At 48.9% G+C, this 125,838-nt stretch overlaps 10 protein-coding genes and 4 pseudogenes across 22 annotated transcripts in view; 9 read left to right on the top strand and 5 right to left on the bottom strand.

Annotated features, from left to right (window-relative positions):
• Window positions 1–3,425, bottom strand: part of GNL1 (G protein nucleolar 1 (putative)) — a 9,692-nt gene extending 6,267 nt beyond the window's left edge. The window contains exons 1-7 of the mRNA XM_012736323.3: window positions 3,068–3,425; window positions 2,482–2,647; window positions 1,971–2,107; window positions 1,676–1,827; window positions 1,489–1,560; window positions 220–427; window positions 1–65 (exon numbers count right to left, since the gene is read on the bottom strand). The exon at window positions 1–65 is cut by the window's left edge and continues 31 nt beyond it. Coding sequence (XP_012591777.1) covers window positions 1–65; window positions 220–427; window positions 1,489–1,560; window positions 1,676–1,827; window positions 1,971–2,107; window positions 2,482–2,647; window positions 3,068–3,140 — 873 coding nt within the window. The 5' untranslated portion in view covers window positions 3,141–3,425. The remainder of the gene's footprint in view (window positions 66–219; window positions 428–1,488; window positions 1,561–1,675; window positions 1,828–1,970; window positions 2,108–2,481; window positions 2,648–3,067) is intronic.
• Window positions 3,426–3,686: 261 nt separating this feature from the next.
• Window positions 3,687–11,799, top strand: PRR3 (proline rich 3). 2 transcript variants are annotated; one of them, XM_012736325.3, is made up of 4 exons: window positions 3,692–4,370; window positions 5,383–5,445; window positions 9,648–9,932; window positions 10,525–11,799. In XM_012736325.3, the coding sequence occupies exons 1-4, from the start codon at window positions 4,151–4,153 to the stop codon at window positions 10,629–10,631; spliced, it is 675 nt and encodes a 224-aa protein (XP_012591779.1). In that variant the 5' UTR covers window positions 3,692–4,150; the 3' UTR covers window positions 10,632–11,799. The 2 variants fall into 2 exon arrangements, with proteins under 2 accessions (XP_012591780.1, XP_012591779.1); XM_012736326.3 differs by lacking the exon at window positions 5,383–5,445 and having other exon boundaries at window positions 3,687–4,370.
• A 4,383-nt stretch (window positions 11,800–16,182) lies between these two features.
• Window positions 16,183–31,246, top strand: ABCF1 (ATP binding cassette subfamily F member 1). Its single transcript, XM_012736327.3, has 25 exons — window positions 16,183–16,349; window positions 20,599–20,645; window positions 20,878–20,967; window positions 21,125–21,254; window positions 21,746–21,783; window positions 21,865–21,972; window positions 23,235–23,312; window positions 23,393–23,506; window positions 24,379–24,480; window positions 24,715–24,837; window positions 25,245–25,345; window positions 25,419–25,504; window positions 25,792–25,931; window positions 26,016–26,164; window positions 26,478–26,561; window positions 26,790–26,914; window positions 27,056–27,168; window positions 27,303–27,474; window positions 27,621–27,695; window positions 27,789–27,859; window positions 29,647–29,679; window positions 29,765–29,933; window positions 30,125–30,189; window positions 30,276–30,348; window positions 30,491–31,246. Exons 1-25 carry the CDS (start codon window positions 16,277–16,279, stop codon window positions 30,655–30,657), a joined length of 2,526 nt encoding a protein of 841 aa, XP_012591781.1. The 5' UTR covers window positions 16,183–16,276; the 3' UTR covers window positions 30,658–31,246.
• Window positions 31,247–38,980: 7,734 nt separating this feature from the next.
• Window positions 38,981–39,084, top strand: LOC142871163 (uncharacterized; annotated as a pseudogene).
• A 123-nt stretch (window positions 39,085–39,207) lies between these two features.
• LOC105855389 (RNA-binding motif protein, X chromosome-like) lies at window positions 39,208–40,385 on the top strand (annotated as a pseudogene).
• Window positions 40,386–40,986: 601 nt separating this feature from the next.
• On the top strand, window positions 40,987–41,215 carry LOC142871161 (uncharacterized; annotated as a pseudogene).
• Window positions 41,216–43,834: 2,619 nt separating this feature from the next.
• Window positions 43,835–63,160, bottom strand: PPP1R10 (protein phosphatase 1 regulatory subunit 10). 3 transcript variants are annotated; one of them, XM_012736331.2, is made up of 20 exons: window positions 63,063–63,160; window positions 60,217–62,847; window positions 56,201–56,318; window positions 54,826–54,912; window positions 54,528–54,663; window positions 54,045–54,096; window positions 49,984–50,061; window positions 49,537–49,710; window positions 49,206–49,311; window positions 48,995–49,107; window positions 48,399–48,499; window positions 48,014–48,161; window positions 47,779–47,937; window positions 47,439–47,685; window positions 47,203–47,266; window positions 46,894–47,088; window positions 46,654–46,729; window positions 46,293–46,406; window positions 45,377–46,132; window positions 43,835–45,098 (listed from the first exon to the last, which is right to left on the bottom strand). In XM_012736331.2, the coding sequence occupies exons 3-20, from the start codon at window positions 56,305–56,307 to the stop codon at window positions 44,989–44,991; spliced, it is 2,823 nt and encodes a 940-aa protein (XP_012591785.1). In that variant the 5' UTR covers window positions 56,308–56,318; window positions 60,217–62,847; window positions 63,063–63,160; the 3' UTR covers window positions 43,835–44,988. The 3 variants fall into 3 exon arrangements, with proteins under 3 accessions (XP_012591785.1, XP_012591784.1, XP_075859671.1); XM_012736330.2 differs by having other exon boundaries at window positions 62,332–62,847; window positions 63,063–63,159; XM_076003556.1 differs by lacking the exons at window positions 60,217–62,847; window positions 63,063–63,160 and having other exon boundaries at window positions 54,888–54,912; window positions 56,201–56,265.
• Window positions 63,161–63,591: 431 nt separating this feature from the next.
• Window positions 63,592–71,458, top strand: MRPS18B (mitochondrial ribosomal protein S18B). Of its 2 annotated transcripts, none has more exons than XM_076003555.1 (7): window positions 63,592–63,787; window positions 65,129–65,237; window positions 65,342–65,439; window positions 65,544–65,612; window positions 67,322–67,463; window positions 69,955–70,014; window positions 70,899–71,458. In XM_076003555.1, the coding sequence occupies exons 1-7, from the start codon at window positions 63,710–63,712 to the stop codon at window positions 71,189–71,191; spliced, it is 849 nt and encodes a 282-aa protein (XP_075859670.1). In that variant the 5' UTR covers window positions 63,592–63,709; the 3' UTR covers window positions 71,192–71,458. The 2 variants fall into 2 exon arrangements, with proteins under 2 accessions (XP_075859670.1, XP_012591801.1); XM_012736347.2 differs by having other exon boundaries at window positions 63,596–63,787; window positions 67,322–67,388.
• Window positions 71,459–71,936: 478 nt separating this feature from the next.
• ATAT1 (alpha tubulin acetyltransferase 1) lies at window positions 71,937–86,268 on the top strand. 7 transcript variants are annotated; one of them, XM_012736334.2, is made up of 13 exons: window positions 71,937–72,085; window positions 72,532–72,592; window positions 72,707–72,798; window positions 72,924–72,984; window positions 73,104–73,217; window positions 73,355–73,456; window positions 80,587–80,632; window positions 80,748–80,816; window positions 82,317–82,388; window positions 82,594–82,837; window positions 85,339–85,418; window positions 85,511–85,553; window positions 85,910–86,268. In XM_012736334.2, exons 1-13 carry the CDS (start codon window positions 71,979–71,981, stop codon window positions 86,082–86,084), a joined length of 1,266 nt encoding a protein of 421 aa, XP_012591788.1. In that variant the 5' UTR covers window positions 71,937–71,978; the 3' UTR covers window positions 86,085–86,268. The 7 variants fall into 7 exon arrangements, with proteins under 7 accessions (XP_012591788.1, XP_075859665.1, XP_075859666.1 ...); XM_076003550.1 differs by having other exon boundaries at window positions 85,306–85,418; window positions 85,910–86,265; XM_076003551.1 differs by lacking the exon at window positions 80,748–80,816 and having other exon boundaries at window positions 85,306–85,418; window positions 85,910–86,265.
• Window positions 86,269–86,473: 205 nt separating this feature from the next.
• C5H6orf136 (chromosome 5 C6orf136 homolog) lies at window positions 86,474–90,831 on the top strand. The gene is given in 9 exon segments (XM_012736344.2): window positions 86,474–86,741; window positions 86,744–86,823; window positions 86,825–86,875; window positions 86,877–87,251; window positions 88,002–88,403; window positions 88,695–88,783; window positions 88,958–89,158; window positions 90,364–90,433; window positions 90,519–90,831. Coding segments are annotated over 9 exon segments (1,467 nt in total). The 5' UTR covers window positions 86,474–86,656; the 3' UTR covers window positions 90,633–90,831.
• A 41-nt stretch (window positions 90,832–90,872) lies between these two features.
• On the bottom strand, window positions 90,873–107,339 carry DHX16 (DEAH-box helicase 16). The gene is made up of 20 exons (XM_012736328.2): window positions 106,884–107,339; window positions 105,477–105,724; window positions 105,226–105,388; window positions 104,856–104,912; window positions 101,088–101,342; window positions 100,622–100,825; window positions 100,352–100,543; window positions 99,237–99,347; window positions 98,947–99,062; window positions 97,193–97,403; window positions 96,897–96,995; window positions 96,631–96,783; window positions 94,900–95,040; window positions 94,537–94,699; window positions 94,326–94,444; window positions 94,144–94,211; window positions 92,978–93,140; window positions 92,721–92,882; window positions 92,256–92,429; window positions 90,873–91,089 (listed from the first exon to the last, which is right to left on the bottom strand). The coding sequence occupies exons 1-20, from the start codon at window positions 107,088–107,090 to the stop codon at window positions 90,961–90,963; spliced, it is 3,135 nt and encodes a 1,044-aa protein (XP_012591782.1). The 5' UTR covers window positions 107,091–107,339; the 3' UTR covers window positions 90,873–90,960.
• Window positions 107,340–110,140: 2,801 nt separating this feature from the next.
• On the bottom strand, window positions 110,141–118,697 carry PPP1R18 (protein phosphatase 1 regulatory subunit 18). Its single transcript, XM_012736348.3, has 3 exons — window positions 117,105–118,697; window positions 112,151–112,355; window positions 110,141–110,431 (listed from the first exon to the last, which is right to left on the bottom strand). The coding sequence occupies exons 1-3, from the start codon at window positions 118,695–118,697 to the stop codon at window positions 110,412–110,414; spliced, it is 1,818 nt and encodes a 605-aa protein (XP_012591802.2). The 3' UTR covers window positions 110,141–110,411.
• LOC105855355 (large ribosomal subunit protein eL31-like) lies at window positions 111,247–112,119 on the top strand (annotated as a pseudogene).
• A 1,763-nt stretch (window positions 118,698–120,460) lies between the features above and the next one.
• Window positions 120,461–123,669, bottom strand: NRM (nurim). 3 transcript variants are annotated; one of them, XM_076003549.1, is made up of 4 exons: window positions 123,241–123,540; window positions 122,461–122,653; window positions 121,715–121,916; window positions 120,461–121,372 (listed from the first exon to the last, which is right to left on the bottom strand). In XM_076003549.1, the coding sequence occupies exons 1-4, from the start codon at window positions 123,506–123,508 to the stop codon at window positions 121,091–121,093; spliced, it is 945 nt and encodes a 314-aa protein (XP_075859664.1). In that variant the 5' UTR covers window positions 123,509–123,540; the 3' UTR covers window positions 120,461–121,090. The 3 variants fall into 3 exon arrangements, with proteins under 3 accessions (XP_075859664.1, XP_012591804.2, XP_075859663.1); XM_012736350.2 differs by having other exon boundaries at window positions 121,715–121,891; window positions 122,457–122,653; window positions 123,241–123,533; XM_076003548.1 differs by lacking the exon at window positions 122,461–122,653 and having other exon boundaries at window positions 121,715–121,891; window positions 123,241–123,669.
• Between the last annotated feature and the right edge of the window lie 2,169 nt (window positions 123,670–125,838).

Raw genomic sequence — 125,838 nt, 5'->3', positions numbered from 1 at the left:
CAGCAGCTGCTCCGGCCCCAGGGCCCGAGTCCATCCTCTCCCCCGCCTCCGACTCTTCTTCAAGACTGAGATCACAGGGCACAAAAAGGTAGGCACTTCATCTCTTCTACCATCCTTAGGCCCAAGATCAGGTACCCCCTTGTCAATAAGCCTCTTTGTTCTCCCCTTTGTCCCCGCCACCCCACCTCCCCCACGTTGCCCTCCCCATTGTCCACTCACCACTACTAGGGTCCTGTGGGGTACGAGGGTCCCGAGGGAAAGAGGTGAAAAGGACGATGTGGAGCTGGGGGTAATGCTGGTGGAAATAATGCTTCCAGGCAACCACGAGGGCTGGTGGGGCCAGATCCACCTTGTTCAGGACCAGCACCAGGGCCAGCCCAAGTTCTCCAGTCACATATTCATAAAGTGCTGGTGGGAAATTCACAACCTGGGACAGGGTTGGTAAGGGGATGGAGCAGTGAGAGGTCAACCCAGAGTCCTCTGCCTCCAGCTCCCCGCTCAGCAGACACAGCTTGGAAACAAGGCCCTGGTGGTAGCAGATTCTGGACTGAAAATGGTAAACCAGCCAAACAAGGAAGACAAAGCAGGGGTTAATTTTATCTCTGTGAGCCTTGGGGGGTTCCTATAGGTCATGATTAGAGATGGAAACAAACCAAAAACAGGACAAGGAAATAACGACACTTAACACACTGAGATAAAGGACGGGATCAGAAACACAGATGGGGGTTGGGGTAGAAATTAACATGTTTTCATGTGCACACTGTGTAAGTGTATATACATGCAAATGCAAAGGTGCATATGTGCAAGCACATGCACATGTGTGCATGTTTGTGTGTTAAGCACGTGTGAATGTTAATTTGAATGTATGCACACATACCTGTGTGTACAGATGTGCACGTGCACACACATGTGTTTGTGAGGATGTGTATGTACATGTTGTTAAGGACCTCCATCCTAAACATCCCCACAAACCTCCCTTTCTCCCACTGGAGGACAACAGTGAAGTGTCACAGCCAGGATTTACACAGGACAGTCCAGCAGCAGAGTCTACAGCCTTAACCACTATGCTAGCATTCCAGGTGGGTTCTGTAGCAACTGATGTGGTGGTACTACAGAAATGAGATAAGAAAGAAAAGGCATCTTTGGGCTGGGCAGGAGGAAGCCCCCAGCTGCCTTCATAGAATCCCTGGAGCTCCACACCAGGATTTTCTATTGGTCTAGCTCTGGTGGGCTAGGAGATTGGACATAAGAGTTTTTCATCAAAGGCAGCAAAGAAGATAGTCAGCTGGCAAGGGGAGGAGTGACAGGCTATAACAAGAGATGAATAAAAAACTGAGTTCCTGACTGCAGACATCAGCACAGGGTAGAGGTTGGAAAGAAAGAAAGGAGGAGGGTACCTCTCTGTCTCCAAACTCTTGCCTCTGACCTTTACCCCACAAGAACCTTCCTCCCTCCTCCCTCTTTACCACCCCCATCCCCACGACTCACTGGATGTCGGATGTCAGTGATAAGCAGAACAATGTCAGACATCTCTAACACTCGCCACAGCTGCCTCCAAGTCTGAAAAGACAAGATCAGTGGATGAGAACCTGAACCCAGAGTCCCTCTGCAGCCTAACCCCAGACCAATTTGACCATGGGTCACTATGCCATATTCTTGTGCCCACTCCAGTCACCTCCAGATTGTGCTCAAAGTAGCTGAGTTTCTCAGAGGTGTAAGCCCCATGAATCTTCCCAAGATATTCCTGGAAGCTTCGTTCCTCTTGGCTCATTAGCTGCTCCTTGGACATCTCATAGCTCCAAGGAGGACGTCGGGGAAAGTCCAGGACTGGGAAGTCAAGAAAAAGCCCAAGTAAGTGTGAAGATACTGCCAGGATTCAAGTGTACATCCCAGACCCTCCCTCCTCACAGCAGTCAGCTCTTCCCTTTCACACTCATTCCCCCAGCCCAGTGCCTGTCTTGCTCTCTCACCTGAGCCAGGCTGATAGACCTCCCGGATGTCCAGCTCCAGCACCTCAGCACCGACCGGCTGTAACACTTGCTCCCGAGCTGCTCTCTTTCTCCTCTCCACCTCCTCCCGGCTGTCGCGTTCAAAATGCAGCCGGTATCTAAGAGAACAGGGACCATGAAATCCAGCAGGATCCTGCGGCCACAAACTCCTGTTTTCTCCCCTCATGGGCAGACAGTGTTGCAAAGCTCTCTCTTCAGAGTTGTTCATGTCTCCTCTCTGAGACAGCCTAACCCCAGTCCCTCTTTCACGATATATTCAGCCTCCCTCTTTTAAACCCCAAACTCTCTCCAGCCCCTCAGGAAGGGAAGACTGTAGCCCACTCTGGAGAGCCAAGTGGCCGGCAGAGAACTGTGGCATCCCAGCCCCACCGCCTCCACTCCAAGCCTCTCCCAGCAGCAGCCCGCTCTCCCTCAAGCTCTGACTTCCGGGTAGGCAGGGATGCCATGGACCAGCACCCCCTCCCACCCTCACCGATTTGGGTCGTAGCCTCGCGGACCCAGCCCCTGAGAAGGCTGCTGGTTGAGCCTGCGGATGTGATGGGTCACAGACTCCCCGTCAGAGGTGTCCGTCTGCTCCTCCCGCCGCTCCCGGCTCCCGCTGCGGCTGTTGGAACTGGAGCGTAGCCCATCTTGAAGCCCTGCGGGGAGGAGCTGGTGACGCCAGTGCTGGCCGGCTCTTCGGTGCTATAAGACCCTGTCTCCGATCCGCTCTGACTCCTCCTCACCCCACCCAACTTCTTTGGAAGCTCCGTCCTCCCAGCCACCCTCCCCAGGCCCCTCCCGGATGTGCGTGGGGGAGTCACTCCTCCAGGGAGCTGCGAGGATGGCGCCCCGTTGGAGCTGGAGGGATTCCCCTCCCCCAATTCTCCATCCTTTCCCACCCCTTCCAGATGTAGGGGCCAGGGCGGGGGGGAATCCCCTCCTCGACGGCACGCCGGGTCGGAGCACGCCCACCTCCCCCTTCCGCGCCCCCAGAGGTGCGGCGGGCACACCCCTCCTGCCAGATGTGCGGGAGCCCGAGCCCCGCCCCCTCCTCCCGCTCCTGGCCCTGCACTGACCTCTCTTCCGCTCCCGCTTGTCCTGCAACTGCTTCTTCTTCTGCTTCACGCTGAAGGGCTTCTTCCTCGGCATGGCCCGGACCAGTCACCTGGCCCGCCCTGCGCCGAGCTCCCGCCGCCTCAACTGACTCCCCGGGGCAGCCCAGCCGCACGGGCCCGGGACCCGGGAGGAGGCGGGGCTCGCAGGTGACGTCAGCGGGCCGGCCCGGCCCAATGGCCGCGGCTCGGTGGAAGGCGGGCGCGAGAAACACGGTCACTTCCCCCTGGGAGCAGGGCGAGGGCGGTGCGGGACGCGCTACCGGCACGGGGAAGCCAGCGGCGCGGAGAGGGCCCCCCGCGGCGAGCAGGGCGGCGCGCGTGGGAGGACCGGGCTAACTCCGTCACGGACGCTACCAAGCAGCGCCCGGAGGGGGGGGGACGCGTGTCATCACTACCTTGCGTTCCGGGAGGAGCTACCACTCACCTGGAGGGGCGGCGGGGCGCAGGGCGGGTCCTTCTGCCTAAGGGAGAGGAGCGTGGACACGCTGAGGCCACACTGCCAACTCGAGGGATTGACCCTAGTGAAACGCCGAGACCGCGCGTCCCGGGAATGACGCCAGGTTGCTGTGCTACACTGGGGGCGGGTCAGAGGTCTTGAGGGGCTGGTGGCGGTCTGGGCGCCCACCTGCTGGGACCCAAATTCCTTGTGGGAACGGTAATAAGGGGTAGGGTTACAGATCATAAATGTGAAAGCGGACAAGAAGGGAAACCCAGGTGGGACAATGACTTTTGGAATGAGGTCAGAGGGCACGAAGTTGTGCCTGCAGCTGTTACCATAGTAACCAGGGGCCGGATGTGGCGATCAAATGATGCGACAGTCACCTCTTCTCAGGCCTTCTAGCCCGAGAGCCTTTGACTCTGGCACACTGTGAGAAACTGATTATAGTGTTGTCCAGCTAGACGGAAGAGAGGAATTTTTTTTAAGCATTTAAAGGTACAAAGGGGAGGTTTAAGATAGCCGTCATGCCAGGCAGAGATGGAGGGAAGCAGTTTACTTGAGAATGCGGCCGCCGCCGAGACTCCCCGCAACCTTCCGGAAGTGCAATGGCGGGAACCTCAGCCTCACTGCCCACCGCCCCCCGGAAGCGGAAACAGAATCCCATCGTGCCCCTTCCTCACTGCCCTCCAAATCCCGCTGCAGCCATTGCCGCAGCCACGATGCCGAAACGAAAGAAGCAGAATCAGCATCAGCCACCGCCGCCGCAGCAGCCCCCACTGCCCGAGCGGGAAGAGGCTGGAGACGAGGATGATGGGAGTCCCGTCGGTGAGGGGTCTGGGAGGGATGTGCACGTGCCTGTCAGCCCGTGCAGGGCCTGGGCTAGGGCTGATAAGGTGCAGGGGAGGGGGGGGCCTAACGGAAGGAGGAAGGGCGCACGCGCTGGGGCGAGATGGCGGGTGATGTCCCGAATGGAACCCTGAGCGAGGAGTTCTCTAACTTGAACCATCAACCTCAATCTGGCCCCAAACCTTTCTAGAGAAGGCGGGGGAGGAGAGGATAAAGAGCTCGTATGCGCAGCCGCAGAACGGCAGGGAAGAGGGGCAGCAGAAATGTTGCAGATTGCGGTGACTGGGATGACAACTTGTGACCAGACTTTCACTGGGAAGGTGGAAGTGGCAGCTTTCTCTAAACTACTCCCCCCCGGGGAAAGGGAGGAGAAAAGAACTATCTGATTGGCCAGCAGTTAAGGTGAGGGATTGGTTTATCTCTGCAATTACTTGGGATGTTTTGGATAGCTGCACTGTAAGGAAAAGAAAAGGTTGCATTATCTGCTTTGACTGAGTCTCCACTTTTTGCAAACCCTGAAAGAGCTTTGCAGAATAAAGGGCAGAGAGATGGGTGAGAATATGCCTAACTTTACTGGTTGAATTAAGCAATGAATAATAAAAGAAAAACACCTAAGAACCAGATGGTCAGCGTGGCGCAGTGGCTCACGCCTGTAATCCTAACACTCTGGGAGGCCGAAGGGGGAGGATTGCTTGAGCTCAGGAGTTCCAGACCAGCCTGAGCAAGAGCAAGACCTCTTGTCTCCACTAAAACTAGAAAAATAAACTGGGCATTGTGACACATGCCTATAGTCCCAGGTCCTCGGGAGGCTGAGACAGTAGGATTGCTTGAGCCCAGGAGTTTGAGGTTGCATAGAACTGGGCTGATGCCACGGCACTCTACCCCGGGCAACAAAACGAGACTCTGTCTCAAAAAAAAGAAATAAATAAAAGTACACAATCATCAGTCATTTAATCCATTAGGATGACCATATTTTCATGTCTACTCTTAGGACCACCCAGCCTTCTGGGCCCTCCCCCCATGGCCAATGGAAAACCTGGTGATTCCAAGACAGGTGAGGAAGAAGGGGCCCTGATCCGTTGTAGGTCCTGGAGAAGGGATCAAAGGAGGGAGTAAAACCCAGGAAGGACTTAAAACATCAGGGATTCTATACCTAAATGAATGGAGAGAAGTTGTATATTTGCAGATTGGAAAACTCAATGTAAAAATGTCACTTCTTCCCAGATTGATCTATAGATTCAGTGTATTTCCACTCAGAACCCCTATAATGGCTTTGTGGAAATAAACATTTTACATTATTATATGGAAATACAAAGTATCGCAATGAGAGACTGTCAAGACAATCTTTCCTAGCACTCTGGGAGGCGAAGGCTGGTGGATTGCTCGAGGTGAGGAGTTTGAAACCAGCCTGAGTAAGAGGGCGACCCCATCTCTACTATAAATAGAAAAGAAATTAATTGGCCAACTAATATATATAGAAAAAATTAGCCGGGCATGGTGGTGCATGCCTGTAGTATCAGCTACTCAGAAGCTGAGGCAGCAGGATTACTTTGAGCCCAAGAGTTTGAGGTTGCTGTGAGCTAGGCTGATGCCACGGCACTCACTCTAGTCTGGGCAACAAAGTGAGACTCTGTCTCAAAAAAAAAACAATCTTGAAGCGGGATTTATCGTAGCTGGGTGTGGTGGCTCTTGCCTGTAATCCCAGCACTTTAGGGGGCTGAGGCAGTAGGATTATTTGAAGCCAGTAGTTCAAGATGAGCCTAGGCAACATAATGAGGGCCCATCTCTACAAAAAATTAGCCAGGCATGGTGGTATGCACCTGTAGTCCCAGCTACTCAGGAGGCTGAGACAGTAGGATGGGAGGATCGCTTGAGTCCAGGAGTCCAAGGTTACAGTGAACTATGATCATGCTACTGCTCTCTCCAGCCTGAGTGACAGAGCCAAACCCTATCTCTTCCAAAAAAAAAAAAAAAAAGGCTTATTGTAATCCAGTCACTGTGGCATGCCCCTGTAGTCCCAGCTATTCAGGAGTTTGAGTCCAGAAGTTTGAGGCCAGCTTGGGCAACATAGTCAGACTCCCATTTCTTAAAAAAATAATCAAAAAAAGAGATAAAACTACAGGGATTATGACAGTGTGGTTTAGGCATAGTGACAGACATAAAAGTCAATAGGAGAGTGTAGTCCAATAACAAGCCTACACATATATGGACACTTCATTTATGATGAAGATAGAACTGAAAAGTTAGTCTTTTCAGTAAATGATACTGGATCAATTGGATTTTCATGTAAAAAAAATTAACTTGACTTCATACTCATGCCATATACAAACATCAAATCCAAGTAGACTGTAGAGCTAAGTGTAAAAGATAAAAGAGTGAATTCTCTTCTAGAAAGTAACTGTATTTGTATGGTCTTAGAGTAGTTAAGAGTTCTTAAACAGATGTGAAATACACATATACTCACTAGCCATAAAGGAAAGATTGATAAATTGAACTACATTAGAAAATATAAGCATTTATTAATCAAATGACACCTGTTTCTTAACAGGAAGCCATAGAGTAGAAGATATTTGCAACAAATATAACCAGTAAAGAGCTCATATCTAGAATATATATAAAGAACTCTTCCAGACAAGCCATTAGAAAAGTTGACAAAAGACCAGAACAGACATCTTTTAAAAATGGAGATCTAAATGAACAAGAAACATGTGAACAAGTATTCAACATCATTAAGCATCAAATAAATGCAAGATAAAAACACACCACTTTGAAACTGGAACTCTTGTGCACTGCTGATGGGATTGTAAAATGGTATAATTACTGTGGAAAACAGTATGGATGTACCTCAAAACATTAAAAATAGACTGTCAAATGACAGTCCCCCAAAAGTTGAAAGTGGGATCTCGAAGAGGTGTTTGCACACCCATGTTAATAGCAGCACTATTCACAATAGGCAAGAGGTGGAACCAACTCAAATGCCCATTGACAGAAGAATGGATAAATAAAATGTGTATACATATAGTGGAATATTATTCAGCCTTATAAAAGAAGAAAACGCTGTCACATAATACAATATGGATGAACCTTAAAGACATTATGCTAAGTGAAATGAAAGACAATTCCTGTGGGCCAGGTGTGGTGGCTCATGCCTGTAACCCCAGCACTTTGGGATGCTGAGGCAGGAAGATCACTTGAGACCAGGAATGAAAGACCAGCCTGGGCAACATAGTAAAACCCCCATCTCTACAAAAAATTAAAACATTATCCAGGCAGTGACATACCTGTAGTCCCGGCTACTCGGGAGGCTGAGGCAGGAGGTTTGCCTGAGTCCAGGAGTTTGAGGTGGCAGTGAGCTATGATGATGCCACTGCATTCTACTTAGGGCGATGGAGTGAGACTCTCAAAAAAAGAGGCAAATACTGTGATTCCACTTATCTGAGGTATCTGAAGTCAAATTCATAGAAGCAGTAACGTGGTTACCAGGGGCTAGGGAAGAGGGACTGAGGAAAGGGAATTGTTTAGAAGGTACAGAGTTTCAGTTTTGCAAGAGAATAAAGTTCTGAAGATCTTTTTCACAATAATATGAATATACTTAACGCTATTGCACTTAAAAAAAGTTGAATTGGGGCCAACTGATATATATATATATAAAAAATTAGCCGGGCATAGTGGCACATGCCTGTAGTCCCAGCTACTCGGGAGGCTGAGGCAGAAGGATCGCTCGAGCCCAGGAGTTTGAGGTTGCTGTGAGCTAGGCTGACGCCACGGCACTCACTCTAGCCTGGACAACAAAGTGAGACTCTGTCTCAAAAAAAAAAAAAAAAAAAAAAAAAGTTGAATTGGTAAATTTTATGTTACACATTTTTTGCCCCAATAAAAAATAAACAAAACAACCACTATTCATACTCAATAGAATGGCAAAATAAAAAAGACTAACATGGAAGTACCTCACTTTGACAACTAAGTGTTGTCAAAGCAATGGAAAACTGCTGGTGGGAGTGTAAATTGGTATCAACACTTTGAAAAAAAAGTTTGATGTTGGCCAGGCGCAGTGCCTCATACCTGCTAGTGACGCTACGGCACTCACTCACTCTATTCTAGGTAACAAAGTGAGACTCTGTCTCAAAAAAAAAAAAAATCAACTCTCTCTTGATCTACTTATCCCTCTAGCTTTTGCTAAGAACAATGCTTTTTCCTTTAGTTTTATATACTTTTTTTTTTTTTTTTTGAGACAGAGTCTCATTTTTTTGCCCAGGCTTAGAGTGAGGGCCGTGGTGTCAACCTAGCTCACAGCAGTCTCAAACTCCTGGGCTCAAGCAATCCTGCTGCCTCAGCCTCCTGAGTAGCTGGGACTAGAGGCATACGCCACCATGCCCAGATAATTTTTTCTATGTATATTAGTTGGCCAATTAGTTTCTTTCTATTTATAGTAGAGACAGGGTCTCGCTCTTGCTCAGGCTGGTTTCGAACTTCTGACCTTGAGCAATCCGCCCACCTCAGCCTCCAAGAGTCCTAGGATAATAGGCGTGAGCCACCACCCCAAACCAAAAACAAATTTTTTTTGATGTTATCTATTAACCTGGAGCATACATATACTATATGATCCAGCAAGCAATACCTCTACACATATACACTAAATAGAATGCATACATATATGTAACAAAGACGTGTAAAAATGTTCATATCTGCCTGCACTCATTCAAAATTTTATTTAAAAAAAAAAAAGAAAGAAAAATGTTCATAGCATTTTTTGTTACAGCCCCAAACTGGATACCACCCACATGTCCATCATTAGCAGAATGGATAAGTAAGTTGTATGCATACAGTGGGTATACACTGAAATGAAAATGAACCAACTGCTACATGCAAACAGATGAATCTCACAAACATGTTGAGCAAAAGAAGCCAGACACAAAAGAACAGAGACTGTATGATTCCATTTATGCAAAGATCAAAAACAGGCAAAAACTAACCTATGGTGTTAGAAGTCAGGATAGTGCTTACCTTTGTGGAAGAAAGAAAGAGTGGGAGGACGGGCACAAGGGGGGGAAGGGTCTTTTGAAGGAAAACAAGGTTCTTTCTTCACCTGGGGGTAGAAACTCAAGTGTATCTACTTTGTGATAATTGAGTCGTGCACTTAAAAACTGGTGTGTCTTGTGTGTATGCTGTATGTCAATAAAAGGGGGGGGATCAGGGCTTCTGTATCAGGATTAAGCTGCCCATTGGTCACCTTTCTGTGTCTTTTTCTCTCTCCAGCTCTTCACAGAGGTCCTCCAGGATCAAGGGGACTGATGATTCCACCACTGCTCAGTCTCCCACCTCCTCCCCGGGGTAGAGGCCCAATTCGGGGAGGCCTCGGCCCCAGGTCTGGCCCATATGGTCATGGTTGGTGGGGGGTCAATGCTGAACCTCCTTTTCCAGGCCATGGGGGTCCCTCCAGGGGAAGCTTTCACAAAGAGCAGAGAAACCCTCGAAGGCTCAAAAGCTGGTCTCTTATCAAGAATACCTGCCCAGCCAAGGATGACCCCCAGGTTATGGAAGGTAAGGTCCATTTTGTTATGCCCATTACCCCAGAGGGACCTAATTCCCAGAATGCCATGGCTTTTCTCCTTTGGGCTATCCTTTTTTTTTTTTTTTTTTGAGACAGAGTCTCACTTTGTTGCCCAGGCTACAGTGAGTGCCGTGGCGTCAGCCTAGCTCACAGCAACCTCAAACTCCTGGGCTCAAGCGATCCTCCTCTCTCAGCCTCCCAAGTAGCTGGGACTACAGGCATGCGCCACCATGCCCGGCTCATTTTTTCTATATATATTAGTTGGCCAATTAATTTCTTTCTATTTATGGTAGAGACGGGGTCTCGCTCTTGCTCAGGCTGGTTTCAAACTCCTGACCTCGAGCAATCTGCCTGCCTCGGCCTCCCAGAGTGCTAGGATTACAGGCGTGAGCCACCGCGTCCCGCCATCCTTTATCATTTGAATCAGAAGTAGACCTGAATGGTTTTTTTCCCCGGGAGAAAGACTGCTATTCCAAAATATCTGGAAATGGTAGGGGATAGGAAATCTGACCTCCTCTCTCTGCTTTTCATTACCTTTGTTCTTACTCAAATCTTAAACTGCCCGATTTTCACTGTTTACAGACAAATCCGACCGCCCTGTCTGCCGACACTTTGCCAAAAAGGGCCACTGTCGATATGAGGACCTCTGTGCCTTCTACCACCCCGGCGTCAATGGCCCTCCTCTGTGAGACTGTGCCTTCCATCCCGGCCAGAAGGGGCCCTCTGCGACCTCGAGGCCATGTATTTGCCTGTGGAGGCTGCTGAGAGGCTCTTCCACCGGACACCCGCAGTCAGTGACACCTCCGCCCCCGTCTGGGGTGCAGAGTTGCGTTTCAGCACGGCGGTGCGCTGGCGGCACTTGCTTCTGATCCGGCCTCCAGAGACTTGCCTTCAGGACCCCTTCGGTTGCCTCCTGGCTCCTTCCCCGTCAAATGACTGCTGAACAGGAAACCTCTTTGGTGCTGTTTCTTGCACATCTGTCCACCAGTCCCCACTGTCACCCTTGATTCCTGAGAGCCTGGAGCGGATTCCTACCACTCCCTTCTAGCTGCTTGTTTTAAGTCCTTTTTATGTGATACCCTTTACCCTCAATGTCAGCTGCTTGTGAAACTCACCAGATTGTCTGACCTGGGGTCAAGTTTGGGTGACTGGTACAGAGTTACTCCCTAAAAGGCTACTCTCCCTGCTTTTGGATTCTGTAGTTTCTCTGTCAGTAGCATGGTCCCCACCACTATGGTCTGTGATCACTGTGCTTTGTGAAGCTGTGCATATCCCTTCGTAGCCTTTCTCAGTGTCTGTGGCATTTTCGTGACTTCCCAACACTAGAATAAGTTTTTCTGCCAAAATGAGTGAGGCTTTTGGTGCCCCCTAGACTTTCCCTACCTCCCAATGTGGGAGGATTGTGAAACTTTCCACAAGACTGCCCTGGTCCTCCCCATTCTCCTGGTGTCGGTTATTCTGGGTCTGACTCAGGCCTGTGAGGCGTCTGGTAGAGTCTCTGATGGCTTTACCCTACCTAGCTCCTCTCAGTCCCTTTTAGTTAGACTGTCATTGTGAGGCCACCAGCCCTTTCATTTGAATTCTGTGAATCTCCACCTGGCCTGTCGTTGGGTGGAGCCTGGACAGTACTGTCGCCCTCTTCCAACCCTCGTCCCTACAGCCCTGGCGCTGGTTGTTTTCTGTGAAAACAGCAGTGAGCATGTTCAGTTTTGAGCTAGCCCTGAGGAAATGGGTCAGGAGTTGTGTGGGTAGGAGGGAGGGGTGAGAGCTCTTGGAGAACTGAGAATGAGTTTTTTTTTCTTTTTAACATTTTTTTATATTAGTAATAAACGGAGTGAAAACTAGCATTTTCTTTAATCTTTGTGTTCTAGTCGTCTCTGGAGGTGCGGATGAGGCTGTTCTTACCTGGCAGAGTTGGTTCACTCTTCATTTAGCTCATGTGCAGGGGTGATGGGGAATGGCAAAGTGTACATCTCTTCCTGGCTGAAAGAACCAATGGGATCCCATTAGCCTAGAGGCATCAACCATACCAAACTGTGTCATGTTCAAGGACAAAGTTTTGTAGGGAAATGGAAAGGCCCCAAGTGTCTGGAGTAGCTTTTGATTTAGTTTGTAGGGTTGGTGTTTATGGAGTGGTATTGGCCGGGCGCAGTGACTCATGCCTGTAATCCTAGCACTCTGGGAGGCTGAGGGGAGAGTATTGCTCAAGGTCAGGAGTTCGAAACCAGCCTGAGCAAAAGTGAGACCCTGTCTCTACTAAAAAAAATAGAAATTAGGCCGGGCGCGGTGGCTCACGCCTGTAATCCTAGCTCTCTGGGAGGCCGAGGCGGGCGGATTGCTCAAGGCCAGGAGTTCAAAACCAGCCTGAGCAAGAGCGAGACCCCGTCTCTACTATAAATAGAAAGAAATTAATTGGCCAACTGATATATATATATAAAAAAAAAATTAGCCGGGCATGGTGGCACATGCCTGTAGTCCCAGCTACTCGGGAGGCTGAGGCAGAAGGATTGCTGGAGCCCAGGAGTTTGAGGTTGCTGTGAGCTAGGCTGACGCCATGGCACTCACTCTAGCCTGGACAACAAAGCGAGACTCTGTCTCAAAAAAAAAAAAAAAATAGAAATTAATTGGCTAACTAAAAATATATAGAAAAAATTAGCCAAGCATGGTGGTGCATACCTGTAGTTCCAGCTACTTGGGAGTCTGAGGCAGGAGGATTGCTTGAGCCCAGGAGTCTGAGGTTGCTGGGAGCTAGGCTGACGCCACGGCACTCACTCTAGCCTGGGCAACAAAGCAAGACTCTGTCTCAAAAAAATAAAATAAAATAAATAGAAAGGTATTGGAAGAAAATAGGCAGAATGCCACTAATTTGCTTTTAGAATGGTTGAGGTTGATCTGCCTTTGAAGAAATCCAAGCAGAGATACAAAGTAGGTAGTTAGATATACAGGCTTTGGTATTCAGATTAGAACTAGAGACAAATCTGAGTTATCAGCATATAGGCGGAGGTTGAAGCCATAACCATGGATAAATTCATTCACTCTAAGTATTAAGCACCTATGCCCCACCCTATCAGGTTCATCAAGTTCAGTTGTAACAGAAACCCAAACTTCATCTTAAGCAAGATAATTTTATTTCTCTTATGAGTCAAGAGATAGACAGTCTGAGGCATATGTGACAATCATGCCACCACAGGGTCCTCAGGTGTTCAGGACTCCAAGCCCCAGCTTTCAGATACACAATCATAAACTCCTATGCACAGTCCAAACTGAAGCTATAGCTTCCTCATCTATGTTTAAAGCCCCAGGAGGGAGGAGGGGCAGAAGACACCAGTTTTCTTTTAGGAAACTTCACAGTTAACATACAGCTCTTCAGCTTATATGCCACTGGCTGTAACTTAGTCCTGTAGCCATACCTAGTTCTTGGAACAGTACTCTTTTTGTGTGTTCTGGCAGCCATGTGCTAAGCAAAATATCAGGGGCTTTCTGTTGGTAAAAATGTTAGGATAGGATGAACAGCCTCTAACTGCCACTATGTGAAAGTTTGGGGATACAACAGAGAATAAGACAGTGAAAGTGTCAATGCCCTCCAGCCAAAGACTACCAGGAACCCACCAATAAATCCAAACAAAGTTGGATTTATTAACTCTGCAGTGCAGAGATTATCTCGTTAAAAGAAGGTTTCCTTTTGAGACAGGGTGTCTCTTCATCACCCAGGCTGGATCAAGCAGTGGCTCAATCATAAGTCCCTGCAACCTCAAACTCCTGGGCTCAAAGGATCCTGCCCCCTCAGCCTCCTGAGTAGCTGGGATTACTTTTCTCAAAAGTAAACAAATGGGTAACTACAGGTTGTGATGAGTAATATGAAGGAAGGAAATGGGGTGCTGAATAGACAACAGTGGTTGGGGAGCTACTTAGACATGGTGGTTAGGATAGACCTCCCTGAGGAATCTGTAGCTGAAATCACCAGGAAGGAGAATGTCAAGTGGGAAGAAAAGGCCCAGGACTTCACCTTGAGGAACTCTGGCATTGAATAGCTGAGCAAAAAAGGACAAGGATGAGCCTGACAAAGAGACTGAGGAGGGTTGCCAGGAGGTTGCCAGAGGAGATGTCTCAGAGCATGACATTGTATGGCTGCTTGCTCTGCGCCAGGTGCCATGCCAAGTTCTCCACATGCACTGTCTTCTTTAAGCTTCACATGCTTTCAATGAACACTCTAGTGCCTACTCTAGGGAAGGCACTGTTTTAACACCCGAAGATATATAAATGAAAAGGACAAGATCCCTCCCCAAATGGAGCTTACATTGATTGAGGATGATAGGTAGTAAGTATGTGTGTAATGTAATAAGTCCTCTGAAGGAAAATAAAGGAAGAGGTTAGAGAGTGACAGGTGGAAGAGAACAGATTGATACTAAACAGGTTGAGAAAGGGCTTCTTTGAGGAGGCAACGTATAGACAGAAACCTAAATTAAACAAGAAAGCAAACCATGTGAACATGTGCAGGAAGTGCATTGCAGGCATAGGGAACGGAATGGGCAAAGGCCCTGAGGCAGAAATGAATCTGGGGGATGTGAAGTAAAAACAGAAGACTGGTGTGGTTAGACTGTGGAGATGAGAGCAAGATGTTTGATGGGGCCAGGCGTGGTGGCTGACACCTGTAATCCTAGCACTCTGGGAGGCCAAGGCAGGCGGATCGTTTGAGCTCAAGAGTTTGAGACCAGCCTGAGCAAGAGTAAGACCCCGTCTCTACTAAAAATATATATAGAAAAAATTAGTCGGGCATGGTGGCGCATGCCTGTAGTCCCAGCTACTCGGGAGGCTGAGGAAAGAGGATCACTTGAGCCCAGGAGTTTGAGGTTGCCGTGAACTAGGCTGATACCACAGCACTCTAGTCCGGGCAACAGAGCAAGACTCTGTCTCTAAGGAAAACAACAAAGGAAGGAGGGAGTGACCAAGTGTATCAGATGTTGCTGGGAGAGTAGGATGAGGTCAGAGAACTGGCCCCTGATCTCTTGATCTTGGCAAGAGTGAATTCAGGCAACAGTGGGGACAAAAGCATAACCGTAGTGGGATTTTTTTTTAATTTTCTCATATTTCTTTATTATTTTATTATTTTTATTTTTACTACTTCATTCAGTACTTTACTCCACATATCGGCTGTAGACCGTAGTGGTTTAAGGAGAGCTGACTGGGCTACTGGAGCCCTTGCTCAAGCTCCCAAACCTATTAAGTGGTAGAGTTAGAAATGAACCCAAATGGGTTGGGCGAGGTGGCTCACACCTGTAATCCTAGCAATCTGGGAGGCCGAGGGGGAGGTGGATTGCTCAAGGTCAGGAGTTTGAAACCAGCCTGAGCAAGAGCGAGACCCCGTCTCTGCTAAAAATAGAAAGAAATTAATTGTCCAACTAAAAAAAAATAAATTATATATATAAATTAGCCGGCCATGGTGGCACATGCCTGTAGTCCCAGCTACTCGGGGGAGGCTGAGGCAGCAGGATTGCTGGAGCCCAGGAGTTTGAGGTTGCTGTGAGCTAGTGAGTGACACCACGGCACTCACTCTAGCCTGGGCAACACAGTGAGACTCTGTCTCAAAAAAAAGAAAAAAAGAAAAAAAGAAATGAACCCAAATCTATTTTTCTTTTTAATTTATTTTTTTCTATTTTTATATATTTTTTTCTTTTTTTTTTCTTTTCTGCCTCTCAAGGGAGTTGATACAGTTACGTGAATCCAAATCTTGATTGTGATGTTGGTTTAATGGGTTTATGCATGTCAAAACTTATCAAAGTGTACACTTTGCAGTCTGTTGTAGGTCATTTTATTGTGTGTGCAGTTTATTGTATGTCAATTATACTTCAGTTAAGCTGTTAGCAAAAATAAAAATAAAAATCACCGCACCGAGGACCGACAAGACCTCTTCCTTAGTTGATGGACCCCACTGTCTTTCCTGCCTTTGACCAGACCTAAGCGGATGGTAGAAGATAGCATCTGCTTAGAAAAAGAAGTATGCTTCAACTCTTTGATACTAGTTGGAATTGTGATGTTCATTCCTTTAGTCTCGCGGCGTCGCAGGGTCACCGGGTCAGGCTTCCCAGAAGGTCATAAATGCTGCGCGAACGCAACGAGAGCAGGTGGATGCCGGCCCAGCCCTGTCACTGAAGGCCACGCCTCTCGGGCTGCAACCACGCCCCCATGACGGCATGCTTGCACGTGCGCCTCACTGGGTGGGTTCCGGGGCGGGGCGGACGTGCTGGCTCGAAGAGCCCGCCCCTTGCAGGGCTCCCTGCCGCCGGAAGCGGAAATAGCACCGGGCGCCGCCAGGGTATCCGTAACCGCCACCGCGATGCCGAAGGGTCCCAAGCAGCATCCTCCAGAGCCCGAGTGGATCGGGGACGGAGAGAGCACGAGCCCTGCAGGTGAGGTTGGCAGGCAGGGAGGAAACAAGAGAGGAAGGAGAAGAAGAGAGCGGGGAGTGCGCGTGGCTCAGGACGGGCCTGGGGCTCGGGACGCGCCGGGCCGTGCGTGGGCTGCTGCGCATGCGTGTCGGGACCCGCGCAGAGTTTGCCTTGGCTTGAGTGGATTGGGGTGGGAGCGAGAGGAAGGATACCTAGGTAGGTGTAGCACTTGACCTTAAGTGGGCCTGGGCGAAAGACCAGGAAGAGCATATGGTACGGAGGGAATATGGGAAGAAGTGAAAGGGTCCTGCTTTCTTCTCTTTCGGACATCCTCCCCGCCATTTCTTCTCTTTCGGACATCCTCCTCGCCACACAAGAATATAGTAAACTGTGCCTGCACCTTCCCTGACTCCTGCGCGCGCACACCTGGGGAGCCTGTGAGCCCACTTACTCCTCGAGAGAAGGACCAAGATCCTTCATGGGTCTTTCATAAGATACCCATCTGACCCAGCTGGAGCGAGAGCGTAGATTTTGGAGTGGTGATTAAGGTTTACTTAAACGCAGCGAATGTTTGTTGAGCGCCTGATTTTAATTAAGCGCTGTATGTATATATATATATATATATATATATACACACACATATATATACACACACTGTGTTTGGGAGGTGTGAAAAAAACATGAAGGCACTTTAAAGAGGAGGAAAATGGACACAAATAACAATAGGTACACAGTGACTAGTTTTACAAGCATTATTGGATTCTTGCTGTATACCAGGTACTGTGTGAATGGACTGGAAATGTAGAGACAGAAATAAGCCTCAGTGAGCACCCAGTGTAGTGGAGGGCAGAGAGCATTAACCTGCATGGTTGTCAGAGTATGATGAATGTCCTTGAGAATGCTGTGGCACTGTAGAAGGGAGGGGCAGCATGTACTTCATTCTTGAAGGATCAGTATGAGTTAGCAAGGGAAACACATTCCAAGCCAAGGAAGAAGTTTGTGCAAAGGTAGAGCCGTAGGTAAGCCTGGCTGGTCCCGCTAGAGCCTGGAGACTAATGTGATGGGCTTGTAAAGATGTGCAGGAGACAGATAATGAAAGGCTTTGTATGCTGTTCCAAGGAGTTTAATCCTAAAAACTTTAAGAGAGAGAACCAACTAAAATGCACAGGAATGATATGACCATTTGATTGGGAAAACACTGAGCAGTGGAGAATGGCCTTGAATTGGTCAAGATGGAGGCAGGGAGACCATTTAGGAGTCGACAGTGATCTAGATGAGAAATAATAAAGGAAAAAGCCAAGACACTGAAGACTAAAGCGTCACTAAAGAGCTGACATTGCCTGGAACTGGACACACTAAGTAAAAGGAGAAGAAGCATTAAAGATGACACTCACTTAAGTAACTCAGTGGGTAAGTGGGTAGTAGATTATTCATTGAAAGTGATAATCTGCTGGAGGGTGGAAAGTAGGAAGAGATACAGTCAATTTTTAAAGGCTGAGTTGGAGATGACAAGGAGAGAGTTTGTTTAGTGGCTGTATAGAGAGAGATCTACACTAGGGATAAAGATACAGGCATTGGATCTGAAGGAATCCCTTGGAGAGTGTATGCAGATTGAAGTAAAAAGTGGAAACCCAAAAGAACCTCAACCGTAAAGGGAACAAGGCTGAGGAGATGAGATTGAGAAAGGCAGGCAGCCAGAGAAACTGGAGACCAGCCAGCAGCAAGTAGGATCCCAAAAGTCAAGTAATGGCAGCAGAGGAGAATAAAAAGGATGTGGAGGTAGGCAGTGGGGATGCTGCAGAGAAGTCAAGCAAAATGAGGATCAGAACATACTTTGTGGGTTGAGGAACTAAGGGGTCAGTGGCAACTTTATCAAAAGTATAGTGTCCATTAGGAGATGATACCCAGATCAGATTGTTATGTGTTAAAAAAGGAATGGGAGGCTGGGCACAGTGGCACAGGGCTCACGCCTGTAATCCTAGCATTCTGGGAGGCCTAGGCAGGAGGATTGCTCAAGGTCAGGAGTTCGGAATCAGCCTGAGCAAAAGCAAAACCCTGTCTACTAAAAATAAAAGAAATTAATTGGCCAACTAATATATATAGAAAAAATTAGCCAGGCATGGTGGCGCATGCCTGTAGTCCCAGCTACTCAGGAGGCTGAGGCAGCAGGATTGCTTGAGCTCAGCAGTTTGAGGTTGCTGTGAGCTAGGCTGACGCCACGGCATTCTAGCCAGAGCAACAGAGTAAGACTGTCTCAAAAAATAAAATTTCCTGAATAAATGATTACTGTGGAATACATGGAATTGTAGCCTACGAGTACTTGAAGTAGTAGATATCAAGATACCATCAATTTTTAAAGTTAAATGATTACTGGAATGCTTTGGGGTAGAATTAGTTAGTAATGTATGACAGGGACAATGGTAGATAGGTCTGGCCATGAAGATAAATCATAGGGCTGCCGGCTGTTGCCCACGTGGCTGGCGAGGCAGAGGGAGGGAGTTAGACAGAGTCCCCTGCCTTTAGGGAAACAGGGATGGACAGAGGGAGAACTGGAATTTGTTCAGTCAGTGAACTTATTGGCTTCCCACTTTGCTTCCTGGGAGCACAAGCTGAACAGTTTCTGAGGTCACTCTCTGGGATGAAAGACAGGCACACAGACGGGTAGATATGACACAGTGTGATTTGTGCTATAATGTTAGAGCTGAGCAGGTGGGGCATAGACCCAGATGTTCACTGACTTACCAGATAACTCTACTTACATAGCCTGTAGGTTTTACAGACAACATATCCCAAACTGAATTCATAATATCTTCTCTGTCCCCTAACCCCTATAGCTGGGGGAGGAAGGGACCTTCTCCTCTACTATCTCCTGAATTATAAGTGGTACCACTAGCCCAACTAACTTTGCCAGCTAAAAACATAGGAGTCATATCTGGCTGGGTGCGGTGGCTCACGCCTGTAATCCTAGCACTCTGAGAGGCCAAGGCGGGTAGATCGCTCAAGGTCAGGAGTTCAAAACAGCCTGAGCAAGAGTGAGACCCCGTCTCTACTAAAAATAGAAAGAAGGCCGGGCGCTGTGGCTCACGCCTGTAATCCTAGCTCTTGGGAGGCCGAGGCGGGCGGATTGCTCAAGGTCAGGAGTTCAAAACCAGCCTGAGCAAGAGCGAGACCCCGTCTCTACTATAAATAGAAAGAAATTAATTGGCCAGCTGATATATATAAAAAATTAGCCGGGCATGGTGGCGCATGCCTGTAGTCCCAGCTACTCGGGAGGCTGAGGCAGAAGGATCACTCAAGCCCAGGAGTTTGAGGTTGCTGTGAGCTAGGCTGACGCCACGGCACTCACTCTAGCCTGGACAACAAAGTGAGACTCTGTCTCAAAAAAAAAAAAATAAATAAAAATAAAAATAGAAAGAAATTAATTGGCCAACTAAAAATATATAGAAAAAATTAGCCGGGGATGGTGGCGCATGCCTGTAGTCCCAGCTACTCGGGAGGCTGAGGCAGGAGGATTGCTTGAGCCCAGGAGTTTGAGGTTGCTGTGAGCTAGGCTGATGCTATGGCACTCACTCTAGCCCGGGCAACAAAGTGAGACTCTGTCTCAAAAAAAAGGAGTTATCTCTGAGTGCTCTTATTTATTTCCCACCTCTGACCCCACCCTGTGAATTCTGCTTCTCTCCCTCCCCTCCCTCACTCCAGCCTTACCTTTCTACCCTTCTACCCTTTCTACCATTCTACCCTTCAGTCACTGCACCTAGCCATATTAACCCTTTCTCCGTTTCTCAGTGTGTGTGCTTTCTCATAACTGGATCTGTACACAGCACTGCAACCGCACTATGTGCCTAAATCCTCATACTTCAGGTATTAGCTTAAATGCCATCTCTTAAGGGAGGCCAGTCCCTTTTATCCCCACCAAGTAGGCTCACCGTTTCTTTTGGAACCTTCAGTACACTTGTAATTAATTCCGTATTTAAAAATCTCTCTTCATAAAGCCTATAAGCTCCAGAAGAAACCACGGCTGTCTTTCTTGCTGCGGCATACCCTACACTAACACAACATCTGACGCATGAGAGCAGTTTAGTAAATATTTATTGGATGATGAATGGAGACAGGAATGATTATTTCTGCAGGAGTTGTGGGACAGTGCAAATGTCTAGGAAGTGATAGTTCAGCTAGGAAAATAGGATAGAGGTCTCAGCTCTTCACAGGGGAGATCAGACTGCTTTGGAATTTGTAGACAAATGTTCATAATGTCTGCTTAACCTTCTAGACAAAGTGGTGAAGAAAGGAAAGAAGGACAAGAAGACCAAAAAGACGGTGAGAAAACGAGGGTTGAGGATGAGAAACGACTGTGGGTGTTTCCAAGCACAGTGAGTGGCCATGTGAAGGAGTTGGGAGGTCCAAAGAGGAGGAAAGGTCTTGTCCAGAGAGGAGGAGAGGAGAGGAGAGGAGAGGGTTGGCTGGGCCAACGGCCTCTGTGTGTGGCAGAAATGCAGCGGCATGGTTGGTCTTGGAGCTGTGTTTACCTATATCGGAACTCACTTTGTAGTTCTTTGAAGAGCTGGCAGTAGAAGATAAACAGGCCGGGGAGGAAGAGAAAGCACTCAAGGAGAAGGAACAGCAGCAGCAGCAGCAACAGGTACAAGTGTCATGTGGCCCACCAGTCCTGGGAAGCAGCTGGGGCCCACAACCCCTTCTCCAGCCCGTATTGGTTCACTCAGCTGCTGGGGAGCTCTGTGTGGCACAAAATACAGCAGGGACCCTGGGTTTTATACTCTCACTCTTTTTTCTTTCAGCTACAAAAAAAGAAGCGAGACACTCGAAAAGGCCGGCGAAAGAAGGATGCGGACGATGATGGCGAGGAGAAAGAGCTCATGGAGCGCCTTAAGAAGCTGTCGGTGCCAGCCAGCGATGAGGAGGATGAGGGTGAGTAACCTGAGGGGAAGTAGACACTTAGAATCCACCAGTCGCGAGGAGTGATGCCTCATGCCTTGATCTTCGCATCACATAGAAGTGCGGAGCCAGGCCGGGCACGGTGGCTCACGCCTGTAATCCTAGCACTCTGGGAGGCCGAGGCAGGCGGATTGCTCGAGGTCAGGAGTTCAAACCAGCCTGAGCAAGAGTAAGACCCCGTGTCCACTAAAAATAGAAAGAAATTAATTGGCCAACTAAAAATATATAGAAAAAATTAGCCGGGGATGGTGGCGCATGCCTGTAGTCCCAGCTCCTTGGGAGACTGAGGCAGGAGGATCCCTTGAGCCCAGGAGTTTGAGGTTGCTGTGAGTTAGGCTGACACCACAGCACTCTAGCCCAGGCAACAGAGTGAGACTCTTTATCAAAAAAAAAAAAAAAAAAAAAGTGCGGAGCCAGACAGTGTAATTCTCTTTCCAGCTCTTCTTTTCTTTTTGTCATTTCAGTGCCTGCCCCAGTAGCCCGAGGGGGGAAGAAGACTAAGGTGAGTCCTCTGCGTGGTAAACAGATACCAAGGGTGCGGCCTTGACCATCCACTGACTTCTGTAGTCCTTTCATTCTCTAGGGCAGTAATGTTTTTGCAGCCCTGATTCAGGATCAGAGTGAGGAAGAGGAGGAGGAAGAAAAACATCCTCCTAGACCTGCCAAGCCAGAGAAGAATCGAATCAATAAGGTGAAAATGGTGACTTGATTGGTCACTCCTACCTCATTTAGCACCTGTTGGCCATGGTGTGGTAATTTTCTGCTTTTAAACTACCTCCTCTTAGGTTTTTGTTGCTTTTATTGTCTAAATCATCTTGTAAATGATTTAGAGCACTCTGAATATGAGCACTCTCCATTGCTCAGAAATCTACAGTGATTCTCTGTCTTTAAACTCAGGGTCTAAAAGAAAAGCCCTCAGGTTCTTGCTCTTCCACTTGGGACTCTGCCATGTATACTTCTCAGACCAGCCTGATCACATCATGGCATCCAGTTTGACTATGTCCCTGGTGAAGTCTTTGATCTTTATGTGCCTACTTCCCTCTTCCCTCCTTCTCTGAGCCCTTGTCCATGACCTCTTCTCAGCATTTGTCCTCTGAAGCCCTCATTAAATCCCCAGTCAGTTGGCTAAAGAATAAAACAGAAAAAAAAAGAAAGCCCTCTAGTGCTAGTGCCACCTACCCAGTGTGCACTTGCCTGACTCATAGTCCCTTAGTTTTGCTGATGTACTCTAGCTATCTTTTTACTATCTAGTCTCAAACTGGAGGGTAGGGTTTTTCTGGGTCTCATTTTTCCCCAGCAGCACTCTGTAGATGGTTCCCTGAGTATTCTTCTACTTTACAGTAGTACCAAAGCCATACTCATTCATTCATTCATTCATTCATCATGCTTCTTGACTCATGATGGGGTTATGTCCAGATAAATGTATCATTAAGTTGAAACTTTCAAAAGTCCAAAATGCAGGCGGGGCGCGGTAGCTCACACCTGTAATCCTAGCACTCTGGGAGGCCAAGGCGGGTGGATCGATCAAGGTCAGGAGTTTGAGACCAGCCTGAGCAAGAGCAAGACCCTTCTCTACTAAAAAAATAGAAAAAAATTAGCCAGACAACTAAAAATATATAGAAAAAATTAGCCAGGCATGGTGGCACATGCCTGTAGTCCCAGCTACTTGGGAGGCTGAGGCAGGAGGATTGCTTGAGCCCAGGAGTCTGAGGTTGCTGGGAGCTAGGCTGACGCCACGGCACTCCAGCCCAGGCAACAGAGTGAGACTCTGTCTCCAAAAAAAAAAGTCCAAAATGTACTTTCGACTTAAGTATTTTCAGCTTACTGTGGTTTATTGGGATGTAACCCCATCATAAACTGAGGAGCATCTGTATAGTTAACATAGTAAGCTCCCTAAGAAATGCTTATAAAACAACAAGGTAGCAAATTAATTTTTGTGTTTATCTCCTCCAGGCTGTATCTGAGGAACAACAGCCGCCTGGGTTCAAGGGCAAAAAGGCAGTGGAAGAGAAGTCAAAAGGGAAGGCTAAGGTGAGAGAGGAACAGGCAGGAGGAGGAGTTTTGTGTCTCAGGAACGAGAGCATTTCATCTAGTTGTCTTTTCTCTGTTAGCCTCAGAGTAAATTTGCTGCTCTGGACAGTGAAGAAGAGGATGAAGAGGAAGAAATAACAAAAGAAAAGGATCTTCCCAAACAAGGGAAAGAGAAGGCCAGGAAGGCAGAGCGGGTGTGTGTTTTGATGGTGGCGTGAAGGGCCGGGCTCTGCAGTCCTTCGGGAGAGCGGGATCTGGAGTATTGTTACTCTCTAGGGCCAGGGTTGGCAGACTTTTTCTGTAAAGGTCTCTATAGTAAATATTTTTAGCTTTGCAAGCCACATACGATCTCTGTCACATAACTTTTTTTTTTAACAGTGCTTTGAAAATGCAAAAACAATTTTTAGTTCACGAGACATATTTAAAAGGGCGTCAGGTCAGATTTGGCCCATGGCCATAGTTTGCAATACCTGCTCCAGAGAGGAGAGCGCCTTAGAGATCAAGTTCGTTTCTGACAGTTGGGTTCTGGCGCTGCCATTCAGTGGCTATGGGACCTTGAATCTAGCTTTCTACCTCCTTGGGCTCCATTGTCTCATCTGTATGAGATAAGAGAGTCTAGTGAGTTCCAGGGTCCCTATACCTTGGTCACGTTTTGATTCTCTGATTCTGTTGGATTCTTCATTGGCTGCCCATAAAGGCTACCTGATCTTTTCTTTGCATGTTAACATATAAACCACAGAAACTCGTTGGATGAAAATGAAACTCTCTTGAAATTTTATTTGAATGTAATCCTCAGTTGTGTTGGAAATTATAGGGATATATACATTCTTATATTTCATAGATATATACTCATGCCATCTGCCTTATGCCCTTCCTGGTGGCTGCAGTTGATGAAAGACTGCAAGGAGACCAGGCTGGGTATGAGAATGAGAGAGGATCCCAAGGCATTTTAGGATTCTGGGTGGAAAAGGGAAAGAGCTGGCTAATGAATGTGGGGGTAGAGGATTAAATGAAATCTGAGTTCTAGAAGGGGGCTCTAATGTTTATCATGCCCTGGCTTTCACAGGGTTCAGAGGAAGAAGGAGAAGAGGAAGAGGAAGGACAGTCTAAGGCAGATGATCCCTATGCTCATCTTAGCAAAAAGGAGAAGAAAAAGCTGAAGAAACAGGTAAGACTTTGGTTCTTCGTGATCAAATGTAAGGGGATTTTTCATATGTCAACTAAGGGACGTGATTGGGGAAGGGGAAGGAGAGCTTTGGGGGCTACTCCAAGTAAAACGGTTGGAGTAAGGAGAGAATTATGTTCTGTGAGCCTTGTCCCGACGTCTGATGACATGGCTGTGTCACGGTGATGGGAAACCGGTAGACTATGGCTTCAAATGCAATGTTTTCTTTCTTCTTAGATGGAGTATGAACGCCAGGTGGCTTCGTTAAAAGCAGCGAATGCTGCTGAAAATGATTTCTCCGTGTCCCAGGCAGAGGTGTCCTCTCGCCAGGCCATGTTAGAAAATGCATCTGACATCAAGGTAAGGTCTGAAGGGCCCCTCAACCTGTTCGCCCAGGGAAGAGCTAATTTTTTCATCTTCCCTGAGGCTGTGACAGCCAAGGGAGCAGGGCGTGAATGGGTCAGGTCACTGGGAAGAAAAACTAGAGTTCTTTTCCACACCATAGGATCTTTCAACTTGAGCAAGAAGATAGAAACACCAATGGAAGTAGAGGGGTTCCACCCTCAGAGGGAAATAGAGCGGGGCAGGCTGGGCTGGCCAAGGTGTGGGAGACTCCCGCTAGAGGCCAGGGCCAGGGATGGGATTATGCTGGAGGTGTTGCTTTGTCAGAGGCTGCCCTACCGGAGAACGTTGCAGCTCCTGTCCCAGAGAGAGAATTCTCACATGCTTGTCACTTCTCTCTGCCACTCCTTCCCTGATGGCTGCAGCTGGAGAAGTTCAGCATCTCGGCCCATGGCAAGGAGCTGTTTGTCAATGCGGACCTGTATATTGTCGCCAGCCGCCGCTATGGGCTCGTGGGACCCAACGGGTGAGGAAAGGAGGGGCTGGAAGGAGAAGGAGGTTCTCAGTGGTGGGCTGGCCTGACAGCTCTTGTTCCCCAGCAAGGGCAAGACCACGCTCCTCAAGCACATCGCCAGCCGCGCGCTGAGCATCCCTCCCAACATCGACGTGCTGCTGTGCGAGCAGGGTGAGGCCGCGCGCAGGGCCGGGCTGGCGGGTGGGCAGCTGGGGCAGAAGAGCCAGCCAAGAATAGGAGAAATCATGGTGACAGAGCCAAAAAGGATGCAGGGAGAGACGGGACTGGCACAGGGGTGCCGAACGAGGGAGGGGATAGTGACTGAGGGACTCGGGGACGTTTTTGTGGAGCAGGTGCGAAGAGCTGGGCGGGATGAGGCAAACCAGAAATGGGACTTAAGGGAAGGAGGAGTGAGACTTTCGGCCTTTGAGGCTACTTCATTGTTCTCCCTGCCCCAGAGGTGGTAGCGGACGAGACACCAGCAGTGCAGGCTGTTCTTCGAGCCGACACCAAGCGGTTGAAGCTGCTGGAAGAGGAGCGACGGCTTCAGGGACGGCTGGAACAGGGGGATGACACAGCTGCCGAGAGGCTGGAGAAGGTAGAGGAGATGGCGCAGGGGACACAGGTAAGACTTGGGGTTCTTGGGGCCCTTGAACATGTGTCCTCTTCTCCCTCCTCCCAGGTGTACGAGGAATTGCGGGCTACCGGGGCAGCAGCTGCGGAGGCCAAAGCACGACGGATCCTGGCTGGTCTGGGCTTCGACCCTGAAATGCAGAATCGGCCCACACAGAAGTTCTCGGGGGGCTGGCGCATGCGTGTCTCTCTGGCCAGGTTAGCCATCCACATCACTGCCCTCCCTTCCAGCCTTGGTCACCAGGGCCCTTTCCCTTCTCCCAGTTTTTCCAAGGCCAGTAGGGAAGTTCAAGGCAAATCTCTCCCTCCTCATTATCCACATTGTGAGAATTCGAGGTCTTTCTCCATTTTTGTCCCTCCCTGAGGATATATGTTCTCATGAACATACCCTGTCCAGGGACTGAGCATAGGTTGGGAAGGAGTTTTCATAGTCATAGGCTCTCCCTCTCAGAGGCTCCCCGAGGAAGGATCTTCCTTTCCCTCACCCTGCACTCTGCTGCCTGCCTTCCAGGGCACTGTTCATGGAGCCCACACTGCTCATGTTGGACGAGCCCACCAACCACCTGGACCTCAATGCCGTCATCTGGCTCAATAAGTATGCACTTACTGCCCTTGATTACAGCATTTGCATCATTCATTCCCTTCTGCTTCCTTCCCCTTCCCTCCCTGCCCTCATTTCCTCTAGGTCTTCTCCACTATCACTATGTCCTTGGCAGCTTTCTCTCCAGACCTTTTTCCTTCCCTCCCTGGCTCCATGGTCTGTCTGCTTCCCCTGACTGCACTTGACCATTGTGACACTCCCACACTGTTCTCTGAAACCTAGCTACCTCCAGGGCTGGCGGAAGACCTTGCTCGTCGTCTCCCATGACCAGGGCTTTCTGGATGACGTCTGCACTGACATCATCCATCTCGATGCCCAGCGGCTTCATTACTATCGAGGCAATTACAGTAAGGAGGGTCATGAATGGCGGAGGGAAGAGGTGGAGCCTCATAAAGAGGCCTGGGAGGGAGGGAGGGTCCATGTGGGTATGTAGATAAGCTAGATCTTGTTAGGATTCATACGGTGCCTGTCCTGTTTTTCTGCCCCAGTGACCTTCAAGAAGATGTACCAGCAGAAGCAGAAGGAACTGCTGAAGCAGTACGAGAAACAGGAGAAAAAGCTGAAGGAGCTGAAGGCGGGGGGCAAGTCCACCAAGCAGGCGGTGCGCGCCTGGGGCTTCCTGGGCTGGGGCTGCTCTTCTCACAACAGTGGAGGCAAAGAGGGCCTTGGGGACAGCCTACGTTTTGAGGAATGCTGTGCAGGGTGTGGAGTTCTACCTTTCCTCTTCCTCTCTAGGAAAAGCAAACGAAGGAAGCGCTGACTCGAAAGCAGCAGAAATGCCGCCGGAAAAACCAGGATGAGGAATCCCAGGAGGCCCCTGAGCTGCTGAAGCGCCCCAGGGAATACACCGTGCGCTTCACCTTCCCAGACCCCCCGCCGCTCAGCCCTCCTGTGCTGGGTCTGCATGGTGAGTGCCGCTGGCTCCCATCGGAAGCTCGTGCACCCCAAGTTCCACCAAGACTGGGACCATTCTTCTCCTCCAAAGCCAGGACATCAGGGGGACCTTCAGGGGCACTAAAAAGAATATTAATTGCTGCTTTTCCTGGCTCTCAGGTGTGACTTTTGGCTATGAGGGACAGAAACCACTCTTTAAGAACCTGGACTTTGGCATCGACATGGACTCCAGGAGTAAGTTGTCAGTTGGCTTGGGGATGTGAGGCGGGGCCACAGCAAGAGCGTCTGAGGACCTCTTGGTCTGACCACCTGTCTTGCTTCTCACAGTCTGCATCGTGGGCCCCAACGGTGTGGGCAAGAGCACCCTCCTGCTCCTGCTGACCGGCAAGCTGACACCGGTGAGTCCTGCAACCAAGAAGGGAAAGCATGAGAGGCGTGAGGGCACAGCTGCTCGCCAGAGGCTGGACTCGGGCTTCTAGGCGGTGCAGAGTTATATACAGAACTCATTGGAGATGATCCATTTCCCTAAGAAGGGCTGTGGAGGAGGAGAAGAGTTTCGATTGGTTGAGGGAGGAGAGCTAGGAGAATCAGAGTTGGGATGGGGGCACCCCCATATGTGTTTTGGTTAGACATGAAATATATGTCCATTGTAGAATGATTAGAAGTTGCCTAAGCCAAGAGAAAAATCTTGAGATAACCAGTATTAATGTTTTAGTGGATAGCTTTCTCCTGCCCTTTGCAAATGTGCGTGTAATTTTTTTTTTTTTAACAAAAATGGGTTATTGTTTGAATTGTTTTGTAGCTATCTCTTTTTGAGACAGAGTCTCACTTTGTTGCCCAGGCTATAGTGAATGCCGTGGTGTCAGCCTAGCTCACAGCAACTTCAATCTCCTGGACTCAAGCAGTCCTCCTGCCTCGGCCTCCCAAGTAGCTGGGACTACAGGCATGTGCCACCATGCCCGGCTAATTTATATATATATATATATATATATATATATATATATATATATATATATATATATATATTAGTTGGGCAATTAATTTATTTCTGTTTATAGTAGAGATGGGGTCTCACTCATGCTCAGGCTGGTTTCAAACTCCTGACCTCAAGCAGTCCACCTGCCTCGGCCTCCCAGAGTGCTAGGATTACAGGCGTGAGCCACCGTGCCCGGCCAGTAGCTATGTTTTTCTAGATAATATATGTCAATCAGGCTGGGCACAGTGGCTCATACCTATAATCCCATCCCAGCACTTGGGAGGCCAAGGCAGGAGGCCAGGAGTTCAAGACAAACCTGGGCGACACAGAGAGACCCTGTCTCTAAAAAATGAAAAGAAATTAGCTGGGCATGGTGCATGCCTATAGCCCCAGCTGTTGGGGAGGATAAGATGAGAGGATCACTTAAGCCCAGGAATTGAGGCCACAGTGATCTGTGATTGCGCCACTGCACTCCAGCCCGAGTGACGGAGCGAGACCCTGTCTCTTAAATATATATAGGCCAGGTGTGGTGGCTCATGCCTGTAATCCTAGCACTCTGGGAGGCTGAGGCGGGAGGATCGTTTGAGCTAAGGAGTTCAAGACCAGCCTGAGCAAGAGCAAGACCCCATCTCTACTAAAAAAATGGAAAGAAATTAGCTGGACAAATTAAAATATATATATATACATATATATACACACACACATACATAAAATTAGCCAGGCATGGTGGCACATGACTGTAGTCCCAGCTACTTGGAGGCTGAGGCAGGAGGATCCCTTGAGCCCAGGAGTTTGAGGTTGCTGTGAGCTAGGCTGACGCCACGGCACTCTAGCCCGGGCAACAGAGTGAGACTCTCAAGCCACAGATTGTAGATCTTTAGAAAGGTGTTATTAGATTTTCCCCCAAAACTTCCCACCAGCTGGAAACTTACAGCGTGCCCGTCATGAGGCTCACCATCTGGGAAGTGGGTGTTTTCTGGCTGTAGTTGGTTTTCCTGCTTGTCTCTTTTGTCTCTGCAGCCTTCATTCTTCTCTCACACCCCTTGTGCCCCTTACTCTTCTGCTTTGTCATACGAGGGAGAACGTCCACATTCCTTTTCTCAAACGCTCTTGTTTCCAGCCCATTTCTGGTGTTTATCTCCCCTTTGGGAGGTTGGGACATGGGGCCTGCAAGCCCCGCCCCGCCTTATCAATTCTCTTCCCTTGCAGACCCGTGGGGAAATGAGAAAGAACCATCGGCTGGTAAGTTTGCTTTGGGAACTACGGAATGAAAACCTGATAGAAGAAGTACAACTTTCACTGACCACCTCCCTCTCGTCTCGGGCAGAAAATTGGCTTCTTCAACCAACAGTACGCAGAGCAGCTGCACATGGAGGAGACACCCACGGAATACCTGCAGCGGAGCTTCAACCTGCCCTACCAGGATGCCCGCAAGTGCCTGGGCCGCTTTGGCCTCGAGAGTCATGCCCACACCATCCAGATCTGCAAGCTCTCTGGTACTGCTGTGGGGAGCCCAGGGGGGTGGGGGAGGCTGGGAGGGGCCCTCCTCCTTACCATTCATGTCTGCAAACCGTACCTGGAGGCAGAAAGATGGGGGGACCAGGCGTGGAGCGGACTCAGCACAGACACTGGCGCAGAAATATAAGGCAGTTGAGGGTGTGATGAACCTCCCTTTCCTTTGCCACAGGTGGTCAGAAAGCCCGAGTTGTGTTTGCAGAGTTGGCCTGTCGGGAGCCCGATGTCCTAATCTTGGTGAGTGGGCTGGGCTGTGGGAGAGGGGTGGGGTGACGGTAATGGAAGTAGGACTTACGGTGTTCAGTTGTGGGCGTCCTCCACAGGACGAGCCAACCAATAACCTGGACATAGAGTCTATCGATGCGCTGGGGGAAGCCATCAACGAGTACAAAGGTGGTAAGTCCCCTCGGAGCCACCCTTCTTCTCCCCTTGGGGACTGAGCTGTATTGTCCTTTAGCTAGGGCTCATTTCTTTCATGTTCTGATTTTCCTCTTCGTCCTTTCTCCCTGTCCTCTCTTCTTGCCATCTTTCTTCAAAGCTGTGATCGTCGTCAGCCACGATGCGCGACTCATCACAGAAACCAACTGCCAGCTATGGGTGGTGGAGGAGCAGAGTGTCAGCCAAATCGATGGTGACTTTGAGGACTACAAGCGGGAGGTGTTGGAGGCCCTGGGCGAAGTCATGGTCAACCGCCCCCGAGAGTGAGCTTTCCTTCCTGGAAGGCCAAGAGACAAGCTTACATGGCCTAGAATTCCCCTTCGTCTCCCTGTCTCCTCCGAAGACTGACCTGTTCTGCAGCTGGCCCAGTCGTGACTCGGGCACCTGAAGGCGGAATGTTGTCTTGATGTGACTAGGGTACCACTTTGATTGCTTCCATTTCTCTGAAAGACCTGCCTGTCCCACTTTTCTTGAGATAACTGAGCTGGCCTTATCCTTGATGTCCCCTTTACACAGACAGAAGTGACCACCTCCATTATTGTGGGGCTGCATCCCGCAGGCTCTTGTGGCCTGTCGTCTCAAGACTGTCATCACTCAGAAGCCCACCTCTGGTGCACCTTCAAGCTTCAAGCCCCTGGCCTTGGAGTGGTCTGCTCTTTGCTGGTGGATTTAATACCAACGCCAACAGCTGTTGAAGCTCAGAACTGGAGGCAAGTGTCTGAAGCCTGTGCTGTTACTCAACCCAGGATTCGGTGCTTGTAGTCCCTGTCTGGCTGGGGACTTAGGGGCAGGAAAGGAACACTGCTGAACTTGGATCTCCCTGTCCGAGGGGAAGAAATAAAGGAATGGAGCTGCCGCTGCCCTGTCACTGTGTAGAGGTTCATGGGAGTAGGAACTGCTCTGGGTCTTGATCTGCTTTATTCAGTTTTCTAGCAGCTTTTAATGTCTCCTCTTCTGTGCTAGTACAAATGGATCTCATTTGCAGTCTTGCTGAACTCAGATGGTGTTGGCTGTGTAAGGGTCCTACCTCCCTTCCCCCAACCCTTCAGACAAAGAAAAGAGAAAGTGATTCTTACCTTCCATCTTGCACACACTCTCACTATCCAGACTAGCCTCATGAATGAGGAGGTGCTCTGCCCTGTGGTCAGGGACCAGGGTACCGATCCTCTCAAAAAGTACTAAATCGGCCAGCCAATATGTACAGTACTGTGGGGTATACAAGAAGGGAAAAGACAAAAGGTCTACTTTCATTAATAGTTTAGTTAGAGGCTGGGCGCGGTGGCTCACACCTGTAATCCTAGCACTCTGGGAGGCTGAGGCAGGTGGATTGCTTGAGGTCAGGAGTTCAAAACCAGCCTGAGCAAGACCCCGTCTCTACTAAAAATAGAAAGAAATTAATTGACCAACTAAAAACATATATACAGGCCAGGCGCGGTGGCTCACGCCTGTAATCCTAGCACTCTGGGAGGCCGAGGTGGGCGGATTGCTCGAGGTCAGGAGTTCGAAACCAGCCTGAGCAAGAGCGAGACCCCATCTCTACTATAAATAGAAAGAAATTAATTGGCCAACTAATATATATACAAAAAATTATCCAGGCATGGTGGTGCATGCCTGTAGTCCCAGCTACTTGGGAGGCTGAGGCAGGAGGATCACTTGAGCCCAGGAGATTGAGGTTGCTGTGAGCTAGGCTGATGCCACGGCACTCACTATAGGCTGGGCAACAAAGTGAGATTCTGTCTCAAAAAAATACATAGTCTAGTTAGAGAAGACCTGAAAAACAAAGCATGAGTGCACAATGCAATACAATTAGTCACCAGATACATGGGACTCCAGATTCCGAATTGCTACATGTTCAAAGGAGGGAAAGATGATCCAGGCCTTTGGTTATTTGACAGGATCATCTCAGGGCGGACCTTGAAAAATAATGATTTGAGTAATCAGGGAACAGAGAGCCATTTTTCAAAACTAAGAAAAGAACAGATCCAAGGTTGGGAAGGAAGAAAAAGTTATTTGGGAGTTAATGTGGGAATGTGGCTATGTGGCCATTTTTCTTAGATTTAGGTTGGGGAGATGGGTTTGGAACATAAAGATGTAAGTGGTAGCAGTATTAGGTGATGGGGATGGAGCCCATAACTTTTGTATGGGAATGAGGTGACCGAATCCTGACCCAGCTAAGGGAGGTGCAGGTGGAAAGGAAGGACAGATGGAAGAAGCTACTGTGGGGGTTGGGAAGAGAAGAGAATGATCAGGAGGCGAGTCCAGTTCCAGGGGAAACACGAAGAGCTATTTGGTTAAGACTTGCTTTGGACATCTAATTTTGGGAAATTATTTTCTGGCCAGGTGAATAAATAATACTGGGCCTCAAGCACAAGTTTCTTACTAGAAGTGAAGGTTTGGTGTGGAGATAGTTGTGTGAGCACAGTTAGGGGATACCCCTCTTGAGGAATTTGAAGGAAAAAAAAAATCAGAGTCTTGTGCCAAGTAGCTAAGTATATTAAATGCAAAGTAATTTCCACAATTCTATGAAGTAGATCTATCAAAGAATAGTGAGGAGCCAGGCTTCAAGTCCAACTACAAGTGGTGTGACCTTGGACAAGCCACTTAGCCTCTTAGTACCTGTACGCTCATATGGAATGAAGGTGACAAAAGTACCTACCTCGTAGGGTCATTAGGAGATTAGATTTGTAATTATTTGTAAAGTGATTTAAATATTTTTGTTACATGTACTTCATATCACACTTTACACTTTAAAATTTTTAGTTCACTAGTCTACATGGGATGATACGTAAAATATACAGGAATGTTATTTATAAAGTGAACACCAAAACTTGTATTTTAAGTTTTTGATGATTAATTTTACTACAAACACTTCAAATGCTCCAAAATAACTTCCATCCATGGACACAAATTTCATTACTTCTTCAACATACATACTGTGTACTGTGATTAATAATTCACCTAAACCAGGCCCAGTGACTCACACCTGTAATCCTAGCACTCCGGGAGGCTGAGGCAGGAGGATCACTTGAGCTTAGGAGTTCAAAATCAGCCTGAGCAAGAGTGAGACACCCACTACTAAAATTGAAAAAATTAGCCGGGCGTGGTGGTACGTGCCTGTAGTCCCAGCTACTTGGGAGACTGAGGCAGGAGGATTGCTTGAGCCCAGGAGTTTGAGGTTGCTGTGAGCTAGGCTGACGCCACGGCACTGTAGCCAGGGGTAACACTGAAACCATGTCTCAAAAAAAGTCCACCTAAATAATGGGCCTCTCCAAAAAAGCAGTATAGAAATGAAACACAAAAAGGAAAAAAAAATTTACATGGTAGTACATGGAAATTTCACTGACAGCAATTTTTAAAACAACCTTTACTGCCTGCAAGTCATGCACAAACATGGTACAAAATGAGCACTACAGGAGTGTTTTTAAAAAGTAGTGATTCAGGCCATGCGCGGTGCCTCATGCCTGTAATCCTAGCACTCTGGGAGGCCGAGGCTGGCACATTGCTTAAGGTCAGGAGTTCGAAACCAGCCTGAGCAAGAGCGAGACCCCGTCTCTACTGAAAATAGAAATTAATTGGCCAACTAAAAATATACAGAAAAAATGAGCGGGGCATGGTGGCGCGTGCCTGTAGTCCCAGCTACTCAGGAGGCTGAGGCAGGAGGATCACTTGAGCCCAGGAGTGTGAGGTTGCTGTGAGCTAGGCTGACGCCACAGCACTCACTCTATCCTGGGCAACAGAGTGAGACTGTCTCAAAAAAAAAAAAAAAAAAATAGTGATTCTTCTCCACCCCTTTCTAACAGGAACTCCAGAGAGCATGGCCTGCACAGGGTGCCTAGCCCACGGGGAGGTAGAACTGGGATGATCATGGCCCTTGTTTGTTTGACTCCAGTCTTTGGATTTTCCTCCAAAATCTGTAAAATGTGGCCAAGATGGCCAAAGAATCCATCCTATAGGGGCATGATAGAATAGGGCTGTGCTAGGAATACATGAGCGGCATGTTAGGGGAAACTTAGTGAGAAAGTTAGAAACCAGGAAAGAGCCCTGTGGCCACAGGGAACTCAAAGATGCCCTGAGAGTGTAAGGAGTTCCCCTTGTGTGGCCAGTGCTGACTGCAACAACCAAGACACTTGAAACTGGTCCTCAAAAGTGCTTCGTACCAGCAGCAGGAGCAGCACCTAGGAGTTTGTTAGTGCAAAGATAGGTGAGCCACCGTGGCTCACACCTGTAATCTTAGTACTTTGGGAGGCTGAGGTGGGAGGATCGCTTGAGCCCAGGTGTTTGAGGTTGTAGTGAGCTATGATGGTGCCACTGCACTCTAGCTTGGGTGACAGCAAGACCCTGTCTTCTTTAAAACAAAAAAAAAAATGCAAAGATAGGAACTCAGTGGTGCCTTTGGGGAGTGTTGAAAGGTACAGATATGGTGCTAAGGGGAGGGTCACCTTTTAATTCAAGTGATTAGGGAAGGCTTCTGAGAGGAACTAACAATAAATAAAGCCAAGGCCTGAATTGGAGAAGGAGCCAGCCAGATAAGTAGGAAAGAAGAGCTTTCAGGAAAGGGACCAGAATGTGCAAAGACCCAGACACTGGAAATAACTGGACATGGTCAAGGAATGTGAATTGAGCTTAAGAGTTTGAGCAGAGGCCACTACACCTGGGGCCTTATAATATGCCTCGATAGGAAGTTGGGATGTGACTCTAGGAGCAATGGGAGGCCATTGGTGCTATTGCAGCTGGAATATCAGTTGATCTAGTTTTCATTTGTACATAATTGCGCTGGCTGCTTGTGAATAGCGGGTAGGGGGAGACAGGAGATGCCAGAAGAACAGTTCAATATTATTTTGGAAAGAAGGGAATTCTCTTCTTCATCTAAGAAAGAAAGGAAAATAATGTAGACTCGGACATTTTCATGTGACGAGAAGGGGAAATGGTGCTCACAGTGGATGGGACTCACTTTCTCAGCAGTTCTGGAGCCAGAGAACCAGGAAGACATAGAAGTTTGCCAAGCAGCAGTGTTGAGCCAATGCTAATATTAATTTGCCTGGGACCAAGATAGTGGGATTTCGTGATTTTGCAACATTAGGTTTGCTGCCCAGAACCAGGAACAAGAAAAATAAAATGATGATAATTCAGAACTGGAGATAGATCCTGTGCCTGGAGAAGGGTTGACAGGAAGAGAACTCCTAACATCGAAAGGGTATTTTGGAAGGAAAAATGGAAGCAGGAAGGAAGGACAGACTGACTGAAACGAGAGGGAAAGGTGCCTTCAGGGCTTGGGGAAGCAGTGGAAGCAGGTCAGTGGGTGTGGTGAAATCGATGAGGTGCTCAGCCTGTCTGCGCCTGCCCATAGCCCCCCAAAAGACAAAAGAAAATCTTTTCTTTGTATAAGTAAAAAGTAACAGCTTCCTTTGGATTTTCATGGAGAATTTGAAAGAAAATGGTTGAACTCATTTTTAAATTAAAATGTAGAAAAAGGCCGGGTGCGGTGGCTCATGCCTGTAATCCTAGCACTCTGGAGGCCGAGGCGGGCAGATTGCTCAAGGTCAGGAGTTCGAAACCAGCCTGAGCAAGAGCAAGACCCCGTCTCTACTATAAATAGAAAGAAATTAATTGGCCAACTAATATATATATAGAAAAAATTATCCAGGCATGGTGGCGCATGCCTGTAGTCCCAGCTACTTGGGAGGCTGAGGCAGGAGGATCGCTTGAGCCCAGGAGTTTGAGGTTGCTGTGAGCTAGGCTAACGCCACGGCACTCACTCTAGCCTGGGCAACAGAGCCAGACTCTGTCTCAAAAAAAAAGAAAAAAAATGTAGAAAAACCTTTAAGCTCACTTTGCAGTTCGGCAGCCTGCTGTGGGAGAGAGGGAAGAGGAAGCAGGCAGTAAGTAGATGGAACCGGAAGGAAAACAGCAGAGTTGTAATGTGTTCGTTTTTTTTCACCTGAGCTGTGTATTTCTTTGGTATTTCACCTCTTAGCTTGGTTCTTAGATGATGTCGTCTTCTCATGTCTCCCCGGCACAGAGCAACGAGGGCCTGACCTGAGCCCCGCACCCCACCCCTGCGGCGAGCAGGCCCGGGCAGCAAAGCTGGCCCGCGTCCTCGCGAAACGCAGCGACCCCGTGAGAGGGGAAGCGTCGCCCTCATGTGGCCAACGCTGGACATGACAGCCGAGACACGAGTGCCAGGGCAGCGGTCCCCCACTTCCTGACCCCAGAACCGGCTTCCTGTAAGAGGGTTTGACACGGACTCACCGCGTGGCTCCACGCGCGACCCTCAGGCGCTAGACTTCCGGGCGCGCGCCACCTGGGCCTGCACCGCAGGTCGCGCGGCCGGCTCCCGCGGGGTCCGACGCTGGTCTGACGGGCGGCCCGGCGGCGACGCGGTGCAGGCGGGGCTGCACTCGCCGCCCGCCGCTCACCTGCGGCCCAGTTCCTGCTGGGCCTGGGCCTGGGGCTTGGGGGCCACAGTTGCAGGGCAGCGACCCCACCCTTTTTGGCGCCAGGGACCGGTTTCACGGAAGACAATTTTTCCACAGATCTGGTTTCAGGGTGATGCAAGTGCCTTACATTTATTGTGCACTTTATTTCTATCATTACATTATAGCCGATAATGAAGCCACTGGACACACGTCTGCGCTCCTGGCGATCTGCGCTTGCAGCGGCTCCCCTGCGCTAGCGGCGCGGGCTGCGCGCCGCCGCAGACCTTCCGCACTCGTGCTCACGTCCACTCTCACGAGAGCGCCGCCGCAGACCTTCCGCACTCGTGCTCACGTCCACTCTCACGTCCACTCTCACGTCCACTCTCACGAGAGCGCCGCCGCAGACCGTCGGCACTCGTGCTCACGTCCACTCTCACGTCCACTCTCACGAGAGCGCCGCCGCAGACCTTCCGCACTCGTGCTCACGTTCACTCTCACGTCCACTCTCACGAGAGCGCCGCCGCAGACCTTCCGCACTCGTGCTCACGTCCACTCTCACGTCCACTCTCACGAGAGCGCCGCCGCAGACCTTCCGCACTCGTGCTCACGTCCACTCTCACGAGAGCGCCGCGAGGTCGCTCGCTCGCTCGCGCAGCCGACGGAAGGGTCCGGCCGCGGTGAGGCTCTAGTGCCCTGCTGACCCCACGAGCCCGGCAGCGGATTCCGGCGGCAGGAGCACTGCAAATACAGATGCAGCTTTGCCGGCTGGCCCGGCGCGCACCCCCTGCTGCGCGGCCCCGGGCAGGGACCACGGTTCTAGGGCAGTGTTCTGTTTGCCAGATCAGCAGTATTGGCAACACCTGGACATTTGTTAGGCATGCAAAATCTTGGGATCCATCCCAGACCTACTGAATCAGAAACGTTGCTGGACACCATTCCCAATCTGTCTTCTAATAAGCTTTTTATTCATCTATCTATCTATCTATCTATCTATCTATCTATCTATCTATCTATCTATCTATCTATCTATCTATCTATCTATTTTTGAGACAGAGTCTTGCTCTGTCACCCGGGCTAGAGTGCCGTGGCATCAGCCTAGCTCACAGCAACCTCAAACTCCTGAGCTGGAGTAATTCTCCTGCCTCAGCCTCCCGAGTAGCTGGGATTACAGGTGCCGGAAAACATACCCGGCTGATTTTTCTATTTTTAGTAAGGACGGGGTCTCACTGTTGCTCAGACTGGTCTTGAACTCCTGACCTCAAGCCATCCTCCCACCTCAGCCTCCCTGAGTGCTAGGATTACAGGCCTGGGCAACCACACCTGGCCCTAATAAGCTTGCTTTCTTTCTTTCTTTCTTTTCTTTCTTTCTTTCTTTCTTTTCTTTCTTTCTTTCTTTCTTTCCTTTCTTTCTTTCTTTCTTTCTTTCTTTCTTTCTTTCTTTCTTTCTTTCTTTCTTTCTTTCTTTCTTTTCTTTTTCTTTCTTTCTTTCTTTCCTTCCTTTCTTTCTTTCTTTCTTTCTTTCTTTCTTTCTTTCTTTCTTTCTTTCTTTCTTTCTTTTCTTTTTCTTTCTTTCTTTCTTTCTTTCTTTCTTTCTTTCTTTCTTTCTTTCTTTCTTTCTTTCTTTCTTTCTTTCTTTCTTTCTTTCTTTCTTTCTTTCTTTCTTTCTTTCTTTCTTTCTTTCTTTCTTTCTTTCTTTCTTTTTTTAGACAAAGTCTCACTCTGTTGCCCAGGCTAGAGTGAGTGCCGTGGCATCAGCCTAGCTCACAGCAACCTCAAACTCCTGGGCTCAAGGGATCCTCCTGCCTCAGCCTCCCGAGTAGCTGGGACTACAGGCAGGCGCCACCATGCCCGGCTAATTTTTTCTATATATTTTTAGCTATCCAATGAACTTCTTTTCTATTTTTGGTAGAGACAGGGTCTCGCTCTTGCTCAGGCTGGTTTCGAACTCCTGAGCTCAAACGATCCACCCACCTCGGCGTCCCAGAGTGCTAGGATTACAGGTGTGAGCCACTGCGCCCGGCCCCTAATAAGCTTTTTAGGTGATTCTGATGGAACACTAAAATATTTGGAAACCACTGTTCTCAACCTACCTCCTAATATCCCCACCTTCCTGTCTCTGCCCCCCACACACCTACAGTATAATATACTCCTAAATTTTGGTTTCAAGAATAGCAAAGACTATACTTTCAGGGATCATTTCTATAGTTCGTTACTAAAGAAGTTTCTCTGAATGTGTAGAACACCAAAAACCACGAGGAGGCTCTGGTTGCGCAGTAGTGCTAGCGGCTTCTGTGTTCCGTCCTTGAGCCCGGCAGCCGCCGCCCGTGCTGAGCTGCTAGGAATCCCAGCAGCGAGCTCGTAGGAGCTTGAAACCATAGTCGCGCCTCCGACTCACAAAAACGGTTGAAGCAGATCGCCCAGGAAAGTTCTTCATTGATGGGCTTAATACAGAAACAAATGAGAAAGCCCTTGAAGCGGTATTTGGCAAATATGGACGAATAGTGGAAGTACTCTTAATGAAAGACAGAGAAACCAACAAATCAAGAGAATTTGCTTTTGTCACCTTTGAAAGCCCAGCAGATGCTAAGGATGCAGCCCGAGACATGAATGGAAAGTCTTTAGATGGAAAAGCCATCAAAGTGGAACAAGCCACCAAACCATCATTTGAAAGTGGTAGACATGGACCACCTCCACCTCCAAAAAGCAGAGGCCCTCCAAGAGGTATTAGGGGTGGAAGAGGAGGAAGTAGAGGAACCAGGGGACCTTCCTCACGGGGAAGGCACATGGATGATGGTGGCTTTTCCATGGATTTTAACATGAGTTCTTCCAGAAGAACTAGAGAAGTAAAAAGAGGACCACCACGAAGTGGAGGTCCTCCTCCTAAAAGATCTGCCCCTTCAGGACCAGTTCGCAGCAGCAGCGGAATGGGAGGAAGAGCTCCTGTATCACGTGGAAGAGATAGTTACGGAGGCCCACCTCGAAGGGAACCCCTGCCCTCTCGTAGAGATGTTCATTTGTCCCCAAGAGATGATGGATATTCTACTAAAGACAGCTATTCGAGCAGAGATTACCCAAGTTCTCGTGATACCAGAGATTATGCACCACCACCAAGAGATTATACTTACCGTGATTATGGTCATTCCAGTTCACGTGATGACTATCCATCAAGAGGCTATGGTGATAGAGATGGATGTGGCCGTGATGGTGACTATTCAGATCATCCAAGTGGAGGCTCCCACAGAGATTCACATGAGAGTTGTGGCAGCTCACGTAGTGCTCCACCTACACGAGCCCCGCCACCTTATGGTGGAAGCAGTTGGGCGATTACAGCGGCTCACCTGACGGATATGGTGGAAGTCGAGACAGTTGCTCAAGCAGCCGAAGTGATCTCTACTCAAGTGGTCGTGATCGGGTTGGCAGACAAGAAAGAGGGCTTCCCCTTCTGTGGAAAGGGGGTACCCTCCTCCACGTGATTCCTACAGCAGTTCAAGCCGCGGAGCACCAAGAGGTGGTGGCCGTGGAGGAAGCTGATCTGATAGAGGGGGAGGCAGAAGCAGACACTAGAAACAAACAAAACTTTGAACCAAAAATCCCTGTTCAAAGAAAAAAAAACAAAAAGTGGAAACTATTATCATAACTACCCAAGGACTACTAAAAGGAAAAATTGTGTTACCTTTTTCAAATTTCCTGTTAAGTTCCCCTCCATAATTTTTATGTTCTTGTGAGGAAAAAAGTAAAACATGTTTAATTTTATTTGACTTTATGACTTTGCTTTCAACAACCAAATGTTAAATGTGTAAGACTTGTACTAGTGTTGCAATTTTCCAAGTAAAAGTGTCCCTAAAGGCCACTTATCTGATTTTTCCCAGTAAATGAGGCAAGCAATTCTGAGATCTTCCACAAACATCTAGCCATCTAAAATGGAGAGATGAATCATTCTGCCTATACAAACAAGTAGGTATTAGAGGGTGGTTGGGTATGCTACTTCTAGGATTTCAGGGTGTCTTCAAACTGAAATCAAAATGTTCTCAGTATGAAAAACCTGAGATCAAATGCCTATGTAAGGAAAGTGCTGTTCACCCAGTAAACCCAAAACAAATGGATAATGCTGGCCATATTTTGCCTTTCTGACATTTCCTTGAGAATCTGCAAGAACCTCCCCTTTCCCCTCCCCCAGTAAAAGCATTTAAGTGTGTGTTAAACAACTACTGAATACTAAATAAAAATTTTGGCCAAAACCAAAAAAAAAAAAAGGAAACCACCAGGAGGAGGCGCAGTGTTCTCTCCTGAGCATGGAGCCGGCTTTTGGGCTCTTGGTGTTGCTTCGCTGCAACTGCCACTTGCCATTGATGATCGTTCCTCTTTCCCTTTTGGAGGGAGTAAAAGGGAGAGGACCCAGTCTGAGTGGTTCCTTTAAAAAAAAAAAAGCAGAACTTCCTCTATTTTGTCCTTTTATGTTCTGGTCTCCTGCCTTCCCAACAATTCTATCAGCTAGGCCTTCAGTATCTATTCTTTTTTTTTTTTTTGAGACAGAGTCTCACTCTGTTGCCCAGGCTAGAGTGCCATGGCATCAGCCAACCTCAAACTCCTGGGCTCAAGCAATCCTCCTGCCTCAGCCTCCCAAGTAACTGGGACACAGACATGTGCCATCATGCCCGGCTAAGTTTTCTTTTTTTTTTTCCAGCATATTGTGGGGGTATAATTGTTAAGGTTACATATATTGCCCTTGCGCCCCCCTCCCCCCTCGAGTCAGAGCTTCAAGCGTGAAGCTTGAAGCATCACTGAAGCATCTCCCAGTTGGTGTGCATCACATTCATTATGTATGTAAATACCCATCCTCTCCCCCACCTGCCCGACACCCGATAAATGTTATTCCTATAAGTCCACTTAGGTGTTGATCAGTTAATACCAATTTGCTGGTGAGTACATATGGTGCTTGTTTTTCCATTCTTGGGATACTTCACTTAATAGAATGGGTTCCAGCTCTAGCCAGGAAAATACAAGAGGTGCTAGATCACCATTGTTTATTATAGCTGAATAGTACTCCATATACATGTACATTTTATTAATCCACTCACGAATTGACGGGCACTTGGGTTATTTCCACATCTTAGTAATTGTGAATTGTGCCGCTATAAACATTCGAGTGCAGGTGTCTTTTTCATAGTGACTTTCGTTCTTTTGGGTAGATGCCCAGTAATGGGATTTCTGGATCAAATGGTAGATCAACTTGTATCGCTTTAAGGTATCTCCATATTGCTTTCCACAAAGGTTGAACTAGTTTGCAGTCCCACCAGCAGTGTAGGAGTGTTCCTATCTCTCCGCATCCACGCCAGCATTTATTGTTTTGGGACTTGTTAATAAGGGCTATTCTCACTGGAGATAAGTGATATCTCATTGTGGTTTTGATTTGCATTTCCCTGATGATTAGAGATGTTGAGCATTTTTTCATATGTTTGTTGGCCATTATTCTGTCTTCTTTTGGAAAGTTTCAGTCCATGTCCTTTGCTCAGTTTTTGATACGGTTGTTTGTTTTTTCCTTGCTGATTTTCCTGAGTTCTAAATAGATTGTAGGCCGGAGTGCTCACGCCTGTAATCCTAGCACTCTGGGAGGCCGAGGCGGGTAGATTGCTCGAGGTCAGGAGTTCAAAACCAGCCTGAGCAAGAGCGAGACCCCATCTCTACTATAAATAGAAATTAATTGGCCAACTAAATATATATAGAAAAAAGTTAGCCGGGCATGGTGGCGCAGGCTTGTAGTCCCAGCTACTCAGGAGGCTGAGCCAGTAGGATCGCTTGAGCCCAGGAGTTTGAGGTTGCTGTGAGCTAAGCTGACGCCACAGCACTCACTCTAGCTGGGGCAACAAAGTGAGACTCTGTCTCAAAATAAATAATAGATTCTAGTTATCAGATGTGTAGCTTGTGAAAATTTTCTTCCATTCTGTTGGCTGCTGGCTAAGTTTTTCTATATATTTTTAGTTGTTCAGCTAATTTCTTTCTTTCTTTTTTTTTTTTTTTTTTTTTGAGACAGAGTCTTGCTTTGTTGCCCAGGCTAGAGTGAGTGCCATGGTGTCAGCCTAGCTCACAGCAACCTCAAACTCCTGGGCTCAAGCAATCCTGCTGCCTCAGCCTCCCGAGTAGCTGGGACCACAGGCATGCGCCACCATGCCTGGCTAATTTTTTCTATATATATTAGTTGGCCAATTAATTTCTTTCTATTTATAGTAGAGACGGGGTCTCGCTCTTGGCTCAGGCTGGTTTCAAACTCCTGACCTCGAGTGATCCACCCACCTCGGCCTCCCTGAGTGCTAGGATTACAGGGGTGAGCCACCGCGCCCAGGCTAATTTCTATTTTTTTTAGTAGAGATAGGATCTCACTCTTGTTCAGGCTGGTCTCAAACTCCTGAGCTTGAACGATCCTCCTGCCTCAGCCTCCCAGAATGCTAGGATTATAGGAATGAGCCACCGTGCCTGGCCTTTTCTTTACAACTAAATTAATCTTACCCTACATCTCCCAGTAGCAGGCCTTATTTCCTCTTCTCTACAGAGCCACATTTTTGGGAAGAGAGGTCTACACTTTCCCTTGTCTTTCTCCACTGAAACTGCTCTTGAGAAAATCAACAGTGAGCATCCTTTGTTTCCTCCTTCCCTTGAAACTGCTGTTGGATTTTCCTTACACACACCTTCCACTCAGATTCCTTCCCCAAACAGCTTCAGAGGGATGGCAGGTCAGCTAGAACTAATACACCCACCAAGCCTGTGGCTCCCACACCCTGGGAAGAGTTCTGTCTTTCCAAGATCCCACACTGCTGCAAGAACGTCAATCCCCTGGGATCTTTGTATCCTGGAGTGTTTCATGTACTTTTCAAAGTATTCTTTCACCAGTACTTGACTTAATACCAATTTTGACTTGAAAGCAGAACAAGTGTTAGCTTCATAGGAAATGAAAAACGATCCCACAAACAATTGTACTAATGTATCTAAAACAGGTCATTTTTCCTTAAAAAAGAGCCTGAACACACCAGGGGTTAAATAAGCTGCTTCTCTTTCCACTGTTTATTATTAATGTACAAAATATACAAAAACCAAAAGAAAAAGAAAATACTCATCCTCAAATCCATTGTGGCGATAACCCAAGACCCTGCACAAAACCCAACCAATCCACTGTTTTCATAGAAAACAACTGATGCCAAGACAGGTGAAGGAGAGGACTGGGAAAGGGCAAAATCATCTTGTTGAACCCACCAGGAAGGCACCTGGTGGGGACTCGGAAGTGGCTGACAGAGCAAGGTTTCTGGAAGCCTCACACTGACAAGGTTCCAGGTGGGGGCAAGGAGCAGGCTAACAACTCCCAAAGGCAGTGCATGTAGTGTGACTGTCAGGCCCAGCGTGCTGGGCACAAGTTGATGAGAAGCTGGTCTCACTGAAGTATTTTATGAAGTTTCCAGAGTGGCTGTAGTTGGCAAGGGAAGGCCGACACCACAGGCCTCACTTATGCCAGCTCAAGCTTCCACTGGATGGAAACATGAATTTGCCATCATTGAACCTAACAGACCCATGATGCAGACTTGAGTGTTCGCAGAAGGGTGCAACGTCCTACTTGAACAAGGACTCAGAATGTAGAGCCCGTGTCAGGGGAGGAATAGAGATGATGTGTGTGCAGAACTCAAACCCAGCCTGATCGAGCCCTTAGTGCACTGGCATATACAGTACCCCTTCACCATTTCCCCACCCCGTGCGGAATAATGAACGTGGCTGGGACAATTTCCTAAGTGCAGGTGGTCCTGTGTCAGAGCTGTGTGTGCATGTGGAGGACCCACGACAGGAGTAGAGGGTTCTCCAGGATAACCAGCTTTAGGTTCTCAGGCGTAAGGGTAATACTGGAAAGGGATTTGGGGTACAGGGTGAATCTCCTCAAAAAGTGAAGCCAACTGGGTCTCCTCTTCAGCAGTCCAGGGTACAGAACGTGTCCAGTCTCTCTCCTCCCCAGACTGGAGGAAAATATGTACATCGATGCGCACCAGTGATCAGAAAACCCCCAGGAACCCAAGCAGGTGGGAACTGAGGGGCTGGCTCCTCATCAGCTGGGGAAGGGGAAATGGGCCTCACAGAAGCCATAACAAGGTGGAAGGAGCAAGGCTGCAGTCCACAGGGGGTGTGTGGGCAGGGCGGCAGGTGGTCCCTATGGCAGGGGAGGCCCATTGACACCCGGGTGGTAGAAGGCACAGTTGTTTTCATAGCGGCAGTTGCCCTTCATCATGAAATGTCGGCAGACGGGGCGGTTTGACATGTCTGTGGAAATGACGGCAGAATGATTAGATGAGAAACGGCTAACCAAGGCAACGCCACCCTCGCCACCCCAATCCACAGCATCCTGAGAACTTTCAGAGAGATGGAGTCGTGGGGATTTGGGGGAAGGGCAGAGGGTAGGAACTGCCATGCACATTGGGACACCAAGGAGAAAGGGAGACCTCATGTTCTGCCTGGCACCCACAGTGGTGACTCTCCCCCACTTCCCCAAATCTTGTATGGGACACAAAAGTCTTATGGGGGGCAAGAAGCATCCTCACCTCCTCCATGGCTGTGGCCTCCATCGTGCCCTCGGTGGCCCCCTCCCCCGTGGCCAGGGCCATCATGGCCACGGTGCTCATGAGGAGGTGGCCCTCGATGGTCGTGGCCTCGGTGACCAGGGGCATCATGAGGCCGGTGACCATGAGGTCCCCCATGTCCAGGGCCTTCATGGGGGCGATGTCCACCGCTTCCACCCATGCTCCCACCAGGGCCTTCATGGGGGCGATGTCCCCCACCAGCACCCATTCCTCCGCCAGGGCCTTCGTGGGGACGATGGCCACCGCCACCACCCATGCCATTGCCAGGGCCTTCATGGGGACGATGGCCACTGCTGCCACTCATGCCACCGCCAGGGACTTCATGGGGACGATGTCCTCCACCGCCACCCATGCTCCCACTAGGGCCTTCATGGGGGCGATGTCCACTGCCACTGCCCATGCCCCCACCAGGGCCTTCATGAGGACGATGTCCACCACCTCCAACCATGCCGCCAGGGCCCCCTCGTCCATTTGAAGGTCCGCCTCCAGAGCGACCTCCTCTGGCCCCTCGAAATGGAGGAGGTGGAAGGGGTTCATTTCCTCCTCGGCCACCTCGGCCTCTATGGTATGGTCCAGGACCTGGTCCTGGACCCCCCCGCATTGGGCTGCCCCGCATAGGGTCACCCGGGCCATCCCAGAAGGGGTCACCTCCACGGGGAGGTGGTGGGGGACCTAGGAGACGTGGACCCACAGGCCCGCTAGGGCCTCCATGAGGACCTGTTAGAGAAAGAGAGAGAGAGAGAGACAGTATCAGCTCCCTGTTACACTCAGGAATAGCTATCTCCCAGCCGAAACTACCAGCTTTTGGTCGATCCTACACTTTCACTAGGCTGAAATGAAGCAGATAAGCCCATTCCGACTCCCACCACCCACTTACCTGGCATAGGTCCCCCAGGTCCAGGAGGGAAGTGCTGCATGGCCTTGGGGCCCCCAGGGCCTCCTGGTGGGAAACCATTGGCTATTGGACCAGGACCTAGGAGTCCATGTGGCACTGTTAATGACAACAGGAATGACACAGTCAGCAAGAGGACTTGAGAAGATGGCATGACTTCCCACGTAGGTGTGCTCAATTGACCCTCTCAGATCAACCTGGCAAAGCAATGCTCTGTCCGTCTTTCCCTCCCACTTCTTGCCCAGTGGCAACTGCCCTGTGCTCTTCAGTGTCTGGGAAAACCCTACTTCCCCCACCTCCACAGCAGGCTCCCCCCCCTGGCCCTGGGGCTGGCCCTGAAGATTACCCAGCATCTGCTTGATCTTGTCTGAATAGTCTGGCTGTTTCAGTAGTTCCTCTGAGGGATGACTGTTTGGGCTACCCTGTGAGGATGTAAGAGGGCACAGTCAACAGAGAGCAAGGGGAACAACTGTAGAGAGGGAGAGCCAAACATTAGCAGGTAAATGGGGAGACGTGGAGAACCAGGGCAGAGAGAATGGGAGACAGAACCAGGAAAGAACACTTAGGAGGGAAGGAGGGCACATACCATTATGGAGGTAAGGATCTCCTGGACGTTAATGCCTCCTCCTCCAGGGCCCTGGGGGCTCTTCCCAGCACCCATGCTTCCCATAAGATTGGCCAGAACAGGAGGTAACTTGGAGCCTCCTGCCCCATCAGGTGAGCCACCTGACGCTCCAGGTTCTAGCGTCTCAACATATGGGGTCTCATCCATGGAACACTCCTGAAGGAACAGGAGAAAAGTCAAGACTAACTAAAAGAATGGAGACATTCTCACGCGAAAGATGCACTGAAATGAAGGAGCACCACAACCCCCATCGTCACACGTCTCACACACCTCGTCGAGCGGGATGAGCTTAGGGGGTATGGGCTCATAGGGCTCCGGGTCAGGCTCGTGAGGACTATCAGGGATGTCACAGGTGATGGAAAAAGAGAAGAAGAATGACAGTCACATTATTTATTCAGGCCCTCAAAGTTCTTTCTAACCTCCAACCCTTCTCAATCCCCCCGGTCATGCTCCCCTGAAGAGCTCAAGCGCTCAACCTCCCAGGGCAGGCAGCCCACTCTGCTCACCTCTCCTTGTTTAGGAAGAGCTCCTGAAGGATTCCTTTCTCCCGCTCAGCCTGGATATATCGCTCCTGGCTGTTGCTTCCAGGGCTAACAAGAGGTGAGGGCAGAACCAGGGGCCTGGGACACACCCATGGCACCTTCTCCTCCATGTTGTCATGGCTCAGACGCCGGGCCGTCTCAAATGCATGCCGGTCTGACAGTATCTCTCGCTTGGCCGCCTCACCAAAGTCCTTGATCTTATTCACATTTACTATCAGCAGCAGAAAGCACAGGAAACGTCAGCACAACCAAGTCCTTCTGAAGCCTCCTGTACATGCCTATTATATAGGAAACGACCTCTTACCTCGTTCAGTTTCATCCAGTTCAAAATAGAAATACTCTCTCAGTTTGCCCTCCTCAGGCCACGTCACGGTCTTCCTCTTCCTGCCCTTCCGGGTCAGCTGGCTGGGATCTCCAGGACTCTCCACTGGCTTTGCATCCAGAGCCCCTGGTTCCAAAGAGGCTGGAAGCAGAAGAGGTTTCAGAGCCAGATCCTTCCTTTCAGAAAACCCCCCAGATTGAACCAGTTTCTAAATTACCTGCATCCATGAGCTCTGGGACTTCAACAGGGGGCACTGGGGTGCCTGGGCGGTCTGTGTCCATAGCCTCAGAAGGAGGTGCCGGTTCTGGGGAAGAAGGTTTGGCTGTGCTTGGTTCTGTGCTCGTTTTCCCTTCAAAGGGGCTTGGCTATTATGAAAGAAAAGGAAGTTAATGAGCTGACACGAAAGCCAGGGGCAAGGTAATTACTCCAGGTCCTAGGCAAGCTCCCCACTGGTTCCTATGAAGAAGAACTCTGTCCCTAACACAGTCCTACCCCATCAGTCTACATCCGAGACAAAACTTCTCAACTCCTAGACACAGTGTCCTTTCTTCTACTTTACCTTTTGTACCCTGTCACTGAAACCTACTTCTCAGGGCCCATACCTTGGCAGCTGTAGGTGAGAGCACCTTCTTCTTCTTTTTAATTTTGATGCCTGGAACAGGGGCTGAATTGAGAGCATCCAGAAAGCCCAGGCCCTCCATAGCTACAAAGGAAAGAGAATCAAATGGGATTGTCAGACTTTCCTCATCACCCCACTCCAACAAAGTCCAGGCAGAAAATGGGCCAATGGGGACCTTGCCTCAACTTAGGACACAATAAAGCTCAAGGTGGCCAGGAACATATGCAAGAGGGTCACACAGGAAATTCTCATCGTTATTCTAGCTATCTTTTGGCAGGCAAGCTGTGGCTTTGGATGTGAATTAGAGCTCAGGTAACTGATGAAGTGAGGCCCCTCTGACCACGACAGATCATCCTGACAGGTGCCCCGACCAGTCACAGCAAGGCGCATCTCCCTAACTCATCTCTAAAATCACTCCTAAGTGACCTCATGAAAGGGGCGTTCCAGAGGCGTGAAATGTAAAAGGATACCAAGAAATCAAAGGAAAGTGGAAGGAAAAAACCTTCCCCTTCCCTAGACATTTATTCCCATGAAGAGTTTGCTCGAAATTCAGAGCAGGTTCCCCCACTTTAGACTCACGCTGTGGCGGGATGATCTTCACTTTGATTTCTTTGGTGGCGTTAGGTGCTGTGTTGAGTGGCTTGTATTTCTTCTCTGCAGGGAGCGCAGCATCCCCTGGAGCAGCTGCAGAGCTGTGAGAGAGGAACTGTTAACAATATCTCTGACTCACTTCTTTCTGCCTCGTGTCCACAGAAGTACCCCATTCAGAAACCCAGACCGTGGTCCATACCTCTGACGCTTGAGGGGAATAGGTTTAAGGTTGTACTTGTCAGAAACCACCACTGTGCTGGCATTTTTCTTCACAGGCACCAAAGACGGTGTTTCGAGCTCTAGTCCTGAGGAATGAGACATGGTATGGGTAGCTGAACTCATACTCCCACCGCCCTGAATTTCCCTCCCCATTCCCACCCACAAATATTCCTTGTATAACCCACCCAAAGCTTCTTCCATGGGTCTTCCCTCTTCCACAGGTTTAACACATCACACATCAAACTATTACACCATAAGGCACGGGTATGCGTGTGCCTATGAACTCTCCCAAAACCAGCCCTCAGTCTCACCAGTGGAACGGAACTTGGCGTGACTGGGTGCTGTGGTTCGAAGAGACTTGGGCTTCTCCTTTTTCTTCTCTGGGGCCTCCTCAGACCGGGTCTCAGCCTTTACCTCAGTCAAAGGTCGCTCTGGAGGGGTGGTTCGACTCTTTCCCTCTTCTTTACGTTTCTTCTTATCTTTCTCTGTTGTGGAAAAACAAAGTAGAAAAAGGATTTTGGCCGGGTGCGGTGGCTCATGCCTGTAATCCTAGCACTCCAGGAGGCTGAGACGTGAGGATCGCTTGAGGTCAGGAGTTGCAAGACCAGCCTGAGCGAGAGCAAGACCCTGTCTCTTAAATAAATAAATAAGAAAGAAGGAAAGGAAGGAAAGAAGGATGGATTTAGACTAGGAGCACCTGAAGGCCACACCGAAGTAGGAAGGAAAGAAACACAGGGATGAAGGGCTAAGGAGCTTACCAGCAGGCTGAGTACTGCTCTGGGAGCGGATGACAGCCATCCAGTCGCTGACCAGGACTGAAGCCAATTTCCGGAGCTCTGCAGGTGGGAAAAAGGGTAAATGTCTAAATAAGTTTAAAACATCATGCTTCACATAACAGACAATGGGAGGTTTGAAGAAATACCAATAAAAATCAGTGCAATAAAAAAAATAACCCAGAGTTTTAGGAACATGAGCTAGGCTTAAAAACCAAACTGCTAAAAAATTGGAACAACGAATAGAAGAGTTGTCTTCTACTCAGGTAACTTTTAACTCTGCTGCCATCACATTATGCAGCAAACAGATTAACAGTTATTACAAGGTGTGTGGCTTTATTCATGCAATCATTACAACAACCTAAAGATTTTTTTTTTTTTTTTGAGACAGAGTCTCGCTTTGTTGCACAGGCTAGAGTGAGTGCCATGGCGTCAGCCTAGCTCACAGCAACCTCAAACTCCTGGGCTCAACCAATCCTCCTGCCTCAGCCTCCCAAGTAGCTGGGACTACAGGCATGCGCCACCATGCCCAGCTAATTTTTTCTATATATATTAGTTGGCCAATTAATTTCTTTCTATTTATAATAGAGACGGGGTCTTGCTCTTGCTCAGGCTGGTTTCAAACTCCTGACCTTGAGCGATCCACCCGCCTCGGCCTCCCAGAGTGCTAGGATTACAGACATGAGCCACCTCACCTGGCCCAACCTGAAGATTTTTAAACTCCTTTTACAGACATGAAAACAAGAATAGAATGTTTCTAAATATATGAAAAAAATACGTTTATAAGACACCTGCACTTGAATGTTTATAGCAGCACAATTCATAATTGCAAGGCTGTGGAAACAGCCCAAGTGCCCATCAATCCAAGAATGGATTAATAAAATGTGGTATATGTATACCATGGAGTACTATTCAGCTCTAAGAAACAATGGTGATATAGCACATCTTATATTTTCCTGGTTAGAGCTGGAACCCATACTACTAAGCGAAGTATCCCAAGAATGGAAAAACAAGCACCAGATATATTCTCCAGCAAACTGGTATTAACTGAGTAGCACCTAAGTGGACACATAGGTGCTACAGTAATAGGGTATTGGGGAGGTGGGAGGGGGGCGGGTATATACATACACAATGAGTGAGATGTGCACCATCTGGGGGATGGTCATAATGGAGACTCAGACTTTTGGGGGGAGGGGGGGAAATGGGCATTTTTTGAAACCTTAAAATCTGTACCCCCATAATATGCCAAAATAAAGAAAGAAAAAAAAAAAATACCTTTATAGCCCTTTCATTTTGCACTTGGCAAATCCCATCCCTTATCTATAACATGTTTCTCCTTGCCAACCTTTCCACTTATAGACTCACTTAATAATTCATCATTTAATAATAAGATTGTCATAGAACATTAAAACCTAACTTTTCAGCCAGGCATGGTGGCTCACGCCTGTAATCCTAGCACTCTGGGAGGCTGAGGCGGGTGGATCGCTCAAGGTCAGGAGTTCGAAACCAGCCTGAGCAAGAGCGAGACCCCGTCTCTATTATAAATAGAAAGAAATTAATTGGCCAACTAATATATATAGAAAAAATTAGCCGGGCATGGTGGCACATGCCTGTAGTCCCAGCTACTTGGGAGGGTGAGGCAGGAGGATTGCTTGAGCCCAGGAGTTTGAGGTTGCTGTGAGCTAGGCTGACGCCACGGCACTCACTCTAGCCTGTGCAACAAAGCGAGACTCTGTCTCAAAAAAAAAAAAAGAACCTAACTTTTCAAAATAGTCACACAATTGGCAATTTCTGCACCTAAGATAACATGAACCTCAATGCATCCCCAACGCAGGAATATCCTAAAACCTTTTGGGAGCAACCGATACTATGGCCCAATGAGAATTAACTATGGTTAGGAATACAAAAACATATATATATATTTATAAATATATAAATTTCAATATCTAAATGAATTATAGTAATTAAATCCATATCCCAAGAGGGCAGCACAATCAAGCCAGTTGGAAATAGGAAACAACATACCCAATAGTGAAGAAATAAAATATGGGCAATGATTTCATGAGATCCCCTGTTATATGCTGTACTATAAATGATTACTAAAGATATCTGAGAGATCACAAAAATAGTAAAATGCTCAGTATCTAAGAGGACCAAAAAACTGAGAATATGATTAAAAGGATGAAAAGCTAGAGGATTTTTTTCACTTAATCCTGTGAGTTAAAATAAAATTGGGATCCTTTATCATGGAGAGGTGTTTCCACTGATTTCTTCTATAGCTAAAGAACCTTAGACGGGCTTATCCAAGCTTACCTGCTCCCTCAACATCAAGCAGTCCAAAGCCTTCACCAAAAAACCTAGCCAACAATTCCTTTTAGACAAGAGCAACACTGTGTCTTTTTTTTTTTGAGACAGAGTCTCACTTTGTCGTCCATGCTAGAGTGAGTGCCGTGGTTTCAGCCTAGCTCACAGCAACCTCAAACTCTTGGGCTCAAGCGATCCTCCTGCCTCAGCCTCCCGAGTAGCCGGGACTACAGGCACGTGCCACCATGCCCGGCTAATTTTTTCTATTTTTAGTTGTTTGGCTAATTTATTTCTATTTATAGTAGAGACGGGTCTCACTCTTGCTCAGGCTGGTCTCAAACTCCTGAGCTCAAGCAAACCACCCGCCTTAGCCTCCCAAAGTGCTAGGATTACAGGCGTAAGCCACTGCGCCCGGGCAATCCTGTGTCTCTATCAGCGCTGATAGAACACTGCTCACTTGGTGGGAAACTAGAGTCCCGGGCTCCTGGTTCAGGCCTTGGGTAGACATAAAGGAAACGATCTATAAAGGAGCCAGGCTTTGTCCTGTATGGTCCTTGCCAGTTCCAAAACTCTGTCTTGGAAAAGGAAAGAATCTGTTCCTATCTAAGTTATGATAGGCCGGGCGCGGTGGCTCACAACTATAATCCTAGCACTCTGGGAGGCTGAGGTGGGAGGATTGCTCGAGCTCAGGAGGAAACCAGCCTGAGCAAGAGCGAGACCCCGTCTCTACTAAAAATAGAAAGACATTAATTGACCAACTAAAACATATATATATATATATGCATATATATATATAAAAATTAGCCAGGCATGGTGGCACGTGCCTGTAGTCTCAGCTACTTGGGAGGCTGAGGCAGTAGGATTGCTTGAGCCCAACAGATTGAGGTTGCTGTGAGCTAAGCTGTTGCCACGGCACTCACTCTAGCCTGGGCAAGAAAGTAAGACTTTGTCTCAAAAAAAAAAAAAAAGTTATGATATACTCCAAGAGCTATGCTTTTGCACATGGCCTACAGGAATATGATTATCGACAGAACTATTCTATCTATTGTTAGAAAAACAGATATTGAAGGTCCCAGAATGTGCTATATTGCTTTAGAAAACCAGAAGTAAATGATGACAAGACACTCTAGGATGATACTATGTCCCCCAAAGAATTTAAGTGTACGCCTTTTATACCAAGTGATCTCAAGAATCAGCTTCTGGCCGGGAGCGGTGGCTCACGCCTGTAATCCTAGCACTCTGGGAGGCCAAGGCGGGGGGATTGCTCGAGGTCAGGAGTTCGAAACCAGCCTGAGCAAGAGCGAGACCACGTCTCTACTATAAATAGAAAGAAATTAATTGGCAAACTAATATATATATATATATAAAATTAGCCGGGCATGGTGGCACATGCCTGTAGTCCCAGCTACTCGGGAGGCTGAGGCAGAAGGATTACTTGAGCCCAGGAGTTTGAGGTTGCTGTGAGCTAGGCTGACGCCACGGCACTCACTATAGCCTGGGCAACAAGCAAGACTCTGTCTCAAAAAAAAAAGAATCAGCTTCTGGTTAAAATATGGGACCTTACTCTAACACCATTTGGAACTGAGAACAGGAAAGAGGGGACAGGTTAGAGGAACAAAATGTTTAAAGGAAAAAGAAGGAGAAAGAAAAGACTAAAGATCCAAGGATGGGAGAGAAATAAAGGTAAATTCAGTGAAAAGAATGGAGAGAAGCCCGTGATAGAGAAGGACTGACAACCCTACCTTCATCCTCACCGGACTTGCTTAGTTGCTTCACCAGTTTGGCTGTGTTGTTCTACGAGAGATGGGAGCAGCAGAAAGGTCAATGCTAGGAGGCGATTTAGCCCACTTGGAGCTAACCACCCCACAAACTCCCTGGTAATCTCTTAACAGTCCCAAACAGAGACTAACAGTTAACCTTTCACAAAAACTTTGCAGATAGTCTTACTTAATCCTTAGAACAACCCAGTTAGGTAGGTACAATTATTCCCATTATACAGATGAAAAAACTGAGGCTCAGATATATGAAGTGCCCCAAGCCACACACCTAACTAAAGGAAATAAATTCAAACCAAGTCTTCTGGATTCCAAATTTCTTTCTTTCTTTTTTTTAAAACATTCTACCTCACAGGCCCAAGACTGCAGCCACAATGGAGTCAGTGAGAATTTTTCATCTGTTAGGCTAACCCAAAAAGGAAGAATCAGGGTTGTAAAGACTGATAGTACCTGCTTGAGATGGTCCACAGTGAGCGGTAGGTGCTGCAGGGTCAGCAGAATTTGCTGGAGGAGGGGAATGTTGTTGGTTGTCTTTGAATATGTCAGCCAATTGTTAAGAAGTTTGTAACCACCAACGTCAATAAACCTGCAGGCAGGTAGGCAGGCAAATCTGTTATGCCCTTCCTGAGTTTTGAAAGTACCACATCCCACACTCCTAGTCCCCCATTAATGACCTAGGAACCCATGCCTCACTTCCCCCATCTTCTAACTACATCTCCCCATTCCAACCACCGAGATCCCCACTTACTTGACCAGTATTTCTGGTGAACGGGTCTGCAGGAGAATGTTCAAGTAAGTGCATCGACTCACCATCTTTCGTGATTCCTTCATCAGACTGTAGGAAATGAGTTAGGGTTAGAAATGGATCAGCCAGAGTCTCTTCTTTTAGCAAAAGCACCTGTGGAATGCCTAGATCTCTGATGATTTGGGACTTTGCTCCAGAGTAGGGGAGTCACACATGCCTCTAGGAAGGGAAGGATCCAGAGTGACATGAAAACTCATGGGAGAATAGAAGACAACTAAGGAGATACTAACTCTTTGATCTATACATTTCAGTCTACCTACAGGTGAAACAGCTAGCCCTCAACAATTATTCCTTAGTAGTCTGTTTAAGACTGGCTTAGGGCCGGGCAAGGTGGCTCACGCCTGTAATCCTAGCACTCTGGGAGGCCGAGGTGGGCGGATTGCTCCAGGTCAGGAGTTCGAAACCAGCCTGAGCAAGAGCGAGACCCCGTCTCCACTATAAATAGAAAGAAATTAATTGGCCAACTAAAAATATATAGAAAAAATTAGCCGGGCATGGTGGCACACGCCTATAGTCCCAGCTACTTGGGAGGCTGAAGCAGAAGGATTGCTTGAGCCCAGGAGTTTGAGGCTGCTGTGAGCTAGGCTAATGCCACGGCACTCTAGCACAGGCAACAGAGTGAGACTGTCTCAAAAAAAAAAAAAAAAAAAGACTGGCTTAGTTATTTGCTTTCCCCTGGAAAAGTTGAGGATTCCTGAAGATTGAAAATAACATTTTTTTTTTTTTTTGGAGACAGAGTCTCGCTTTGTTGTCCAGGCTAGAGTGAGTGCCATGGCGTCAGCCTAGCTCACAGCAACCTCAAACTCCTGGGCTCCAGTGATCCTTCTGCCTCAGCCTCCCGGGTAGCTGGGACTACAGGCATGCGCCACCATGCCCGGCTAATTTTTTATATATATATCAGTTGGCCAATTAATTTCTTTCTATTTATAGTAGAGACGGGGTCTCGCTCTTGCTCAGGCTGGTTTTGACTCCTGACCTTGAGCAATCCGCCCGCCTCGGCCTCCCAAGATGAAAATAACATTTTGAGTAAGCGGGACATGAACCAAAACAGAATCAAAATTCTGTCACCAGGCTCCCCTACTCTCATTCCAAAGAGTGACTCTCTTGGGACTGTGGATGTCCAAATCTCCAGCCTCCATTACAGCCTGCAAGCAAGGGGTCATCTTTTCCTTTCACTTATCCTAAAATTACTGGATTTGAATCCTATTCCACTGACTCTCCCTTTCCTCTCCAGAATCATTTCCATCTGCCTCTGCTGTAGCCATATTACAACACAATATCCTCTACTCACAATAAATGCAAAGGAGTACAGACTCACCTGAAGATCTTGGAAATCCCATCCACACTCTTGACTTCCCCATCTCGGTTAAGGAAGCTATCCAGGCCTTTAAGAAGCTCTTTGGGGTCTATGGGACCCGAACCCATGACTGTGGTTTCTAAGATGAGGACAAAACAAAAAAACCCACAGAATGAATGGGTGGCAAGGACAGTCCTAGTATACCCATCCCTGTATTTGATAAAATATAGTAACTAATTATACAACTACATCATTTTCCAGATCAGAAAAATCAAGAGGCTATTGTCAGTACTAAGAAAGTAGCCCTGGCAGGGTGAATACATGACTGAATGGGAAGACAATCAGACTGGTGGACTGGGGTAGCATGCCCGTCCCTCCCTCCCAGTTACATCCTTCCTAGGAAAGTTGAATGCCACTAGTGTGTGAGAGCTAAGATTCCAAGTTCCCATAACAAGCTTAACTCTCCAAGACATTTTTGCTTATTGTTGAACTGTCTCCCTAGTTGCTGATAAATGTGGCTTGAAGACAAGCCTGTAAGTCGGTAAGTGGGCAAATCTTGAGCTGTCTTGAAAGAGGTTGGAGTCTTTATTATCTTAGCCCACTAAGAGTCATAATCACCCTAAGTGGCAGGATATGTATCAGCCGAAACTGTATGTGATAAAAGAAAACAAAACCTGAAACAGAATCTCTTCCCCAAAGGGATCTGGGGGGGAGTAGCTCCCAGAAATGGAGGCAAATGGATGCAAAGGAAATCAAGCAGATCCTCCTAAACCTTGAACAGAACGTCACTCATTAATCAAACACTGCACAAGTTTTGACCACGGCAAAGTTAAAGGAAACCTTGGTTTATGGTTTCAAAACCAAAGATGAAAATCTGACCCCCAGCCCTTAAAAAATGACACTGTCCAAGATCCCCAAGAAGAGCCAGAAACTAAAAACCAAGGAACCAATAAAAACAACAAATAAAGCTAGAAGCTGGGAAAATTCCATTAAATTTTAAGCAGCTACTTTGGACCAGCTTGGAAAAGGAGTCAATTTAAAGCTAAACTCCCTTTTATGGAAGGGAAAAAGTATACAGCAATTTCTAGGCCAAACCAAAGTTCTAGAGAGGTAATTTAGGATCAATATGGTTTTGACTGGGATTTTTATCCACACTGCCTCTAAACACTGGCTTCTGAGAATCAAAAAAGCAAGCCACCTTGGCAAGTCTGCACTTGGGAAACACGGCTAGCAGGGAGTAGAAAGGAGGTGAGGCGAAAACAGCCTCCTGTGACCTACATCTAGTACAAAGACAACAGATGCAATCCAGCAGAAGAGTGGAAAAACGAGTATTTTACAAAGATGACTGTATTTTGTGCAGAAAACAGGTTTCTTATAATGCAAATTAGAAACACAAACATAACAACCTCAATGCTTTAGTCCTCCCAACAAAAAGATCAATGAATTTCTAAATTTGTAGGTCCCAACAATCTAGGCCGGCAGAAGCAGGGGAAAGGGGCAGCAGTACAATCCTGGTTCTAGACATCACAACCTGTGGGCTGAAAATAGGGAGAGATGAGGCAAGAAACGCCAAGAAGTGAGCAAATCTAGGTCAACTGTGCTGTTGCTGCTGCCCTGGAACCTCCATGAGGACAAGTTGAACCTGGGGTCAGAAGAAAAAAACACCCAAGTAGAATACTGGAAGATATTAGAAGTCTGTGGGCCAAATCCACCAAAGTGTGGTGATTCTTACACACAGTGAAACAGACACAGGGATAAAGGAACCCTTCCCATGTAGTGGGACACTATAAAGTGATAGATATAGATACGTTAAAGGGATATATAAAACAGATTTCCCATGTGTTGGAGACTGGAAAAGCAATGAATGGGTCCAAATAACATAAGTAACAAGAGCTTAAGAAACTTTATCCCCCTAACACAGCTGATTCAAACTGTGAATCAGAACTGAATATATATCATGTTGGAGAACTCGCTTTTGCACATCCAATTACAAGCTAAGCCAATAGGCTTGCTACCCCTACTTCTTTCAGAAACTCAAACTATCACTTGAGCTCAAATGTTCCTTCATTTAAGAGGACAGGAGACAAGAAAGAGAATAACCAGGCTTAGAAAAATGGACCAATGATCACAAAGCTAAATTCTGTTCAGTGCCCTCTGCTGGGAATGGAACCCAGGGACTTTTTAATTCCCATTTGTATAAACGAGGATAAGAGAATAGTCAGGGGAAACTAGGAGACAAAGCAAAAGAAATGTTAAATATTCCCTTTTCACTACTAAATTTTGGAACTATAATTGTAATTTTGTCTCATGAGCACCAATCATGTGATAAAATATAAGTGGATTTCCTCATGATGGCTTTCCTGCAGGCAGATTAGTTTTTTACTTATTTAAAATTAAGGACCCAAAGTGCCTTACAATCTAGTTTTCTTACTTTGAAGCCAGTACATTTTGAAAGAAAGAAGTTCCAAAGCACTCAAGTGGAAAGGAATGAAGAGCTTAACATTCCTAGCACAGACCTACATTGGAGAAGACAATTGAGTTGACCAGGGAAGGTAGGGGAAGTGACCAAGTGTCACAACATTACCCACTCATGATCTGGAGCCTGGAATGAAAGCTTGAGTAAGCCTCCTGGAAGCACAAAGAATCCAGATTGTTTTCTTTTAATAAGCTGTTAATTTCCCTGAAGGCAGAACATACAGAAGGTGGGGGTTAGGGGAAAGCAGCCCTGGCCTACCTCCACCTGGTCCTAAGCTATGCTTTCCTTATGGATGTTGAGCAGAGCCATGCACTCCTGGCACAGGCACTGGGGAATTTTCTACTGTTCTTACCAGAGATAAAATTGAAAGTCTGTCAGTGACACTGACCCCTGCCTCCAAAATGAATTTTACTTGTTATTCAATTAAACAGGGTGAAAAAACACCCAGCATGGCTAGTTATTCCACATCCATCATTAATGAAACAGGAAGGAATTGATTCAGGACAAAAAATTATAGCAAGCCAGAATCCTTTTAAAAAGAAAGCGATCGCAACTATTTTCTAACAAAAGGAGAAAGGAGTTGCAAGTTTACCTTAGAGGCCTTAGCATTTCTGGCAACTTCTGCTTTGTACCTAACATCCTTTACATTCCCCTTCTTTTCCTCCCTTTCCTTGGTGTTTGGGCATTTCCTAGTAGAACTCGATAGATAGTGGACTGAATTATGTCTCTCAGGTGATTCATAAGGTCATTATCAGTCTTCTAGGAAGTAAGCCCCTACCCCTCAAAGTCATCACCTCCCAAAAGCTGATTTGCCTTTCAATAAGGAACAAAATCACACACTATCCTCACCCATAGGAAAAGATCCCAGAATAGAACTCTGGCCACAAACTACACATATTAGGTTCTCTTGAGCTTCTCTGGAGGGATTTGGTTTCCCTAGTGGGCCTTGTTTCCCATCTCCCATGTTAAGGAAGATCTTTATTAATCCCTGCTCACTAGAGATCAGGAAACCCAGAGGGTAGAATGTTTAGCTCCCAAGGAAGGTATGCTGCAGAGGCACATGGCAAACAGCTTAGAAGATTAAAAAAAAAAAGAAAAAAAAGAACTTGTGGTCAATAGACATGTGGAAGAGTCCCTCCCAACCAATTTAAGTATTTAGAATGCACAGCCAGTAGAAAATTAGCCCTAAGTCTCACCCAAATTACCACAGGACAATTGTACAAAATGGCTTTCCAATTCTGCCTATAATCTCCATACTTCAATGCAGGACTTTAAAAAAAAAATGTATATGTAAAGTCTAATAAAGATTTGACTTTGAAAAAGCTTGGGGAAGAAAGATAAGAACCGGATACCCAGTACCACCCTCAGATAGGGCATGGCTTTTGAACATGCACCAATTGCCACAGCACTCCACAACTTGAAAAATGAAGAGGACATTTTTTTCATTAATGCTTTTAAGGAATTTCTTTTAGAAGGGAAGGAAAAAGAAATTCAAAATAGGTGGCTCTTTGAAAAAAGAAATGAAGGTTGTGAAATGTAATACCAGAAAGGTTTTGCTTACCAGAAACCGTAGCTTGATTCCCCCTGCCTTGAGTTTACAACTGCCGCCTCCTTTCCTAAAGATTCACTTTTCATCCTAGTACCAATGTACAGGAACTAAGCAAGTGGAGAACGTGATACAGCACTGAATACAAAGAGTTTATCCCCAAACCGAGAGGTGGAAATAAGGGCAATTTAGAAGAAAAGTCCTGAAGTACCCACCTTCCCCCACAAAGCAACGAAATGCAGGAGGCCTGAGGACTGGGTCCTGAACAGAAATGGCACATTTCAGTGTCATTAGGCCCCATTTGTCTCCAAGTTATTCGCGTAAGCCCTTGTGTCTTACCCATTTCCCCCAACACACATATACACATACACACAGGCTCACACGCACTCCCCCAAAAGCCTTCCGTCTTAGTTGAGAATACCCTGGCAACCGAAGTAGGGAAAACTTCCAAGCAGTTGTGATGAAGTGAAGTGAACATAAAAGCAACGGGCTGTTAAATAAAAAAAACTAGAGCTACGCAAGGAGATGGACAGCCTCATCTCTTCAAGACAAAGGCTTTAAAAGATTGTTATCTAATAAGGAAAATGTCTTCTGCTATTCTCCCCCCTAGCAGCAAGTAGCACAGGGAAATCCAGAAGGCATCTGCTCAGGGGTGGAGTTTCAAGAGGGTGGAGAGAGGAGGAAGAAAGCTGATTACATCACCTTTCAATGCTGCTCCTCCCCCTTGACCAAGTTTCTAGGGCGGCCCTAAGCTCTGGATGGCAAAAGGGGAAGAAAAACAACAAAGGAGGGACGCCATTTTGTAATGGAGAAGAGGACTCAAACTTTAAAAAGCCACCCGGCTCTGCCGATAGCTTCAGCTATATCATAAACACCCTTTTTTAGCAAAAAAAAAAAACAAACAAACAAACAAAAGCCAACCCTCCATCCTGAATAATCTTTGATCAATTTTGATCAGTTAAGAGTGTAGTGAAAATTAAATCAATTAAAATATTAAAAAGAACAAATTTTCTGAGGGGAAGAACTGAATTTGCAATTGAGATTCAACCTGCTACCATCAACCACCCCCATTCTCCCTACAGAGGGAAAGGGGGAGGACTTGGACCCCTCTCAACAAATAGGGTTGAGGTGGGAGAACAGGAGAAAAATGGGTCAAAACACAACCTGCAACGCCGCTTGGAAGACAAAAGGACAAGGAACGTCGCCATATTGAAGCAGGGAAGAAAAAAATTCCTTTTAACGACACAAATCTTTTAGAAAGCTAGCATTCAATTGCACTAAATGGCTTTTAAAATTATACTCCTGAATTCCACATTTCCCAACCTTTCCCACCTCTATTTAACTGTATCCCCCACCAAAAGATATCAAGTTAAAATGTTAATCACTTTTTTGCTTTTAAATAACCTATGCAATCTGCAACAATTACAAGACATTCTTTACCTCCCCAACTATTTTGTATGTACTGACCCTAAGATTATATTTTACCCTAAAAGTGTCTTGCAATCTTTATTCCTAGATTGCCACCTATTTTAACACACAAATATACCCCAAGCAAATTACATTAAAATTAAGAGGATTTAACAATCATTTAAAGTCATAGCCAGCTACCATTTCTCTGCCCATCTCCTTACCCTGCAATCTTTATGTACAGATTGCTTATTTATCTGGCAAATTGAAAGGCGCCCTGCTTGTCTCACACACAAAGAAGTGGGACTTCTGGGCCACAAGATCCACCATCTTTTGTATGTGAGCTCATTAACCCTTTTGAAGACTGCTGCTAACCAGAGGAAGGCAACCATTCCTCCTTATAAAAAGCAAACACTTATGGCTTTGGCAGTCTGGAAATTGCCTGGATTACCAAGGGTTAACCGTCAAAAATTCTCATTTGCTGGCCCTCCCTCCACCCTCTCCTTGCCTGCTCAGCAGGACAAGGACTGGTGGTAGGGGAGAGAGAACAAGACTGTTCAGACCCAAAGGCCCTTTTTAATGGAGATTAAGTGACCCGATCGGTCCTTCTCCAGTTCTATATTTGTTCTATGGTCTCATTTCTTCCTCTCATTACTTTTGGTTTCACAACGGGAAACGTTGATTTCTTGTTGCAAGGCTGGTTTTTGAAAATTCGACACTTACTATCCAATTTTTTTGCGACGTCAGCACCTCGGGCTCAGGGGGCAGGGGACAAAATTTTGGAGGAAAAAAAAACAACCAACCAGGACCCAAAACTCAATTATTTGGGGGGCCTCATTGGATCAAAAAGTCTCTTAAAAAATAAAGGCCAACTCAGTATTCATTACTCCCCCACCCAACTCCATTTAGGGAGGGGGGTCGTAGAAAAAAAATTCTGAGTGGATTAAAAAAAGTAAACGCTGGATGAGTGAATTTGGGTGGGTTTGGGGAGGGAGGGTGGTTGATTATTTTTGAAGTTATGTGGTGACGGTCCTTCGGCCACAGATTTCAAGTCCCAAGCAGCGTGGGCTGATGGGGTGGGCAAGACAGGTGGGAAGGGGCAGAAGACACAGTGGTTGGGCTGGTGGCTGCTGAGTTCCCTTTCCCCCCTCTCAGGATCCTTTCAAGGGCTTAGATGTTGCTGCGGCTTGTTTCTGTTTTCCTCGTGGCCGGCCTGTCTTTCTCCGAGAAAATTCAAACCTGGGATAAAAGGAACACAAGGGAGAAAGATGTAATCAGTACAGGCTGCTTTAAAACACCCAGAAATACCACTTTTGTTGTGCCTAAACACAACTCCATGTCACAGCCGCTTTACACAAGCCGAGGCTCTCAACCGAACCCACCCGTCCAACGCCTCCCGGTCCAACGATCTCCGCAAAACTTTGCCCTGTACAAAACAACATCCCCAAACTTACCTCTAAACGAACCCCAGAATGGCGGCTGCCGGCTCGGATGGAGTCTTTTATACCCAGACGCCGCCCAACGCGCCCAAACGTGCTAGTGAAACGCCCCTGTCGCGAGACATTGTGCGCGAGGCGTGAGCTCATTGGTCAACCCGAAACACAATTCGCCAGCTGATTGGCTACCCTTCTTTCGCCTTCGCTCGGCCCCTTCCTTCGGCTCCCTCTTCCGCCTCCTTCCTGCCCCCACCCCGTCGTGAGCGCGTGACCAGAAAGCCTGGCGCCTCCCTTTTCTCTGCTTCTACCACTTCCGCCCTCGAGAACGGTTCTCACCCCGGGTTGGTAGAAGCGTGCCAGCGCATGCGCACTGGGTGGATCCCAGTCAAAATCGCCTTCAAAATTGATTAAAAGGCAAACTCAAAATATGAGATCTGAGAGTCGCAGCGACTGGTCCAGGAAAAACGTAATTTTGAGGCCTAGTTTAATTGTGACGCAGTTAAAATTAGCTACTACCCACGGCCCCCCTCTCACGCTTGCGTCCTGACGCAAACGCGCGGCCGCCTCCCGCACTGCGGGCTTGTCCTTGGCCCTACCTTAGTCAATTTCCTGGAGCATGCGCTGTCAGCTTTCCGGCCATTCCTACGCTGGGCGCACGTCTCAAGATGGCGGCCTCCGCGGTAAACACGCTGCTGAGGCGGCTTATTGTGCTTTCTCCTTTCCGAAGTGCCTACGGAGTTCAGGTAACTCCTTAAAGGACATTCTGCACAACCCCAAGTTAGTTATACTTTTCCTTGGTCGTCACCCCACTGCCAGTAGTCCACGAGCAGAGATCTTACCAGGTGCTTATGTCTTGGCTGTGTGGGCAACACTTTACTTCCCGAACACCTCTCCACCTCGTACTGCGCGCATTTTCTAATTCTTTGCTGAGAGTTAAGAATCAGGGTTAGGTGTCATTCTCTTCACAGATTACCATCTCAGCAAATTAGCTAGGTGATGGAATTGACTCCTCGGTCATACACATCCCGTTCTAACTATGTCGGTGGTGTCTAAATCTGGGGTGTCCTTGGTTTGAGGAACCCTAATTTCTACCAGCCCTGCTATCTCCCAGTAAAATCAGGATGCAGTCTCACGACCTGGAGACCAGTTTCTCAGCTCTCTTTACCTTACTAAATCACTTTCTTGTTGGGGTTGTAAGTGCTTAACTCAGTCTTTGAAATTGAGTATACCCTCTATTTAGCCTCAAGTACTTACCACCCTGGAGGCTCTTGGGGCAGGGCGAGATAGGAAGGCTTGCCCAGCTGCTACTCCCTAAAGTGGGACTTAAGAGTGGTAACAGGTCGCCGCAGAGTTAATAACAGCCCTGGTGGCTTTAAAGCTAGCGTTAGGACTCAAGTTTTGTTTTGCCTTGTGGAATGATGATCTTTAGCTTTTTGTAAAACTGGGCAACTTAGTGACTGGGGATTGGATTGAGTATAACTGTGATAAATATATAAATGAACCTTTGGGTATTGCTCTCCTATTAGAAATAGGCATTTCTCTTTCCTGGCAATTTACACTGTAAATTTTGGAGTTGTGGAATAAAACTTTTTAGTATGATCCACAGTGGACAGTTAAAGGCTGGAGGGAGGGATGTTTTTATGCCAGAAATCGTTACTGCAAAAGGGACTGTATACATCCCCTCCCACTCTATACTCACTCTATACATCCCCTCCCACCACACATCTTAATGTCCAAGAATCTAGACATCCTCCCTTTCTCCTTCCACCAGACTCAATTCATATTCAGAAAGCACAAATTCCTTCCATGTACCAGGTTTTTTAATTGTCTTCTCAAATAAAATTGCTTCCCAGTCATCTAGCCCGGTTATACTGTAACATTAGCTTTTCTTTCAGGATCCAGTTGGCAATAGAGAGTGGTTGTTGGTTTACGTCAATTTAACCCCAACAGAAATACTGTGTATATATTTCTATTATATTCCATTAACACAACAGGCTTATATTCTCCCTCTGTGCAAACTGATAAGCAAAAGAATTGAGTCCTTTTCTTTAACTCATTCTTTTATTGTTTCTCCTTCATTATAGGTTCCCCTTCAGAGTCTTTGCACCAAAGCCTCTGCTGAGAAAGATTCTTTGCCCCCAGTTCCCATTTCCCCTTATGAAGATGAACCCTGGAAATACCTGGAATCAGAAGGTAACTCTAAATGGGGAAGGGGAAAGTCAGGTAGGGTTTGAGGTAAAACAGAGCTACTCCCTATACTTCCACCCAGGAATAACCTTGTGTGGTTTTCATTTCAGAATACCAGAACCGCTATGGTTCCCGCCCTGTCTGGGCTGACTACCGCCGCAACCACAAAGGTGGTATACCGCCACAGCAGACTCGAAAGATGTGTATTGTGAGTTTATGAGGGTGGGATGTGGAGTGGGGGTGGAGGCCACAGTGAACTTTTTCTGACATGGCTTTGAACATCTGCAACTGCTGTTTTTTTTCTCTGTACAGCGCAGGAATAAAGTTGCTGGGAATCCCTGCCCCATCTGCCGAGATCATAAGTTGCATGTTGACTTTAGGGTAAGGAGAATCTTTTCTTTTTCAGATAGGAGAATAAGGATTTGGAGCGCCTTTGTAATGCTAAAGAGATTACTGTAGGCACCCCACACTTCATATCCTGGAGCCCTTACAGTCCCTTTTGCAGTAATGATTTCTGGCATAAAAACATCCCTCCCTCCAGCCTTTAACTGTCCACTGTGGACCATACTAAAAAGCTTTATTCCACGCCTCCAAAATTTACAGTGTAAATTGCCAGGAAAGAGAAATGCCTATTTCTAATACGAGAGCAATACCCAAAGGTTCATTTATATATCTATCACAATTATTAGCAAGTATATTGGCCAACTTTTTTCCTGAGGTTTTCTTTATTTTGTTGTTATTTGATGTTCAATGGCATGCTGGAACCTGGGGTTGGAGTTGAGGTATATGCAGAAAGGTAGGGTCTAGTTACTATTTTTTTCCCCTGCACTCCAAATGTCTCTTAATAGTAGACTGGGTTTTTTTTGTTTTTTTTCAAAAGCCTTCAACAGGCCAGGTGTGGTGGCTCACGCCTGTAATCCTAGCACTCTGGGAGCTGAGGTGGGCGGATTGCTCAAGATCTGGAGTTCGAAACCAGCCTGAGCAAGAGCGAGAACCCGTCTGTATATAAATAGAAAGAAATTATTTGGCCAACTAAAAATATATAGAAAGAAATAATTAGCCAGGCATGGTGGCGCATGCCTGTAGTCCCAGCTACTCATGAGGCAGAGGGAGGAGGATCGCTTGAGCCCAGGAATTTGAGGTTGCTGTGAGCTAGGTTGACGCCACAGCACTCACACTAGCCAGGGCAACAAAGTGAGACTCTGTCTCAAAAAAAAAACCAAAAAGCCTTCAACATTGTGAGGACAGGCCTTGCTCAGCACGGAATTTGAAAACATTATATAATAACAATGATAATAGGAAAGTATTCTGAGCTTGCAGTAAAGGTATTAGAGCAGAAGCTGTATGGCTTTAGATTTCAAAGGATGTCTCCCACACACATGCACAAAACCTATATTAATGGCTGGTCATCAGGGGAGTTGGAGGGCATTCGAGTATCAGCAGATAGGGGTGTCTGACTGTTCTACAGACCCTTCTGACTCAGATTATAGGGGAGTCCCATAGATAACTTCCCTGTTTCAACTATATTCAATTGCTTATAAAAAGAGGTTATAACCAATTATATAAACAAGAGGGAGAGAAAGATTATACATTGAGTAGTGCAAGTAATTCTGCCTACCATTCCACTCCACAAATATACCTGCTTTTTCCTCAAGAGTCTCATTTCCTGTGATGAATTTGCTGGCTAAGAGTTATTCTATGTAATTAAAATGTAAAATTGTTCTTAGTCAACATATATGTTATGTTCACCATGCTGTCGTATACATTCAGCATTTATACATGCATATTGCAATGTCATTTTCTGGGATTACCAATGACTATCCCCGTTGTTCGCCTTACTGCTGACTTTAGAATATAACCACGCAGAAGAGCTGTCTGTGTGCATCACTGTGATAGAATATGGGATGTGCATGTGAAATGGTTGAAAGGCCAGGAAAGGAGAAAAGTTTGCTGGAACATGAAGAAGGGCTAGCATCTGGAGAGATGAGGGAAGGTCATCCGTTTGAATATGTAGGAATTGTGCACTTCTATTTCAGTTTCCAAAAGTTTTGCTGCTCTTTCCTCATGTTTCTCTACCACTCCCCCCACAGAATGTGAAGCTGTTGGAACAGTTTGTCTGTGCCCACACGGGTATCATCTTCCATGCTCCGTACACAGGTCAGCCCATCATCCCTGTCACCACCAGAATAACTTTTCCTTGGGGCATTCCTAATTTGTGCAGTTGGACGAAAGGTATTTGTTTGGTGGCTCCTATATGTGGTATAAAAAATTCGATTGAACCTTTTGGGACACTCACATGCTAAAACAATAACATGTGGATGAAAGATACAGGCAAGTCCTTCAGTAAGCAAATTAAATGTATTTCTTTTCTTTTCTTTTTTTTTTTTTGAGACAGAGTCTCACTTTGTTGCCCAGGCTAGAGAGAGTGCCATGACATCAGCCTAGCTCAAAGCAACCTTAAACTCCTGGGCTCAAGCAATCCTTCTGCATCAGCCTCCCAAGTAGCTGGGACTATAGGCATGCACCACCATGCCCGGCTAATGTTTTCTGTATATATTAGTTGGCCAATTAATTTCTTTCTCTTTGTAGTAGAGACAGGTCTCAGGTTGGTTTCTAACTCCTGAGCCCAAACAATCCGCCCGCCTCGGCCTCCCAGACAGCTAGGATTACAGGCGTGAGCCACCGACCGGCCAGGGTTGCTTCACTTTTACAAAAGGCTTTTCTTGGCCAGGGGTGGTGGCTCACGGCCTGTAATCCTAGCACTTGGGAGGCCAAGGTGGGCGGATTGCTCGAGGTCACGAGTTCGAAATCAGCCTGAGCGAGACCCCGTCTCTACTAAAAATAGAAAGAAATTAATTGACCAACTAAAAATATATATGCAAAAAATTAGCCAGGCATGCTGCCACATACCTGTAGTCCCAGCTACTTGGGAGGCTGAGGCAGTAGGATCGCTTGAGCCAAGGAGATTGAGTTTGCTGTGAGCTAGGCTGACGCCACGGCACTCACTCTAGCCTGCACAACAAAGTGAGACTCTGTCTAAAAAAATAAAATAAAATAAAACAAAACACAAAAGGCTTTTCTTCCCAATTGTCACATAAATTCTTCTTTGTTTTATTTTTATTTTTATTTTTATTTTTTTTGAGACAGTCTCGCTTTGTTGCCCAGGCTAGAGTGAGTGCCGTGGCGTCAGCCTAGCTCACAGCAACCTCAAACTCCTGGCTCAAGCAATCCTCCTGCCTCAGCCTCCCAAGTAGCTGGGACTATGGGCATTCGCCACCATGCCCGGCTAATTTTTTGTATATATATTAGTTGGCCAATTAATTTCTTTCTATTTATAGTAGAGACGGGGTCTCGCTCTTGCTCAGGCTGGTTTCGAACTCCTGACCTCTAGCAATCCGCCCGCCTCGGCCTCCCAGAGAGCTAGGATTACAGGCGTGAGCCACCGCGCCCGGCCTATTTTTATTTTTTTATTTATGTTGGCCAATTAATTTATTTCTATTTTTTTTAGTAGAGACAGGGTCTCACTCTTGCTGAGGCTGGTTTCGAACTCCTGACCTTGAGCGATCCACCCGCCTAGCCCTCCCAGAGTGCTAGGATTATAGGCATGGACCACCACGCCCGGCCCCGATAAATTCTTCTATATCATTGTCAGTTGTATTAGATGTTCCAAATTTGGAATTGTAAACCTAACAATTCAGGATTATATTTATTTCCTAACTAGCTAGAGGCCAATTCTGGCTCTGCCATGTCCATTTGTTTTCATATTGCCTACAACTGCTTTCAGTTTATAGTGCAGAGTGGAATGGCCAAGACAAAAGACCACAGGACCTGTGGAGCCTATGATATAGGCTCTGGAGCCTCAGAAAAATTTTGCCGCCTCCTGCTCTTGAAGCATGTTAAATTTGCAAAGAATCCAAATCCACTGTTATTGGGAGTGGCAGTACGATCAGTGTCAGAATTTCTTATGTTTAAGCTGTCAAAAGCTGAAGGGACTATATTTAGGTATGTATTATTGTTACTCTGATAGCCTTCCTTAAATCTGAAATCTCTTCCTTTATGGGATCTTTCTGCAACTGAACCCTCTAATTAACCACACTTGCCCTTTTTTTTTTGAGACAGAGTCTTGCTTTGTTGCCCAAACTAGAGTGAGTGCCGTGGTGTCAGCCTAGCTCACAGCAACCTCAAACTCCTGGGCTCAAGCAATCCTGCTGCCTCAGCCTCCCGAGTAGCTGGGACCACAGGCATGCGCCACCATGCCCAGTTAATTTTTTCTATATATATTAGTTGGCCAATTAATTTATTTCTATTTATAGTAGAGACGGGGTCTCACTCTTGCTCAGGCTGGTTTCGAACTCCTGACCTCAAGCAATCCGCCCGTCTGGGCCTCCCAGAGTGCTAGGATTACAGACGTTAGCCACCGCGTCCGGCCCACACTTGCCCTTTGATTTGTGTTCTGTTCCCTGTCTTAGGAGCCTTTGTCATTATATGGCTTCTCTATGGTGGCTAGATCCTCTTAAATGTTCATCTTAGCTCTCAGAGTGAACGGGGATCATTGGGCACATGGGGAAACTGTAGGCCATGGAGGAGGTCAAGGGAATGGGGTCATCAGGTAAAGCCAAGTCTCTCAGGTCCAGCCCTCTGTCACCGTACAGATGCAATTGTGTCCTTTTATTTACTGTGCCTTATAAGAATGAGGACCAAGTTATCATTTTTTCCCCCACAGGGGTCTGTATGAAGCAGCATAAGAAGTTGACCCAGGCCATCCAGAAAGCAAGGGATCATGGTGAGTGTGAGAAAATGGCACAAGGAAGTTTTGTTAGGCATGAGGAAGGTGACTTAGGGCTGGAGGGTAGATGTAAATGCATCTACCTATCTGAGAAATTAGCACTCGACATTTCTCAAGAATTTCTTTCCACGTTCCATTGTCTCTCCTACTTTGTCATTGTCCTGTCCCCCTGTTTTTTATCTTCCTTACCCTTTCCTCTTTTTTTTTTTTTTTTTTTTTTGACACAGAGTCTCACTCTGTTGACTGGGCTAGAGCACTGTGGAGTCAGCCTAGCTCACAGCAACCTCAAACTCTCAGGCTCAAGCAATCCTTTTGCCTCAGCCTCTCAAGTAGCTGGGACTACAGGCATGCGCCACCATGCACGGCTAATTTTTTCTATATATTTTTAGTTGGCCAGTTAATTTCTTTATATTTTTTAGTAGAGACGGGATCTCGCTCTTGCTCAGGCTGTTTCAAACTCCTGACCTTGAGTGATCCACCTGCCTTGGCCTTCCAGAGTGCTAGAATTCTAGAATTACAGGCGTGAGCCTCCGTGCCTGGCCCACCCTTCCCTCTTATTTTACAACTGCTGATCCCAGTGCCATAGCGAGATCAGAAGAGGATCTTTGTCTAAATATCTGACCTGTGGCACCATCACAGGAGTTCAAAAGGTACCCCTCTGCTAGGGCAGATGCAGCTTTGCAGTCCTGGTGCAGGACTGCACAGCTTTGAAGTATATCAGCCCACATGTGACCCCTGGCCAGTTACCTTTGTGCAGTATACAATATGCATAAATGTACCCAGTGGCTCTGACTGCTCCCTTCCTTTTATACTTCCTTCCTTTTTCTTACTGTCTGTCCTTCTCACTCCCCTCTTGACTTTCTCTCATTTTAATCCCTTAGGTCTCCTTAGTTACCACATTCCCCAGGTTGAACCCCGGGACGTTGACTTCAGTACTTCTCATGGAGCTGTGAGTGCTACTCTGCCAGCCCCCACCCTAGTTTCTGGCAAGCCCTGGTACCCGTGGTACAGCTGGAAACAGCCACCGGAGAGAGAACTGTCCCGCCTTCGCCGGCTCTATCAGGGTCATCTCCTAGAAGAGAGTGACCCCCCACCTGAGTCAATGCCTGAGGTGCCTCCCACAACACCAGCTGAAGCCGCCACTGAACAGACAGGCCGCCAGAGCGCTCCATAGGGGCCAAAGCCAGGGAAGGGAGCCTGATTAGGAAGCAGTGCCTGGGGTTACATGATGGGATGTTACCCTGAGAAGTTTTGCCTTTGGCAGATGCAGGAAGGAAATGAATGTTGTTGCAGGGGATAAATCGGACGCTGAGGGAGGGAGCACAGATGTGTATGGGAAACCTCAACCACTGTATATTGTAGATAGGGCTGAACATTGTGTTGCTTTCAGACTTCTGCCAGCTCAGCTTTTCCACAATAAAGCTGTATCTTCTCTCTCTGACTTTCTTGGGGATGCGTTTCAGATAAGTGCCATTTGTGGGGGTGAGGGTAGCAGCCAGCTGAGTGGTGTTTGTTCTTTTCATATGAGTAAGAAATGGGTGCTGCAGTAGCAAGAGGAGTGGTAATGCTTAAGGCAGCCCTGCCAGTGACTCCTGGGACCAGAAACCCGGATGCGAAGTTGTGCCATTCTATCGGGATGGTCTTTCTGGGCTCCAGTGCCCCGCACAATGTTCACTCCCTGGCCGGCTTGCTGTTCGCTGAGTGGCTAAAAGGTTGGAGGCTGGGCCCAGGAAAAGTGCGTTGCCACGGCGCCCACTGCCATGGTGTGGGGGGGACGGGCGGAGTAGCGTTGCTGGGGGGACAGATGATTTGGTGAGAAGAGGGAGTCCTTAGGCAGGACGGGCTGCCAGGACGCTAGGGGCAGGGTCTGTGGGCGGGGCTGCTGGAAATAGACTCCGGAGGGCGAGGGGAGGGGCGGAAGTGACGTCGTGTGGGGTGGGTCCGGCCGCGCACAATGGGCCATGGAGTTCCCGTTCGATGTGGACGCGCTGCTCCCGGAGCGGATCACAGTGCTCGACCAGCACCTGCGGCCCCCGGCCCGCCGACCCGGAACCACAACGTCGGCTCGGTGACACCTCAAACCTGACCTATGGCCCTTTTCTCCTGGTGCCTCTCCAAACCTGGTCCAGGAACCACGCCCCCTTCTCTCACTGACTATTGACCCGTTCCTTTTGATGTTCTGGCTCACCCTTTTGGTGACCTCTGATCCTAGACCTAGTGGGGTTGATCAGTGCTTGGGTCTGCGCTTTCACCCCTTAGCCCAAAATGTCCCAGTCAAAGGATGTGGTTGACCCAGCCTTCCTGCTTCCCCACAATAACCTGAAGGCAGGAGGGAGTATACCACCTTGAAAGGTGTGACTGAAGTTTGGGTTCCAGAGGGGTGGGGTGGGAAGACTCCCAGGCAAAGGCAGAGTTGAACCTGGGTTGGAGGTGTGGCCGGGGTTCCCAGGAGTGACTGCTTAGGACGCTCTAATTCAGTGAATATCTGACTCTTTCTCTCCTCTCTTTCTAAAGTGTTGATCTGCAGCAGCAAATTATGACCATTGTAGATGAACTGGGCAAGGCTTCTGCCAAGGTATTGGGGAGTCTTTAGATGAAGTAAAGCAGGGGACCTCTGTGGGGATGGTCAATAAGGGAGGCCTGGGTTCTTTGGAGGGATATGCAGAGTCTGTCTTCATCTTCCTGGCAGGCTCAGCATCTTTCTGCTCCCATCACCAGTGCATCGAGGATGCAGAGTAACCGCCATGTTATTTATGTGCTGAAAGACACTTCAGCCCGACCGTGAGTGCCAAATGCTCTTCCATCCCATACTTAATTCCTTTCTCCCTCAGCCATTCTTGCATCTTTGACTCTGCCTCTACCAGATACCTGCCACTAGCCTGTCCTTTATTTTCCCCATCTTACAGGGCTGGAAAAGGAGCCATTATTGGTTTCCTCAAAGTTGGATACAAGAAGCTCTTTGTACTGGTGAGTGTTACTGGAAGCTGGGAGTTCGTATGCCTTGGTTCTTGAGAACCAAAGTGCTAGAGGTTAGGGAGCAGCAAAGATACCTGGGTCCTAAAAGATACTTATTGTTTACCTCTTAGGATGATCGTGAGGCTCATAATGAAGTTGAACCACTTTGCATCCTGGACTTTTACATCCATGAGACTGTGCAACGCCATGGCCATGGGCGAGAACTCTTCCAGTATATGTTGCAGGTATCACTTGTCTCTTCACTGGTCCACCCAAAAGAGGGCCCAAAGGCTCCTTTTCTCTGAGCCCTTCAGAAGCCCAGGTTCCTATTGTCATGCTCTCCCCATACCTCCTCCTACCCTGAGTCTCCTGTTCCCTGCAGAAGGAGCGAGTGGAACCACACCAACTGGCCATTGACCGACCATCACAGAAGCTGCTGAAATTCCTGAATAAGCACTACAATCTGGAGACCACAGTCCCGCAGGTTAGAGGTTCCAAAGGGTAGATTTCTGTTGCACATTCCTATTGAATTCATTTCTTTTTTTTTTTTTTTTGAGACAGAGTCTCGCTTTGTTGCCCAGGCTATAGTGACTGCCGTGGCGTCAGCCTAGCTCACAGCAACCTCAAACTCCTGGGCTCAGGCAATCCTTCTGCCTCAGCCTCCGGAGTAGCTGGGACTACAGGCATGCGCCGCTATGCCTGGCTAATTTTTTCTATATATATTAGTTGGCCAATTAATTTCTTTCTATTTATAGTAGAGACGGGGTCTCGCTCTTGCTCAGGCTGGTTTTGAACTCCTGACCAATCCGCCTGCCTCGGCATCCCAGAGTGCTAGGATTACAGGCATGAGCCACCGCGCCTGGCCTGAATTCATTTCTTATCTGGGGCAAAGAAATGGCACCTTCAAAAAGTTCCTTATTCTTCATCACACAGGTTTCATTTTATGCAACTAAGCTCTTTCTCTCATGGTACTATCTTTCATCCTACAATCATTTCTCTCTCATCTATTCCGATTCTTTAGCATAAGTTGTCTTCTATACCCTATTTTCAACCCAAACACAGCTAGCTCATTTTTCACCTCCTTGTTTTCAAGGCCTTACTCATTTAGTCAGTCAATATTTCCTAAGGGTCCAGAATAATATACATTCCCTGGCCTTAGGGAGCTTTGGTTTAATATGGGCAAAGTTGTCTTGTTTATAAATAAGTGTAGTAAAATGTTTCTCTTGTTATCCATTCATTCAACAAATATTTATTGAGCACTTGGCACTGTTCTGGGTACTAGGAATACTCTAGTCAATAAAACAAACAAAAGTCCCTGCCTTTGTGGAGCTTATATTCTAGCTGGGAAGACAGACATACATAATAAATGAAGTATGTACTATGGTTAATAATAAATGGTCTAGGCTGGGCACGGTGGCTCACGCCTGTAATCCTAGCACTCTGGGAGGCTCAGGAGTTTGAGACCAGCCTGAGCAAGAGTGAGACACTGTCTCTACTAAAAAAATAGAAAGAGGCCGGGCGCCGTGGCTCACGCCTGTAATCCTAGCACTCTGGGAGGCTGAGGCGGGCGGATTGCTCGAGGTCAGGACTTCGAAACCAGCCTGAGCCTGAGTGAGACCCCGTCTCTACTATAAATAGAAAGAAATTAATTGGCCAACTAATATATATATAGAAAAAATTAGCCGGGCATGGTGGCGCATGCCTGTAGTCCCAGCTTCTCGGGAGGCTGAGGCAGGAGGATTGCCTGAGCCCAGGAGTTTGAGGTTGCTGTGAGCTAGGCTGACGCCACGGCACTCACTCTAGCCTGGGTAACAAAAGCGAGACTCTGTCTCAAAAAAAAAAAAAAAAAGTAGAAAGAAATTAGCTGGACAACTAAAAATATATAGAAACCGGGTGTGGTGGCTCATGCCTATAATCCTAGCACTCTGGGAGGCCGAGGAGGGCAGATTGCTCGAGGTCAGGAGTTCGAAACCGGCCTGAGCAAGAGCGAGACCCCGTCTCTACTATAAATAGAAAGAAATCAATTGGCCAACTAATATATATAGAAAAAAAATTAGCCAGGCATGGTGGCGCATGCCTGTAGTCCCAGCTACTTGGAAGGCTGAGGCAGTGGGATTGCTTGAGCCCAGGAGTTTGAGGTTGCTGTGAGCTAGGCTGACGCCACGGCACTCACTCTAGCCTGGGCAACAAAGCGAGACTTTGTCTCAGGAAAAAAAAAAAAAAAGAGAGAGAGAGAGAAAGAAATTAATTGGCCAACTATAGAAAAAACCAGCTGGGCATGGTGGCGCATACCTGTAGTCCCAGCTACTCAGGAGGCTGAGGCAGAAGGATTGCTTGAGCCCAGGAATTTGAGGTTGTTGTGAGCTAGGCTGATGACATGGCACTCACTCTAGCCTGGGCAACAAAGCAAGACTCTGTCTAAAAAAAAATATATATATATATAGAGAGAGAGAGAGAAATTAGCCGGGCATGGTGGTGCATGCCTGTAGTCCCAACTACTTGGGAGGCTGAGGCAGGAGGATCGCTTGAGCCCAGGAATTTGAGGTTGCTGTGAGCTAGGCTGACGCCAGAGCACTCAAGCCCAGGCAACAGAGCAAGAGTCTGTCTCTTTTTCGTTTTTTTCTTTTTATTAATATTTATTTTTTTGCTTTACTAAACAGGGCATGTCATTATCCAAAGAGTCTATCTCAAATTTAAAAATGCTCTGGAAAAATGCGACCAGGTAAAAAGGACTTGGGAGTGCCAAGGTGGGGATGGGAGAGTGTGAGATTGCAGGTTGAAATGAGATAATCAGGGAAGGCCTCACTGAGAAGGTGTCATTTGAGCAATAATCAACAGGAAGTGAGAATAAGAGCCAGGTATTAATAATATCTGGAAGAACAGCATCCTAGATGCAGAGAATGGCTAATGCAAAGGCCGTGAGGTAGGAGTGTCCCTACAAGAGCGAATTGGCTGATGGGACTAGGGTATCATGAGTGAGGGGACAGTATGGAAGATGAGATCAGAGAAAGTAATGGGGAAAGAAGGACATTTGGGGCCTTCTAGGCTGCTGCAGAGACTTTGGCTTTTACTCTAAGTGAAGAACAAGATCACTTTGGCTATGATCCTGTTTTTTTCTAATAAGCTCAGTTTGGCTGCTGTATTGAGAACAGGCAGTAGGGGAGCAAGTGTAGAAGCAAGTAGGCTAGTTAGGAAGTGATACTCCTGATGAAAAGTGGTGGCAGCTGAGACCAAAGTGGTAGCAGTAGAGATGGTAAGGCGTGGCCAGATTTTAAACATTTTGAAAGTAAAGCAAATAAGATGTCCTGGTAGATGGCATGTGGAGAAAAAGAGTTTAGAATGACTCCAAACCCTGAGCAGCTGGAAGGATGAAGTTGCATTAGCTGACATTGTGGTAGATCAGCTTTCAGGGAAATATTAGGAATACATTTTAAGTATGTTCATTGGAGATGTCTGTGGTATGTCCAGGTTGAGGAGGTAGTTGGGCCCGTCCCTGGAGATCGGCGAGGAGGTTTGTTGTGGAGAGTTTTTAGCACACATGTGGTATTTAAAGCAACCAGGCAGGATGAGATCACCAAAGGAAGAGTATAGATAGAGAAGTGTCTCAAGGACTTGAGCCTTTGGGCCCTCTTTAAGAAATGAGGGAGTTCTTGCCTGCTGGTCCATCGAGGGAGCGGGGGTGGGGGGAGAAGTGAGAGAGGCAGGAGGAACCAGTAAATGCCACCGAGGAGTGCCTAGTGACGTAAATTAAAACCTGAAAGGTGACTTGGAAGGCCACTGAAGAAAGTGTTTCCAGGAGGAAGTAATGGTTTACTGGGTCAAACGCTGCTAATCAGTGAGCTAAGAAAAGGTTTGGGAAGTGACCATTGGATTTAGCTGCCTTAGGCCACATGTGATCTTGACCAGCAGTTTCAGTGCAGCAGTGGGTGGATGCCTGGATGGAGTGGGCTAGGAGAATGAGAAGCTCAGAACTGGAAACAGCAAGAATAAGCCACTGTTTTAAAGGTTGCTTTAAGGGGAAAAGAAATAGAGCAAAAGCTAGAGGGAGAAGTAGATCAAGAGAGAGTTGATTCTTTTTTTTTTTTTTGAAAGAGAGTCTTGCTTTGTTGCCCAGGCTAGAGTGAGTGCTGTGGCGTCAGCCTAGCTCACAGCAACCTCAAGCTCCTGGGCTCAAGCGATCCTTCTGCCTCAGCCTCCCGAGTAGCTGGGACTACAGGCATGTGCCACCATGCCCGGCTAATTTTTTTTTTTCTCTATGTATTAGTTGGCCAATTAATTTCTTTCTCTTTATAGTAGAGACGGGGTCTCGCTCTTGTTCAGGCTGGTTTCATACTCCTGACTTCGAGCAGTCCGCCCGCCACCTCGCCCGGCCAGTTGATTCTTTTCATACAGAAGAACTAACAACATAAGAATGATTCAGGAGAGGGAGAATTTGATGTCAGAGAAAGTGGGGGCAATTGCTGAAGCAATGTCATTGAGTGGGCAGGCTGGGTTGAGATTTTGTTGACAAGTTAGCCTTGCATAGGAGCTTGAATGGTTAATCTGTTGAAACACAATTTGGTAGGTGATTACAGAGGAAGCCTAAGGCCACGGTGGTGAGTGCTACCTTGGGCTGGGATTGGGAAAGAAAGGCTCAACCTATGTTTAATCTTAAAAGGCAAGTGTTTGTCAGGTGGACAAAATGGAGTGGGCTAAAGCATATTTCACATAGATGAACCAGTATAAGCAAAGGCAGGGGGGTGGTAAACCGCCTTTCAGGGCACTGTGAGCAGTGCGGTGTGGCTGGGGCGCTGGGCACGTGCTTGCTTAGGGAGGATGAGGGCGGGTCGGTAGACGTTACAGTAAGGTCAAGGCAAGAGATAGGCTGGGTCTTCCTCCCACAGTACATTTTTCCATTAAGAAGTAGCAGAAGGCCAGGCGCGGTGGCTCACACCTGTAATCCTAGCACTCTGGGAGGCCGAGGCGGGAGGATTGCTCGAGGTCAGGAGTTCGAAACCAGCCTGAGCAAGAGCAAGACCCCATCTCTACTGTAAATAGAAAGAAATTAATTGGCCAACTAATATATATAGAAAAAATTAGCCGGGCATGGTGGTGCATGCCTGTAGTCCCAGCTACTGGGGAGGCTGAGGCAGTAGGATTGCTTGAGCCCGGGAGTTTGAGGTTGCTGTGAGCTAGGCTGACGCCACGGCACTCACTCTAGCCTGGGCAGCAAAGCGAGACTCTGTCTCAAAAAAAAAAAAGAAGTAGCAGAGAGCAGTAGAAGACTCACGGTATTTAACATCAAACACATTACCCAGTTAACATGTAAGACCAGAGAAGTGTAGGGTGTAAATAATAACAAATAATGTTTCATGAGCTCTGTGTGGTTTTGTCAACTCTTTGACGTTTCTTGAACTCTGTGTGGTATATATGCATCATCTCAGTGGATCTTTGTACATCTCTTTGAGGTAGGTACTACTCTTAACCCTATTTTGGGCTTATGAAAACCATTGACTTGACCAAGTTCATGTAGCTAATAAGTGGTGGAGTCTGGATTTGAACCCATGGCCTACATTGTATTCCTGGCAGAAACACCACAGCAAGAATCAAGTCTGGAGCACCATGGCTCATATCTGTAATCCCAGCACTTTCAAGGCCAAGACAGGAGGATCACTTGAGGCCAGGAGTTCAAGACCAGTCTGGGCAACATAGCAAGATCCTGTCTCTACAAAAAATTTAAAAATTAGGCCGGGTGCGGTGTCTTACGCCTGTAATCCTAGCACTCTGGGAGGCCAAGGCGGGCCGATTGCTCAAGGTCAAGAGTTTGAAACCAGCCTGAGCAAGAGCGAGACCCCATCTCCACTATAAATAGAAAGAAATTAATTGGCCAACTAATATATATAGAAAAAATTAGGCAGGCATGGCGGCGCATGCCTGTAGTCCCAGCTACTCGGGAGGCTGAGGCAGGAGGATCGCTTGAACCCAGGAATTCAAGGCTGCAGTGAGCTATGACTGTGCCACTGCACCCCAGCCTGGGCAACAGAGCAAGACCCTGTCTCATAAATAAGTAAATATTATGAAGGCCAAATTGAATATGATCATAAATTAACTCTAAAATTAATAATAGTTACTAGTTATCAAAGCAGTATCCTGGCCTCCATCACGTTTCCCCTTGACTAGCCCCACCCATTTGAACCCTGCTGAATTAATTTTTCTCAGTATTTGTATACTTAAACTGTTAGCTTTGTTAATGTTTTGTTTTGAACATTTTGGATGTCTCATCTTTTTCTGACATTTTGTTTACCGTGACTCCATTAGCCTGAGTCCTAGGAGACTTTAAAAGCAGGGTCTGGGTTTTTTGTTTTTATTTTTTGAGATAAAATTCACCATTTTAGGCCGGGCGCGGTGGCTCACGCCTGTAATCCTAGCTCTCTGGGAGGCCGAGGCGGGCGGATTGCTCGAGGTCAGGAGTTCGAAACCAGCCTGAGCAAGAGCGAGACCCCGTCTCTACTATAAATAGAAAGAAATTAATTGGCCAACTAATATATACAAAAAATTAGCCGGGCATGGTGGCGCATGCCTGTAGTCCCAGCTACTTGGGAGGCTGAGGCAGGAGGATCCCTTGAGCCCAGGAGTTTGAGGTTGCTGTGAGCTAGGCTGACGCCACGGCACTCACTCTAGCCTGGACAACAAAGCGAGACTCTGTCTCAAAAAAAAAAAAACAAAAAAAAAACAAAAAAAAAAATTCACCATTTTAACCATTTTAACTACACTGGTTTTTAGTATATTCACAGTGTTTCCACTATCTAATACCAGAACATTTCTATCAACTGAAAAATCCCCTCTTACTCATTAAGCAGTTATACATGTTCCCCTTCTTCCTTAATTTTTTGAGACAGAGTCTTGCTCTGATGCAGTGGCGTCATTATCATTGTAGCTCACAGCAACCTCAAAGTCCTGGGTTCAAGCGTCCTCCTGCCTCAGGCTCCTGAGCAGCTGGGACTACAGGTGCAAGCCACAATGCCTGGTTAAGTTTTCTATTTTTAGTAGAGACGGGGTCTCGGTCTTGCTCAGGCTGATCTCAAACTCCTGAGCTCAAGTAATCCTTTCGCCTTGGCCTCCCAGAGTGCTAGGATTACAGGCTGAGTCACCGCGCCTGGCTGAATTTGCTTATTTTAGATAGTTCATATATGTGAAATCATACAACATGTGGTCTTTTGTTGTTCCTGGCTTCTTTCACTTAGCATATGCCTTTAGGGTTCATCCATGTTGTGGTATATATCAGTACTTCATTCCCTTTTATGGCTGAATAATATTCCATTTTATGGGTATACTGCATTTTGTTCATCCAGTTATAATACCATATTTTTACCATACTTTTTCTATGTTTAGATATATAAATATTTGTCTTTGTGTTACAGCTGCCTACAGTATTCAGTGTAGTAACGTGCTGTACAGGCTTGTAGCCCAGGAGCAATAGGCTAAAACCATATAGCCTAGGTGTGTAGTAAGCTAGCCCATCTAGGTTTCTGGGAGTACACTCTAGGATGTTCCCACAATGGCCTAACACCACATTTCTGAGAACATATCCCCGTCATTAAGTGATGCAGGATTGTATTTTGTTTCATCTTCTAGGTGAACAACTTTGTGATCTTTGAAGGCTTCTTTGCCCATCAACATCGTAAGTTTTTTTACCTTGCACTGATTGTGCAATTGAAGTGAGGGGAAGGAAAGAGGTGGACTTTTGGTCCCACTGGCCCCCTCACTGAGGGGCACGACCGCTTCCTTCCTCACAGGGCCCCCTGCTCCCTCTCTGAGGGCAACTCGACATTCCGGTGCTGCTGCGGCCGAGCCCGCGCCCGCTGGTAAAGTCACCCGGACGGGCTGGAGCTGCATTCCTGCTGCACTGCCCTGCTGACTGGTTGCTCTAGAGGCCCCAGGAGTGCAGGGCTACCAGTGAATTCTGGAAAATTCTAAGGCAGCACAAGTCTCCAGCAGTAGTACTTGTTTGCCTTTGCCCTCATGGGAGCTCGGGGGATTTTATACTTGGCAAGACTTTCAGTAAGCACGCCACGCTCGTTAGGGCCTGTCTGACAGCCGAGGTCCACAGAGCCTCTTGATAGTTCAGTTCCATCAAGATAGGCCAGAGTCACGTTCCTTTTTAATTCCCGAGTTTTCTGTCAACCGTGAGGGACAGGCAAGTACAGACAGCCCTTCCATTTGCATGTCATAGCATAGTGACATGAATGGCCCAAAGTTTAAATATTAGTTTTAGAAGATAACACTCGGAATTTATAAAACTTCCAACAAAATGATGAACTTGATTTGGGGAAACCAAACCTAGAAAGCACTAAAATGCTGCTCAGGTTCCCCATCCCACACCCTCTCACACACACACACTCACACACACTCCTCCCCCCGAGTCTGAGCCCTACTCTTCCTCTTCCTCACTGCAGTCACCTCACAGAGGTGGAGTGGCACAGAGCCCCTCCTGAGCTGGCTTTTGGGCTAGCTTCAGCTTTCCCTGTGGTAGGAAAGGGGGTCATTGGCCACCACCCAAAGAACAGTCTGTTCCAGTTACTGGCATCACCATGTCAGGCTTGGAGAGGCCCTTTGCGTCCACAACTCGCTTGGTTTCCAGGCCTCTCCCGGCCAGCTCCCGCCGACCTGCAGACCTGCAGGGGCGGGGGGCGGCGGGCACTGTGGGTGAAGCAGGTGCGCCGGGGAGGGAGAAACTCTGGCGAGGGAAAGAGGGCGAGCAAGTGGAGAAGTGGGGACAGGGGGGTATGCCGGCCTCCCATTTATTCTAGCAGCCCTTTTTCAGATGTCCACATTTTCTCCTCACCCTTTTTTTTTTTAACCTAATCAAACTTCAGTCTCTTCCCATCTTTGCAGAGGAAGGAGAGGTTCTGCCCCACCACAGCCTCCCCTAACCTCTCCAGAGCAATTCCTGCTTAACCAAGGGCTTTGTCCATCTCATCTTGAGGAACCCGGGGTCCTCGTTGGCCCGGCTGGGACCCTTGCACTGCCCCAGAACCCCAGGGGGGCCTGACAGCACGCACTGACAGTAAGACCTCACACCCCTGGCTGCCCTCCTTGCCTTCCCAGGCCCCAGAGTCTCCCCTTGGATCTCTCTCCCATAACTCTGTGTTTGGCCTGCTCCTTCTGACTCTCCTCAAAAGTGCTCCAGCATTCCCCCCACGGCCCCTTTTGGTGTGCTGGCATTGCCATGGCGCTGCTTCGACCATGGCAGGAACTGTGGTGTCAGTGAGCAGAGGTTTGGGGTCGTGGGGGTAGCGGCTGGGAGGAGGGGTGCAAAGTATGTCTCCTAATGCTTGCCTTGCCTGCGTCCCCTCCCCCACTAGCTCCACCAAGGAAGCTGCCACCCAAGAGAGCAGAGGGAGACATCAAGCCATACTCCTCTAGTGATCGAGAATGTAAGAAGGGCTGGGGTAGGGTGAATGGGTGTGGGGACCTTAACTCAAAGGAGGAGAATGCTTGGGGGGATGCAGGGCAAGGATTCCTTCTCTCCAAAGGCTGATTTCTCTTTTTGCTACCCCAATCTTTGCTGTCATGACTCTATCTCTTCCTTCCTTCTCCATCTTCTTCTTCTCTGTCTTGCTCTTCATTCTCTCTCCCCAGTTCTGAAAGTAGCTGTGGAGCCTCCTTGGCCCCTAAATAGAGCCCCTCGTCGTGCCACCCCTCCAGCTCACCCACCCCCTCGCTCCAGCAGCCTGGGAAACTCACCAGAACGGGGTCCCCTCCGCCCCTTCGTGCCAGAGCAGGAGCTGCTGCGTTCCCTTCGCCTCTGCCCCCCACACCCCACTGCCCGCCTTCTGCTGGCTGCTGACCCTGGGGGCAGCTCAGCCCAACGTCGCCGCACCAGGTAATGGGGTGGAGGGTTAGGGAGCCTCAGGTGTGTCAGAGAGGATGTTAGAAATGGCAAATGGCAATTTGAATCCATCAGAGATGTGGATGGCAACAGCAAGATAGTGGATGGAGGAGTCCTGAACCCTTTCAAGAAAAATATTCATGGATGTGATCTGGAAAGAAATTACAGTGAAGGAGCAGAACAAAACTTTATATGGAGCCTAGGGACCCTAGTTTTAATGTGAGATTAGAGTGGAAGGACAGGAAGAACACAGCGATCCACTGGGTGGGGGATGTGCCTTCTAAGACTGGGGAAGTCTTGGCTTAACATTTGCTAGGGGAAGTGTCTCTGACAGTTTGTTAGTGCCTTGTGAACCAAGAGCCCATCTCAGCAGCAGGGAGTGGGCATCTCCTTTCTTTCTTTCCCTGGCTTTCTTCTCACCTCTGACTTCTCTGTTTTTCTCTCTCCCCCATTTTCCCTCTCCCTTCCTCCCATCCATAACATCCTTCCACAGCTCCCTTCCCCGCTCTGATGAGAGTCGATACTGACTGCCACCTCTCCCCTCTCTACGAGACCCCCCTTCCTGAGAACCTCAGATCCCTTCTTCTATTGCATTCTTTAGGACCCAGTGGAAACTAACAGAGCTCATAGGATTCCCTCTTCCCCCTTTTTTGGACAACTGGGTTGTCAGGGTCCCAAATGGCCTAACACTTTGTAGCTTTTCTTACCACAAAATCACCCCTCCTCACTTAACTTGGGCTCTGAATACTCTCCCCACAGACAGCCTGATCCGTTGCCAGCCCCCTTGGTTGGGTGGCTCATACTAATTTTCTAGAGAAGCATTCTTGCTTGCTGTCACTCTAGAATACCATGGAAGGTCCAAGGGCTTCCTCTGCGAGGGCAACCTTTTAAGGAGTCTCATCCATGAAATAAACCCCATGTTTCCCCTACAGTGTCTGCTGGTGGCTCGAATGCTGCTTTGTGCTGCCTGCCACATTTGCCGTTTGAGCCTGCTAATGCCAGCAACGAGTGAGCTCTGCTTCAGAGCAGTCCAGTTACGTAGGACAGGGACTTACCAGCTCCCCAAAGGGATCCACTCAACGTTGCCAGACTCTTAATTTCCACTTGTTTTGTGTGTCAGGGAACCCCAAATCGATGCTTCTTTGGGATCTCTAAAGGAGACTGGCTGACACCACCACTTCCTCCAGATCCAGAGTCTCCGAGGCACTTTGTTTTTTGGCAGTAGATCCCAGCAAAAACCCCAGGACCACTCTTAGCCATTTTTCAGAAAATGAGTCAAGGATCTATTAGATCCTAGAATCCCTTCTCACACCCGTCCTTCCCTGGAAGTTAGATGCTAATATATTTGTGTCTTGAGACTGTCTTGAGATGGGAGACCATGCTTCCGAATCTGGCCTTTCTCTCTTCTTTCCTCTGTAGCAAGAACCTCCTTCCCTGCTCCATGCCCAGGGTGTAGCTAGATGTTCCCCCTTCCTACCCTCTGACCGTATGGTAGATCAGGTACCCTACTGTATTCCCTCAAACCCTTGGGAGCCGGATCTCCCCCCACCCCCAACTCACTCCTCCATATTCTTCCACTTAGTGTTGTCTGAATAAAGTGTGAATTCTTTTGTGTTTTCTAAATTGACATTTTCAATGGGGAAAAAAAAAGAACTACACACAAAAAAACCACCTTAAGGTGTCAGCCTCATTTATGCATTACCCTGTATTTTCCTGGGATCTCAGGACTAATATCCATCTCATTTTCTTCACTTCTGAGGTCTGCAGATCTTTTACCAAGGAGCCTCAGAGCTCCCCTTCCAGGATCTGGTTTCTGGCCATCCCCATCTTCATTGCTGGTTCTTCTGTGGAGTCTTGGGTCTCCTCTTATGTAGTTGCTGTATCCCTCTGTCTAGGCTTCTCTACCTACTCCCCATTCCCTCCAAGAACCTCTAGTTCTCCCTAGTGACTTCTACCCTTTACCCCAGGCCAGCCCCTTTCTGAGGTCAGTTGTCAAGACTGACCAACATCTCTGGATTCCTCTTCCCAGTATGTGATTTCCTGATGTGTGTCCCACTTCACCCTTGGATCTCTCTCCCCTACCTCCACTGAGAGTCCAACACAGTCTGGCACCCTGTTCCTGAGGCTACTTTCCTTTTCCTCCTAAATTCAGCCTTGTAACTCCCTATATCCCTCTGGTCTGAGGTATCTTATACTTGAGGTAACCATGTTTTCTGAGCCAAATATCAGGGTACCTGGTCCTACAAATTCTTTTTTGCCTATATATGACTCTGTTCTTAAGATTTGGGTCACATTTAGCCATACATTGAACACCTTACCTCATCCAGAAAGAATAAAGCAACAAATCAGGACTGCTCCAGAAAATCTTCGGGTATATAATGAGCTCCTTGTCCCCTTCTCTCTGTTCCTGCCCTGTTCCTCTCCTCTGATTCCTCCATACTCACCCATCTTTCATCCTGTAGCCTCTTCCCCATCATCTCCCATTTCTTCTACAGGGGGACTCCCCCAGGGCTGGTGGCCCAAAGGTGCTGCTACAGCCGCCATGGGGGGTTGAATTCCTCATCTCCCAGTGCAGGTAAGTATTCACTCCTCCTTCCCCTCAAATCAAATAGGCCACATTCACTGTCTCCTCCAGCCTTCCCATGAACATGCCTGGTATTTCCATAGGCAACCAAGATTCGAAGCAGGGGGAACAGGAAACAGAGAATAGGTGAGGTCTAAACCCCTTCCTTAACAGCCTCCCACCACCTTGACTTCTTTCCTAACATCAGTCTCAGCCACTTCCTCCTCCTCCTCCTAAATCTTGCTCTATGAACTGGACACCAGCTCCTCCCATAAATCCTTCTACCTAACATTCTGCAAGCCTCTTTCCCCATAGGGTCAGCTCTGGTACTTCCTTTGGCATTCTCTGAGGGGTTTTAAATTTGGGTATAGCACGAATGGTTCCACCTCATATCATCATGTGTCCTCTACATTAAAACTTGGCATCTAAGACTTTGAAGAGTCTTCAATCTTAATTCCCACTTTAGTGCCCTGTAACCCACTCTCCATCTCCCCACTTACCAGGTCTGCCAGTGCGGATCAGGTCATGTCACAGGATGGGTCTAGAGAGAAGCCCACGTGCACAGTTCCTCCACAGTCCCAGGCCCCACCAGCCCAGTCCTGGTCAGTGGGTGGGGACATGTTCAACGCCAGGTTCATTCGAAACCTGCACGAACGTCGCAGCACCAGGCCTTGGTGACCACAACCCCTTCTCACACCTTCAAAGTCAGTATTATTTCTCCCCCACCACAGGAAAGTGTCAAAGTCCAACCCTCACAATGGATGGGTTCATTCATTCATTCATTCAACAGGCTTTCTTATCAGCTTCAAATCATTTGTATCTTACTTTTAGCCAGCCCAATAAAAGTATTTATTTTTATCACGAGAGCTATTGAAAAGTTCGACTGTCATTATTTCAATTCCACCCACCCCTCACTCTCGGTGCACCCGGTTCAGCCCCATCTTCGCTCAGCTTTTTGCGGAAATGCCTCAGGTGCGAGCGCGGTGTTTGGGGTGCTAATTTACTGCGCAAGCGCTGTGAGGCAGCCTTCGCTCCGGCATGCGCAGGCGCACTTACGCCAGACCGAGCGCCTCAGCAGGCTCCTGGAGCCCGCAGTGCGCAAGCGCGCAACATCTCCGTTTCCCTCCCCTCAGCCCCTTATCCCCCCTCCTTTCCCCTTCACGAAGCGGGCTCCGGGGCGCGCTCACTCCTCTGAGGAGGCCGGAGGCCGGAGGCCGGACTCGGGAGGCGTTCTCTACTCCTGGAAGATCATGTACCAGCCCAGCCGGGGGGCGGCTCGGCGTCTCGGCCCCTGCCTCCGGGCCTACCAGGCTCGACCCCAGGTGAGCGCAGAGCGGGAGGGGGCGGGGAGAGACCCTCCTCAGAGCCGCTGCGTGGGGCGGAGCGCGCGCCGGCTTCCGCGCAGGCGCAGTGACACCCCACCGCCCCTGCGCACCTGTACCTCCCGGCGCATGGGCTGGCTAGGGGTCGGCGGGGGCGGGAAGGCGGCGCTGCCCGGCCTGGCGCGCGGTTCTCCCAGGTTTGAAGGCGGGCAGGCGGGGTCCAGGCCGGGGCCGCGGGGCGCGTCCGTGTTGCACCCTGGTCTCTGCGTTACCTGTGCCTGGAGGTGATTTGAAGGGCAGGGACGGAGAGATTCGCAGCCCGGCCTCGGCGCTGCCCGGGAGTTCCCCAGCCCAGACCAGACCCACAGGCCGTGCTCCGCAGCGCGTGCATCCTGCACCGGGCGAGCGGTCCTGGCAGGAGGGCCGGCCCGAGAGGACCCGGTTCGGGCCCCTGCGCCTGGGCTGGCAAGATGGCCAAGCCCCCAGCAGAGATGGCGCCCCTGGGACACCGTCGGGGACCGAGGTACCCGAGCGGCCCGCCGGCCCTCCCCCGAGTGAGACCCCCCGGGGGTTCCTTGGGAGCTGAGGGGTTGGGTCAGGCCTGACTTTGGGTGACCTCCCCTCCTCGCAGTTTCAACGTCGGTAAACCAGGGAGAATGAGGTCCAACCTTTAATAGTCTCCTGGGGTTGTGCCTGTCATTAGAGGAGCCCGAAATGATAATTGCTTCCATTTATGTTCCACTTTACAGGTCGCTACGTTTTATTTACATTCATTGCCTCATACAGCCCTCATTTATAGAAAAGTGAGACATAGGGAATTCGAGTGCCTAAGGTTATGGGACAGAATTGGAACTCGAATTCCTAGCTTCAACTGCATATTCTTTTCTCTGTACATTTGCCTCACACTTAATTGTGATTATAGGCCACATTTTGCCCACAGCAAGACCAGTTATTCATTAGTTCATTAATTACATATGTATTCTTATATGATTTTTGCTGTAAGAGGGGTGAAACTGCCCCCAGTGTTGGAATTGTAAACAAATGTATAAGTGTTTGCTAGTATTTGGGGGAGGTACTGGTACTTTTGTCATATAAAACTGTTTCCTCTTGTTTTCAGTAGCAATGGAGGTGAATCCATTCCTTTTTCCCCTCTAGTAATTCCATCTCTCCAGTCAGGAGTAGGTGGGATTGGGAGCCTGTTGATGAGCATCCAAGGGATGTAGGGTCATTAGGCATCTGGATTCTTATCTTTTTCCCTTTTCTCCCTCCTTAGGACCAGCTTTCTCCACGGACTCTACCATTCCCGCTCCTTTGGCCTCACTCCACGACAACCACTTCCCCATCTCCTCTTCTTCTCTGGTCTCCCCCACCCCTGTGCCCTCCCAGCCTGCGACTTCCCCCGGCTCCCATACTACCTCTCCCACAGGTCCAGGCCCTCAGCTCACCATGGGTGGTTCTCCTTCCAGGAAAGGGGGAGAATGGACCAGGACCTGAGTTGCACACTGGCTGCCTAGATGGGCTTAGGAGCCTTTTTGAGGGACCTCCCTGCCCCTATCCTGGGGCTTTGATACCTTTCAAAGCCCCTGGAACTGCCCACCCTTCCCCTGCCACCCCATCAGGAGATCCTAGTATGGAGGAACACCTCGCTGTCATGTATGAGAGACTGAGACAAGAAGTAAGTCATTACAAAAGTGGCCTTTGTCTACAGTGGAAAGGAATGTGGGTCATCCTTAGAAATAGGGGCTTAGTCAACTGGATTCTTTTTTAGAACCTTGAGACAGGCACAGAAATGTTATAAACATTTTCCTGAGGAAATAGTACTCCTCAGTTTGGGTTAAGGGAGGTTAAACATGGGATAAAATAACTTTTAACTCAGAAGGGAGTTAACTTGGCCTTAAAAATAGAAAACTGAGAAATAGATCATCTTTTTTTCCCCACTGACTTTATGCCTTCTTCTTCCACCTAGCTTCCCAACCTTTTCCTTTACTCCCACGACTACACTCTCTATTCCTTGGATGTGGAATTCATCAATGAGATCTTGAACATTCGTACCAAGTGAGAATTGGGGCATGGGTAGGGTCTTGGGGAGAAAAGGGCCCAATACTATACACTTGCCCTGGAGAAGGTCACAGGCTACTTCTCATAACTGTTCCTCATTCCTTGGACAGAAGCCAGTTTGGTTTTCTGATTCTGCCATCTTGAGATTTCTTTCCCATCCCTTCTTCTCAGGGGCCGGACATGGTACATTCTGTCGCTGACCCTCTGCCGTTTCCTGGCCTGGAACTATTTTGCACAACTTCGTTTGGAGATTCTACAGCTGACCCGCCACCCGGAGAACTGGACCCTGCAAGCCCGCTGGCGGCTCGTAGGGCTGCCCATCCACATGCTCTTTCTGCGTTTCTATAGGCGTGACAAGGATGAGCTTTACCGGTAAGAAAGAAGTGAGAGGCCAGGCTGGTGGCTCACGCCTGTAATCCTAGCACTCTGGGAGGCCAAGGCGGGAGGATTGTTTGAGCTCAGGAGTTCGAGACCAGCCTGAGCAGGAGCGAGACTCCGTCTCTACTAAAAATAGAAATAAATTAGCTGGACAACTAAAAATATATAGAGAAAAATTTAGCCAGTCGTGGTAGCACGTGCCTGTAGTCCCAGCTACTCGGGAGGCTGAGGCAGGAGGATTGCTTGAGCCCAGGAGTTTGAGGTTGCTGTGAGCTAGGCTGATGCCATGGCACTTTAACCCAGGCTACAGAGTGAGACTCTGTCTCAAAAAAAAAAAAAAAAAAATTACAGCACTCTAGTTGCTACCAGCTGCCTGATCTCTTTCCCTTAGCCTCTCACCAGTCTTTATTCATTCATCAATCTCAAAAGATGGCCAGTTTTAAGAAGTCCCCTTATATAAGGATGTTATATTGTAGGACACTCCAGAATACTACAAAGACAGAGGAATGTAAGCATGTTTCAAATGAGTGATTGCTTGTGTAGTATAGCATGGAGAACAATAAAAGTGCTTATTTAAAAAAAAAAAGAAGTGCTTGAGGACAGGGATCTTATTTTAATGTAATTTACATTAATATTATAAAAATAATAGGGACATTAAGTATATTAGGAAACCTCTGATCTTCAGTTTCTACATATACAGTACCTGACACATGGTAGGTACTCAAATACTTACGCAACAAATGAAAATTCCTGTCTCATAAGTTAAGCCTCCCAACCTGGTAAATTTTTGCCTGGGAGTAGAATCTTAAGAAATTGTTTGGCTTGTCCTCAAACATCATATATAAGGATTTAAACCAGCAGTTCCCAAACTTTGCTGCACAGTGGAATCACCTAAGGATCTTTAAAAAATATTGGTGCCGGGGGAGGGGGGGAATGGGCATTTATTGAAACCTTAAAATCTGTACCCCCATAATATGCTGAAATAAAAAAACAACAACAAAAAACAAACAAACAAAATATATTGGTGCCTGACATTCTGATTTAATTGTGACAAGGCACAACCTGAGCACTGAAATTTTTAAAAGCTCCCCAGGTGATCTAATATGTAGCAAAGTTTAGAACTACTAGTTTAAACAAAAGTTTGAATTAAGCTTTCGGACCAGTCACCTTTTCCCTCAGTAAGCCTCTCCCTTTTCCAGGACCTATGATGCCTATTCTACCTTCTACCTGAATTCCAGTGGCCTGATTTGTCGCCATCGCCTAGACAAAGTGAGTCCTAAGTAGGGCTGGGTGGGTTGAAGGGTAGAATATCTGTATGCTCCCCCTCAACTGGCATTAACCTCTCTCCCTGCAGCTGATGCCTTCACACTCACCTCCAACGCCCGTGAAGAAGCTGCTAGTGGGAGCCCTAGTGGCCTTGGGGTTGTCAGAGCCAGAACCCAACTTACACCTGTGTTCCAAGGCCTAATCTTTGGCCTTGGAGTGGAGGCAGCACTGAAGACTATGCTACGCACAAGAGAAGGAGGTGGAGGCGGTCAAGAATGTCAGGAGCCAGCTTCCTCTCCTCTTCTCTCTCCTTCCTTTCTTTCCATCTTATGCTGTGTAAAGCTGCTGTGTAATTTAACTTGTTGTAAATAATAAAGTTTAAGTGATCATATGAGACAGAATTTCATGTCACTTTCTCTGTATCCCTTAAGTTCTCACAAGCTTTATTCCAAAAATAATTTTATTTACTAGATATTAAATGTATGGACAGAAAAGGAGCTGGTGTCTGGTTCCACTTATATCCCCATCTCTTACCCCAGCTCTTCCCGGGTCTTGCCTATTTTTTTTGGCATTTTCTTAGAATGAGGATCTTCTAGCTCCTTGGCCTTATAATAATGGGGAGCCACCTCCAGAAGCCAACTGCTCTCAATCTCCAATACCTAGAAGGAGAGAGAAAAGATCAGTAGGGTTCCCTTCTTTCCAACCCATATTTGTGTGGTTAAAAGTTTTTCCCCTCTGACTGCAGGGCTGGGCAAGAGGTACCTGACTCTATTATATGCCCAAAGGCAGACACACCTCTGTATATTATTCAAGATCCCAAGTAACCTATCCCCAAGAAAAACCTGGAATGGGCCAGGCACAGTGGCTCACGCCTGTAATCCTAGCACTCTGGGAGGCTGAGGCAGGCGGATTGCTCAAGGTCAAGAGTTTGAAACCAGCCTGAGCAAGAGCAAGACCCTGTCTCTACTATAAATAGAAAGAAATTAATAGGCCAACTAATATATATAGAAAAAAATCAGCCGGGCATGATGGCACGTGCCTGTAGTCCCAGCTACTCGGGAGGCTAAGGCAGGAGGATTGCTTGAGCCCAGGAGTTTGAGGTTGCTGTGAGCTAGGCTGACGCCATGGCACACTAGCCTGGGCAACAAAGTGAGACTTTGTCTCAGAAAAAAAAGAAAAGAAAAACCTGGAATGGAAAGATTAAAGTACACTCTCTCTGCTTTGTTCACCATTATAACCCTAGCACTTAAAACATTGAGACAGTAGGCATTCAGATATTTATTGAACGAAATATAGAGTTCTCAGATTTTTTTTTTTTTTTTTTTTGAGACAGAGTCTCGCTTTGTTGCCCAGGCTAGAATGAGTGCCGTGGCGTCAGCCTAGCTCACAGCAACCTCAAACTCCTGGGCTCAAGCAATCCTGCCTCAGCCTCCCAGTGGCTGGGACTACAGGCATGCGCCACCATGCCCGGCTAATTTTTTCTATATATGTTATTTGGTCAATTAATTTCTTTCTATTTATACTAGAGACGGGGTCTCGCTCTTGCTCAGGCTGGTTTCGAACTCCTGACCTCGAGCAATCCGCCCACCTCGGCCTCCCAGAGTGCTAGGATTACAGGCGTGAGCCACCGCGCCTGGCCAGTTTTCAGATCTTGAAAGATGCTGAGACAGCTGTTAGAAAGGATGCCTTTCTATTTTATCCTACCTTAAACTAATGTATTTCCCTTTTTCTGTGCCAGTCCCAGCAACCTGAAACTGGGTTCTGAGCCTGCCAGCACACATCTCCCCATGTAACCACCTGCCTGAGCAGGGGATGGTCTCCTCACCTGTCTCATGAACTCTTTGGTGGTCAAGACAAGTTCGTGGTAAAGCAGCCAGCGTGGCTGTTGCTCAAAGAGGGAGGAGTTGGGATGAATGAACACTGTCTGCTGCTGTTTCACTGTTCGGTAGCCACTACGAGTCAGCCGTGCTGTGTGGTAAAAGTAACCAGCAGTGATGGCCTAAGGAGCAGGCAGAAAAGACAATCAATGGGAAAGGCACACATCTGGGGACCTCAGTGCTCACTATCTTTTTAGTTCAGGCTTCTGGAGAACTGGAGAGGTGAGGAAAGCATGAAGAACCCACTGAGAATACACCTTCAGTGGTCTGGAGAAGAGCAAGCCCTGGGAGAACACATCCTACATAGGGGACGAGGGTATGTTTTCAGGCTGGAGGAACTGCTGCAAGACCCCAGAGAAGCTTGCTCCTCGGGAGGTACTGAGTGGAGAGCAACAGACTGAAGAAATGCTGACCTTGCGTACACGGATATAGTCCCCCTGGCAGGAACTGAGACCAACTTCCACACGTTCCAAGAGCCCCTCCAGCTGTTCCCGCACATCCCGGGCTCGGCGCATGGATCTGAACTGCACAAAGTTCTCGTAGCACCACTGTGAAGAGTAACCACTCTCAGCCCACTGTGAAGAGGGTTAAAAAGAAAGTTGGGGTTAAGTATAAGTAGCACTAAAGTACCCCAAGTCTCCCTCATTCCCACTCACCCAAGCCTAATGACCTGTGTGTAAACGTTTAGCAGAACCAGGTGGTCACCACCAGGGAGGAAGAAGTTGACACGAGCATTGTCTGCATGGACAACCTTGTCCTTGGGTCGGTAGAAGATGGAGTTGTTGACAGACAGCATGGCAGCCACTGTCAGGATCTCCTCTGAACAGCTGTACCTAGGACAGGAAGGGAAAAGCATGAAAGTTGAAAGCAAGACATGTAAGACAGACACGGTGGGGAACAGTGATCACTGTGTGATGTTCCCTCATGTGGGGAAGGCCAGTTGACACAGTGGCTACAAATTAGCCAGAAGATAGATTTAGGTGGCAGCAGCAGCTTGGAGGTCACAGGAGTGGGGGCTGTAGATGGAACAGTTACACAGGAAAGACATCTATGGAGATGGGGAGGAAGCACTGGGGACTTCTGAGAGCTCTGCCATAGGAAGGTGTGTACTGAGTGCATCAGGAGATCTCTGACCTCAACCACAGCAGAGGAATGGCATCAAAAGGTGGTCCCTCCACAGTTACATCTAAATGTTCTAGTCTGAAACCTTAGGAATGAGTAAGGTTCCTAACTCAGCAACCCTCCCATATGGCAAATCATCCACTTTCATTCATTTTGCTCTGTTTATAAATCTTGCCCATTTAATAACATTAAGACTAGGATTGAGGCCGGGCACGGTGGCTCACGCCTGTAATCCTAGCTCTCTGGGAGGCCAAGGCGGGAGGATCATTTGAGCCCAGGAGTTTGAGACCAGCCTGAGCAAGAGCGAGACTCCGTCTCTACTAACAATAGAAAGACATTAATTGGCCGACTAAAAAAAATATATAGAAAAAATTAGCCAGGCATAGTGGCGCATGCCTGTAGTCCCAGCTACTCTGGAGGCTGAAGCAGGAGGATGGCTGGAGCCCAGGAGTTTGAGGTTGCTGTGAGCTAGGCTGACGCCATAGCACTCTAGCCCAGGCTACAGAGACTCTGTCTCAAAAAAAAAAAAAAAAGGATAGATCGAGTGTCTCATTGAACCTTGTGGGCCTCAAAGGGGGGCAATCAGAGTTCTCTAATAACTTATTTTTTGTTAAAGAGTAATATGGAGAGAAAAAGAGAAAGAGATAAAGATGGCCGCAGAGACAGAGGATGCAGTGTGTGTGCTGGGGGCCCAGGAGGGGTGGGAGGGCTTACTTCTCAGAGGCCAAGATCATTTTGGACAGCATGGGGTCCACGGGCAGCTCTGCCATCTTTCGACCAGACTAAGGAGAGAAGAGAGAGAAAGTTGAAGCCAGTCCTCCTTTGGGTTTCCCTCCACCCTGGAGCTACCCTGACCCCATCAACCTGCCCTGGCCCATGCTGTACCCCCACCTCACCGTGGTGAGCTCCCCAAGGTGGTTGAGGGCTCCCAAAGCATACAGCTGCTCCAAAGCCAACAGCAGGGTCTCATATGGAGGAGGATCCAGGAAATCAAAGTGCATTAGGTCATGGATCCCTAGAGAAAAGTGTAGGGATAAAATAGAGCCCCTTTACAAGGACCAGGCCCACCTCCCTGCTCTCTCAGGAGGACTCAGATAGCCCAAACACCTAAGCTCTTGAGCAGCAACACGACATTGCCCAGGCTGGTCCTCTGGATCTCAGGCACCGTGGTTTCCTCGAGTTCATGCTGATAGGCCCAGGCAGTATACAGGCGGAAGCACTTCCCTGCAGCCACCCGACCTGCCCGGCCAGCTCGCTGATTGGCTGAGGCCTGGGAGACAGGAGAGTAGGCTGGCTGACAATTTGGTCAGGGAAAAGAGAAAGGGCAGTAAAGTTCTTATGCAAGAACTCTGGGAGGATGCGAACTGCTTATCCATCGTCTCCTAAGAAGCCCCCATCCCGCTTCCGAGTTGGACCTTCCGTGTTGGGACAGTTCCACCTCCCGCCAGCCCCATGGAGATCCAGGCCTACCTTGCTGCAGGGTGTGACTGTGAGTGATTCCATGCCTGTGCGGGGGTTGTAGCTCTTCTGCTTACAGAACCCTGGGTCCAGCACGTAAATGATGCCCTCAATGGTGAGCGATGTCTCGGCGATGTTTGTTGCCACAACCACCTGAGTGAGAGAATGTGGGGTCACCCAGAGGCCCTGCCCACATAGTTACCCAGGAAAAAGTGATGTTGGAAAGTTAGGAATAGAGTAGCAGGTGCAGTAAGGGGCAGGAGCTGAGGGAATTGTATCCGAGTCACGAGTAGGGGACAGGCAAGAAGACAGGTGAGAGAGAAGTGGGGGTGGGAGTCAGTAGGAACACAATGAGGAGAGGAAATTGAGAAGAGGATTTAGGGTATTTTCAGAGACGGGAAATGAGGGTATCCAGGTTCCTGCCCCCATTTTCCCTGCCACCACTTTCACATTCATCTTCACACACTGCTTCCTGCAATAGCCTCCTAACGAGTGTCCTTGCTTCTACCTCTAGCCCCCATCACTCAGCATCTAGAAGAGGCTTTTTAAAATGTAAACCTGTGCCATCACTCTCTATCTATCCTTCAATGGCTTCCTATCCTATTTTAGAATTCAATCCATGCCCCTTAAAGGCCTGATCACCCTGCCCCTGGCTGCCTTTCTAACCTCACCTCCTAGCACTCCACCTGCTCCCCGCTCCTCCCGCACCTGCTGCTCCTTGCTCCTAAGGGCATGCCTCGCTCCCCACGTTCTTTGCATCAGCTGTTCCCTCTGCCTGGTGGCCTCCCTCACCGGGTTCAGGGCTCTGCTCCACTTTCATCTCACTGGAGAGGCCTTCCCTACCTGCCAAGGAAAACACCTTCCTGCTTTCCTCACCCCCACCCTCCAGAGTCAGTTTCCATTTTCCTATGCTGCTTCATATCCAACATCAGCTTTTCAGAGCACTGGCTACAAATCGATGTTATGTGTCCACTGTCTCCTCCCATTAGACTGCAAATTTGTTACGCTAGGGGTTTGTTTTGTTCATCACTGTGTCATCAGCCCTTCGAACAGTACCTGGCTCACAGGAGGAATTCATTAAATATTTGTTGCATGAAAATCCTGCTCAAAATCCTTTGATTGCCACTTAACTGTCTAAAGTCCAAACTTTTTCTCCTGCCATCAAAGACCCTCCCCAGTCTCAGTCCAAAGTTGTTTGCAGCCTTGTCTCCCACTATCATCATATGAACCCCCCCACAAAGCCTACTAGCTCACACACTGACCTCAAACACACCTTCGGCCTTCCTCTGATATCACCCCAGCCAGCCATTTTTCTTTTTTTTTTCTGAGACAGAGTCTCACTCTGTTGCCTGGGCTACAGTGCCGTGGCATCAGCCTTGCTCACAGCAACCTCAAACCCCTGAGATCAAGCGGCGATCCTTCTGCCTCAGCCTCCCAAGTAGCTGGGACTACAGGCATGCGCCACCATGCCCAGCTAATTTTTTCTGTTATTTTCAGTTTTCCAGCTAATTTCTTTCTATTTTTTTTTTTAGTAGAGATGAGATCTCACTCTTGCTCAGGCTGGTTTTGAACTCCTGAGCTCAAACAATCCTCCTGCCTCGGCCTCCCAGTGTCCCAGCTGTTTTTCTTAAAGGCCCATATGACATCCCACCTCTTGGCACAGCAAGGGCTTCCCTTCTCCACTGTATCTCTACAATGCTTACTTTCCAGATCATGCAAAGAGTATGGGTTTCTCCAACTGACCTTTCGTGCCCCAGGGGGTGTGGGCTGGAAGATGCGAGCCTGCATGTCAGAGGGCAGGTTGGCATAGATGGGCAGCACCAGGAGCTCCCGGATCTTGGAGCCCAGGCGGCGGCAGCGATCCTGGAGCATCTCACAGGCAGCCTCAATCTCCTCCTGGATTCAGGGTGAGGAAGCAACAGGGTCCCAGAGTCACAGAAAGGCAGCCGATAAGCCAGCTCAATTTTCCCCTGGGATATATTATCTTCCCTCCCCACCATGTCAGGCACCTGTCCCGTCAGGAAAACCAGGATATCCCCGGGGGGCTGGGTTACATGGATCTGCAGCACAGACACAACACAGGCTTCCAAGTAGTCAGCCTCCGGAGCCTAGGAAGCAGGAAGAGATGGGGTCACAGTAGGGCCACTTGCTTGGGCAAACATTTCCTCTTCTCCCAGCTCAACATATGCTTTATCCCAGGTCCCCTTCGCACTTTCCATTCCACCCTTCCCTTCTTGGAACAACCCCCTCCAAACGCCCCAGCTTCTATTACTCAGAATTAAGCCCATCCTCCCTGAAGGGGCACCTTAGTATAGAAGATATCCACTGGAAACCTGCGCCCAGGGATTCGAAACACAGGGGCGTCATCAAAGAAAGTGGAAAAGCGGGCAGTGTCCAGTGTGGCTGAAGCCACCAGGACCTTGAGCTCAGGTCGGAAGCGAGCAACATCCTTGATTAATCCAAAGAGAATGTCTGTGTGCAGGGTCCGTTCATGAGCCTCATCCACCATCACCACGCTGTGGAAGGAAAGGGGGTAGCAATGAGAGGAGCGCTGGGCAACGCAGGGCCCGACACCAGGGTTCCCTGGATGAGAGGGGAGGGATGGAAGCAAAGAACTCAAGAATAAATATTTGGGGGGCTGAAGGAGCTCTAAGGAGAAGCCAACAATCGCAGTTACATAAGACCAACAGAAAGTTAAAGGCGGCCAGGGTCTGTAGCCTGTCACAGCCTCGCAGACAGGAGTAGCCAAGATGAAGAGGCTGGAAGCTGAGGCCAGGACAAGTCAGACATCCCCTCTCGTTCAGAGTTAAGAGTTTGGTTAGAGTCAGCAGCTGCTCTTATTGGAAAAAACAGAAGGATGGGCCGGGCTTGGTGGCTCACGCCTGTAATCCTAGCACTCTGGGAGGCCGAGGTGGGCGGATTGTTCAAGGTCAGGAGTTCAAAACCAGCCTGAGCAAGAGCGAGACCCCGTCTCTACTATAAATAGAAAGAAATTAATTGGCCAAATAATACATCTAGAAAAAATTAGCCGGGCATGGTGGCACATGCCTGTAGTCCCAGCTACTCGGGAGGCTGAGGCAGGAGGATCGCTTGAGCCCAGGAGTTTGAGGTTGCTGTGAGCTAGGCTGATGCCACGGCACTCACTCTAGCCTGGCCAACAAAGTGAGACTGTCTCAAAAAAAAAAAAAAAAAAAAACAGAAGGATGTTTTTGTTTGTTTGTTTAGAGACAAGGTTTCACTCTGTTGCCCAGGCAGAAGTGGAGTGGCATAATCATAGTTCACTGCAGCCTTGAACTCTTGGCTCAAGCCATCCTACCAGCTCAGCCTCCAGAGGAGTAGCTGAGACTGCAAATGGCCATCACCATACCCAGCTAATTTTTTGTAGAGAGGGCTCTCGCTTTGCTGCCTAGGCTGGTCTTGAATTCCCAGCCTCAAGCAATCCCCCTACCTTGGCCTCTCAAATCTACAATCTCTTCTACCCTCCAGCCCCATCTCCATGGTACACTGAAGTCAGTTCTAGGACAGTGTGAACCACAAGCATCAAGAACTAGTACGTTAATCATGGCCGGGTGTGGTGGCTCACGCCTGTAATCCTAACACTCTGGGAGGCCGAGGCGGGCGGAACACATGAGATCAGGAGTTCGAAACCAGCCTGAGCAGGAGGGAGACCCCATCTCTACTATAAATAGAAAGAAATTAATTGACCAACTAAAAATATATATACAAAAAATTAGCCGGGCATGGTGGCGCGTGCCTCTAGTCCCAGCTACTCGGGAGGCTGAGGCAGCAGGATTGCTTGAGCTCAGGAGATTGAGGTTGCTGTGAGCTAGGCTGACGCCACGGCACTCACTCTAGCCTGGGCAACACAGTGAAACTCTGTCTCAAAAAGAAAAACTAGTACATTAATCAGAAGAAATCAGCCTCACTGGATGGGTGGGAAGAAAGGAAAGAAAGGTCTCCGGATTAAAGGAGACACAGGAAGGCACTGGAGGGGAGCGGGGCAGCAGAACAGGATGAGAAGGTGGGCAGCTCTCCAGCAAGATGAGGCCGTGTCCATACCTGTAACTCGCAAGGTCAGGCTCAGAGAGGAACTCCCGGAGAAGCATCCCATCTGTCATGTAACGGAGGACAGTTCGCTCTGACGTGCAGTCCTCAAAGCGGATGCTGTAGCCAACCTGGTCACGGAGGCCATTAGTGACTGAGAGTGGGCTGGTGTTCCCAGAAGGGAACTTGGGGTAAGGCGAAACAGGGCAGCGCCCAGACCTGTGCTGTGGGGCCCTGAGGGCAATGGGGACTGAGTCCCAGACTCTAAGGGCTCCCTGCACCTCTCAGTTCCCCAGAGATCTCACCTCATTCCCAAGCTTCACACTCATCTCCCGGGCCACTCGGGCAGCCACACTCATGGCCGCCACTCTCCGGGGCTGGGTGCAGGCAATCTTCATACCCTTCTTTGTGTAACCCTGAATGACAAGGAAAAAGAGTTTTTTTCTCTTTGCTAAATATGCCCCTTGGGGCCCACCTGCAATTCAAAGAAAGAAGTTGTAAAAGCCAGACAGGGCAGGAGGAAGGAAGGGAAGAAACAGAAGCTAAAATCCAGAAAAGAAGAAGGGCAGACACATGGGATGACAGACAGGCCCTCAAAGTGGGTTCTAATCCAGCCCTGGGTAGTCAAGTTCAGGCCTCTGCTATATTTGAGCTGGAAAAAGACAGATCAGCTGAGGCAGACCCAGAAGCAGTGGTGAACAAGAGAAGGTGAAAAAGCCGGAAGACAGTCTTTTAACTCCTCATTCTTTGGAGGCTGCAGAGGGGAGGAGGCTGAGCTGGGTCAAAGTGTGGGGAGGTCCACATTATACACACACCCAACTCCACCTATCCTTCTACACGACCTTCCAACCTGAACATACTCAACACCTACCAGGCATGGACACTATGACAGGAAGTGAGAAGAGAAATGTGAAAGGAGGCCGGGCGCAGTGACTCAAACCTGTAATCCTAGCACTCTGAGAGGCCAAGGCGGGCAGATTGCTCAAGGTCAGGAGTTCGAAACCAGCCTGAGCAAGAGTGAGACCCTGTCTCTACCAAAAAATAGAAAGAAATTAATTGGTCAACTAAAAAAAAAAAAAAAATATATATATAAAATTAGCCGGGCATGGTGGCACGTGCCTGTAGTCCCAGCTACTTGGGAGGCTGAGGCAGAAGGATCGCTTGAGCCTAGGAGTTGGAGGTTGCTGTGAGCTAGGCTGACGCCACGGCACTCACGCTAGCCTGGGCAAAAGAGTGAGACTCTGTCTCAAAAAAAAAAAAAAAGAAATGTGAAAGGAGTACAGACTTTATTCTCAAGAACCTCACAATTTAGTGGAAAAGACAGATAACCGACTACTCGAAATATGTAAAAAGAGCTCTGACAGGACTGTGTTCATCAATGCCTGGTGCTGAGCCAGGCTGGAGGGTGTGATGACTGTACCTCCTCAAAGAGATACTGTGGGATTTGGGTAGTCTTCCCCGAGCCTGTCTCGCCTTCGATGATGAGGACTTGATGATTAGCAATGGCCGCCAGGAGCTCCTCTCGGAATGGGAACACTGGGAGGCTGCGGCGGACGGCCTGGATGGACTCTTTCTGCTGAGCCTGGGTTGAAGCGGATGGAGCTGAGGGCTCCTAAGGAAAGGGAAGGAGGGTGTGAGCTGGCCAGCCAGCTTCAAGTCCTCCTCAGAACATCCCCAAGCTCTGTCTCACCTCGTCACCCTGGAGCTGAGCGGCCCGGACGAACTCGATGGTTTCCTCCTCCTCCAGCACCAGCTGATACTCGGGCTCCTGGGAGGCAGCATCTCGGGCCCCAAACTTCAGGGACGCTGCCCCCAGCCGGGCCTCCTCCCAGCGCCGCTGCTCCTCCCCCGGGGCGCCTGATTCCTCCTCCACTAGATCCACAGCTCGAGCTGGCTATGGAGAGAGGAGATCTGTGAAGACCTGAAGACAGACGATGCCCTCTCTGCCCGGCCCCCTCCCCCATCACTACCCCCTCACCCAGTGCCCACTGGGAAAGGCAAAGTAAGGAAGGAACCAGCCAAGATGTTGCCCAATTCCTTGAAGCCTTCCCTCCTCTCATCTTCTTTCTTTATTTTTTTCTTTTTTCTTTTCTTGGAAGATGGTCCAGAGTCTCATCTTGAGGACCAAGGCTAAAGCAGATGCCACTTCACCTCACCTGTCCTCGGGTCTCCTTGGGCATGTGGTAGCGATTGGTGGCCTCCAGCTTCTCCTGCTCCCCAGCGGCCCGGTACTCCCGGGCCAGATCCCGCACGCGTCGCTTATATTTGAGCTCCCTCTGTTCATGCCGGCTCAGCTCTACATCCCCAAAAAGGAACTCCTCATCAGCCAGCTCTGCCTCCAAGTCCTCAAGCTTCTCTCGTTCCCGCTTAGCCAGGTACTCTCGCCGGGATTTCTTCCGCAGCTCAGGGACCTGGGTCGGGAAGGGGCAGTCAAACCCTCATCTTGCTGGAACAGCAACCCCTTTCTCTGCCAAACCCTAGAGTGAGAAACTCCCTGACAAGCAGGTGTCAGAACCTAAATTCGTACCCCCCACCTTCCCTCTGCAATGTACAACCAGACCAGTGACGTGCCCCAGGCTGGGCCTCTTTGAATGCTACATGCTGACCACAAGCACTGGCTTCCAGCAGCAGAATTCAGCTAGAAGGTCCTTCTGGGCAGGGTCACTGTCTTTGTCAATATAGATATAGTAGGGCAAGTTTTCAATATTTTATATTTTACTCTTACTATTTTATTCAAACTAGTGGAAAAAGGGAAAACAAAAAGGCTGCTCTAGTATTTAGAAACATAGGTCTCAAACTGAAAACAATTCATACAAGGATAGAAGACCACTTAGGGTGCCAATAATAGGCAATCTTCAGCCCCAGTTAGATACCCCCAATCTTAAACTGAATGTAGTTTGGAGAAGGAGGGGAGACCTGATTATACATGAAAAGTTAGTGCTACAGCATCAGGGACTGTTCCTGTAACACAATTGTAGTCAGGAATGCTTACCTCTCTGGAACTGGCCTCTCCCTCCCATACTATGTGTCATTTGGCTCGTATGCATCTTGGTTTGTACACGTCTACCTTTGATACAGGCTTTTTAGGACCCATTGTAGATAACAGAATACTAGCAATATCCTTAAAGCATTCCCAGTTCTAACCACAATCCATTCCACTGTGGCAACATCATCTTCCCAATCTTCAGAGCAACCTCCTCTACTATAAGGGCAAAGCCCCACTGGTGCTCTACCCTTGGGGGTGCTGGTTCTATTTAGTTGCATGGCATTTTTTGTTTGTTCTGTGAAGACTTAAAGTAGAGTTTCTAATCTTTTTTTTTTTTTGGAGACAGAGTCTCACTCTGTTGCCCAGGCTACAGTGTCATGGCATCAGCCTAGTTCACAGCAACCTCCAACTCCTGGGCTCAAGTCATCCTCCTGCCTCAGCCTCCCGAGTAGCTGGGACTACAGGCATGTGCTTGTCTGTAGCTAATATTTGTCTATATATTTTTAGTTGTCCAGCTAATTTCTTTCTATTTTTTTTTTTTTTAGTAGAGACAGGGTCTCGCTCTTGCTCAGGCTGGTCTCGAACTCCTGAGCTCAAAGGATCCGCCCGCCTCGGCCTCCCAGAGGCCTAGGATTACAGGTGTGAGCCACCGCACCCAGCCTTCTAATCTTGACCAATCTGAGTACCACAAACATCCCTCAATGGGTGAGGCAGAGAGACTTTTTTTAAAAATGAGGAAAAAAATCAGAGCAATTTGAGCATTAAAAAGAATAATGAAGTGAGATCATAAAATATTAAAAAATAAAAATTCACGAGTCCAGTGTGACATACACACAAAGAAAAATGCGAAAAAACATCTTTGTCAGCAGTGAAAATAACTGTTACACCAAACTCCTTTAACTCTGAAAATTGGTAATTAAAAGGAAATAAAACACTTACGCTGATTTTTAAGAATTATAGCTTGCTGCTAAGTAAAAGCTCTTCTGTATATAAAAATGCTAGGCAAGAAATTTACAAGGAATAACGGAATCCAAAAATCACCATTTTGTAAGCCCCAACAAAATAACTGATTCGGGAAAGGACAAGCAGTGGCTGCTAAAACCATTAGATGAAAGGCCGATGGTAGAAAGGACAGCTATATTAACAAGTGCACAACGTGTTCCCTGATGTGACACAACGTGAAGTGCACATCCCTGCCCAAGACGTATTCCTGCCACAACTGTTTAATCTAAGTCTAGGCAGACTTTAGACCCAATTTCCACTTTAAAGGAAGCACAGGGAACAGAAGAACTTAACACCACACACGACAAGGATCAGGAAAATCCAAAATATAGGACACTGTCCAAGATGAGACAAAGAGAGATGGAAACAAACTCAGGAGGACCTAGTAACCTAACACAGGGCACGTACCTGACTGCATTCAGTTTAGAAAAAACAGTTATTAAAGATATTTTCAAGGCCAGGCGCAGTGGTTTACGCCTGTAATCTTAGCACTCTGGGAGGCCGAGGCTGGCGGATTGCTCAAGGTCAGGAGTTCAAAACCAGCCTGAGCAAGAGCGAGACCCCGTCTCTACTATAAATAGAAAGAAATTAATTGGCCACCTAATATATATAGAAAAAATTAGCTAGGCATGGTGGTGCATGCCTGTAGTCCCAGCTACTCGGGAGGCTGAGGCAGCAGGATTGCTTGAGCCCAGGAGTTTGAGGTTGCTGTGAGCTAGGCTGACACCATGGCTATCTAGCCTGGGCAACAAAGTGAGACTCTGTCTGAAAAAAAAAAACAAAAAAAACCACACAAAACAAAACAAAACAAAGATATTTTCAAGTAGTGGGATAAATTTTACTGTAGACAGGTCTTAGTTGATATACAAGAATTACTGTTCATCTTTTTGGGTAAGACAATGGCACTGTGGTTTTAGAGAGAATGGCTTTAATCTTAGTAGGTACATGCTAATGTATTTAGGAATAAAATGCCATGACACCTAAAACTCTTTTAAATGGTCCTTAAAAAAAACCCAACATTTATATAAACAATGCAAACACTACACACAGTATTAGCCATTTTTAAATCTGAATAGTGCATAAGAGTGTTCATTGTATCATTCTTTCAACTTTCCTATTTGTTTGAAATTTTTCATAATTGAAAAAGAAAAGAAAAATTAAATCCAGACAAATAAAAACACTACAACTGCACTGAGAGATGTCTCAAGTCTCTGACCATAGTCATTTTGCAGGGTGGGACATGAGATGAATTGATCAGGAGAGACTAGGTCAGGAAACACTAGGCTATTCTCAGAACTCTAACGACCTCAAAATTCTTTCCAGGAATTTAAGTGTGACTTCACTTGACAAAACCAGGCTTTTAGAAAACTGCCTACTCTACCTAGACTCACACCATAAAAAGCCCAGTTTATGAATTACCAGAGTTCTGTCCCCATCCAGTGAGAAGACCAACTCTGGAAACCACAGGGAGATCATAAAGCCACATAGGGGTGCAGGGATTAGGTGGTAGGAAGGAGACGGTGTGCCTAAACTGAATGGTCAGCACGCACCCATGCAGTGGGACAGCTGCACTGGCCCTGCCCTCCAGCCACACCCTTGACAACATTCCAGCTGCCTCACATCTCATTAAGTTTCAGGAAGAGGGAAAGTCGAAATCTCACTCAGTAATACACGGTGTGATTTGATCTTAAAGTAGAGAGTCAAGGAGGATTTGTTGGTAGCTTCTTTCCCTATACAGTTCAAGAGGGTTCCTTCTCTCAATAACTGTGTCTTCAGCTAGCTCCTACCAACCGAGCGCCCTCCCCCAGAGACCTGGCCATGCCATCAGCATCCCCACTGCACTGCCTCTGGATCCTTTCTCCTTGCACCTAACTGCTCCATCAGAAGGTCTTTCTTTTTGTCTTCTGATCTTGGCTTCCTGGAACCTGGGACTCACCATGGCTTTCCGGTCTTCCTCAGCCATCCTGAGGCGCTTCTGAGCCTCTTCATAAGCCTGGGAGAAAAGCAAGAGTGGAGAGGTATGAGGCCAAAGAGCCCCCACATACCAACAGCTGTTCCCCTCTAGACTCACAGGGATCATTCAGATGAACCCTAGCACAAAGAAATGTCCCCTATCAGGGAGGAATCTCTATGGCTGTGGGCATGAAAGAGAGGTGCCTTAGTTAGAAGACCAATGAGGTCCTCTCACCACAGAGATGAGCATAGCACTAGAGCATATCACTAGCCCCTTTTCTTCCCAGAGATCAATATCTCTGCAATCCCAGAGACCCTGGGGATTTACAGAACATCATGCTGCCCCCATGCACCTTCTTGTCTGACCGCTCCAGGACATTTCGAGTCCGATCCTTGTCCCGCTGCCGAACCCGCTCCGCAAAGGCATCGCGTTCCTCCAGGTCCTGAAGGCGCTCGCGCTCTGTCCGTTCCCACTCATCCTCCGACTCTGGCTTCTCTGTCTGCTGATTACTCACCCTGCAGCCCAGACCAGGGGATTAAATAAGGACATCCAGAGGTTTAGCATCTACCTGCCCCATCCTCCCTCACCCCGCTTCTGACTTACCCTGTCTTCCTCTTCCCTTTCTCAGAAGCTTCTTCCTCCTCTTCTTCCTCTTCCTCCTGGTGCTTTTTCCTGAGGTGTTTCCTTTTTCTACGCTTCTTCTGGAGGCTGCTCCCAGCTCTATCCACAGTCTCCTCACTGCTATCCTCACTGTCTTCCAGCAACTTATAAGATCGGTTCTTCTCCAGCAGGGCTCGGGCCTCTCGCTCTGCTGCCCGAGCTGGCTTTTCTACCACCACTTTCCGGGGTACCTATCAGTAGAGGAAAAGATAAGGGGGTCTGAGCAACTCCTGATCTCTGACCATCTATTTAGCCCTGTTCCTAACTTAAGGGGTTACTTGTTCTTAAACCAGCCTTCCGTTCTCTTTCTTCCCCATGGCCTCACTCCATATTCATCAGCCTGAATGGGCCCCCTCAGCTTCTAAGCTTCCTTTCAGTTATTCATTCAACAAACATTTACCAAAGTTTGTCCTGTGTGCCAGGTACTTGCTAGGTACTAGGATACAGGAATAAACAAAAAAGACAAAATTCCCTGCTTTCACAGAGCTTACATTCTTAAACTTGATTCTCAAATGCTCAGGCACTTTCCTACAGCTCTGTTCTTCCCAATGATTAAGTTATGCCTACACAAGGACTGACACACTACAAGGATTATTTTGCAATTTGACTGTGGATGTCACACGCCTGGCACTGCACAAGACTCCAGGGATACACTGGTGATGAGAATATAAAGTGCCTACCCTCACAGCATTTACGTTCTAACCTCTCACCAAGCACCATGTGGCATAGCCATACTAGGTTCTCTGCCATTCTCTGAACACTTTCACTCCGTCTGTATACTTACTAAGCACCTGTTCTGTGAGGAAGACAACTGTTAGGTAGGAAGAAAAATAAGGCAAGAGATGCACAGTCCTGTCCTCCAGCAGCTCACCTATTATAGCTTTCCTCCTCTGCCCTTCTCTATTGCAAATTACAGAGAATCTTTGGGCTTTCTTCTCCTGATCACTACCCCCCTACCTCTTCTGCCATACCACAGCATTTCCCACATATTTCACTATTCAAAGTGTGGTCCATGGACTGTCAGTATCACTCGAAAACTTGTTAGAAATGCAGAAGCTAAGATCTCTACCGAATCGGAATCCGCACTTTAACAAGGGCCCTGGATGAATCACATGCATGTTCAAGTTCGAGAAACACTGTTCTATAGCCATTCTCAGCGGATATCCTCCACCGAGGTGGACGTCCAGCACCTAGCACGGTACCTAGGCGACAACGGACAAAAGATAAATGCTTCCGAACTGCGCTTAACTCCCTGATGAACAGTTAGGCTAGTCTCGCCCGGACAAATGACAGAGCCCTTCCCCTTTGTCACACCCTCTCACGCCGAGCCCCGTCCCACCCTCGCGACACCTTGTTCCAGAGTCTCAGGGCGAAGTCGCGGGCCGGCCCGCTGAGGTCCAAGGTGTCGGTGTCTCGTAGGCGCTGCACGAACTCCTCGGCAGAGGCGCAGCGCTGGGCTGTACCGATCAGGAACTGAGCAACGTGCCGCTCGCTCAGCCCCAGCACCGAGTGCAGCTCGTCCTGCACCCAGCGCTCCAGGCCCGCCGGCGTCGCCATGGTGACCCACGCTCCCAGCTCCGGCCCTGCCGCGTCCGCAGCAGCCGCGCTGGCGGCTGGGTCGGTCAGAAGCTTGCAGCCCTCGGCCGGAGCCTTAGCTCCGCGAGGGAGCTGCCTCAGGGAGCTGCCTTAGGATGTGCGGGTTTGGCCTCTAACAGCCCAAAGCCGTTTTTCGTACCACGGAGCCCGGAAGCGCCTGCACTTTTCCAGCCCCAAAACTACGGTGGCCGAACGAGTTCAAACCTCGTGCCGGAGTAATGCATTTTTCTTCATTTCTACCCCTACCCAGTCTCTCTGGCGCCCCCTGATGGTCACTTCCGTGAGTGCTTCGCTCGCTTGTTCATCCAACGAAGAAATGAGCGCCCTAATGTGTGCTCATTCATTAGTTTCAGTCGCTGGGCATACAACAGAGAACAAACAAACGGACAAAACAAAGTCCGTTACCGAATTTACATCTGGGAGTGGCGGGAGACAAGATACATAATAAATGTTTTATTTTATTTATTTTTTTAGGCAGAGTCTCACTCTGTCGCCTGGGCTAGAGTGCCAGGGCGTCAGCCTCGCTCACAGCAACCTCAAACTCCTGGCCTCAAGTGATCTTTCTGCCTCAGCTTCCCGAGTAGCTGGGACTACAGGCATGCGCCACTATGCCTGACTAATTTTTTCTATATATTTTTAGTTGGCCAATTATTTTTTTATTTTATTTTATTTTTTTAGTAGAGACGGGGTCCTGCTCTTGCTCAGGCTGGTCTCGAACTCTTGACCTCAAGTTATCCTCCGGCCTCAGCCTCCCAGAGTGCTAGGTTTACAGGTGTGAGCCACCACGCCCGGCCCCAAGATACATAATAAATAGGTAAAATATGGAAGTTCTACAGAGCCAAAAATAATCTAAGGTGGGGAAGATGCAGATTCGATTTCAAATTGTCTATCAGAGAAGAACCTTTTTCAAGAAAGTGCACTTTTGTACATACTCACTAAATTTTGCAGCAGTTTCAGATTTACTACTCATGGCCCCTGAGTCTTGGAGTAAATGCCCCTGGATTAGCCATATGAGTTGTCCGTCATGCACTATCTACCTGACTGCTGCTTGCATTGCAGCAGACTTTTTTGTTTGTTTGTTTGTTTTTTTAGACAAAGTCTCACTCTCTTGCCCAGGCTAAAATGCAGCAGCAGCATCATAGCTCACTGCAGTCTCAAACTCAATCAATCCTCCCACTTCAACCTCCTGCATGGCTGGGACTACTAGTGCATCACCATACCTGGCTAATTTTTTTTTTTTTTTTTTTTTGACACAGGGTCTCACTTTTGTTGCCTGGGCTAGAGTGCCGTGGCGTCAGCCTAGCTCACAGCAACCTCAAACTCCTGGGCTCAAGGAATCCTCCTGCCTCAGCCTCCTCCTAAGTAGCTGGGACTACAGGCATGCACCACCATGCCCAGCTAATTTTTCATATATATATATATATATATGTTTAGTTGGCCAATTAATTTCTTTCTATTTATAGTAGAGATGGGGTCTCGCTCTTGCTCAGGCTGATTTTGAACTCCTGTCCTTGAGCAATCTGCCCGCCTCAGCCTCCCAGAGTGCTAGAATTACAGGTGTAAGCCACCGTGCCTGGCCCTAATTTTTTTTTTCTTGTAGAGACAAGGTCTCACCATTGCCCAGGCTGGTCTTGAACTCTTGGCCTCAAGCAATCCTCTAGCCTCAGCCTCCCAAAATGCTAGGATTATAGGTGTGAGGCATTGCACCCAGCCTACGGCAGATTTCTTTCTTTCTTTTTTTTTTTTTGAGACAGAGTCTCACTCTATTGCCCAGGCTAGAGTGAGTGCCGTGGCATCAGCCCAGCTCACAGCAACCTCAAACTCCTGGGCTCAAGCAATCCTCCTGCCTCAGCCTCCCCAGCAGCTGGGACTACAGGTATGTGCCACCATGCCCAGCTAATTTTTTCTATTTTTAGTTTTCTGGCTAATTTCTTTCTATTTATAGTAGAGATGGGGTCTTGCTCTTGTTCAGGCTGGTTTTGAATTTCTGACCTTGAGTGATCCTCCCGCCTCGGCCTCCCAGAGTGCTAGGATTACAGGCATGACCTTGTAGCAGACTTCTGAATACTGGAACCCTTCAACTCAGGGTGTCTTCTGCTTCCAATTTTTCACCTCTTTTCATCTATTCATTCATTTGTTCAGTCATTCATCCTAGAAATAATTCTGTGTGTCTACTAGGTGCCAGATGTGGGGATATGTCAGTGAACCCAAACCACATAGTTGGCCCTCATGGCACTTCATCTAGTGAATGCAAGTGCCCTTCCTCATGGTGCCTGCTCATCCTGCATGAAACCCATGCACAGCTTCCTATACCAACTTTCTGCATGTCAGTGCTGAGTTCCTGGTTCATCCCCATCATTTCCCCTCCCACAGCCACCAGAGCCACCCCTCATATGCACTTTTTTACCCTAAAGAAGGAGAAGTATCTGGAGAGTTGGAGAGAGCTCCGTTTTATTATGGAGAGTTAAAAAACAACAACAACAACAACAACAAAACAGGCAATTGATAAAGAAGGTACAATGGGGGAGGAGAGTGAGGTGCCTTCTTAATCACCCCATACTACCCTAATTTAATTGTGAACCACTAGGAGGACCAGAATTAAATAACTATCCTGGGTCACAGAGTTAAGATCCTCAGCCTTCCCTCTTGGGGAAACTGAGACAAAGTAATACTGAGCAAAAGTGCAGGAAGCCACACCCCCAGGTCTGGAGGAGAAAGGGTAGAGGATTCCATGCAGACACAGCGAGTAAGTGTGGCTTGTAAACTTGGGACTTTGGCAGGTGGGGCTGGGAGCTGGTGGATTTGTAAACTAGGCTGTGGCCAAGAGAGGAGGCAGGAGCTGTAAACAAAGGGGCAATGACCTAGAGAAGAGGAGGGAGGCCTGTAAATGGAGTGGGGTCCCAGCCTTCCACGGAGATGAGCGCGTAAACCCTGAGAGTCCCCACAGGATGGCGGGGAGCCAAGGAAGGCTGCGGGGAGCGAGCACCTTGCCATGGAGATGGGAGGTGTTCCGTCCCCACTGCCACTGAGTTCTGTGCTCCTCCCCAGGACTTGGCGGTCACTCTTAGATCAATTAGGGCACAGCCCCACCCATGCCAGGGACCTTCGGTTAGGGTGGAAATTGAGCAACTGGCTCTGCCCCAGAAACAGGATGGGGAAGCAAGTTGGAAGATATTGGTTGCCCTTCCCTGCCAGGCTCATTTTAAGGATCTGCTCTGAATCTTCTGGGTTCCAGGATCTTCAGTTCTAGGAAGCAGAGAAGTATGTCCCAAAGTTGGAAGGTCACCGCCGGCAGGACTCATCTGTGGTAAAGGGGCAGCAACGATGGAGAATGAGTAGAGGGCCCCTGCCCTCTCCACCCCTCCCTGAACTGAAGGGCAGCTGGCATACAGAAAGCTCTATAATATCTTCCAGTGGCTGCCAGTATCAGCAGCCATCACTCATTTAGCTCAAACTCTGTGCCAGGGTTCCTATAACTTGTTTAATCTCATGATATTTCCAGGAGAGTCTGAATAATTTAACATCCAGCCATGGTTCTAAGTACTTCATAAAATTTACTTAATCCTTTCAACAATTCCAGGACATAGTTATTATTATTATTATTTAGAGACAGAGTCTCACTCTGTTGCCAGGGCTAGAGTGCTGGGAGTCAGCCTAGCTCACAGCAACCTCAAACTCCTGGGCTCAAGCGATCCTCCTGCCTCAGCCTCCCGAGTACCTGGGACTACAGGCATGCTCCACCATGCTTGGCTAATTTTTTCTATATATATTAGTTGGCCAATTAATTTCTTTCTATTTATAGTAGAGACAGGGTCTCGCGTTGCTCAGGCTGGTCTCGAACTCCTGAGCTCAAATGATCCGCCCTCCTCGGCCTCCCAGAGTACTAGGATTACAGGTGTGAGCCACTGCGCCCAGCCAGGACTAGTTATTATTAATCTCATTTCAAAAATAATAAACTGAGGCCCAAGTCAGATGGTTTCTCTGAGGTCACACAAGTAAAAGACAAGCTGGAATTCAAACTCAGACCTGTCTGGCCCAAAGCCTGTGTTTTTAACAGGATTGAAGCGCTCAGAAAGAGGCCTGGTTTTGCAATGTAAAGACTCAACGTGGCTTTCTGACTTGGGCCGGGCAGAATGGCTCCCGCAAAGAAGGGAGGCGAGAAGAAGGGCCATTCTGCTATCATCGAAGTGGTGACTCAAGAATACACCATCAACATTCACAAGCGCATCCATGGAGTGGGCTTCAAGAAGCATGCCCCTCGGGCACTCAAAGAGATCCGGAAATTTGCCATGAGGAGATGGGAACTCCAGATGTGCGCATCGATACCAGGCTCAACAAAGCTGTCTGGGCCAAAGGAATAAGGAATGTCCCATACAGGATTCCTGTGCGGTTGTCCAGGAAACGTAATGAGGATGAAGATTCACCAAACAAGCTCTATACTTTGGTTACCTATGTACCTGTTACCACTTTCAAAAATCTACAGACAGTCGGCCAGGCGCGGTGGCTCACGCCTGTAATCCTAGCTCTCTGGGAGGCCGAGGTGGGCGGATAGTTTGAGCTCAGGAGTTCGAAACCAACCTGAGCAACAGCGAGACCCCGTCTCTACTATAAATAGAAAGAAATTAATTGGCCAACTAATATATATAGAAAAAATTAGCTGGGCATGATGGCGCATGCCTGTAGTCCCAGCTACTTGGGAAGCTGAGGCAGCAGGATCGCTTGAGCCCAGGAGTTTGAGGTTGCTGTGAGCTAGGCTGACGCCACGGCACTCACTCTAGCCTGGGCAACAAAGTGAGACTCTGTCTCAAAAAAAAAAAAAAAAATCTACATATATCAAATAAAGTTAAAAACCATAAAAAAAAGACTCAATGTGCACTTCACTTTCCAGGACCTCAGTTTCCCCATCTGTTAAAGGCGCGGATTGGGCTCTAGGTCCCCCAAGCCCTTCTCAGGCGCCTGGCCGTCCCTCCTGGACCGCAGTGCCCGCTGACCCCAGGGGCGCCCTCGCCGGAGCCGCTCACCCACGATCAGGGCCTTGGCGCGCAGCCCGCCCTGGAGCTCGGGCTGCAGCAGCAGCTCCTCGTCCTCCTCGTCGTCGGGGTGGGCCGCTGCGGGGCTGGGGGCGCTGGCGACCTCAGGCTCCGGGCCCAGCTCCTCCAGCACCGAGCTCTCGGAGGGGTATTGGTACGTGGTCTCCAGGGCTGTCTCGCTGAAGGAGATCTTGAGCTGCGGGAGGAGAGAGCGGGAGAGGCGAGCTCAGCGCAGAAGCGGGGTGGGGGCAGTTTGCGGGGACAGGCGGAAGGTGGGGCTGGGCTGCACTAGGCGCCCTGCTGACTCTCCCCTCCCCATCCACTCGAGATCTAGTTTTTTGTTTGTTTGTTTGTTTGTTTTTCGTACAGGTTCTCCAATCCCAGATTTTCCCTCTTCAACCATATCATTTCAAAAACACCAGACTTTAGTCTGCGGCTTTGGCAGGGTCCTGGGAGGCAGAAAGCGAGTATGCAAGACTAAGGTCCCTGCTCTTTAGAGTGTGGGAGGCAGAGGGGTAAAAATAAATAAAAATGTATGGTGTGATCACAACTGAGTCTTTGGACACCCTGGGGGCAATCAGGTAGGCTTCCCAGACAATGTGAGATTTGAGCTGACCAGACAGGAAAGAGCTGGCTGAGGAGTCCCAGCCGGAAGCAAGATTTTCACACCCTTAGCCCCTTGCTGTTCCCTGGGAAGCCCAGGACCCTGGGCACCTGCCTGCTCCCACCCCCCTCGCTGCTCTGCCGTCCACAGCAAAGGGGCCAGAGCCTCGGAGATAAGAGACCAACAGAAAGGCCCAGAGGAACCAAGAGACTGCCCCAACACACATGGGAGAAGACTGAGTCCCTGAAAGGTGCAGCTGGGGGAGGTGACAAGGGCAGAGAGGAAAGTCCACACAAACCTAGGGTAGGGGTGGAGAGTGTGCCAAAAGGGACAGGCAGAGAAGAGGCAAAAGGCCAGAGATGGGGCAGAAAACTCTTTATGAACACACTGTCCTAGTAGGGCACGGTGGCTCATGCCTGTAATCCTAGCACTCTGGGAGGAGTTTGAGACCAGCCTGAGCAAGAACAAGACCTCATCTCTACTGAAAATAGAAAAATTAGCTGACTGTCTTGCCTCATGCCTGTGGTCCCAGCTATTTCGGAGGCTAAGGCAGTAGGATCACTTGAGCCCAGGAGTTTGAGGTTGTAGTGAGTTATAATGATGCCATGGCACTCTAGCCAAGGTGACAGAGCAAGACTGTCTCAAAAAAAAAAAAAAAATCCCCCAAAACTAAAAAAAAAACTCCACACTGTCACAAGAGCTAGATGAGTCCCACCTGTTCTCACTGCCTTTCTACCCTTCCCCTTTGTCCTTTTAAGAAGCTCAGGGGGAAGGAGCAGGGTGGGATTAAGTCTGGGAGCCAAAGGGATTAGGGAGACAAACAGGATTCTATATGCACTACTTGGAAAGGTTCGGATGATCTACTCAGGCCTTCCCCTGGCTTCTGTTTGGGAAGACTTGGGGCTGAGCCTTTCATCCCTGAGCCCCTGTATGCACTGGGATATCAGAAGCCAAAAGGGTGGCTGAACAGGTGGTTGCCAAGGACTGTATGAGATATGACACCTGGGTCCCCATGGGAAGCTGGAACTCAGGGACTGTGTGTCACTCCTTGGCTCCAAACCCTGCAATGGCTCCCCATCTCACTTGCAGCAAAAGCCAGGCCTGACCAGAGCTTACAGGGTGCTTCCAATGTGCTATTCCTGCCTTTGCCTCTCTGGTATCCTCCTCTACTCCAGCAACACTGGCCTTGGTTTCCTCCAAGCCCACCAGGTACACTCTCACCTCAGGGCCTTTGCACTGGCTGTTCCTTTTGCCTGGGACACTCTTCCACCCAAACAGCCCCATGGTTCCCTCCGTCCCAATGGCCTTATTCTGAAGTTGGCACATTCACTTCCCCCATCTAGTGACCCTCTAAGTTCCACTTACCCCTGTTCTACTTTTTTTTTCATAATCACTTAGCACCTTCTAACCTACTAGAGAATTTGCTTATTTATTATGCCTGTGTCTGCTGTCAAAAGGAGTCTGGGCTGGGTGCGGTGGCTTACGCCTGTAATCCTAGCTCTTGGGAGGCCGAGGCGGGCGGATTGCTCAAGGTCAGGAGTTCAAAACCAGCCTGAGCAAGAGCGAGACCCCCGTCTCTACTATAAATAGAAAGAAATTAATTGGCCAACTGATATATATATATAAAAAATTAGCCGGGCATGGTGGCGCATGCCTGTAGTCCCAGCTAGTCGGGAGGCTGAGGCAGAAGGATCGCTCGAGCCCAGGAGTTTGAGGTTGCTGTGAGCTAGGCTGACGCCACGGCACTCACTCTAGCCTGGACAACAAAGCGAGACTCTGTCTCAAAAAAAAAAAAAAAAAAAGGAGTCTGGTTGCTACAATGGATAAGATTTGTCCAGACCTCAGATGAGGTCCCAACAGAGGACTAATGCTGGGGGAACAATAGAGGAGTAACCTAGCCTGCACGCAGTGGACCCCAGTCTGTGTGGTGGAATCAAGTAGCAGCAGCCGACTGCTTCTATCTCAACTTCTTGGAAGGGCCCAGTTATGACTCTGTCATTGACAGATTAATCCAGATTTCTGGGAACCCATTTCTGTTTTATTTTCATATCCTCTTTTGGGATAACAACCTCTATAGTTTACTATCTACTCTGAAAAAGGATTTATTTTATTTGCTCTCAGTCTACATCTATGTGTCTCCCCCCACCCTACCTCTCTCCTCAACCCCCACCAGCTTCTGACTGGGCTACTCAGGAATGCACAGCCTGCTTGGGAGTGGGGGGAGGAGGGGTGACTCATTCACTCCTCCTGCTTCAGCTATATAAGGTCACAAAGGGGCCAATCTCTCAGCCCAAGGGGCCTCTGGGGAAGGCCCCTGGCCATAGCCATCCCCTGGGCTCCCATGGCAGGGCTGGGATTTCTCTCCTGATGGCAGAAAATTAGCCTGCATACAGGAGTTATTTCAGGAAGGTGGGGAGGTCAATGTCGGGGTCCTCCTGTCACTTATTCCTGAGCCCTTGGGTTGCGGCAGAGTTGGGACAAGGCACACCTGGCCCTGATGAGCAAGGCCTGAGAGAGAGAGTAGAGGGTGAGGCGTCTGGGTCTAGGGAACTCTCTGCTGCCTCTTCCCCACCCCCAGCCCCTCCCTTGAGCCACTGCTTCCTTATTCTCTCACCACATCCTGAGCACAGTTCTGGCAGTCCCGGCCCAGCGTTGCCCACTTAGTCCCACCAGCCTTCCGGCCCCCACCCCAGGCTTCCTGTTTGGGCGATCTGCTTCCGGTTCCCCTACTCCCTGGCCTAGGTATGATCACCATCACAGGTCCTGCCCTGTAGTCAGTTCCTGGCTCCCCTTGGATGCTCCCTGGGCTTTGGGCCCCAAAATTTCATGCCTCTGTTTGCTCCTTCTTCCCCAAGGGCACAAGCCAGCCTTAGTAGGAAGTGACTTTTCTGAACACCTCACCCTGGTGGAATTTCCTGTCCTCCTTCCTTGCATCTGCCCAGCCCTGAGGGGTAGGTGCTGGTAGCAGCCAGAGAGCTCAGGGTAGATTCCCAAATACCTAGGCTCAGGGATGGGAGCTTAAGATTCATGTGAAGACGAATAAGGGGGATCAAACACCCCCCAGATCGTTGGTCCCTGTGGTTTCCCACCCACACTGAGGACACAAGAAACAAATCTGAGGACATTAACATATGGGATAAGAATGAGATTGGGCTTCCCAGGCTCTGAGGAGATGTGTCAGGGGAGGGACCTTTGAGTCTGCAACATCTGAGTATGGGACCTCTCCCTCCCTAGAGATTTTCAAGCTGGAAAAGGATGGGTGTGTATAGTGAAGGAGTTGGACAAGGGCCAGCGGCAGAAGTCAGCCTGGCTGTTCCCATCCCCCTGCATGCCCTTGTTCAAGTCTAACCTCTGACCCTCCACTGGCCTCAGCCTCCACCCCCATCTCCAGTTCCCAGTGTACTCCCTGGCCAGTCCCTGCTCTCAGCACTGTGTCTCCAAATGTACTTCTCTCTTTTGCTACCCCAAAGGGAGGGAGAGGCCAGGACGACAGGAAGAGAGGGGAAAACCGATTGCTGAGCCAGTTCTGGGGAGGAAGGGGAAGCCCAGGGAGAAAGGACAGGGGGAGTGAGGGGCGGGGGTATTTTGGAAGAGGAGAAGGCTTTTCTTGTCCCAAGAGAGAAGGGAGCACTGTCTGAAGCAGTGGCCCAGCTGGGGGTGTGCAACCCCGAGGTTACCCACTTCAAATGGCCTCTGTGTGTGTCTCTTCCATGGGGCAGACTCAGGGTTCGAAAGCCTTCTCTCTGCTCTTTAGCCAGCCCGGCTCTATCTCCCCTCTCCCTTCTATGCAAGGTGTCCCCACTTAGCTCTGCCCACATTTCCCTGGGACTGTGACATCTTTCTCACTTCTCCCTGCAATTTCTCCCAGAACCCCACCCACTCTGCTGCCCTAGGCTTCCTGCGCTGACATTCTCTACCCTGGAAAGCAGAAAGTGCTTTCAGCCTGGTGACCCTGCCCTCCTAGATTGGAGCTTGTGGGTTTAGGCTCCCATCTCTCCCCAGATGGGCTGGAGTGGGCCACAGACTCAGAGCAAAGAAGGAAAGAAATGGGGGCGAAATTCAGAGCCTGAGGGAAGGGAGAAGGAGCTGAGGGCACACCCTGAGAAAGACACACCCAGTGCCCGATTGGATTGCTAGGCAGGATCTTCAGGGCCCAAAATGGAAAAGGAGAGGTAGGAGAAGGAAGGGTGTGTGTGCAGAGGGAGGAAGGGTGGCGGCAGGAATTAACAAGAAAGAATAGCAGAGGATAAGAATACAGGGGTATAAAAAAGAAAGAAAGGCAAGTTCAGGGAGAACTGACAAGTGGGCATCTTAAGAAGTCTGGCTTGGCAGCTCCCCTACCTGTTTGTGATGTCTTTCCAGGGACCCCTTTACAAGGCAGCTGCGGCTGAGACGGAGGTAGCCCCCCAGAACCAAGATCTCCTCAGCAGTGGGGTACCGCTTCTTCCCAGCCCCAGCGACTGCAGCATCAGCTGTGGCTGGGGGGGCTGGGGGCACAGACCGCCGGGGGTTGACTGTGAAAGTATGCCCACTACGGCGGGGGGCCCCCAACCCTGGCCCTGCCTTCACCCCATAGAACAGTCGGCTCATGAGGGGATCCTCAGGGGGCTGGGGGACAGCTAGGGGTGGGGGAGAGAGAGGGGCCGGTGGTGGGCGCCGCAGTTCCACTGCTTCCTCTTCCTGCTGTGTAGGGCCTCCAGTCCCAGCGTCCTCTGTTGGGAGGGGGGAGGGCTCAGAGCAGCGGTTCAGCAGGGCTCTTAGAGGCCTGCCCTGAGCCCCCGCCTCCTCCCTCTCAGCCTCCCCCACTCCAGCCTCTACACCAGAAGGCTCCAGACACTTCTCGGCCAACCCTGGAGGTTCTGGTTTCTGAGTCTGAGTCTCTACGTCTCTGGGTGTCCATTCTCGAGCCTTCCCAGAGTTCAGGGTCCATTTCCACCCTTCTGTTGGCCTCAAGTTCCTGTTGCCATCTTCCACAGGGCTAGGCCTCTGCTCTGCTGCCTCCACTACCCCTGCACTGTTGCCTTCAGCCTCCCTTGTCAGAGTCTCTGACAGCACTGTAAGCTCTTCTGGGGCCATCCCTGGAATCGGCCTCTCTTCTTTTCTCCCACATTTCTCCAGGTAGTCTTTTCTTTCTCCTGAGCTCAGCCTCCACTCCGTTGGCTCCAGTTGTACCAAACTCTGTTCCTGAGACTCTCTAGAGTCAGGCCTCCACTTTCGGGCCTCTGTCAGGCCCAACTTCTGGTTGCCAGATTCCCCTGGGCTCAGTCTACTTTCCCACACCTCTTTTCTCCTGGGACTTTGTTCTCCAGACTCTGGCAGTCTTAGACTCCGCTCTGGAGTTTCTCCAGGGCTCAGCCTCCATTTCCATGTCTCTGACAGCCGGGAGCTCGTGTCTCCCACCTCTCCTGGGCTTTGCCTCCTGTCCCAACACTCCACAGGCCTGGGGCTCGACTCTTGGGCTCCCCCTTTCCCCAGCCTCCTCTCTCTGGTCTCCCTGGGACTTAGCCTCTCTTCCCTTGACTCTCTTCCCTTGGGCCTCTGATCATGCACCTCCCCAGGGCTGGCTCTGCGCTGCCTGGCCTCCAGAGGCCCAGGCTTTCTCTCCGTGAGTAGTTCCTCACTCCGCTGCTGCTGCTGCTGCTGCTGCCGCCGCTCCTGCCGGATGAATCGGTTCTGGTGCACTGGCCCGATGGCCTCCAGAAGGACTGCAGGCTCATCTGGGTCTGGAGGTCCAGCCTCTGCAGTCCCGGGCGCAGGGCTGGGCTCACCAGGGGACAGTCCAAGCTTGGCTCGCCGGCGCTCCAGGAGCCCCCGCTTCCAGGCTGGCATCTGGGACAGGCGCTCCCGCTCTGCCTGTTCCCGGCCACGGACGGACGCCTCCTCCTGCCGGCGCCGGGCTAGCAGCTGGAGTTTCCAGTCTGGGATGGTGGCCATGGTCGTCTTGAGGTGAGGGCAGGGAGCGCTGGGGGCAGAGAACAGGAGGAAGAGGCTCAGAGAGGCCCTGGGGGTGCGACGGGGTGGGCGGGGAGGAAGTGGCGGGAGAGGTGGGACCCCGAGAAGGTCAGAGGAGCTGAGGCTGAGGGCAGAGCACGGGGGAGTAGAAAAGCGAAGAGCAGTTGTGAGCAAGTTGGGGGACGTGAGAGGAAGAGTCGAGATTCAGGGCGGGGAGGGCGGGCGGACTTGGCAGCAGCGTCAGCGGGTAGCAGAGACAGTCCCCGGGACGTGAGGAGACAGGGGCGAAAAGAGAAGCTGGCGAGCGCGCGAAGACAGAAAAGGGGGAGCCGGGTTCAGGCGAGGCTGCCCCACCGGTGTCCCGCGGGGGCGAGCGTGGGAAGGAAGGCCAGGGAAGCCCCGGAGGCGGCGGCCGGACCGAGGGGACGTCGGGGAGGCCGGGAGGCCGGAGGGCAGGGGCCTGCGGGAGAAGGGAGTCGGGGAGCGGCGCAAGGGAGCCCTGCGGCAGCAGCCCGGCGAGCCTCGGCCCGGCTCCGGCCCGCGGGTCCCGGCTCCCGCGCCAGCCCCGCTCGGGCCCCGCCTCTCCGGCCCTCGCCCCGCCCCCGAGGCGGCCGGGGGAAATGCGCCTCCCCGGGGACTCCCGGGCCCGGCGTCGGGGCTGCCAGCACGTTCCCAGAACCCTGCCGTCCTCCCCCGCCGGTCCCGGCGCCACCGTCCGCCGGCCCCAGCGGCTGCGCCCCGCGACCCAGGCGTGCCGGGGAGCGGCCCCGTGCCTCTGTCCAGAGCCGCGAGTCCGGCTCGCGGAGCCGGGCACGGACAGTCTCGGCACAACAGGAGGCAGCCCGAGGACCCGGCCGGGGACGCGAGCGGGAGACAGCCCTCCCCAAGTCTGAGACCCGCAGTCAACTCACGAGCGGAGGGGCCCCGGAGGAGCCAGGCGTCCGGAGAGAGGAAGAGGAGGAGAGAGGGAGAGAGGGAGATCCGGAGACTAGAGGGAGGGGAGGAGGGACGGAGAGGAGGAGGGAAAGAGGGAGCAGAGGAGGAGGGACAGAGACAGAGACTAGGGGGCCGGGCGGGGGGCGGCGACCGCTTTGTCTAAGGACAATGCCGGGAGGGAAGGGGGCGCGGGGCGGAGCCCGGGGCGGGGCGGAGCCCCCCGGACTGCCCGCTTCTCGCCCGCACCCCCCTCCGCTCCCTGTCACCAGGGCTCCTCAGCCCTGCCCGCCTGGCAGTCTTGGAGGACCCAGGTGTCCAGACCCCGCCCCAGCTCGCAGACCCGGGTGGGCCGGTGACTCAGGCCCCTCGAGGGACTGCGGGAGGAAGAGGCAGCTGCTCCGGGCCGGGCCCGCCCTTCCCATCTTCGGTCGCTCCTCCCCATGCCTGTGCCTTCCCGGGCCAGCCTTTGTTGCTGTGGGGTCGAGGACGGCCGCCAGGCTTGGGGCGATGTGGGGAGGCGGCAGGAGAGGCTCTCAGAAGCCTAAGGCTTTGGAAGCTCGCTCCCCGCCAGGGCGCTGTCCCCTCGTTCTCACTTCAACGTGCTCCCACGGTGGGTCTGCCGCCCAGAGACCGGGGGATTGGAAGGGGGAGGCAGGGTTGCTCGGGAAGGTGGGGGCGGGTCTGCGGGGAGTGGCCGCAGCCCGGCGGTCGCCAGGGGGCGTGGTGGCTGCCCAGACTCCAGTTTGGCGCTCGCCTTCCTCCCCAGACTTGGCCCTGCAGCTTTAATGACTGGCAGATTGCATCCCGAATGTAGGAAAACCAGGCCGAGTTTTATTCTCCTGCAGCGCAGGAGTGCAGGGAGCCCTAAGTCACGCAGTCAAGAGCGGAAGAACCCTCTGCGGGGCGGGAGAGCGAGCCGGGGCGGGGCCTAGGGAGGTGGCAAGACGAGGGCGGGGAGTGGAGCGGCCACTGCTGTCAAGCCAGGAGACCCTGGTCCAGCCTCTTGGATGGGAGTGAGCCGTGGAGAAGGGAACCCCTAAGGTGCAGGGGCGAGTTAACAGTGCCTAGGGAGTAGTCAGGGCAGAATCTCTCCTTGTGAGGAGGCTGTTGGAGAGGTGTCATGCCCTAAACGGGGAGGGTACACAGGGAGGGTACACGAGGCTGTTGGAGAGGTGTCATGCCCTAAACGGGGAGGGTACAGGTGGGTGCCACGCCCCCCTTCCTGGTGGGTGTAAAGTAGACCTTGGAGTCCAGTGACTGAAACTCAGAATTCAGGGTGTGGAGTTGGACCCACGGAATGAAGTCTCAGGTAGTGGAAAGGGCAGCTCCTTCAGTCGTGGCTTTGAGCCACCGGTTTCAAGCAGCCAGGGCCTGGCTGTAAAAGGATTTAGAATTCGAGGGGGAGAGGAACTACAGGCCTTGGAACCAGAGTTGGCTCCTCATTCTGCCCCCCCATCCTGAGGCTGGGAGAGCAGGTGAAGTTTTCTTTGTAGCTGAGCACGGAGGTAGCGGAGGTCTTGCTGGTCGAGTCCGTGAGCCAGGCCCAGGTAGAGGGTAAGGAGGAGAGCAAGGAGGAGTCGGTCAGTGCCCAGGGTGGGCACCACCCACAGCACCGTCAGCAGCTCCACACACACTGGGTGGCGCAGGTGGGAGAAGAGTCTCAGAGCCCGGGGAGACTTCAAGGCCAGAGGCTCACCTAACCCCAGCACATGGTAGTACACCTAGGAGACAGAGAACAGCTTGAAAATGGAGTCAAGGCCTTTTCCCTATTTAGCCTCCTCTTCTGGGCACTACATTCCTAGAATTCAGGCCCAGGAACCCCCTCCTGAGACTTGAGTCCCTGATCGAGATCTCTGGAAGGTCTATGCACCTTCTCAGGCCCAGGAGGCCCACAGTTGCTGCCTTTTGGGGAAGGTTGAAGGAAGATTGTCTCACAGGAAAGGGAGGTGAGGGGGTAGTAGAAAGCCAGGGGAAGGTAGAGGAGGGAGATCCTTGGGAGAGAAAGAGGAGTTCTAAAAAGTGTCAGAAGTCTCAGGTAGAAATTTGAGATCTGAGATCCTCACCTGTTTGAGGCCCATGAGCTCAGCGTAGTCAAAGACGAGAAGGATGCTGAAGATGAGGAGCCAGGAAATGACGTGGAGCACAAAGCACAGGAGGGGCACCCAGGTGGCCCATGGCTCAGCCCGAGCCTCCCACAACACGGGGCCTCTGGGTACAGGCTCCCAGCACCGCATCACCAGCTGGAGAAGGATGAGGGCTGGATATCTAAGAAGCCTGCCCTGCACACTCAAACCCAGAGGCTGTCCCCACCCCAGCCTAGCGGGCAGCTCTCTCCCACCTCTCTCATAAGCACCACCAACAAATATTCACCATGTGGAGGGTGTTGGGTGAGGTCCTAAGGAGGTAAGGATAACCTGTCTCTACCCTGAAGACTTACAGAACAGATGCGGGTGACCGGATAAGTACACAAAGTAGCCTGTGCCAAGCACAAGTACTAACTGGAAAGCCTTCTCTTAAGACCTAGGGAAGTGGTTTTGAAGAAAGGGTAGTACTGAAGAGGAGTGAAAGGGGGATCTCAAGCAGGATAACATGAACAAAGTTGCAAGGGTGAGAATGCACATGACATGCTTGGAGAATGATGAGTACAGCCTTCTTGATAGAAATGTGCTGTGGAGGAATGGAAGCTGGGATTAAAGTCCTGAACACCCTCAGTTCTCCTCCTTAACCTACATTTTGCCTCTGCAATCCAGAACGTCCCTCCCACAGTTGGTCTCCCTTGGGGACTCAGCTGTCAGGGCCTCATACCTGCAAGGCTAGGGCAGTGCAAGCCACATACAGTGACCTCTGAAGGACCCCAAAGTACCGAGATGTCCACGCCTTCACGGTCTCAGTTGCCATGAGGCTGTGCTGCCCAACAAATAGTAGCAGGAGCCCTAGATCCCAAGCCAGAGCGGCAAGGGTGCTGTGGTCCTGCAGGGCAGCCACCCATCCCTGGCGGGCGACTAAGGGGAGTGGAGGGAGAAAGGGACAAAAAAATCAAGAAGATGGTAGACCATTCCCACCTGCCCTCATCTCCTCTGGGGGCCCCGCGTCCCTTAATAGTTTCAAGAGCCGTAATGCTTCCTTTCTAGGCCGTGCTCACTTCACTTCCCATTCCTTGTTTCTTCTCTCTTCCCTAGGCCTCCTTCAGACCTGGGGAAGAGGATCCATAGAAAAATGCATGTTGGGCAGTCACAAAAAGCATGTCTGGAGAGACCACGGACTGACCGCTGGAATGACCCTCTTATTTGGGTTTTCCAAATGCTCCCTCTCTTAAACACTCGCCAAAGTCCTCTCCACAGAACACTTTCCTTACAATACTCTGGTTATCATCCTTTCCCTTCCCCTCAGTCCTCACTCTCCCGCCTCCCCAAACCGCTAATCCCTCGAGGCCCTAATGCAGCCCTCAGCCTCCTCCCCTGTAGCCTCTCCGCGGCTTTCCAGTTCGAGTCCCCGCCCCGGGACTTCCCCGGCGGTTCGTCCCACCCCGCGCCCACGGGCTCTCCGCCGCCGCACCGTCCTTCCCTGGAGCTCCCTCCCTCCCGCTCACCCGGGCCGCCAGACTCCGGGCCCCCTCCGAGGAGTGGCCGAAGGGAGGTGAAGCGCACGAACTCCACTCCGGTGCCAAAGGCCAGCACGAAGGCGGCGAGCGCGGCAGGGACCAGGAGCAGGGCAGGGGCCATGGCGACGCGCGCGGGGGCGGGCGGAGGGGCGGGCTGGGGGTTCCCGCGGCCGCAGGCCCCGCCCCCGGGCCCGCCCCCCGCCAATCCCGCCCGCGGGGGCGGAGCTCCCGCCCGCGGCCCGCCCGGCGCCGCCATCCCGCCGCGCTGCGGGACGGTGCGGGTTCGGCTCCGACCTGCGCGCTCCGCGTCACAGATGCGGACGTTAGAATCCTGCGGCGGGAAGGCGCGGCGCTCTGCCACCGCTGACGGGGGTTGCAGCTCAGCTCGGCTCGACGTCCCATCTAAAACGAAGGCAGTTCCTCTCTCGCGGGGTTCTTGTGGAAGCGGAATATTGCAGCCCCCTTTACCTTAGCCGTGGCTGGACGGCCGAGCCGAGGGCCCGAAACCTCGGAGACACGTTAGTGGCGGCACCGACGGTGCGGCGCGCCGGCTGCTGTCTGGGGATGGGCGCGCTCCGAGCTCTGACTCGGTGGGGCAAAGACAATATACGTGGCCTAAACATTTGTACCCCATAATGTGCCGAAAGAAAAGAAAAATAGGAAAAAGCTGAGGGCAGGCAAAGATTTCTTAGGACAGAAAAAGCAGAAACAATTAAAAATTGACAAATTGGAAAAAAAACACACTTTGAATGGGGAGAGAACCCACTGTTGACCCAGGCAGACTGTTACCTATTACATCTTGTTAGATTTTTTTTAAGGTGAATATTTTACCATAAAATAATGCTTATTCAGTAACTTACTACAAAGGTGAGTTGTTGCCTCTCCACTTGCTGAGGACAAAGAACTTCTCTGTAATACTGAAAGGTTTGTTCTAATAGTGTCAGAGTGTTGATTTGTAACCATTTAATATACGTTAAAATATTTGTGGTAATAACCTTTGCTGTCAGAATTGAAGATCATGTCGCTAAGGGCCTAGTCACAGTAGCTGTGTGCATAATCGGGACCTTAGATATCAGACTAACTCCCTCAACTTATAGATAGAAGAAACAGGTCCAGAGAGATGAAAATTGCCTGACATAGTTAAAAGAAGCTGCTAGTCCTGTGGCTAAGGGGTGAGAAAACTGCCAAGCAGCATCCCACAGGCTCCACATTCTTCCTACCCTTCCTAGGTAGGCTCAGTAACTCCCACCCTGCCTCTGACTCAGTGCTATTGTGTACTGCACCAGATAGCTTATGTCTTCCCTCTAGATTGAGTCTCCACCCTGCTTTCTGCTTCAAGTTGTTCTGAATGGACTGTATCAATGAAGGTCACAGTTTGAGGAGGCCCTCAAACTACCCTCTACTTTCATCTTTTTGAGCGTGGAGGTGGTCACAGCATAACTGTGGGTACTAAGGTACTGCATGCACTATTCTTTGTGATTTCCCTATACCCTGCCTACTTTGTAATTATCTCACTATATTAAACTCTCCCCTTAATTATCCTAATTTGTGCTATCCATTTCCTGGTAGGACCATGACATGACACAAAGCAATGCGCTACAAGCTGTGGCACATTAAAAGCATTGTAAGTGTAAGAAAAGATCCTTATTCTCTAGAAGTTTAAATTGGGGCACTTAAATAGTACCAGTCATGAAGAGGGAGCGTAAAAAAAAAAAAAAAAAAAGAGGGAGCGTACTTGAGTGCTACATGGTGCTCTAGAGATAGCAGGCACTGTAAGGAATCTGAGGGATGTGAATCTCATGTAGTAGGAAGGCTTTGAATTGTGCAAGGAGACTAATATTTATTGCTACTGTGTGCCATACACAATGGCTGTGTTAATATATATTATGAGATTAGATATGTTGAAAAACCAGCATAGTACTTGGCCAAGCTCATGCTATTTTTACTATACCAAAGTTTTCCAAACTTAAGTATAACTTACATGCAGAAAAGTATACAAAACTAATCAGCCAATTTTCTTTAATTGAAGTGAAATTCAGGCAACATAAAATTAGTTATTTTAAAGAGAACATTATAGTGGCATTTAGTATGTTAGCAATGTGTACAACCACCATCTTATCTAGTTTCAAAACATTTTCATCACCCCAAAATAAAATTCTATACCCATTAAGCAGTTACTCCCCACCTTCCCCATCCCCCAGCCTCTGGCAATCACAAATCAGAATTTACCTATTCTGATATTGCATATAAGTGGAATCATAAAATGCGTCCTTTTGTGTCTGGCTTCTTTCACTTAGCAAAGTGTTTCTGAGGTTCATTTTCAAAACGTTGTAGCACGTATTAGTACTTCACCCTTTTTTTAAGGTTGAATAATACTGTTATATGGGTATCACAATTGTTTATCGATTCATCCACTTAGGAATATTTGTGTTGTTTCCATCTTTTGGCTTTTGTGAAAAGTGGTGATATGAATATTAATGTTTGAACAACTATTTCAACTATTTTCAGTTCTTTGGGGTATTTGCCTAGGAACAGAATTGCTGGATCATATGGTAATTTTGTGTTTAACTTTTTGAGGAACCCTCA

The sequence above is a fragment of the Microcebus murinus genome, chromosome 5, assembly GCF_040939455.1.
Source record: "Microcebus murinus isolate Inina chromosome 5, M.murinus_Inina_mat1.0, whole genome shotgun sequence".
NCBI classification, from domain to species: domain Eukaryota; kingdom Metazoa; phylum Chordata; class Mammalia; order Primates; family Cheirogaleidae; genus Microcebus; species Microcebus murinus.
Note: the sequence above shows the minus strand (reverse complement) of the source record. Positions and strands in the feature narration are given on the sequence as shown.

Excerpts from the sequence above, each read along its gene's own strand:
- PPP1R18 (XM_012736348.3), bottom strand. The coding sequence starts at position 118,697 with ATGGCCACCATCCCAGACTGGAAACTCCAGCTGCTAGCCCGGCGCCGG. Across the intron at positions 112,356-117,104 it reads TGGAAAGACATCACAAACAG|CTCAAGATCTCCTTCAGCGA; the intron begins GTAGGGGAGCTG and ends CTCCTCCCGCAG. Across the intron at positions 110,432-112,150 it reads CGCCAAGGCCCTGATCGTGG|ATGAGTCCTGCCGGCGGTGA; the intron begins GTGAGCGGCTCC and ends CCTTTACCACAG.
- ATAT1 (XM_076003550.1), top strand. The coding sequence starts at position 71,979 with ATGGAGTTCCCGTTCGATGTGGACGCGCTGCTCCCGGAGCGGATCACA. Across the intron at positions 72,593-72,706 it reads TGGGCAAGGCTTCTGCCAAG|GCTCAGCATCTTTCTGCTCC; the intron begins GTATTGGGGAGT and ends TCTTCCTGGCAG. Across the intron at positions 85,419-85,510 it reads TTCCTCATCTCCCAGTGCAG|GCAACCAAGATTCGAAGCAG; the intron begins GTAAGTATTCAC and ends GTATTTCCATAG.
- PRR3 (XM_012736325.3), top strand. The coding sequence starts at position 4,151 with ATGGCGGGAACCTCAGCCTCACTGCCCACCGCCCCCCGGAAGCGGAAA. Across the intron at positions 4,371-5,382 it reads GGATGATGGGAGTCCCGTCG|GACCACCCAGCCTTCTGGGC; the intron begins GTGAGGGGTCTG and ends GTCTACTCTTAG. Across the intron at positions 5,446-9,647 it reads ACCTGGTGATTCCAAGACAG|CTCTTCACAGAGGTCCTCCA; the intron begins GTGAGGAAGAAG and ends TTCTCTCTCCAG.
- NRM (XM_076003549.1), bottom strand. The coding sequence starts at position 123,508 with ATGGCGGCGCCGGGCGGGCCGCGGGCGGGAGCTCCGCCCCCGCGGGCG. Across the intron at positions 121,917-122,460 it reads GCTTGCACTGCCCTAGCCTT|ATATCCAGCCCTCATCCTTC; the intron begins GCAGGTATGAGG and ends CAGGCTTCTTAG. Across the intron at positions 121,373-121,714 it reads AGCTCATGGGCCTCAAACAG|GTGTACTACCATGTGCTGGG; the intron begins GTGAGGATCTCA and ends TCTGTCTCCTAG.
- DHX16 (XM_012736328.2), bottom strand. The coding sequence starts at position 107,090 with ATGGCGACGCCGGCGGGCCTGGAGCGCTGGGTGCAGGACGAGCTGCAC. Across the intron at positions 104,913-105,225 it reads TGGAGCGGTCAGACAAGAAG|GCTTATGAAGAGGCTCAGAA; the intron begins GTGCATGGGGGC and ends CTTTTCTCCCAG. Across the intron at positions 95,041-96,630 it reads CACCCCCTGGGGCACGAAAG|GTGGTTGTGGCAACAAACAT; the intron begins GTCAGTTGGAGA and ends TCTCTCACTCAG.
- PPP1R10 (XM_012736331.2), bottom strand. The coding sequence starts at position 56,307 with ATGGGTTCGGGTCCCATAGACCCCAAAGAGCTTCTTAAAGGCCTGGAT. Across the intron at positions 47,686-47,778 it reads ACTGGATGAAACTGAACGAG|TAAATGTGAATAAGATCAAG; the intron begins GTAAGAGGTCGT and ends TGCTGCTGATAG. Across the intron at positions 47,267-47,438 it reads CTCTTCCTAAACAAGGAGAG|TCCTCACGAGCCTGACCCGG; the intron begins GTGAGCAGAGTG and ends CATCCCTGATAG.
- ABCF1 (XM_012736327.3), top strand. The coding sequence starts at position 16,277 with ATGCCGAAGGGTCCCAAGCAGCATCCTCCAGAGCCCGAGTGGATCGGG. Across the intron at positions 20,646-20,877 it reads ACAAGAAGACCAAAAAGACG|TTCTTTGAAGAGCTGGCAGT; the intron begins GTGAGAAAACGA and ends CTCACTTTGTAG. Across the intron at positions 21,973-23,234 it reads AGAAGAATCGAATCAATAAG|GCTGTATCTGAGGAACAACA; the intron begins GTGAAAATGGTG and ends TATCTCCTCCAG.
- MRPS18B (XM_076003555.1), top strand. The coding sequence starts at position 63,710 with ATGGCGGCCTCCGCGGTAAACACGCTGCTGAGGCGGCTTATTGTGCTT. Across the intron at positions 65,440-65,543 it reads AGACTCGAAAGATGTGTATT|CGCAGGAATAAAGTTGCTGG; the intron begins GTGAGTTTATGA and ends TTCTCTGTACAG. Across the intron at positions 65,613-67,321 it reads AGTTGCATGTTGACTTTAGG|AATGTGAAGCTGTTGGAACA; the intron begins GTAAGGAGAATC and ends CTCCCCCCACAG.